Source organism: Triticum urartu, chromosome 2A (assembly GCF_056163025.1).
Source record: "Triticum urartu cultivar PI428250 chromosome 2A, HENAU_Tu73, whole genome shotgun sequence".
NCBI lineage: Eukaryota > Viridiplantae > Streptophyta > Magnoliopsida > Poales > Poaceae > Triticum > Triticum urartu.
In genome coordinates this window covers 706339918-706461394 of record NC_141874.1, presented here as the reverse complement: position 1 = coordinate 706461394, position 121477 = coordinate 706339918, and the positions used below count along the sequence as shown (strand labels likewise).

The 121477-nt window shown below is 47.6% G+C and overlaps 3 protein-coding genes and 1 pseudogene across 3 annotated transcripts; 3 read left to right on the top strand and 1 right to left on the bottom strand.

Moving 5' to 3' along the window:
- Nucleotides 1-6141: 6141 nt before the first annotated feature.
- On the top strand, nt 6142-7429 carry LOC147986996 (uncharacterized; annotated as a pseudogene).
- Nucleotides 7430-41406: 33977 nt separating this feature from the next.
- LOC147986995 (uncharacterized) lies at nt 41407-42983 on the top strand. Its single transcript, XM_087542226.1, has 6 exons — nt 41407-41628; nt 41720-41905; nt 41984-42080; nt 42146-42462; nt 42560-42665; nt 42739-42983. Exons 1-6 carry the CDS (start codon nt 41407-41409, stop codon nt 42981-42983), a joined length of 1173 nt encoding a protein of 390 aa, XP_087398352.1.
- A 2274-nt stretch (nt 42984-45257) lies between these two features.
- On the bottom strand, nt 45258-45854 carry LOC147986994 (uncharacterized). Its single transcript, XM_087542225.1, has one exon. The coding sequence runs from the start codon at nt 45852-45854 to the stop codon at nt 45258-45260; it is 597 nt and encodes a 198-aa protein (XP_087398351.1).
- A 4101-nt stretch (nt 45855-49955) lies between these two features.
- LOC147986993 (uncharacterized) lies at nt 49956-100462 on the top strand. Its single transcript, XM_087542224.1, has 5 exons — nt 49956-50125; nt 51005-51111; nt 99168-99553; nt 99932-100046; nt 100128-100462. Exons 1-5 carry the CDS (start codon nt 49956-49958, stop codon nt 100460-100462), a joined length of 1113 nt encoding a protein of 370 aa, XP_087398350.1.
- The last annotated feature ends 21015 nt before the right edge of the window (nt 100463-121477 follow it).

The window sequence follows — 121477 nt, the reverse complement described above, 5'->3', positions numbered from 1 at the left end:
AGAAGAGCCCGAACTGGTGCTCGTCAGATGAGCTGATAGCGCTGTAGACACGCGTTCAAAGCATGGTGGACAAGGATGCCAAACTTGTCGACATAATCCAGGTGATGCTAGTTTGACGGATTCTCCCGTGCCAAAGCCGAAGCCTCCCTCTATGGGAGTTCAATCCGAAGAAGCACCATACCCTGAAGAGGCTCTTCGAAACCACCCACGAAGACGCCTGGAAGTTGCTCTTCAAGGGCAATGAGACACCGCCAGCCACAGATTCCCGACGGCCCTCTGTGTGGATCTTTGTGGCGGAGCGACAAGGTAGGTTCAGACCACCTAGGTGAGAGGTGGGACTGGCACTGGTCAGCGTATGCGGTTACTTCAAAATAACACGCTTAACCAGATCTTGGTATTTGATTTGAGTCTGGCCACTGGCCTATACGCACTGACCAACTACGCGGGAACAGTTATGGGCACTCGACGTCGTGGTATCAGCCGAAGCTTTCTTGACGTCAGCGATTGAGTGGCGCGCGCCGGATTGGATTGGAATGCCTGCTCTTGTATTAGGGAGGCTAGGTCTGCCTCCGCCCGCCCTCGCAACGTGCAGGTGTGTAATGGGCGATGGGCCCAGACCCCTGCGTCTTAGGATTTGGGCCGGCATGCTGACCTCTCTGTTGTGCCTAGGTAGGGTTGCGAAGTGTTGATCTTCCGAGGCCGGACATGACCTAGAAAAGTGTGCCCGGCCAAAGGGATATAGCGTGTTGGGTTATGTGGTGCACCCCTGCAGGGAAGTTTATCTATTCGAATAGCCGTGTCCCTCGGTAAAAGGATGACCCGGAGTTGTACCTTGACCTTATGACAACTAGAACAGGATACTTAATAAAACACACCCTTCCAAGTGCCAGATACAACCCGGTGATCGCTCTCTCACGGGGCGACGAGGAGAGGATCGCCGGGTAGGATTATGATATGCGATGATACTTGGTTAACTTATCATCTACTCTCTTCTACTACTTCAAGATGGAGGCTGCCATAAGCGTAGTCTTCGATAGGACTAGCTATCCCCCTCTTATTCTGGCAGTCTGCAGTTCAGTCCACAGATACTACCCATTTTGTTGATACCAATGCATACGTAGTGTAGATCCTTGCTTGCGAGTACTTTGGATGAGTACTCACGGTTGCTTTGCTACTTCTTTTCCCCCCTTTCCTGGTTATTGCGATCATATGATGGAGTACAGGAGCCATAGGATCCCGAGGATGATTCTACATGGAGTTCGGCTTCGAGGAGTAGTTAGGAGGTCCCAGGCAGGAGGCCTTGCCTTTTTGATCTGTATCGCAGCTGTTTGTGCTAGCCATCTTATGGCAACTTGTTTAACTTATGTCTGTACTCAGATATTTTTGCTTCCGCTGACTCTTGTGTTTTCGAGCTTATGTATTCGAGCCCTCGAGGCCCCTCGCTTGTAATATATAGCTTGTATTATTTTAATTGGTGTCTAGAGTTGTGTTGTGATATATCTTGTGAGTCCTTGATCTTGATCGTACACATTTGCGTGTATGATTAGTGTACGGTCAAATTGGGGGCGTCACAATGCGGTTGCCCTGTGTTCAAACAACAACCCGTCCATCTGTTTGCCTACATTAAACATGTGTGCGGTTGGCGAGGAAATGCGAGCCGGCGCCCCACCCGTTCGTCCGTCTGCCACCCACCATTAGTCATCTCGTCGAGTGCCCTGCCATCCCCAGGCTCGGCCGTAGCCACATCCATGATGCTCCGCTCACTTCCTCCTCTCTACACCACGCCCGCCATGGCCTATACTTGTGGGTCATGAGACATCAGGGGTACTAGGGTTACACGAGGTTGGCTACAAGGAATAGATAAACATGCCAATTAAGCTCGTCTTGACTTGGAGGACACACCAAGACACCAAAAAGCTTCATGTCCGGATACGGGGTCTCTTCGTAATTCGGCCTCCTAGCTTCAACACAGCCCAACAGTCCATCCCACGAGGGATAGGTCGGCAGGCCAATGACCCCCTAATTCAAGACTCCCTCACCCTGCCATCCTAGGCTCGAGCGTGGCCACATCCATGATGCTCTGCTCACTTCCTCCTGTCTACACCACGCCCGCCATGGCCTCCTCGAGCTCCAAAGCCGTCTGGGATAGCTTCTCGTCTGAGCAGAAAAAAAGTTCGCCGCAATTGCAGTCGACAGGCATACAAAGGTCGGCACTGCGGACGTCCCAATGGAGGACGCGGCTGAGGACGAGTCGGCGCCATCCTCCTCGCCGGTCCATGCCAGCATCACCATGGACGAGGTCCGTGCCCGCTACACATAATGGTGCGGGAGGAGAGGGAGCCCACCTTCGGGCAAGAGCTGGCTAACTAGGCCTAAAACTCCGCCTCCTCGAGGAGCACCGGCGCGCGGAGGAGCTGCTCGCCGCTGGTACGGCCATCGCAATGGACATGGACATGGCCGAGCAGGAGGCGTTGGTCGACTCCTACTGCATTGCACGCGAAATCCGTCGCGACCGCTGGTGGTACCTTTAGTATCAGAAGGATTTAGGGGCCGCCTACAAGAACATGGATGAGGCGGCGGATGAGGTGGTCGGCAAGAGTGACGACGAGGAGGATATCGCCAGCTCCGCCTAGCCCACGCCCCGCCGCCACGACCACGAATTCGGCACGTCCGTGAGCACCGCCGGCAACAAGGAAGAGTAGCGCATGGGTGGTCGTCGACGCTTCTATCCCATGAAGGCCACCTCTCCTCCCCTCCCGTTGAAGTCAAGCTTGGTGGGCTCAACATCACCGGCCGATTAGCCGCTTGACAGCGACATGGAGGCGGAGCAGGTGGGGCTTCATTTTTCGGGGCTCATGACCGGCTGTAGATTGGGAACGGATGCAGGTGGTCATTTTAGTCTAGGTGTAGAGTCCGGTCTAGTTGAGATGTCTAAATATAATGAATTTACTCTAATTTGGATGAAAAGCATCCGATTTTATGTAAAAATTATCCAAGTATGAATGAATAATGTCAAAATGCATCAAATTTGTCCATTTTTGTTAAAATTCTTCCAGAATGTAACCGGACATATGTGGACAGCTTTGGATGGTCCAGTCTCGCATCCTTGTCCGCGGACAAACACGGTGTCCGATTTGAAAGCCAGCGTTGGAGATGCCCTAAAGACTTTTTTTATTAAAAAAACTATGAATATGTAGGAGCATTATGAAATTCTGTTAAACCACAGATAGCCTCACTCAGTTAGGATGCTCCAGCAAAAAGTGACAGCTTGTCACGTTTTATGCTGTAAAACCTCATAGCACAAGCTCGCGAAGAAAAGGACCACATTAGTAGACAATTAGTTTGGCAGGTAGACACTTTGAGAGTAGGACGACCAAATCGAAAGCACATGGCAAGCAGTCTGACTACACGTAAAATATATACCAAAAAGTCAATGCGAGGTTGACCTGTCTTTGCAAGTACTTTTGGAAGAGGAAAAGGTCGATGGGGTGATTGATGAGAGCAGCAAGCACGCCGGCGGGGATGCGCAATGCATTCTCCACGCCGCACGCGACCGTATCAGATGGCAGCAATACTTCTTTCTATATATGCGGGCGGGCCGCTGGATACGGTTACTCGATCGTATAATGAGACGCACACACGCTTTGGTTCGCTTGGCATGGCCTGGCCAGCAAAGTGAAACAAAACGCACGGCCAATAATGAGATTCTCCAGTGTGGAGAACCGGCGGCGCTTTTCGCAGTTGACGATGAAAAGTCACTTTTCTTTCACCCTCTCTCTCTCTCTCTTGAGCTCGCAGGATGAGCGATCGATGGACGCGAGGAATCTTGCATATCGTCGCTCGCCGCCGTGGCCGGCTCTCGTGCTGCCTCGCCGGAATCATTTCTTTGGCACCGGCACGTCCACCCTTTCCGCCACTACAGGAAAAAGGTCCGGCTTCGCATTGCGAGATGGCATGCTCGCGACGCATGCCGTGTTGCAAAGGCACGAGCACAAGAACTACGTACAACTTTCCCCGCAAAAAAGAGAGCACTACTACGTAGAACTTTCACAGTCTCACGGCCGCCGCATCCACATGCACGCACAGTTGGTTTCTTCTTCGGCCGGTCTCACACGACCCTTTCTACTATCTAGCTAAAAAGAAGAGGCGACGCAATCTATGTCTGTGATCATCAATATTCCTCCTGTTGTATGCAAGTCGTAGCCACCTTTGCCGAGCTTCCTTTCCACGGCTCGCTTTTTTGAGCCATGTCCCTGCTTATGCTTAACCCCGTCGTACGTACTCCTACGTTTGAATCAAAATGCATGCGTGGCTCAGTCGAGAGCCCGGCCTTGCCACGCGAAAAAACCTCACCGGAAATTAATCTCGCCGGGTTGACAGGCGACAAGGGAATCTGAGGTCAGCGACTCGGGGACACGCATCGACGGCTCCGGTTCCTCGCCGATCGAGCCCTGTGATCTCGGGCAGGAAGCTCGAGCAAGCTCCACTTGCACGTAAGGTACGCGTCGTCGTGTTCCTCCTGCATGCGTCGATCACGATGCATGCATCGACGTGCGACATGCCAAAACGAGGCGCCCCGCTTCCGGCCGGGCACAGCGCGCGCGGTCAGCAGTAGTAGTACAGCCAAGAAAGAAATTTGACCACACGACGGCTGCTGCGCTCTGCGACGTCCGCATGAGGCGTTCACTTCCATGCGCGCCTGCCACGGCGAGCCCAACCCCAACGAGACGCCGGCCGACGTCCAGAGCGCAGTCTGCTCGCCCGGAAGTTTTTCGAACCAAGGGCGCGCACGCAAGGCCAGATCTACACGCTCACCCAACCAAAGCCGGCTGACCGTCACCTGCACGGGAACGCATTTCCACCCTTGTTTCTCTCCTACTATAGTCCTCAGCCACCTCGTCCTCCTCGTCGTCGACGTACAGTCACGAGCGCTCTGCGGCGGCACCTGACGCGTTTTGGCCGGCAGCGTTCGCGGCCGGGACGCCGCGCGCGCCCGTCCGTCCGTCCGTCCCCGGAGGACGACGACGGCGACCAGGAGGAGGGAGGACGGGGGGCGGGGCCGGGCTGCCGGGGGCGACGGGAGACAGAATCCCAGGAATGTTGCGTGGCGTGACCACACCGGGGGACAGGACGTGTCACATGACGTCACCGCCGGCCCCACGGAGGAGGGAATCCATCGTCCATCGAAAGCACACCCCGCCCCTTGTAATCATGCATGCAGTGCAGTGCAGACGGGCCTTTCCACGCCACGCCGCTCGCTCGCAAAACCAAATTAATGGCGCCGCAGCTGCCCATCGCTGTTGCTTCTCACCTGCTGTACCGCTACGCTAACCACGTCACCGGCGCAGTCCTCCGGCAGCAACGGTATGCAGCAGATGGCTTCCGTTTCAGGGACACATTTTCAAGTCAGGTCGGCCGAAATTTGACCGGACATAGTAAGTATGTTTTTCCGATTTTCATCCGGGGAGCTGGCTCCCATAGACGAGCCGTCGACGTCGCAGATTACTATCCAGATTGTGCAGTATCAGGCCAATTCCACTGGGCGACCCTATCCTGTCCGCCTCCGTCCGTTTGGAGTAAAAGGGACAAACGAGACGGCCCAGCGCGCGGGCGCAAACGAACAAATGTCCGGATTCCGTCCGCTTTCGACCCATCCCTGGTCCAAATTTGCGCTCGGTTTGGGGTGAAACGGACGCGCGCGGACGGCCTCGACGCACGCCCTTGTCCCTTCGTGGCCCGCCTGTCGGGGACACTAGCAGTCCCTCCGCTCGCAACGCTTCACCCTCTCTCCCCGCCCCGCCCCGCCCCGCCGCCGGTGCCGCCGCTATTCTTCGGCCGCCTCCTCACCGCGCAGCCCCCCCCGCCATCCGTACCAAATCACGTCTCGACATGGCCGCCACCACGCCCGCGCTTCCGCCGTAGTTTTGGTTGTCGATCGGAGGAGGTTTGGCCCTCGCCGTCCTTGCCGGTGGCAGAGGGGACACGACTGCCGGCGACGTACCACGGCGGCCGAGGCAGATTCCCACGAGAGCTCCAGAGCGGCCTGTAGCCGGCTGGCAACCACCCTGCTGCGTCGAGGTGATCATCGCGGCCTCTTCGCCACCACGAGCGCAAGGTGTTCGACCTTTTGCCAACAAAGGTATGGACAGTTGAGACGAGTTTTTCTACCATCACTTCCTTTGTTCATCGGACGATTCGTCGTCGGATGATGACGATCTTGTGGTGGCTGCACTGGTCGTTCACGACCATATTCAACGGCAGCTTCCTCGGTACAGGGGGTCAGTCCCTGGCCGTGCTCCCAACCTGAACCGCAACAGGGAGAGAGGCCACGCCCTGCTCTATGCAGAATACTTTGCCAACACCCCGCTCTTCAGGCCGGATAAATTTCGTCGCCGTTTTCGTATGGCCAGGCATGTGTTCAATCGTATCCGAGAGGGAGTGGTTGCTCATAACCCATACTTCGAGTGCAAGACGGATGCCCTTGGCAAGCTTGGATTCTCCTACCAGAAATGCACCGCGGCCATCCGCATGCTTGCATATGGAATTCCAGGCGATCTGGTGGATGAGTATGTGCGTATGAGTGAGACAACATGTCTGATGTCAATGTACAAGTTTTGCCAGGCTGTGATCGAGGTCTTTGGCCCAGAGTACTTGAGGCAGCCAACTGCCGCTGATACAGAGAGATTGTTGGCGACCAACGCAGCTAGAGGCTTTCCAGGTATGCTTGGCAGCATAGATTGTATGCACTGGGAGTGGAAGAACTGCCCATTTGCTTGGCAGGGCCAGTACAAGGGGCATGTTAACGGGTGCACTGTCATACTAGAAGCGGTGGCATCACAAGATCTTTGGATATGGCATTCTTTCTTCGGCATGGCAGGTTCTCACAATGATATCAACGTGCTGCAGCGTTCTCCAGTCTTCGCGAGGCTTGCAGAAGGCCACTCCCCACCTGTCAACTTTGAGATCAACGGCCACCATTACAACAAGGGATACTATCTAGCAGATGGTATATATCCTCAGTGGTCAACTTTTGTGAAGACAATCTCGAAACCCCAGGGTGAGAAGAGAAAGAGATTTGCCCAAATGCAAGAGAGTGTTAGAAAGGATGTGGAACGTGCTTTTGGTGTGCTTCAATCCTGGTGGGGTATCGTTCGAAACCCTGCACTGTCATGGGATGAAAGGAAGCTTTGGGAGGTGATGACTGCTTGTGTGATCATGCACAACAATGATCGTCGAGAACGAGCGTGATGAGAGTATTTTCGACCAAGGATTTGATTATCAAGGTGAAAATATTGAGCCCCTGCACCAAGACCCGGCCACATTTGAACAGTTTGCCCAATTCCACCGTGAGATGCGTGATTGGCACACTCATATGAATCTTCAAAATGACTTGGTTGAGCACGTGTGGGATCACGTTGGCAACCAATAGATGTATTTATCCATTTTATGTTCAGTCAAGACAATTTCGATTTTGTTGTAAAACTATTTTATTAAAGACAATTTTAATTGGGTTGTAAAACTATTTTAATTTTCAGACAAATATTTGGATTCGAAACTAGTTTTAATGCAAATTTGGGCAATTCTTGGCCCTGACGGACAGGATGGGGCAAAAGGGTGCGGCCGCGCGCTGGGCGCACGGCCACCGCATCCCAGGACAGGCCCTGACACGACCCAAATCCCTACTCAAAGGGACAAAAACAGAACAAAACGGACGTCCGTTTGGGGTCGCGCGGTGAAGTTGGCCTACGGTATTGTTTACCAGTACATGCATGCCAAGTTGCCAACACGTCGACATGCATGCCTTTTCTTTGCAAAAAAAAGAAGACATGCATGCCTTTGGAGTTTGGAGTGAATCCTGCACACGTACAGTGAGGGTGCGTGCCTGGTTGATAAGCTTAGCCACGCACATGGAGCCCAGTCTTAGCGACAAAATTTCAGGACAGGCCAGTCAAAATTTGACAGTCCAACTGTGGAAAATTGATATCGACCAAGCCACAAACATGGCGTATGTTTTCCTTGCCGGGAAAATATGCATGGCTCCGAAAGGTGAGCCTTTTCTTAAATAGGCATCGCAGGAACGCGACGTAATACTGTATGTATACGTACGGTGCTACAGTGTTGGGCCAGTATGTCAGTGTCGTGAATCGTACGTACTATACATGTGTTTGGTATGAAACCAGAACACGCAGCGGAGGTGATAAGCTTATCCACGTGCGCATGGTTTTAGTTGTCCGACCTCACAAATTTATTACAGCTGTGAAATGGCTCCCGAACATACTTTCCTTGCGGGGAAATGGCCCCCCAAAACGACACCACATAGTAGTAGGAGTACAGACTACAAAGCAGTACTGTACGTGCGGTGCTGCTGTCCTGGGCCAGGATGTCACTGTCTTGGATCGTCGTACATGCACATGCATGGCAACGACATAGTAATACAGACTACAGAGTATATACAGTGTACTGTACGTACAATGCCACTGTCTTGGACCAGTATGGTAGTGGTAGTGTCGTGGGTCGTACTGCTAGGCTATGCATGACAACTTCGACGTGCATTTCCGTGGAGTGAATCCTGCACACACAGTGGCGGCCCGTGCGTGTTCGATGGTAGGCTAGCTACGCAGGAATGAGCTACCAGCTAGCCACCTTTCCCTCCGTGTTCCGTCCACGGTATATCCAGCATCGTCAGAAAGGATGATGCATGCTTCGGCACAAGCTGCATGCCATGCCGCGCCATGGATAGATAAATAGTAGCCGCCATGGTGAACCGGAGCGCCCAAGCCCCTAGCCCTAGCAGCCAGGCTATGCAAGCAAAAACACCGCGCGCGCATCCTCGGCGGTTCTTCGGTCGTCCATCGGATGAGTAACTTTCGGTACCACCTTTGATGTGCTCTGGGCGCCCATTAGGCCAACTCCACCGCGCGACCCCAAATCGTTCAGGGTTGTCCGTTTAGGTAAAAAAGGGCCCATCAGGAATATTCAAACGGATAAAACTGTCCGCTGGTGTCCGTTTCTGTCCGGCCCAACCTCAAATCCAGACCAAAGTTGGGTCACAAATGCGTCTGAACGGACACCGACGGACGCTCTCCTCGGCCTCTCTCGTCCGCTCGTGTCCGCCCGTGGCCCACCTATCAGCGACCCATGCATCTAGCTCCTGGCGACCTCGTCGCTCCCACGCCCGCCGCAGTGTTCCGCCCGCCGTTCCGCCGCCGCGTTCGCCCGTGGTCCACGGAGCTCGGGGCGTGCGCGCTCCGGCGAGCACGGGGCGTCCCGGGAGCTCGGGGCGGGCGCGTCGGCGGGCGCGGGGCGGCCCGGGAGCTCGGGGCGGGCGCGCTTCAGCGAGCGCGGGGCCGCCGGGGAGCTCTGCGCGGGCGCGGCGACAGCGGCGGAGGGCGGCGCGCGTGCAAGTTCGGCTCGGGGCGGCGCGCAGCGACGGCGGCTCTGCGCGGGGCGCGTGCAAGCGCGGCGCGGCGACGGCGGGCGAGCAGGCTAGCGCGTGGGTGAGTACCAGGGCAGCTTGCGCGCGGTGCCCGACGGGCGAGCTCGACGCGGACGAGTAGCAGGGCAAGCGCGGCTGGCGAGCTCGGCGCGGGGCGCGGCAGTGGCGAGCAAGCGTGGGCGGGGAGACGCTGCAACGAGACGGGGCGGACCGTTTGGGGTCAAGACGCCTCGTGCGCGTTGGGCGCGAATGCTCCAAACGCCTGTCCGCCCCCCGGACGTCTGCCGAATCGCACCCAAACGGACGTCCAAAAGACAGATGCGGACGTCCGTTTGGAGTCCTGCGGTGGAGTTGGCCTTACTGCACTGCGGAGTACTACTTTCTTTACAATATCCGCAGCGGAGTACTACTTTCTTTACCATACAAAAATATTACTTTGCAGAAAGAAAGAAAAAACGTTTGGTCTGCGGCGCCGCGGTGAGCAGTGCACAGTGGAATACGGAGGCATGCAGCATGCTACTGGATCAGACAGTGCCATGCATGTTACGTACCACCGTCCCACGTCTACTACGTTCGTACCTCTACGGGCATGGTGGTACCCGTGGTCGTACAATGCATGCGCTGTACGTACTAAAGTGTCAGACGCCAGTGAGTGTGCTAGCCCCCCGGTAAGCAGAGTTAAGTACGTTATCCCGGGAGGGGAGGGGAGAGTAGAGCTAATGATGGGGTTTGGGGTAGGGGTAAGCTCCAACCATTTTGTCACCCGGAAAGACGCGCCGCGGAATGGAATAAGCAAGCCGCAGTTAACCCTTGGAATCTCTCAGTACTGCCGCTGCCAGTACGCCATGATTAGACGTGGTTTTAGATGGATTGGACAGGAGCCTATAGGGGCTGTCGATGAGGGTGACCCGATCGACCTGATGGAAAGTCCGGTGGCTCCAACCATGGACGTGGTCCGGCCATGGCCATGGCCAAAGGGGGAAAAGGGGGCGCAGCAGCAAAGAGAAAGAAAAGAGTCTACGGACGGACGGAAGCCAGGCGAGGCCAAGCAGAAGGACGGCGAGGGGAAAGAGCCCCGGCTTTATTGACTACGTCGTTCGTTTCTCCGCTAGCTTTTCCGGTGGTGCATGCCCGTGGGTGGGGCGCGTGCTCGGCCGGACGGCCGGACGGACGGACCAGGCTACCCCGGCGGGCGGGTCCTTGTCGTCGCATGACACGCGCGCCCTACGCCTGCCTCGTCTCGTCTCGTACGCCAAGCGTGAGGAGGATGATGGGGGATGGCGGACGGCTGGGATCGGGCGCGGGGGCCGAGGTGCACGCGCGGGGAAGGGACGACGGTACGACGGGGAAAAGAACGGAGCAGGCGGACTCGATGGCGCGAGGGGAGGGAGGGAATCATGGAGTGAGTGGCTGCGGATGGGATGTGACGCGTGCTTTCCGGGCCGTCCCGTCTCGTCTCGTCCTCCCGTATGTCTACTGCGGCCACGATCGTGGTTCGTGGGCGTGGCTGCCTCCCCCGCGGTTCGATATGTTGGTTTTTCTCTTCTTCTTCTTTTTAGGAAAACCTAGAACTTTATTTAAATACAGTTCTCAGATATTTCTGAGGATATAACATGCAAAATACAGTACAAATCTGGGGGAGCAGAGTCCCAAAATAAATTAGTACCTTCGTCCTGCTTTATTAATCCTCTTTATATTCTGTGTCAAAATTTGATCCTAAATTTAACTAACAAGATATAAACCTGGACGGAGATAGTGACAATATAAACCCTCTCTAGCCTAAGAGTGGACTGCCTCATTTGCCGATCTATGTACCCAGCTAACTTTGGCATCCTGAAGGCCACCGATCCTCTCGTTCAAATCCTCAATCAACGGTCCATTTGCTGACAAATTCTTCTCTTTTTTATTCAGCATCATAACAAGGCCCTTGTACAGGATGAACAAAACCCGAACTGTAGTTAATCGACCAATTCGTTAACATACCACTGAACCACTTTTTATTAGCATAATGACAACGAGCCCCGATCACTTGAGGGAGCGATCGAGGAGACCGATCTCCCTTTCAGGAAGCTCTCGCCTTACCAACGAGCCGACTGCTGATGGCTGTTGGTCACGACTATACTAGAAAAAAAATGTGAGAGAGAGTAAAAGTGAGAAGATTTTTCATCTCTTTTACTCCATTTATTCATTATAGTAGATAAAGTTAGAGCATTTGGCCTCGCCCAATACTGATGTGAAGGTTAAAGTGAGATACGTCAAATACTGAAAATTATGATGGAATCATTATTGGTTAAATATTTGGGGCTCCCTCTATGATTGGTGTTGATCGGGTTAATTGTTTCAAACACTTAATATAGATGATCCAGAAATTAGCAAATCGATGGAAAAAGATAATCCTCTCCTTTGGAGGTAAGGAGGCCTTACTGAAAGCAGTGGCCAAGCACCCCTACATACGCAATGAGTGTGTTTAAATTTCAAAAGAAAATTTGTAAGGAGATTACTGATGTAACGTCGTAGTATTGAAGGGGTGATGAGTATGACCAAAGCAGGATGCATTGGTTTGCGTGGTGGAAAATGTGTGTACCGAAGAAGCAAGGATGTATGGGTTTTCGTGACGTTCACAGTTTCAATTTGGCGATGCTGGCAAAACAATGTTGGAGGTTGATTGAGAACAAAATGAATCATTGTGTGCCAGAATGTTGAGAGTTAGATATTACCCCAATGGGGGATATTCTTAACTATGAATTAAAAAGAAAGGTCATCGTATGTATGGCAGGGTATATGGGCAGGGATCCAAACCTTCAAGAAGTCTTCATTTGGAGAGTATGAGATCGTGCAAAAATAGATATTTCAAGTGATTGTTGGATCCCAAGCAATGCATCAAGGAAAATGGTGACAGTAGGGATAATCAAGTATTGTCAAGAGTGAATGATCTTATAGACCCAGTTTCGGGGGAGTGAGATGAACAACTAATCCGGGACAACTTTTGGCATATTGATGCGGAGCGTATTCTGCAGATTCCGCTACACCATCAGGTAACAGAGGACTACGTTGCATGGTACCTTACAAAAAACATGATTTTCTCAGTACGTTCAGCCTATTATAAAGAATGGGACCATACATACATTAATAGCACTAGTCTCAGTCACCATGGTGGTCCCCGGCCACACCTGATACGGAGGAAAATTTGGAGTCTAAAAATGCCGGAGAAAATTAAGATCTTCCTATGGAGATGTCTACATAATGCTATTTCCAGTTTTTGTGGTCTTGCAAACCGTTACACTGGCTATATTTCTCAATGCCCAATTTGCAAAATGAAAGCAGAATATATCAAGCTTGCTTTGTTTAACTGCGTGAAAGCAAATGTAGTATGGGCTGCGCTTGGGTTTGAGAGAGTCGGACATGATACGCCACTTGTTGATCGCTCGGGTTCCGGTGTGCTCGAATTCCTCATGTGTGATCAATCGACACAACACAATTATGACGACTCGATAGAGCTTCCAGAGTTGATAGCTACAACGGATTGGTTTGTATGGTGGCAGCGTAGACAGCAGGTCGGAGTATAGCAAGTGCAGACGCCGTTGCGATCGGCGCTAGCCATCCATGCATTGGCTCTTTAACTCCACACGATCGGCAGCGAAACAAACTACTGCACTTAGACGGAACACATGGCCCATTGTTTTGGCAGCACAACAAATTTTAAACGTTGATGCGTCTTTTATTGAGGATCTGCATTCGGAGTCATGTGGGGCAATAGTTAGAGACGACATAGATAATTTCATTGCTGCTTCTACTTCTCGCCTTGAGCATGTGGCAAATGTCGTCTCTGCGGAAGCGAAGTAAGGTATTTCGGGTCCTTTATAGGGAAGGCATATCATAGAGAATTATAATTATCATATATCATATCGGGTAGGTTTTGGTATTTCATTGCTACAAGCATGGGTTATTGTAAAATAACACATGTCATTTGGATACTTCTCTTCAACTCCAAAGATGTTAGTTGAGTCCCTGGCTCCCCAATTGATTGACCTGCAATAATACCTACGGCTTCTCCCAATTCGACCAGATCACTATGAGTAGGACTCCGGCCATAGCATAATTGACAGATCCAAGAAGTGCTTCGGCAAGTAAAGATTCGGCTCAATCTTTTTTTTTCTAAAAAAGATTAAGCCGAGTTTAATTGCAATCAATTAGAAGAATAAAGAAGAATTACTGCATTTCATAACTGATTTTTTTTCTCTTTTTATTTCGTTTCTTTTTTATTTATACCTTCTTTATCTTTAGTTTTATCTAGTTAATCAATAGTATCTACCGGCTCGAACTCGAATTTGACCGCCTTCCATACTTCACAAGCTGCAGCTAGTTCAGGACTCCATTTGCAAGCTGCTCGGATAATTTCATTACCTTCGCGAGCAAGATCGCGCCCTTCGTTACGAGCTTGTACACAGGCTTCTAAAGCCACTCGATTAGCTGCTGCACCAGGTGCATTTCCCCAAGGATGTCCTAAAGTTCCTCCACCAAATTGTAATACAGAATCGTCCCCAAAGATTTCGGTCAGAGCTGGCATATGCCAAACATGAATACCACCTGAAGCTACCGATATAACACCCGGCATGGATACCCAATCCTGAGTGAAAAAGATACCGCGAGCACGATCTTTTTCAATAAAATCATCGCGCAATAAATCAACAAAACCTAAAGTCATTTCGCGTTCCCCTTCTAACTTACCTACTACTGTACCGGAGTGGATATGATCTCCCCCAGACATACGCAATGCCATTTCTTATACCTTCTATTTTATATGATATTTCATAAGAATAAACCATAGGGATAGGGTCTAGAATAGAAGTAATAAAGTGAATAAAAAGAGGGGGCAATCTAAATATTGCTAATATATTAGGACCATCTTATTAATAATTCTAATGAGTTATCTTGGAATTTAGAATCAAATAAAAAACCCTATATTATGCTCAAGGAAAGTAGATATAGATAGGAGCTTATGCCCTCAAAAAAATACACTAGTTTCTTAAATTAAAAATAAAAAAGATTTTTTTCTTACGTCGAGAAATATTTGTTTTTCAAGATAAACAATGTCCGTTAGGTTAAGAAGATGGGAAAGCGCCTTTCTCTCTATAAGAACAGTGCGTTCCGATGTGTGAAGTGGGAGAGAGGGGATGTGATGATTGAGGTTTTGAATAAGACGACCTTTGCATTTTAGATTTGGATCTATGGGGTTATTACTTAGTAAGTCTATTTTGTACAAGAGCCCCTCCTATCTGATAGAAAAGGGTCCCATGATCCCGAGCCGATCTTACCTTGGCTCGCAAACCCCAAGTTTGTCTATGAAGAGCTAATCTAATTGTATTTTTTTCTAGAATGGATTTCTTATGTGGAATACTAATGGATAGGGCTTCGTTGCTAAGTGCTACAAGATCTAGTGCACTGGAAAATAATAAAATATAGTATTATCATATGATCATGATAATGGAATCAAATACGCAGTATTTACAGAAAAAAGTCTTCGTTTATTGGGAAAGAATCAATATACTTTTAATGTCGAATCGGGATTCACTAAGACAGAAATAAAGCATTGGATCGAACTCTTCTTTGGTGTTAAGGTGGTAGCTGTGAATAGCCATCGACTACCTGACCAATTCGAAACAAAAATAAAAAGGAACATAGTTCCAATAAAGGGAACCCAGGGACCATATTCTTCTCCAATCTGAGTTTTGCTCAAGTCTCGAATAAACTTGGGGGAGTCAGAGTCGAAAAGAGGATTCCTCGCTTCTTTCTCTCATGCAAAACCGTGCATGAGACTTTCATCTCGCACGGCTCCTAAGTGATAAAAGAAAGAAGAACTCGTCTTCTCTCTTTTTTGATTACCTTCCTCGCGTATGTATAAGACCGAATCCATTCTTTTTCGAAATCGATTTCGAAAAAGAACTACTAATCCTTAACTATGAAATATTTACTCATGGGTGGGGCAAGCTCTTCTATTCTGGTTCATGGTTTCTCTTGGCTATATGGTTCATCTGGGGGGGGGGGGGAGATCGAGCTTCAAGAAATTGTGAACGGTCTTATCAATACACAAATGTATAACTCCCCAGGAATTTACTACTAAATAGAAAAGATTTGAAAATCATGGCATGGGTCTCCTTTTTTTCTTTCTTTAGAGTTTTCTATATGCACAATTTCTCGATGTTTCGATGAGAATTTCTTGACTTTCCATATATAGAAAGAGATAGACTATAAATGACATCTCTTATGTCAATAAGACTTATCGAGACGAATAAATAGATTAACCTTGAAACAACAACGATTAATTACTCTTGCTATAAAACAGGCTCGTATTTTATCTTTCTTACCGTTTCGTAACTATGAGAACGAAAAGCAATTTCAAGCCCAGTCAATTTCAGGTGGAGTCTTGGAGTATTTCGATCGATCGGTCATATAGGCCTGAGTCAGACATCAAATAGCTTCGATTTGCATTATCCGTAGGACACCTTATATGTATCAAAATCGATATCAAAATGCGAGTTTGATGTATCCCATTTGATATCTTCGTATCCGAGAATCCACAAATTCTACCCCGCATTTTTGGCAAAATCTCTCGTCTTCGTTTTCAGCTCCGCTTCAAAACCATACATGAAACCTTAGCTTCATACGGCTTCTCTATGATCAAAAAAACGAAAGGACTGTTTTGTTCCTAGCCCCTAGGGCGTAGATAGAATTAGATAAAATAAAATAGATTTGAAAGTCCTAAATTAGACCAAAGGAATTCCGTCTGCTAGAATAAGAATTTGTTTTTCAAGATAAACAATGTCCGTTAGGCACCTAATCTTTATGTCATAATAGACCCGAACACTTGCCTCGGAAAATATTGGCTAGTAATTGTGAAGCCCCAATTCTTGACTGAAAGGGACACCAAAGGCCTCTGCCCTCCCTCTCTATCTATCCAAGAGATGGAAGGGCAGAGTTTTTTTTTGGTTTTTTCATCTTTTCATCAAAGAGTTGAACAATGAAGATAGATGGCAAGTGCCTGATCGATTTGATCAGGCCGTGTAGGAACAAGGTTCAAATCGTTCGTTCGTTAGGATGCCTCAGCTGCATACATCACTGCACGACATTACTTGAAGGTTTAAAGTTAGTTCAAAGTATGGGGTGCAATAATGTCTTGGTGATGATGAACAATTCTTTTTTTGGTCGATGCTATACATTTGAATGAGGGACATTCTATGGTGGTGGCTCCAGCTTTAGATGATTGCGGAGAATTATTAGGAGAGTTCGGGAAGGTTACTATTGAGTACTGTAATAGAGAATCAAATGTAGTTGGTCATGAGCTAGCTGAGTGGGGGTGTGCAAACACCCCTTTTTTAGGATAAATGCATCTTTGGGTACTATTGCTAAATTTTTAGCAGACGATGTAAGCATTATTTGAGATTAATAAAGCTGGCCATAAAGGCCTTTTCATAAAAAAAATATAGTAGATGAAGTTGTGTCAAAAATTTCCTTTTTTAAAATATGTTTTGTCAGTTGGGTCCTTATTATTAGGGTACACATGGTGTACAACATCAACATGTTTTCCTTCACTATGGGGACTACTAATTTGGGATATTTTTTTAAATGTTGGCAGGAGAGCTGCCAAATTCATTGATTAGAAAGGAGTATTACAAATAATACCCCCAAAGAAGGAATACATAGGTTTTCGCTCGGTTTTCCTTAATAAACCGGGCAACCTCTTTTTCATTTCTTCTTTTTTGACTAACTAGCAAAAGAGTCCGTGCGTTGCAATGGGAGAAAAAACAAAACACACATTCTTAACCGAACAACCATCATTCAAGACCACAATAGGCCCATCTTCTTTATTTTAACGACGCATCATATTTGTGTTGCCGCTTATCCCTCTTCTCACCCTCGCCGGCGATGGTCTTAGTGTTCACACAAACCAAAACGTGTTTGAATGTGGTTAATCCTAAGACATCTCTCTCTCTCTCCTCCCTCCCCCCTCTCGCTCTTGCTTTCTCTCACACTCTCGATGAGAAATCTGTTGTTTTCCCCTGTGATGTATTCAAAGGTATGCATGTGTAGTTCTTCATGTTTTCTTTTCCCTATATGACTATAGTGGGTGTTTATTTGCAACCCGGATCGCCGCCTGTACGAAAGAAAAATGGATCGTGCGCTATAGTTATAAGTTTGCTTCCAAAACAATATCTAAAAAATATTTAACGGGTAAAATTAGCATCATATTCAGATTTCACACATTTTTCTAATCAAATTTCATATATAACCTATGAAAATCGGGGTAACGGTTTAAAAGATACGTATAATTTAGGAAACCATTTGTTTGACTTAAATATCTTCCGAAATAATATTTATAAGTACTTAACAGGTTAAAATAATCTTATATTCGTATTCTACATAATTTTCTAATAAAAATTCATATATAACATGTTTAATTCAGAGTTACGGTTTAAAAGATATGAATGGTTTAGAAAAGCATTTGTTTGACTTAAATATGATCCGCGGATGGAATGCCTAAAAAGTCGGGGGTTCAAAAACTGTAAAATAACGGTTCGGTGTGACTTAAATTCAGACCGTGGGTTGATTTCATGAAAACGTAGGTTTTTTTTTGCAAAACAGCGCGACGGACGGGCAGAAACACTACCTGCTTTATTATTAGGTAGAGATTCCGGACAATAGTGGGGCTTCGTTCGCACTGTTGATGCTGACTGCTCAGAGTGTCTTCTCGTGTTTTTCTTGCTCATAAGTTTGGGGTCTCAAATAAGAGCTAAACATCGGCCGCAAAAAAAATTGATAGCTAAACGTGGTTAGCATTTTTTAGGGATAAACACTGTTAGCTTAATATGATGGGTCGTTCCGGTTGCTAAACGTGGCATGGAATGGATGAAAGAAAAGCTTCGTGATATCATATGGGCTGTGTGTGGCTGTAACTCGTCCCCATTTGGTTAAAAGCAAAGTTTAGTTTTTTTAGGGGTTCCAGCCTAGTTAGTTTTCTTAGGCAAATCAATCCATTTAGTTTTTTTTAGGCAAAATCAGTCCATTTAGTGAGTTGAGAAGAAAAAGGATGGCCAACGGGCCCATTGGCACTATTTTTTTTTGAGATTTGGGCCCCTTGGGTACTTATCTTTGTCAATCAGCTTCTTTTTTGAAAGATCCGGTTTGAGCCTGCTTCATTGATTTAGGAGAAAGCATACCGGAAAAACAAGGAAGATCAAGTGATCATGGTGCACAAGAGCATTAGCAAGTTACAAACAAAAAAGAAAAATGGAGAGAGGGGCGCCCAACGCTCACAGAAACTGTCTATCTCACAGTGGCGTCCCCGAACGGGGGCTCTAAGCATGCGGCTCCGGCAGTCCTCCAATGTGCAAGATCGAGCTTTATAGCCTGGAGAACATCGTCAGTTCGTGGCATTTTCTTTCTGAAAACGCATGCATTCCGCTCCTTCCACATGTGCCAAGCAATCAAAAGCGTCATTGTTTTGAGCCCTCGCCTCTGGCCGGCTGGTGTGCGCCTGATCATCTCCAGGCAATGCTGCAGAGAGTTGTGGGAAGGCAGCCTGTTGAGACCCAGTGCCTCGCAGCCATTCCATGTGGAAGCAGACCTCCAAATCGTCTTGTAGAAAGGGCATTCCCACATCAGATGCAGAGCAGACTCCAGGCTCCTCATACATAAACCGCAGAAGTACCATTCGGCCAGCCCCTCCTCTGCAGTCTGTCATTGCACCAGATCCTGTTGTTATGCAGTAGCCAGTCGAACATCTTGACAGTCCCAGGCGCCCAGCATTTCCAGACAGCGCTGCTATGGCTCGTGCTCGGCGTGTCCTTAAAAAGCATCTTGTACGCAGCCCGGGCAGAGTACATCGCCCCTCCTCCTGCAGTCCCAGCGATCCGATCAACAACTTGACTGTCGAGGGTGATCTCAGCTTGCTGGAGCCGCCGCCAGAGGCACAAGAAATCGACAGCGATGAGTGTCGTGTCGCCGTGGCGGAGATCCCTGATCCACTGGCCGTTGTCGAGCGCAGCGGCCACCGATCGGTTTTTGCGCCGAGAGTGCTTGAACATGCTCGGGAAAGCAACACTTAGGGGTGTACCATCAAGCCAGGGGCACGTCCAAAACCCTATCCTTTGACCGTCGCCGGTCGTGATCGTCGTTGCTCTAGCGAACAACCCCGTGTCATCCTTGTCGCATGGCAAGGGGAAGGCCGTCCAGGGCCTCGTCGGTTGCTGCCAGTACGCCCATAGCCAGCGCAGTCGGAGAGCTGAACTGAACCGGAGCAGGTCTAGAATCCCCAACCCGCCCTTCTCTCACTACTAGAAAAATGGCTATAGATAATATGGACACTAATGGCGCACCAGACATGTGGTGCACCACCACTATATAGCAGTGGCGCATCATGTGCTGGTGCGCCATTAGTGTCTATTACACTAATGGCGCACCACACCAATGGTGCGCCACTACTAACATATTTTTTTATTTTTCCAAAAATACTAATGGCGCACCAGGTCAGAGTGCGCCATTACTAGTTTTAACTAGTAATGGCGCACCACTCACCCCGTGCGCCATTACTAACATTTTTTTCAAAACTAGTAATGGCGCACCTTGGTACAGTGCGCCATTACTATTCTTCCCCCTCTATCCCTTTTCCCCTCGCGCCCCCCGCGCCAGATCCCCCTCCATCTCGACCCGCCTCGCCGCCGACGACCCCCCGCACCCTTCCCCGCTTCACCGCCGCCGCCGACCCCCTGCACCCTCCCCCGCTCCAACCTAGGTTAGGCTAGGTCGCGTCGCGCCCCCAACCCCATTCGCCACAGCCGCCCGGCCTACCCCACCCCACCGGCAGGTGCACCTTGTTCCGTCGCCGTGACGAGGAAGCCGGAGCCCTGAGGTGGAGACTTCGGCGGGGCAACTCGCAGTCCATCGACGGCTGACAACGAACGTCGACGCGACGCGACGAGGCCGGCCCACGACCACGACCGACGTCCTCCTCCTTTCTATGGTCTGCATCTCCGATGCGATGCCAACCACCGCCTCGTCAACGAATGTAAATGCTCCCTCCCTCCCTCCTCTACTCCTCTCCTCTATATAGTGTAATAATTTTTATCAATAAAAAATAATTAAAAAAGTTACTAATGGCGCACCGGGAGAGGGTGCGCCATTGTTATCAATAAAAAAGTTACTTATGGCGCACCCCGCGGTGGTGCGCCATTGCTATGGATGTACTTATGACGCACCCCCGGGAGGTGCACCATTGCTATCCCTTTCCCCGTCGCCCCCCGCGCCGATCAAATCCCTAGCTCCCTCATCGTTGCCGCGACCACCGTCGTCGTCGTCGCGCGGGAAGATGTCCAGGAGGATCGCTGCGTTTGGCTTCTTCCGTTCAGGGAACCAGCTCGAGCCGGAGTCTCGTGTAGCTGCCGCTGTCGCCGCCTTCTTCGTTCGGCCGCCCACATCTCGTTGCCCCAACCACTGCTCTTGCCCGTCCCCGGCCTCGTCGAGCTCTCCTCCGACCCTCCCCGTGGTGAGCCTCCTCCACCCCCCGTTCCCCCTCTGTCGCGTGCACCCGTCGCCCCCGTCGGCCGCCCCTTCCCCCTGTTGCTCCCATCGCTGATGGTTCTGCTGCCGCTGCTCTGTTGTTTTGCCGCCACTGCTTGCTCTGCTGCGCTGCTGCCTGTCCTCGCACAGCCGCCCGCGTCCCGCGCGTCCTAGGATCGCGCCACGCCGGCGCCCGCCTCTGCAAGTCGGCACACCGTCCGCCCTGCTGCCCCATCGCCTACTGCCTCCCCTTGTGCGTGCTGCGTGCTGCTGCTGCTGGAGATGTTTGGGAAAATTTAGAACTTGTGATCAGGAGATGTTTGGGAAAAAGGAGTGTAGGTACTGTTCTTGTGTTGGGATAATTTTGTAGATTTTTAGGAGCTAGGGGAAATAGGGTTGTAGTTGTAAACTGAAAATGGATCAGAATGGAAAAGTGGGTGTTTCTCTCAAAAATTTCAAAAGAGTAGGATGGGTCTTTGTTCAAAAATGATTTATAGGAATTATAGGGTCTCCCAAGATTTTTGTGGCAATTTTATAAAAATTATTTGAATTAGTTTTAGTGCAACAGAGGCAACTCAGAGTTTGAAAATGGCATTAAAGGAATTTGTTTTTGGGGTAAATCCTATTATGAAGGACATTAAAAAAATTTATTCCTCGCCAAATAGACTTCAGAAGTCAAACCTACATCAGTCAGTCAAATTTATTCCTGGAATCCAATTTTAAGTGTTGAATGAACACAGAAAGAGAGTGCTAAGTGATTTCAATATATGAAGTTTCAGAATAATATATAGGATTGTTGGTTTTTAACCTTGGTTGCCATTGTTTCTATTTGTAACGGTCTGAAGAATGACTCATGTTGTTTGTGCTATCGGCTACCTAACAATATCTAAGTGAAAGCAACTAGCTGGAGTAGATTTGTGCACACAATACTCCTTCCAAGAAAATTTGCTTCCAAGGAGTAGTTTCAGTTTGCTTGCAAGGAGTAGTTTCAGTAAAGTTTCAGCATGGTTTTAGTATAGTTTCAGTAGCCGATTTGCTATTCACTTTGTGCTATTAGTTTGCTTCCATCTTTGTGCCCACTCTGAAGAGTATTCGTATATGCTTGGAACTAAACAGAATTATACAATGAACTTCTGCAGGCTGATCTGAGTTGGACCATCCTCTGCAGCCAACTTCTCTTCGGCAAGAGGAAGAAAGGAGAAGCAAGGTACGGTTTCACCCCTAGAAGATATATTGATGTACCCCGAGTGAAGGGAAGGAGTTTGCTGGGTTTTGTCTCCGACTATCGTGTCGTGATGATTCTGCAGGTACCCCAAGAGGCTCTTGAGTTTGCCGGAATGTCGATTAACTTCCGTTCCAGCAAATTTGGGTACTCCATATGTCCTATTTTCAGCAAAGGTCATGCTAAAATTTTCCGTGAATTTTAGCATGACTTTGCTAAATATAGGACATATGGGGTACTTGCGACAAATGCATGGGCCGGGGTATCTTAGTACTTAATTAAGTAGGATCAACTGCCTCTTGTGTTATACATATAGAAGTGTGATATCAACTCATAGTTATTACTAATGTTAGTTGCTCATCATCGATAAACCCTAATCTGGTAGGATGACCTACTAAAAAAGCCCATACCACATATTCTATTTGGATGGCCCTGCTAACCCTTGACCATAAATACTTGAGATGGATGTAGCAGGCTTAAAGAAAGAAATGTTTTTAGGCCAACTCCATTGGGCCTGGCTGAAAATGCACAAGTGTGCATGACTAACAATATTCTATTGTAAAGCTAAACAGGAAAGAGGAACCACTCATCCTAACCATTTGCTCTCAAAATTACCACTTCATTTCTTACTACTGAAAATCTTAGACCATCTCCATTCACCAATTGCTCAAACGAGTTCGAAGGGCGCGTTTTCACCACACTGTGGATTATCTTATTGAACCCAACAGAGATGATGTAGTTTTGAATTATGAACGTAGGAAATGTCGTCATCAGACGACGAAAGTCTCCCGGGGGAGTGCAGCTGGTGCCACGACGAGCGAGGTCTGTGCGACATGCCTCACCTGGACGATGATCGGCGCTTCAACATTAAGCTCGAGGAGACCTTCGATGTTGAAACAGTACGCAACGACGACAAGTGTTTTTTCGTAATTAAGCATAACTACAACTATTTCAACGTGTAATTTTCATCTTTTACAATTCGAGTAGCTTATCCCATGCCATGCAAGGCGCTATGTCTTGGAGAGGATGGGTTTTGAAGACCATGAAAGTTTTGAAACAAAGAAAATTCACCTAAGGACTCATCATGATGTGGATTTTGAATTAAAGCTGTACAATTCTGAGAGCGTAACTCATTTTGGTTGCATAAAATGGGAAGCACTTTGCAAGATGTATGGTTTTGATGAGGGTATGCTTGTCACCGTGGATCTCGGTGATCCTGAAATCAAGCAAGACAATATGGACATTTGGGTCCTTGTTGATACGCCTCCAACTCTACCGCTATGTGAGTTTCTCAAACATAGTTATTAGCTAATTTATATTGTTTATTTCAAAATAGTTGACAACTTATTTCCATTGACAGCTTATTTTCATTCTTCAAAGAATGTGCGGGAGATGGTAGACAAAACCCACTACACTGATGGCTCCGAATTAACTTACAAGGAGAAAAATCATCTGGTGGGATTTTGTACCGACATTGAGAATTACAATATCTAAAATCAAACTCCTCAACATTATGGTCAATACGTGCCACTAGTGCATGTGTTCAACTACGGTAACTACCATGGAGATACCCTGGTAAGATTTTTTACTATTACGACATCCGTGCATCTTTTGCATACTTCTAAAACTAGTACATCATTGCTAACTATGAAGTTATTACTATGTTTTTCAACAGAGAATCCCAGAGGATTGTGTGCCTCATTTGATGTATCAGAATGACAGCCTTCGTGTTTTGAACATATATCCAGGTCATCCTATGAATCTCAACTGTCCATACCGGATTTCTCAAAGAAGTGGCTACATGCTAATCAGTAAATGGAAAAAATGTATGGACAGTCGTAAGGAGGTTCTTGGAAGCAAAAGGAAGCGAAGCGCAAGAATTGGAGACAGGATGATCTCCATTCTCCATAATGGAGAGTCAGGGTCTATATCGTTTTATGCTATTTTACCTTAAATAGGGTATTTAGGTCCTGCCTAATACTGATGATCATGTGCTAAGAACAATTAAGTAGGGTTGGTTCGATGACTATCAAGATGATGATCGTATGACTTGTTATTAATAACGAGTAGAAGTTGTATGATGATGATTAGTAGGACTTGTTAGGATTAGTATTACTTTCGACAAACTCGCTACTCGCGGTCTCGAGACTTGTAATGTTCTATCTTTGTTTGGTCTTTGAATTCGGAGACTAATATGATGAATTGTATTCAGAGACTAATCTTCTATTGTATTCGATGAATCTGCTGTTGCTGTGTGGTGCTGTCTATATTCTGTCCAGTAATATATTTTGTAACCTGTGCAAATATCAGAAAAAAATCCATAATATTCATACTAGTGGTGCACTACCAACTAGTGCGCCATTAGTAAGTCAGGGCACACTAGTGGCGCATCATCAACTAGTGCGTCATTAGTAAGCTAGAGCACATGGGTAAATATGCCCCCCCGACAGGCATACTAATGGCGCACTGTTGGTATACTAATGGCGCACCTGTGGTGCACCATTAGTAAAAAAATTCTAATGGCGTGATGCTAGTGGCGCACCTGTGGTGCGCCATTAGTAGGCAAAACAGGTGCGCCACTAGCAGGCCTTTTCCTAATAGTGTCCACTGGAGAACACACCTCTTTCCAAGCCACCTTGCACTTCCCGCCGGTCATTGCTTCATATTGGGCCCATAGGAAGCGACGCCGTGCCTTGTCGATCTCCTTTAGGATCTTCTTCGGCACCTTGAGCACTGTTAGGGCTAATGTTGGCAGCGCTGAAAGCACTGCCCACGCCAGAACGCGTCGACCTGCCAGCGACATCGGTTTACCCTTCCAGCCCGTGAGACGTGACTTCACATGATCTATGAGGAATTGGAATTGCACCAATCGCAGCCTGTTGGGGGAAAGTGGCAGTCCGAGATAGGTTGTGGGGAAACTAGCGATCGATCCCCCAAACCCTTGCAAAACCTCTGTCAGCAGCTGGCCATCACAGTTCATCGGGATTACTGAAGAATTTGGTTGGTTCAGCTTCAACCCCGTCGCCTCTCCAAATGAATGCAGTGATACGTTTCCATCGTATCTACAATTTTTGATTGTTCCATGCCAATATTCTACAACTTTCATACACTTTTGGCAACTTTCTATATTTTTTTAGGACTAACATATTGATCCAGTGCCCAATGCCAGTTCCTGTTTGTTGCATGTTTTTTGTTTGCAGAAAATCCATATCAAACGGAGTCCAAGCAGGATAAAAACTGAAGGAGATTTTTTTGGAATATATGTGATTTTTGGGAAGAAGAATCAACGCGAGACAATGCCCGAGGGGGCCACGAGGCAGGGGGCACGCCCTGGGCCCTCGTGGCCACCCCGTAAGGCGGTTGGTGCCCTTCTTTCGCTGCAAAAAGCTAATATCCGGATAAAAATCGTGTCCAAAATTCAGCCCAATCGGAGTTACGGATCTCCAGGAATTTAAGAAACGGTGAAAGGGCAGAATCAAAAACGCAGAAACAGAGAGAGACAGAGAGACAAATCCAATCTCGGAGGGGCTCTCGCCCCTCCGCCGCCATGGAGGCCATGGACCAGAGGGGAAACCCTTCTCCCATCTAGGGGGAAGGTCAAGGAAGAAGAAGAAGAAGGGGGTCTCTCCCCCCTCTGCCCCGGTAGCGCCGGAACGCCGTCGGGGCCATAATCATCACCGCAATCTACACCAACAACTTCACCGCATCATCACCAACTCTTCCCCCCTCTATGCAGCGGTGTAACCCCTCTTTTACCCATTGTAATCTCTACTTAAACATGGTGCTCAACGCTATATATTATTTCCCAATGATGTATGGCTATCCTATGATGTTTGAGTAGATCCGTTTTGTCTTATGGATTAATTGATGATCGTGATTGGTTTGAGTTGCATGTTTTATTATTGGTACCGTCCTATGGTGCTCTCCGTGTCATGCAAGCGTGAGGGATCCCCACTGTAGGGTTTGCAATATGTTCATGATTTGCTTATGGTGGGTGGCATGAGTGACAGAAGCACAGACCCGAGTAAGTAGGTTGTTTGCGTATGGGAGTAAAGAGGACTTGATGCCTTATAGTGCTATGGTTGGGTTTTACCTTAATGATCTTTAGTAGTTGCGGATGCTTGCTAGAGTTCCAATCATAAGTGCATATGATCCAAGAAGATAAAGTATGTTTGCTTATGCCTCTCCCTCATATAAAATTGCAATAGTGATTACCGGTCTAGTTATAGATTGCCTAGGGACAAATAACTTTCTTGTGTGACAAGAAGCTCTCTACTAAACCTAACTTAGTTGTGTCTTTATCTAAACAGCCCCTACTTTTTATTTACGCGCTCTTTATTATCTTGCAAACCTATCCAACAACACCTACAAAGTACTTCTAGTTCCATACTTGTTATAGGTAAAGCGAACGTTAAGCGTGCGTAGAGTTGTATCGGTGGTCGATAGAACTTGAGGTAATATTTGTTCTACCTTTAGCTCCTCGTTGGGTTCAACACTCTTACTTATCGAAAGAGGCTACAATTGATCCCCTATACTTGTGGGTTATCAAGACCTTTTTCTGGCACCGTTGCCTGGGAGTCATAGCGTGGGGTGAATATTCTCGTGTGTGCTTGTTTGCTTTATCACTAAGTAATTTTTATTTTCTGTTCTAAGTTGTTCTCTATCTTTAGTTATGGATATGGAACACGAAATACCAAAAAAATTAGGTGTACTTGCTACTCATGGAGATGGGGAACTTCCTAAAACCCTCGATGCTCATTATGTGAAAGATATTATGTACTACTTTGATAATCCTGAGAAAACCCCATTCAACTTTATAATGAGATTAACGTTGGATCAACGTGAATACTTTAGGGATTATCGCTTGACTCAAAAAGGGAAACTATTATGGGATCAAATTTATATGTTGCATTGGTATGCTCGGCAACTATGCTTGAGATAAGCAGACTAAGGCATAGCCTAGTGGTGAGAAGGGGCTGATGCCTTCCCACCCACCCAGGTTCAAGGCATGGTACTTGCAATTTGGGTTTGTTGCACCAATTATACTGTAGGAGGTTCCCTTACAGTCTTTCTATCAAACAAAAACTATACTTGAGATATGATTATACTTGTTGCTCTAGGATGAAGGCTCCACACCTTCCCTTTTCATGTGAATTTAATGATAATGAGACCTTAGCTTCTTATGCTAATGGTATTTATGATTACTATGATGTGGAACGAATAGAAGAATTCGTTGCTATTATGGGTGCTTATGAAATTGAATCTTTGTTTAAAGAGTGTGAAAATCTTGATGATGATGTTTATATACCTGAAAATTTAGATATCCTTAAATATTGCTATGAGAATTATAAATACAATTATGATATTGATGAATTTATTGAGAAAGTCTCCGTTCTCCGAGAAGAGACTAATATTTTGCAGGAGTCTATGGAAGAAGAAATTGATGAAACTGTGAGCTCATTGGATGAAAAAGATGATGAGGAGAGCGAAGAACAAAAGGAGGAAGAGCGGATTAGCTAACCGTGCCCACCTTCTAATGAGAGTAACTCTTCAAATCATACATTGTTTAATTTCCCTTCGTGCTTACCGAAGGATGATTGCTATGATGATTGTTATGATCCCGTTGATTCTTTTGAAATATCCCTTTTTGATGATGCTTGCTATGCTTGTGGCCAAGATGCCAATATGAATTATGCTTATGGAGATGAACTCGCTATAGTTCCTTATGTTAAACATGAAATTGTTGCTATTGCACCCACGCATGATAGTCCTATTATCTTTTTAAATTCTCCTGACTACACTATATCGGAGAAGTTTGCACTTATTAAGGATTATATTGATGGGTTGCCTTTTACCGTTGCACATGATAATTTTGATGACTATAATATGCATGTGCTTGCTGCTCCTACTTGCAATTATTATGAGAGAGGAACTACATCTCCGCCTCTTTATGTTTCCAACACGATAGAATTGCAAGAAACTGCTTATGCTATGTATTGGCCTTTACTTGATGTGAATGAATTGTTCTTGTATGACATGCCGATGCATAGGAAGAGAGTTAGACTTTGTCATTGCTTGATATATGTTACTTTGTGCTCACTACTAAATTACAAATCATTGTTGATTCAAATTGGCTGTGATATACCTTGGGATCCGGGTGGATTCATTACTTGAGCACTATATGCCTAGCTTAATGGATTTAAAGAAAGCGCTGCCAGGGAGACAACCCAGAAGTTTTAGAGAGCCATTTATTTCTGTTGAGTGCTTTTATATGGTTTAAAAACAAAAAAAATAAAGAGGGGACCCAAAACTTTTCAAAAAGGAAAGTGAAAGTGAGAGAGACAAGCATTGTTGAAGTGGGTGTGCTCCTTGAACTTTGTTCATGCTCACGAAAACTTTGTGAATCTTGATTATAGAAACTTTTCAACAAAAATAATTATCCCCTTGTACAATTCCATTGTGTTATAAAAATAATGTGTCAAGATTTGCCTTTAGGATGTTTACATTGCTTGTTGGTTTGTGCGATGCAGAACATAAACTTTGGCTGTAGTGCGCGATTTTAAATTATTTACTGGAACGTAAAATGGTTCTGAAACTTTTTGCACTGTCTTTCTATACAAATTTTTTGTTTTTCTAATTATTTCAGAATTTTTGGAGTACCAGAGTTATGGTGAATGTTCAGATTATTACAGACTGTCCTGTTTAAGACATATTCTGTTTTTGATGCATAGTTTGCTTGTTTTGATGAAACTATCAATTTCTATCAGTGGATTAAGCCATGGAAAAGTTATATTACAGTAGCTACAATGCATAAACGAAATATTAATTGGTTTGCAACAGGACTTAGAGTAGTTATTTGCTTTATTATACTAACGGATCTTACCGAACTTTCTGTTAAGTTTTGTGTGATTGCAGTTTTCACGTTTTGGGAGAGATCATGATGGATGAAGGAATAAGGAGTGGCAAGAGACTAAGCTTAGGTATGCCCGAGGCACCCCAAGGAAATATTCAAGTACTCCCAAGCAACCAAGCTTGGGGATGCCCCGGAAGGCATCCCCTCTTTCTTCTAACAATCATCGGTATTTTTACTTGGGGCTATATTTTTATTCATCACATGATATGTGTAAATCTTGGAGCGTCTTTTGCATTTAGTTTTCACTTTTCTATGATGCACCATGCTGGTATGAGATAGTCCTTTGCTAATTTATTGAATGATCATTGCACTTCACTTATATTTTTTGAGTATGGCTTTATAGAATGCTTCATGTGCTTCACTTATATCATTTGAAGTTTGGATTGCCTCTTTATCTTCACTTCGAAACCCGCCATTTGTAGAATGCTCTTTTGCTTCACTTATATTTGTTAGAGCGTGGGCATATCTTTTGTATAAAGAACTAAACTCTCTTGCTTCACTTATATCTATTTAGAGAAATGACAGGAACTGGTCATTCACATGCTTAGTCATAAAATCCTACATAAAACTTGTAGATCACTGAATATGATATGTTTGATTCCTTGCAATAGTTTTGCAATATAAAGATGGTGATATTAGAGTCATGCTAGCGGGTAGTTGTGGATTATAGAAATACTTGTGTTGAAGTTTGTGATTCCCGTAGCATGCACGTATGGTGAACCGTTATGTAATGAAGTTGGAGCATGAGGTATTTATTGATTGTCTTCCTTATGAGTGGCGGTCGGGGACGAGCGATGGTCTTTTCGTACCAATCTACCCCCCTAGGAGCATGCGCGTAGTACTTTGTTTCAATGACTAATTGATTTTTGCAATAAGTATGTGAGTTCTTTATGACTAATGTTGAGTCCATGGATTATACGCACTCTCACCCTTCCATCATTGCTAGCCTCCTCGGTACCGTGCATTTCCCTTTCTCACCACGAGAGTTGGTGCAAACTTCGCCGGTGCATCCAAACCCCGTGATATGATACACTCTGTCACACATAAGCCTCCTTATATCTTCCTCAAAACAGCCACCATACCTACCTATTATGGCATTTCCATAGCCATTCCGAGATATATTGCCATGCAACTTCCATCATCATCATATACATGACTTGAGTATTTATTGTCATATTGCTTTGCATGATCGTAAGATAGCTAGCATGATGTTTTCATGGCTTCTCCATTTTTTGATGTCATTGCCACACTAGATCATTGCACATCCCGGTACACCGCCGGAGGCATTCATATAGAGTCATATCTTTGTTCTAGTATCGAGTTGTAAGTAAATAAAAGTGTGATGATCATCATTATTAGAACATTGTCCCATGATGAAAATAAAAGTGGCCAAAGAAGCCCCAAGAAAAAGAGATAGAGGCCAAAGAAGCCTACAAAAAAGGAAAAAAAGAAAAAAAAGAAAGAAAGAAAAAAGAAAAAAGAAGGGACAATGTTACTATCCTTTTACCACACTTGTGCTTCAGAGTAGCACCATGTTCTTCATATAGAGAGTCTCTTGAGTTATCACTTTCATATACTAGTGGGAATTTTCATTATAGAACTTGGCTTGTATATTCCAACGATGGGCTTCCTCAAATGCCCTAGGTCTTCATGAGCAAGCAAGTTGGATGCACACCCACTTAGTTTCAGTTTGAGCTTTCATACACTTATAGCTCTAGTGCATCTGTTGCATGGCAATCCCTACTCCTCACATTGACATCAATTGATGGGCATCTCCATAGTCCGTTGATTAGCCGCGTCGATGTGAGACCTTCTCCTTTTTGTCTTCTCCACACAACCTCCATCATCATATTCTATTCCACCTATAGTGCTATGTCCATGGCTCACGCTCATGTATTGCGTGAAAGTTGAAAAGGTTTGAGAACGTCAAAAGTATGAAACAATTGCTTGGCTTGTCATCGGGGTTGTGCATGATTTGAATATTTTGTGTGGGGAAGATGGAGCATAGCCAGACCATATGATTTTGTAGGGATAAATTTCTTTGGCCATGTTATTTTGAAAAGACATGATTGATTTATTAGTATGCTTGAAGTATTATTGTCTTAATGTAAATGATAGACTATTTCTTTGAATCACCCGTGTCTTAATATTCATTCCATGATTAGATTACATGATCAAGATTATGCTAGGTAGCATTCCACATCAAAAATTATCTTTTTTATCATTTACCAACTCGAGGATGAGCAAGAGTTAAGCTTGGGGATGCTGATACGTCTCCGTCGTATCTATAATTTTTGATTGTTCCATGCCAATATTCTATAACTTTCATATACTTTTGGCAACTTTTTATACTATTTTTGGGACTAACATATTGATCCAGTGCCCAGTGTGATTTCCTGTTTGTTGCATGTTTTTTGTTTCACAGAAAATCCATATCAAATGGAGTCCAAACGGGATAAAAACTGACGGACATTTTTTTGGAATATATGTGATTTTTGAGGAGAAGAATCAACGCGAGACGATGCCCGAGGGGGCCACGAGGCAGGGGGCGCGCCCTAGGCCCTCGTGGCCACCCCGTAAGGCGGTTGGTGCCCTTCTTTCGCCGCAAGAAGGCTAATATCCGGATAAAAATCGTGTTCAAGATTCAGCCCAATCGGAGTTACGGATCTCCGGGAATTTAAGAAACGGTGAAAGGGCAGAATCAAAAACGTAGAAACAAAGAGAGACAGAGAGATAGATCCAATCTCGGAGGGGCTCTCGCCCCTCCACCGCCATGGAGGCCATGGACCAGAGGGAAACCCTTCTCCCATCTAGGGGGGAGGTCAAGGAAGAAGAAGAAGAAGGGGGGCTCTCCCCCCTCTCTCCTGGTGGCGCCGGAACGCCTCCGGGGCCATCATCATCACCACAATCTACACCAACAACTTCACCGCATCATCACCAACTCTTCGCCCCCTCTATGCAGTGGTGTGACCCCTCTTTTACCCGCTGTAATCTCTACTTAAACATGGTGTTCAACGCTATATATTATTTCCCAATGATGTATGGCTATCCTACGATGTTTGGGTAGATCCGTTTGAGGGATCCCCGTTGTAGGGTTTGCAATATGTTCATGATTTGCTTATGGTGGGTGGCGTGAGTGACAGAAGCACAGACCCGAATAAGTAGGTTGTTTGCGTATGGGAGTAAAGAGGACTTGATGCCTTATAATGCTATGGTTGGGTTTTACTGTAATGATCTTTAGTAGTTGCGGATGCTTGCTAGAGTTCCAATCATAAGTGCATATGATCCAAGAAGAGAAAGTATGTTAGCTTACGCCTCCCCCTCATATAAAATTGCAATAGTGATTACCGGTCTAGTTATCGATTGCCTAGGGACAAATAACTTTCTTGTGTGACAAAAAGCTCTCTACTAAACCTAACTTAGTTGTGTATTTATCTAAACAAACCCTACTTTTTATTTACGTGCTCTTATTATCTTGCAAACCTATCCAACAACACCTACAAAGTACTTCTAGTTTCATATTTGTTCTAGGTAAAGCGAACATTAAGCGTGCATAGAGTTGTATCGGTGGTCTATAGAACTTGAGGGAATATTTGTTCTACCTTTAGCTCCTCGTTGGGTTCGACACTCTTACTTATTGAAAGAGGCTACAATTGATCCCCTATACTTGTGGGTTATCATGCAGCAACCCCAACAAGGTGGCGGTCTCTTCTTTGATTGGGTTGGCAAAGATTATTGCGTCGTTTGCGTATAGACTCACCCGCATGCTTTTCCCGCGCCCTGGCAGCGGTGCAATCAGATCTGTTGTCGTGGCCGCTGTCGCTGTCAAAACCGGCGGATCTCGGGTAGGGGGTCCCGAACTGTGCGTCTAGGATCGATGGTAACAGGAGACGGGGGGCACGATGTTTTACCCAGGTTCGGGCCCTCTCTATGGAGGTAATACCCTACTTCCTGCTTGATTGATCTTGATGAATATGAGTATTACAAGAGTTGATCTACCACGAGATCGTAATGGCTAAACCCTAGAAGCCTAGCCTGTATGACTATGGTAATGAATATATCCTTTCCGGACTAACCCCTCCAGTTTATATAGACACGGGGGAGGGGGGGAATCTAGGGTTACATAGAGTCGGTTACATAAGAAGGATTCTTCATAGTCGGTCGCTAAGCTTGCCTTCCACGCCAAGGAGAGTCCAATCCGGACACGGATACAGTCTTCGGCCTTCATGTCTTCACAGCCCATCAGTTCGGCCCATGGATAACAGGCCGGACGCCCGAGGACCCCTTAGTCCAGGACTCCCTTAGTAGCCCCCGAACCAGTCTTCAATAGCGAGGTGTTCGGCACACAAATTGTCTTCAACATTGCAAGGCAGGTTCCTCCTTTAATGATCTCCAAGTGATGTATTCGACCATCGGTTCAATGTCGATCCCCTCGGCTTCTGCGCGTTAAATAACTTCGCCTCCCATGTGTCAAGAGAAGGTGGAAGGTCAGGGTATTTTTGCAGATAAAACCCCATCCATGCAGGGAAAAGCGCCTATTAAAGAGATTGGATCCTAGATCCATTCGGCACCACGTAGAGGAAATCCCCGGAAACTGCTTAGGTGAAACCATTCCAGCATGGCTAGCACCCCCAGCTCCTCCACCCGTTCCGGCCCAGAGAAAGGCGAGTGGGAGAGGTGTGATGTCTATTTCACAACCTTCTTCTTATAGACGTTGTTGGGCCTCCAAGTGCAGAGGTTTGTAGGACAGTAGCAAATTTCCCTCAAGTGGATGACCTAAGGTTTATCAATCCGTGGGAGGCGTAGGATGAAGATGGTCTCTCTCAAGCAACCCTGCAACCAAATAGCAAAGAGTCTCTTGTGTCCCCAACACACCCAATACTAGTGTCTGATCGATCTATTCAAGTGTCCATAGTAAAATAACATGAAGCTATTCTTTCCGTTCAATCTATCATAGAGTTCGTACTAGAATAACACCTTAAGGCACAAATCAACCAAAACCCTAATGTCACCTAGATACTCCAATGTCACCTCAAGTATCCGTGGGTATGATTATACGATATGCATCACACAATCTCAGATTCATCTATTCAACCAACACAAAGAACTTCAAAGAGTGCCCCAAAGTTTCTACCAGAGAGTCAAGACGAAAACGTGTGCCAACCCCTATGCATAAGTTCATGAGGTCACAAAACGCACAAGTTGATCACCAAAATATACATCAAGTGGATCACATGATATCCCATTGTCACCACAGATAAGCATGTGCAAGACATACATAAAGTGTTCTCAAATCCTTAAAGACTCAATCCGATAAGATAACTTCAAAGGGAAAACTCAATCCATTACAAGAGAGTAGAGGGGGAGAAACATCATAAGATCCAAATATAATAGCAAAGCTCGCGATACATCAAGATCGTACCACCTCAAGAACACGAGAGAGAGAGAGATCAAACACATAGCTACTGGTACATACCCTCAGCCCCAAGGGGGAACTACTCCCTCCTCATCATGGAGAGCACCGGGATGATTAAGATGGCCACCGGAGAGGGATCCCCCTCCGACAGGGTGCCAGAACGGGTCTAGATTGGTTTTCGGTGGCTACAGAGGCTTCTGGCGGCGGAATTCCTGATCTATTCTGCTCCTCGATGTTTCTAGGGTATATTGATATATATAGGCGAAAGAAGTCGGTCAGGGGAGCAACGAGGGGCCCACGAGGGTGGGGGGTGCGCCCAGGGGGGCAGGCGTGCGTCCCTGCCTCGTGTCCACCTCGAAGCTTCCTTGACTTCAACTACAAGTCTCCTGGATCACGTTCGTTTCAAAAATCACGCTCCCGAAGGTTTTATTCCGTTTGGACTCCGTTTGATATTCCTTTTCTGTGAAACACTGAAACAAGGGAAAAAACAGGAACTGGCACTGGGCTCTGGGTCAATAGGTTAGTCCCAAAAATAATATAAAAGTGTAAAATAAAGCCCATAAACATCCAAAACAGATAATATAATAGCATGGAACAATCAAAAATTATAGATACGTTGGAGACATATCAACATCCCCAAGCTTAATTACTGCTCGTCCTCGAGTAGGTAAATGATAAAAACAGAATTTTTGATGTGGAATGCTTTCTAACATATTTCTCAATGTAATTTTTCTTTATTGTGGCATGAATGTTCAGATCCGAAAGATTCAAGATAAAAGTTTATATTGACATAAAAATAATAATACTTCAAGCATACTAACTAAGAAATTATGTCTTCTCAAAATAACATGGCCAAAGAAAGTTATCCCTACAAAATCATATAGTCTGGCTATGCTCTATCTTCACCACACAAAATATTTAAATCCTGCACAACCCTGATGACAAGCCAAGCAATTGTTTCATACTTTTGATGTTCTCAAACTTTTTCAATCTTCACGCAATACACGAGCATGAGCCATGGATATAGCACTATATGTGGAATAGAATGGTGGTTGTGGAGAAGACAAAAAGGAGAAGATAGTCTCACATCAACTAGGCATATCAACGGGCTATGGAGATGCCCATCAATAGATATCAATGTGAGTGAGTAGAGATTTCCATGCAACGGATGCACTAGAGCTATAAGTGTATGAAAGCTCAACAAAAGAACTATGTGGGTGTGCATCCAACTTGCTTGCTCATGAAGACCTAGGGCATTTTGAGGAAGCCCATCATTGGAACATACAAGCCAAGTTCTATAATGAAAAATTCCCACTAGTATATGAAAGTGATATCATAGGAGACTCTCTATCATGAAGATCATGATGCTACTTTGAAGCACAAGTGTGGAAAAAGGATAGTACCATTGTCCCTTCTTTCTTTTTCTTTTTTTTCTTTTTTTTCTTTGGGCCTTCTTTCTTTTTTTTGGCCTCTTTTTTTCGTCTGGAGTCTCATCCCGACTTGTGGGGGAATCATAGTCTCCATCATCCTTTCCTCACTTGAGACAATGCTCTAATAATGATGATCATCACACTTTATTTACTTGCAACTCAAAAATTACCACTCGGTACTTAGAACAAAATATGACTCTATGTGAATGCCTCCGGCGGTGTACCGGGATGTGCAATGATGCATGAGTCACACGTATGAAAATTATGAACAACGGCTTTGCCACAAATACGATGTCAACTACATGATCATGCAAGCAATATGACAATGATGAAGTGTGTCATAATACAAAACGATGGAAAGTTGCGTGGCAATATATCTCAGAATGGCTATGGAAATACCATAATAGGTAGGTATGGTGGCTGTTTTGAGGAAGGTATATGGTGGGTTTATGGTACCGGCGAAGGTTGGGCGATACTAGAGAGGCTAGCAATGGTGGAAGGGTGAGAGTGCGTATAATCCATGGACTCAACATTAGTCATAAAGAACTCACATACTTATTTCAAAAATCTATTAGTTATCGAAACAAAGTATTACACGCATGCTCCTAGGGGGATAGATTGGTAGGAAAAGACCATCGCTCGTCCTCGACCGCCACTCATAAGGAAGACAATCAATAAATAAATCATGCTCCGACTTCATCACATAACGGTTCACCATACGTGCATGCTACGGGAATCAAAAACTTTAACACAAGTATTTCTCAAATTCACAACTACTCAACTAGCATGACTCTAATATCACCATCTCCATATCTCAAAACAATTATCAAGTATCAAACTTCTCATAGTATTCAATGCACTTCTATGAAAGTTTTTATATTATTCCTAAAAGCAAATTTCCATGTTGTTCTAAAGGACTATCAAAATAATATAAGTGAAGCATGAGAGATCAATTATTTCTATAAAATAAAACCACCGCTGTGCTCTAAAAGATATAAGTGAAGCACTAGAGCAAAAACTATATAGCTCAAAAAGATATAAGTGAAGCACATAGAGTATTCTAATAAATTTCAAATCATGTGAGTCTCTTTCAAAATGTGTGTACAGCAAGGATGATTGTGGTAAACTAAAAATCAAAGACTCAAATCATACAAGACGCTCCAAGCAAAACACATATAATGTGGTGAATAAAAATATAGCTCCAAGTAAAGTTACCGATGAACGCAGACGAAAGAGGGGATGCCTTCCGAGGCATCCCCAAGCTTAGGCTCTTGGTTGTCCTTGAATATTACCTTGGGGTGCCTTGGGAATCCCCAATCTTAGGCTATTGCCACTCCATATTCCACAGTCCATCGAATCTTTACCCAAAACTTGAAAGCTTCACAACACAAAACTTAACATAAAACTCGTAAGCTCCGTTAGCGAAAGAAAACAAAACACCACTTCAAGTTACTGTAATGAACTCATTATTTATTTATATTTGTGTTAAACCTACTTTATTCCAACTTCTCCATGGTTTATAAACTCTTTTACTAGCCATAGATTCATCAAAATAAGCAAACGACACATGAAAAACAGAATCTGTCAAAAACAGAACAGTCTGAAGTAATCTGTAACTAATGCAAACTTCTGGAACCCCAAAAATCCTGAGAAATTAGTAAGTCCTAGGTAATTTGTTTATTAATCTACTGCAAGTGCAATTGGTATTTTATCGCTCTGTGGTAAAAAATTAAAATTATTCTCGTGAGCGCATACTTTCTGTTTTTTACAGCAAGATCAAATAACAATCACCCAAGAAGGTCCTAAAGGCTTTACTTGGCACAAACACTAATTAAAACATAAAAAACACAATCATAACAGAAGCTAGATGAATTATTTATTACTAAACAGGAGCAAAAATCAAAGAACAAAAATGATGTTGGGTTGCCTCCCAACAAGCGCTATTGTTTAACGCCCCTAGCTAGGCATGATGATTACAATGATGCTCACAAAAAAGATAAGAATTTAAACATAAAGAGAGCATCATGAAGAATATGACTAGCACATTTAAGTCTAACCCACTTCCTATGCATATGGATTTTGTGAGCAAACAACTTGTGGGAACAAGAATCAGCTTGCATAGGAGGGTAAAACAAGCATAACTTTGAAACTGTAAGCACATAGAGAGGAAACTTGATATTATTGCAATTCCTACAAGCATATCTTCCTCCCTCACAATAATTTTCAGTAGCATCATGAATGAATTCAACAATATAACTAGCACCTAAAGCATTCTTTTCATGATCTACAAGCATCTAAATATTACTACCCACCACATAAGCAAAATTCTTCTCATTCATAATAGTGGGAGCAAACTCAACAAAATAACTATCATGTGAGGCATAATCCAATTGAAAACTAAAATCATGATGACAAGTTTCATGGTTATCATTATTCTTTATAGCATACATGTCATCACAATAATCATCATAGATAGCAACTTTGTTCTCATAATCAGTTGGAACCTCTTCCAAAATAGTGGATTCATCACTAAATAAAGTCATGACCTCTCCAAATCCACTTTCATAATTATCACAATAAGATTCAACACACTCCAAAATAGTGGGATCATTATTTCCTAAAGTTGACACTCTTCCAAACCCACTTTCATCAACATAATCATCCTAAATAGGAGGCATGCTATCATCAAAATAAATTTGCTGATCAAAACTTGGGGGACAAAAAAATATCATCTTCATCAAACATAGCTTCCCCAAGCTTGTGGCTTTGCATATCATTAGCATCATGGATATTATAGGAATTCATACTAACAACATTGCAATCATGCTCATCATTCAAAGATTTAGTGCCAAACATTTTATAGACTTCTTCTTCTAGAACTTGAGCACAATTTTCCTTTCCATCATTCTCACGAAAGATATTAAAAAGATGAAGCGTATGAGGCAAACTCAATTCCATATTTTTTTGCAATTTTCTTTTATAAACTAAACTAGTGATAAAACAAGAAACTGAAAGATTCGATTGCAAGATCTAAAGATATACCTTCAAGCACTGACCTCCCCGGCAACGGCGCCAAAAAAGAGCTTGATGTCTACTACACAACCTTCTTCTTGTAGACGTTGTTGGGCCTCCAAGTGCAGAGGTTTGTAGGACAGTAGCAAATTTCCCTCAAGTGGATGACCTAAGGTTTATCAATCCATGGGAGGCATAGGATGAAGATGGTATCTCAAGCAACCCTGCAACCAAATAACAAAGAGTCTCTTGTGTCCCCAACACACCCAATACAATGGTAAATTGTATAGGTGCACTAGTTCGGCGAAGAGATGGTGATACAAGTGCAATATGGATGGTAGATATAGGTTTTTGTAATCTGAAAATATAAAAACAGTAAGGTAACTAATGATAAAAGTGAGCACAAACGGTATTGCAATGGGTTGAAACAAGGCCTAGGGTTCATACTTTCACTAGTGCAAGTTCTCTCAACAATAATAACATAATTGGGTCATATAACTATCCCTCAACATGCAACAAAGAGTCACTCCAAAGTCATTAATAGTGGAGAACAAACGAAGAGATTATGGTATGGTACGAAACCACCTCAAAGTTATCCTTTCTGATCGATCTATTCAAGAGTCCGTAGTAAAATAACACGAAGCTATTCTTTCCGTTCAATCTATCCTAGAGTTCATACTAGAATAACACCTTAAGACACAAATCAACCAAAACCCTAATGTCACCTAGATACTCCAATGTCACCTCAAGTATCCGTGCGTATTATTATACGATATGCATCATAGAATCTCAGATTCATCTATTCAACCAACACAAAGAACTTCAAAGAGTGCCCCAAAGTTTCTACCAGAGAGTCAAGACGAAAACGTGTACCAACCCCTATGCATAAGTTCACGAGGTCACAAAATGCGCAAGTTGATCACCAAAACATACATCAAGTGGATCACATGATATCCCATTGTCACCACAGATAAGCACGTGCAAGACATACATAAAGTGTTCTCAAATCCTTAAAGACTCAAACCGATAAGATAACTTCAAAGGGAAAACTCAATCCATTACAAGAGAGTAGAGGGGGAGAAATATCATAAGATCCAAATATAATAGCAAAGCTCCCGATACATCAAGATCGTACCACCTCAAGAACACGAGAGAGAGAGAGAGAGATCAAACACATAGCTACTGGTATATACCCTCAGCCCCGAGGGAGAACTACTCCCTCCTCATCATGGAGAGCACCGGGATGATGAAGATGGCCACCTGAGAGGGATCCCCCCCTCTGGCAGGGTGCCAGAACGGGTCTAGATTGGTTTTCGGTGGCTATGGAGGCTTCTGGCGGTGGAACTCCCGATCTATTCTGCTCCTCGATGTTTCTAGGGTATATTGATATATATATATATATATATATAGGCGAAAGAAGTCGGCCAGGGGAGCCACGAGGGGCCCACAAGGGTGGGGGGAAGGCGCGCCTCCCTGCCTCGTTGCCACCTTGAAGCTTCCTTGACTTCAACTCAGTCTCCTGGATCACGTTCGTTCAAAAAATCACGCCCCCGAAGGTTTCATTCCGTTTGGACTCCGCTTGATATTCCTTTTCTGCGAAACACTGAAACAAGGGAAAGACAGGAACTGGCACTGGGCTCTGGGTTAATAGGTTAGTCCCAAAAATAATATAGAAGTGTAAAATAAAGCCCATAAACATCCAAAATAGATAATATAATAGCATGGAACAATAAAAAATTATAGATACGTTGGATTCGTATCAAGGTGTTCAGTGTCCCACAGTCAATTGACGAAGCTGCAGACACAGAGATTTCTTCCCCCCGTAGATCTAGTTTCTGTTCGAGCGGGGCTAGATTCCTTCAACGGTGAGATTTAGGCAGAGGACTTCCCCAATCCATCTGGGGGAGAGCGATCATGTTTCGTCCCCTACCTGCTAAGAGGCATTGGTTTTCCCATTCATCCGTTTCTTCAAGGGTTCTGGAATATTATGGCCTCCAGCTGCACAACTTCACCCCTGCCTCCATTCTGCACATTGCGGGTTACGTCGCTTTATGCGAATTATTCCTGGGTATCGAGCCTCATTTCAAGCTGTGGAGGAAGTTGTTCTGTCTTGTCCCGCGTAATCACGAGGGGTCAATATTTGAAGTGGGCGGAGCCGAAGTATGGCGTATCGCTGATACTGGATATCTGTCCGGCACACCAAGGAAGGCACCCGAAGAATGGCCTACCGAATGGTTCTATATCGAGGACGTCGCGCTTCCTGACCCAGTTCGAAAGGGTCTTCCTGAATTTGCGAACGTTCCGCTGAAGAAATGCCACAGTTGGCATCTCTAGAGTCTCGAAGAGGATGACAATGCAGAAGTTCGCCAGCTTATGAGCAAGATAAAGATGCTCGCTCAGTCTGGACTCACAATAATCGAGGTAATGGCGATCTCCATAGTGCGAGGGGTTCAGCCGCTACAATACAGAGGGCTGCCCATGTGGCACTACAATGGAGAGGATGACGCCTCCCGCTATGGCCGGAAGGGTCCGGATACCCCCGCCGTTCTGGCCAAAATATTGGCCAAGCTGTTTAAAGGGGAGGAAGAGGAGTTTCTTCGCATTAAGCGCAGAGATGGGTATTCTATGTATGATCCTCCCAGTTGGGTAAGCCTCAACCCCTCTATTCCACTCATTCCACTTCCAGATTACTTTTGATAAATTTCAATTCTGTTTGTTATGACAACACCGGCGGAAGGTCACCGAAGGACTTCATAGTCCTGCCCCACAGCCGGAGATCCACAACCGGGAGCTAGATCCTGGGTTTGAAGAGGATCCGTATATACTCGTGGTGCTTGCGGATGGAGTGTTTTACCAGACAAGCTATGACGACATAGAAGTGGCCATCACCGCCGACTACCCCAGCCTTCTTCCTGCTTCACATGTAAACAATTGAGAAACACCCTCTCTAAAAGAGTGCTCTTATTCTTCCTCACCCACCGCACTATATCGTGCTTCACAGGGGAGACGTTCGACGATTTCGAAGAGATCGGCTCCCGCGCCAGTTAAGCCTTCGAAGAGGAAGGCGGGTGAAGACACAGCCAGGCCTTCATCGAGGAGGTACGGATAAACATGCTTTTCGACGGCCGCATCCGACTGTGACTCGTGTGTTTGTTTGGTTGCTGGAAGAGGGTTCGCCGAACTGTGCCCGGGGACCCGGTCGGTGGTGTTCCCAACAATCGGGATTCAGATCCAATCGGGGAGACTGGGGCCGGTGCAGGAACAGAGCCAGACAGCCCTTCGGCCGAGGGTTCGGAAAATATGTCTGTCACCAACTCGGATGTAGAGACTGCCATGAACCATCGGCATTGCATGGCTGTCTTGCGAGACTCCAAGTTCTCGGAGGAGGCTTTTAATGCCTTTAGCTCGGGCGACGCATACATGCGAGCTGCTCGAGATGGGCTTAGAAGAGCCACGAAGCAATATCTGACAGATGTGCAGGTAAGTTTTATTTGTCAAAAAAGGATAACCATATGCCCGTAGCCCCCGAGAATGAAAGCAGTTGGCACAACTGATTTAAGGATCGTTGTACTACCAGGTCCTTACAGAGAAGAATTGCTTGCTAGCCCAGGAGCTGGAGCAGTGCCGGGCGCAGCTAAATGCTACTACTGCCGAACTAGAAAACGTTAAGAACTCGTCTTATGGTAATGTTCCCCTCCACCGAGGAACAATAATTGTATACCAATTGTGCTAATTCTGCTGCTGATTGCATAATAGGGTCGTCTGATCAACTTGAAGAGAAGTTGAGGATCGCCCAAGAGGGAGAAAAAGAGGTGAAAAGGCAACACGCCGCAGGCGAGCGTGTGCTGACCCGCGTCAGAGATGAGAAAAACAAGCTACAGGATTCCAACACTACGTTGGGTGAAGAATTGAGAGATGTTCGAGCCCTGCTAGCCGATTCCGTGAAGGAGAACAAGAAGCTGCGGGGCGACATATTTAGTATGTGTCCGAACTATTTTTAAAGTAGTTCAGAGATAAATGGGACTGATATAGTCAGGTTTGCAGGTATATTGACAGGCCGTCCTAAAGAGGAGGTGTCTAGATCATCGAGTGATCTGCTGCAAAGATTGTCGCAAGTGCACGAGCATGCCCGGCTGGCCATGCGGAGCATTGCCAAGGCCTTATGGCCATCTGCCTCCCCTCCAGGAAGTATGGAGGAGCTTCTAGAGCTGTTCAAGGGAACGTGGCGGCGTATCCGACTATGGAAGATATCGGCCTACCGAGAGGGCGCGCGAGAGGCCTGGGCCATGGTGAAAACGCGATATACCAAGCTGGATCCAAATCACATAGCCTGGGTTGGACCGTTTGGGTCAAATGGGGAAGAAATTCCCATTAGTTTAGTATATGAACAAGTAGAGGTGGCCACCAAATATTCCCAATAGGATTGTAAGTTAGACTGACTGTTGGAAGGTGTAGAGGGGGAGGTGTTCGAGTCCAAGTGACTGTGTACTTTCCTCATTATGTGGAACTCTAGCCGAATTGTATATCATTTGTCATGGCAGACCTTTTCGCTTCAACCTCCGGACCCGAAGGTGCGGAGTGTTTCTGAATATCATCGCGGCCGAATAGGCCGGGGTATGCCTGGAAAACTAGGCGTAGGGGTCATAGTTGCTTGAACAGACAAGTTGTATCCAACTAGCTATGTTATATTACATTAATATCGTAAGAAACATCTTCCAGAGAGAATAGTTCCGTTAAGGGTTCCTTTCCCTAGGTGTGCATGCATTTAATGTACATGTCCGAATTGTGATGTGAGCACCACAGTTTGTATAACTTCTGGGGGTGCACAATAGAGTGAGTTTGAAAAACATCTTTAATTCACCGACCGAATATTCCCTTAAGAACGCTAGCTTTCGGCTTCACCCAGTCTGAGGTACACATCCGGATGACCCGGCAGTAACAATCGCAAAGGTGCTCCCTTTATGCCCTAGCCAAACTAACGGGAACGTAGGGCATAAGCACAGGAGCCAGGCAACCCAGCTTGGCCAAAACTTAAGTCATATCGATGCATACAGTGGGAAAGAAAAGGTACATATGGAAAAACTCATATGTGAGGAGCTTAATGCTCAAGGAATGAAAAGAACCTCTGTCCAAGAAGCCCCCAGGTAAAAGTGACGTACATATTTAGAGATGTATGTGTCAATGGTGTGCAGTCTAGCCGTACCAAAGCATTAAAGCGAGAAAGAAGAAAGTAATTGGAAAAGAGAGGAAAAATAATGGAAACTACAGGGGAGGAGGAGACAAACAAGGGGTTTGGCGCTAGGAGGAGGAGACAAACAAGGGGTTTGGCGCTAGGCATAGAATATTCGGAGTCTGGCCGCGTTCCAGGGGTTCGGCTCGAGGCGATTGTCTGATGCATCACGAAGACGGTATGCACCTCCGGTGAGAACTTCGTCAATTATGAAGGGACCCTCCCATTCGGGCTTGAGTTTGTCCTTTTTCTCTCCGGCAGGCGCAGAACGAGTTCGCTAACGTTGTAAGTTTTGGCCTGTACTTCTCTACTTTGATATCTTCGAGCCTACTGTTGGTAAAATGCTGAACGGGCTTTTGTGACATTGCATTCCTCCTCCAGGGCATCTAGGCTGTCCTGTCGATCAATCTCGGCTTCTCTCTCTTCGTACATACGCACTCGAGGTGAGTCGTGAATAATATCGTAAGGCAATACGGCCTCTGCGCCATACACCATGAAGAAAGGTGTGTATCCGGTAGTACGGTTGGGCGTGGTTTGCAGCCCCCAAAGCACGGAGTCGAGCTCCTCAACCCAGTGCTTGTCTGATTCTTTCAAAGACCGCACTAGTCTGGGCTTGATGCCGCTCATAATAAGACCGTTGGCCTGTTCGACTTGACCGTTGGTTTGTGGGTGGTAAACGGTGGTGTAATCGAGTTTAATACCCAGATAAGTACACCAGGTTTTTACCTCATCGATTGTGAAATTAGAGCCGTTGTCGGTGATGATGTTGTGTGGGACACCATAACGGTGCACAACACCGGATATGAAGTCTATCACCGGGCCGGACTCAGCCGTTTTGATCGGTTTAGCCTCTATCCACTTAGTGAATTTGTCCACCATAACTAGCAGATATTTTTTCTTATGGCTTCCCCCTTTAAGGGGTCCAACCATATCCAGTCCCCAGACCGCGATAGGTCAAGTGATGGGGATAGTATGTAAGGCAGTTGGGGGCATGTGGCTTTGGTTGGCATCCGACGCAGCGTTGGACGAGGTCCTGTGTGTCTGCTCAGGCTGTCGGAATTTCCGCTAGAAGCTGCCGCCCCTCTTCTTCGGAGATACATCTTTGAAGTACTCTGGTGGTACTTCTCTTGTAGAGCTCTCCGTCATGGACCTTGTAGGCCTTCGAGCGCCGGACAATGCGGCGAGCCTCATTCTGGTCTTCGGGGAGCTCCTTCCTATTAATGTAGGCCAAGAAAGGTTCGGTCCATGGAGCAATTACTGCCATAATGAGATGGGCCGACGGTGTTACTTCGGTGGCTGAGCCCCCGATACTATCGGTGTGTTCGGGATTTGGAGTTGTATTCGGATCTGGACTATTGTTGCCGCCCTCCCCTTGCCACACCACAGATGGCTTGAAAAGCCTTTCCAGGAAGATGTTGGGTGGGATGGGGTCGCTCTTAGCGCCGATGCGAGCAAGGGTGTCCGCCGCTTGGTTACTTTCTCGGGCGACGTGATGAAATTCAAGCCCCTCGAACTGAGCCAACATTTTTAGTACGACATTACGATAAGCTACCATCTTTGGATCTTTGGCTTTAAAGTCGCCGTTTATTTGAGATATGGCGAGGTTCGAGTCCCCGTGCACCTCCAGGCGTTGAACGCCCATGGATACGACCATCCGAAGACCATGCAGTAGGGCCTCGTATTCGGCTGCGTTGTTAGAGTCTGTGTATAATATCTGGAGTACATAGTGGACAACGTCTCCAGTGGGGGATGTTAGCACGACTCCCGCTCCCATCCCTGCCAACATTTTGGAGCCGTCAAAATACATAACCCAACTGGAATATGCGCCGTACTCTTTAGGGAGTTCGACCTCTGTCCATTCAGCAATAAACTCAGCTAGTACTTGGGATTTGATGGCTCGTCGTGGCTTGTATGTTATGTCAAATGGAAGTAGCTCTATGGCCCATTTGGCGATCCGTCCCGTGGCACCACGGTTGTTTATTATGTCATTGAGGGGGACCTCATAAGCCACTATGATTGAACACTCCTGGAAGTAGTGTCGTAGCTTGCGGGATGCCATGAAGATCGCGTGTGCTATCTTTTGGTAGTGGGGGTACCGGGATTTGCACGGTGTGAGGACAGTTGATACGTAGTACTATACTGGTTTTTGAAGCGGAAATTTGTGTCCGTCTTGTTTTCGTTCGACGACGAGCACGACGCTCACCACCTCATGTGTTGTCGATATGTATAATAACATGGGTTCGCCAGTGTTTGGTGCGGCCAGGATTGGGTTGCTTGCTAGGAGGGCCTTTATTTCCTCCAGTCCGGCAGTCGCCGCGTCTGTCCATTCGAAGTTATCAGTGTGCCGTAAGAGGCGATAGAGTGGTAGTGCCTTTTCTCCTAATCTGGAGATAAAGTGGCTTAGTGCTGCTACGCATCCAGCTAGCTTTTGGACCTGTTTGAGGTCTGTTGGTGTAGCCAACTGTGATAGAGCTCGGATTTTAGCTGGATTTGCTTCGATTCCTCTATTGGAAACGATGAAGCCCAGCAGTTTTCCAGCGGGGACGCCGAAGACACACTTTTCCGGGTTGAGCTTAATGTCATACGCCCGGAGGTTGTCGAATGTAAGACGTAAGTCGTCTATTAGTGTTTCGACGTGCCTAGTTTTGATGACGACGTCATCGACGTAAGGTTCTACCATTTTGTCGATCTGTTTCTCCAGGCATGTTTGAATCATGTGTTGGTATGTGGCGCCGGCGTTCTTGAACCCGAAGGGCATGGTGTTGAAGCATAATGGCCCATATGGGGTGATAAATGCTGTTGTAGCTTGATCAGACTCCTTCATTTTGATTTGATGGTATCCGGAATATCCATCGAGGAAACACAGTGAGTCGTGTCCTGCGGTGGCGTCGATGATTTGATCAATGCGAGGGAGGGGGAAGGGATCTTTAGGGCAAGCCTTGTTGAGGTCTTTAAAATCGACACACAGGCGCCAGGATTTTTCCTTCTTTGGTACCATCACCAGGTTTGCCAGCCAGTCCGGATGTTTGATTTCTCTAATGAATCCGGCCTCGATGAGTTTGACCAGCTCCTCCCCCATGGCTTGCCGCTTGGGTTCGGAAAAGCGCCACAGTGTTTGCTTGACCGGTTTAAATCCCTTTAATATATTGATGCTATGTTCGGCCAGCTCGCGTGGGATCCCCGACATATCTGAAGGGTGCCAGGCGAATATGTCCCAGTTTTCGCGCAGGAATTCTCGTAGTGTGGTGTCAACTGTTGGGTTCAATTGAGCTCCGATAGATGCTGTCTTCTTGGGGTCCGTTGGGTGGACCTGGAATTTGACTATTTCTTCTGCTGGTTTGAAGGATGTGGATTTAGGGCGTTTGTCGAGGATCACGTCGTCCCTGTCCACCGTGGAGCGTAGTGCGGTTAATTCTTCGGTCGCGAGGGCTTCGGATAGCGCTTCTAGGGCCAGGGACGCGGTTTTGTTTTCAGCGCGGAGTGCTATGTCCGGATCACTGACGAGAGTGATTATACCATTTGGTCCGAGCATTTTGAGCTTCATATACCCGTAGTGGGGCATGGCCTGAAAGCCTGTAAAAGCATCCCGCCCCAACTAGGCATGATATCCGCTGCTGAAAGTGGCCACTTGGAAAGTTATTTCTTCGGACCGATAGTTCTCTGCCGTGCCGAATACTACATCAAGTGTGATTTTGCCCGTGCACCGCGCCTCCGGACTGGGAATAATTCCTCGGAAGGTTGTGTTACTTTGCATGATGCGGCTTCTGTCTATTTCCATTTTATGCAGTGTGTCCTCATAAATGAGGTTTATTAGTCCGCTGCTGCCGTCCATGAGGACCTTGGTAAGTCGAAACCCGTCCACGATGGGACTGAGGACTAACGCGGCTGGCGCTCGTACTGCTCTGGACTTTGGTTCATCATCGGTGTTGAATGCTATAGTCGTGTCATTCCAGGGGTTTATTGCAGCAATTTGGCAGACTTCGGCGAGCTCGCGAAGCGCCCTTTTGCGCTTATTGTTTGAAGCGAATGTCTCAAAGACCGTCAATACTCTTGAGTTATCGTCCTCTTGGGGGGTGCCGTTCTGGGTCGTCCATGATAAGGATGTCCTCACCGCTCTTGGCTACCTGTCGTAGTATCCAACATGCTCTAAGGCTGTGGGTTGCCACGATATCTGGTGTTGAATGTATTTTGGATGGGCCATCGAGCCACCCCACCAGAACGGCATCGTGCCGCATAGCGGTTTTGTGTTTCTTGACTGTTGGACTGGGCGTGCCACGAGGGTGCGCCCTTTTCTCCTGTAGGGGGAGTTGAGTTGGGACTGACGGTTCCCAGCGAGCTACCTGAGTTTTCTAGGTGCTCTCCATCATGTTGTACTTTTGTACGATGGTTGCTAAGTCAGCGAATTTCAGTATGCGGCAGCGATTGATGGCGTTGAGGATTCCTGCATCCGCGCAATTGTTGCAGAATGCTGATATTGCATCCTCGTCATGACAATCTTTTACCTTGTCCTTGACAAGGAGGAATCTGGCCCAGAAGTGATGGACCATTTCTTGAGACTGCCGTTTTACGCTCATGAGAGCGTCTATGTCCGGGTGGGTGGGTGGAATTAAATCCGAACCCCGACCTGACCGATTATCCAAACCCCGACCTGACAGATTATCCGAAGTCTGACGACCTTCAGGGCTTAACAGTCCGGGTTCCGGAATATCTTCTGATTGTTTAGGACCGTCGTCCGATGCTATGTGCGGAGGGCTGGTCGCATCCTTTCGCGGGTGAGTATCCGGCTCTTCCTGATCGGCGATCCGAATATAGTCCGTCTTCGGTATAGAAGAAGACTCGCCGTCCTGCTCCATGACTACCACAATCTGGTGGGTGACTGGTAGGGTCTCGATTTCTCCTTGATCGGTTTTAGGCCCGATGCGATCGTAGCCTGTGGCTATTCCCAAAGCGGTGATGCGATCTAGGAGCTCGTTCAAAGATGAAAACTCTGCCGGATCCATCTTCTTGGAGTGCGCGGAGTTGATGCGAAGGGGGTTTTCGATGGCCCGAGAGGTCATCATCGGCTCAACGGCCGAACGGGCGACCATAGTAAAGCCGCCCAGCCGGAGGGTTTGGCCTGGGGCCAGAGCTCCCCCGAAGGTGATGTTGTCTTTAAGGACAAGGCAAGCCATCGAGCCTTTCATCGACGGCACAATGGAACTCTCAATGGAAGCACCAATGTCGGTGTCAAAACCGGCGGATCTCGGGTAGGGGGTCCCGAACTGTGCGTCTAGGATCGATGGTAACAGGAGACGGGGGGCACGATGTTTTACCCAGGTTCGGGCCCTCTCTATGGAGGTAATACCCTACTTCCTGCTTGATTGATCTTGATGAATATGAGTATTACAAGAGTTGATCTACCACGAGATCGTAATGGCTAAACCCTAGAAGCCTGGCCTGTATGACTATGGTAATGAATATATCCTTTCCGGACTAACCCCTCCGGTTTATATAGACACCGGGGGGGGGGGGATTTAGGGTTACGTAGAGTCAGTTACATAAGAAGGAATCTTCATAGTCGGTCGCCAAGCTTGCCTTCCATGCCAAGGAGAGTCCAATCCGAACACGGATACAGTCTTTGGCCTTCATGTCTTCACAGCCTATCAGTTCAGCCCATGGATAACAGGCCGGACGCCCGAGGACCCCTTAGTCCAGGACGCCCTCAGCCGCGTCCAGCAGACGATACAACGGATCGATCGCAAGGATGAACAACAGTGGCGAGAGCGGGTCTCCCTACCTGAGCTTGCAGGCGCGAAAGAAACTTGGCCCCGGCGACCCGTTCAGCAGACAGGAAGAGGTTGCAGAGGAGAGGAGCAGGGCGACCCAGTTTCTCCAGCGCTGCGAGAACCCCATGCGCTACAACAACTCAATCAGGTATGTCCCGGATACAAAATCAAACGCTCGAGCGAAATCGAGTTTGAAGAGCAAGGCCTGCTTTTTTTCTCTATGAAGCATTCTGACACAACCTTGCACATACTGAAAGCTGTCGTGAATGTATTTTCCATTCTGAAACACCATTTGCGTCGGCGAGATAACTTCATTCAGAGCAGAGGACAACCTGAGAGCGAGCACTTTGGAGATTAACTTTGACATGGAGTGAATCAGACTGATGGGTCTGTAATGACTCATCTCTGACACGCTGTTTTTCTTCGGCAGCAGGGCAATATGCGGAGAATTCAGCTCGACGAAGTTACTCCCTGCCATCTTATAGAACTTGTTAAATATAGTCATGACCTCCTCCTTGATGATCGGCCAACATGAGCGATAGAATTTCCCAGTGAAATTGTCCGGGCCCGGGGCCTTTTCCGTGGGGGACACGAGGATCGCCGCCCAGACCTCGACCATGGTGAACGGTCCATCCAGCTCCGGTGAGGCCAGAACCGGGATGTTTAGTCTGTCCCAGTTCAGGGTGCAGCTTTTGTGCTTGCTTCGCCCCATAGTTTCGGAGAAATGATCAAAGATGATCTTTTCTTTCTCATTGTGATCCACCACCACTCTGTCATTGCTGCAGATCGCATGGACGAAACTCTTCCTACGGTGAGATTGCATTTTTGCATGGAAAAATCTCGTGTTGGCATATCCTGCACGTAGCCACTTCACTCTGGATGCCTGCCTCTTTCTCGCCCGCTCTATTGCAGCCAACCCTAGCACTTTTTGCTTTAGAGTTTTTCTCATGTTTCTCTCATCAGCGGTGAGGGCTCGGTGCTCTTGCACCAAATCAAGCTGAAGTATTGCTTCATTTACAATGTGCAGCTGCAGCCTCACCGTATCAAACATTGCGTTGCTCCAGATTTTGAGGTCAGCGGCTACTCTTGCCAGCCTTATTTTCATCCTCACAAAGGGGCAGTCGTGCGGGACAGGTCTTTGCCAAGCTCACAACACTGTTTCATCGAAATGCGAGAATTTTGGCCAAAAATTCTCGAACCTGAATCAAGCTTTTCTGAAGGGTGTGATAGCGTTGGACAGAATCAGCGGACAATGATCCGAGAATGATGTTGATGCCGCCATAAGCATGTAATCTTGGTACAGCAGATCCCACGAGTCATTGCAAAAATATTTATCTATATTGCAGAGGGTAGGGTTTTCACGTTAGTTGCTCCATGTAAATTTCCTGTTTCTGCACTTTATCTCTTTCAGCCCAGCCCAATCTAGCGCTCTTCTGAATTTGCCCATCATCCTCCTGTTAATTATGTTGTTGCTCTTGTCGCTCGCTTGATATATTATGTTGAAATCTCCATTGATCATCCAGGGCTCACCCCCGGCGGTGCATCATCGACAAGCTCAGCTAGGAAACCATCTTTCTGCGCATCGTCTGTTGGCCCGTATATCGTGGTAAGCCAAAAAGGGTCGCCCGCTAGTCTGGGCACTACTCTAACCTTGATGGAGAAGCTACCTAAAAGGTGCGACACTACATCTACTATTTGCTTGTCCTAGAAGATCACCGCGCCACCTCTCGTCCCGTGCGCCAACATCACCACACACTACTAGGGAAAACCCTAGTAGTAGCGTGGGTTTTGATGCTATCAGCAGCGCGGGTAGCTGTGCTACTACTACGACGCTACAACTAACAGTTAGTAGTAGCACGGTCTATACTCGCGCTACTCCTATTGACTATACTAGTAGCGCTTTTCTGGAACGCGCTACTATTAAGTAGTTGTAGCGCTTTTCTATCCCCGCGCTACTGCCGTATCTTTCATAATTTTTCCTGCTTCCTACCCCGTTTCAGTAAACTGCAATTTCACATATACCAGATAACAATATCATTAACCACAATACCATATAGTCATACAGTAGTCATACAATATCATAAAGCATTATAGGTACTCATATATAGTCAACATGCATCCTCACATGAATATAGCATATTGATGACCCACAAGTGTAGGGGATCTATCGTAGCCTTTTCGATAAGTAAGAGTGTCGAACCCAACGAGGAGCAGAAGGAAATGATAAGCAATTTTCAGTAAGGTTTTCTCTGCAAGCACTGAAATTATCGGTAACAGATAGTTTTGTGATAAGGTAATTTGTAACGAGTAGCAAGTAATAAAACTAAATAAGGAGCAGCAAGATGGCCCAATCCTTTTTGTAGCAAAGGACAAGCCTGGACAAGCTCTTATATGAAGGAAAGCGCTCCCGAGGACACATGGGAATTATCGTCAAGCTAGTTTTCATCACGATCATATGATTCGCGTTTGGTACTTTGATAATTTGATATGCGGGTGGACCGGTGCTTGGGTGCTGTCCTTACTTGGACAAGCATCCCACTTATGATTAACCCCCATTGCAAGCATCCGCTACTAGAACAGAAGTATTAAGGTAAACCTAACCATAGCATGAAACATATGGATCCAAATCAGCCCCTTACGAAGCAACGCAGAAACTAGGGTTTAAGCTTCTGTCACTCTAGCAACCCATCATCTACTTATTACTTCCCAATGCCTCCCCCTAGGCCCAAACAATGATGAAGTGTCATGTAGTCGATGTTCACATGACACCACTAGAGGGATGACAACATACATCTCATCAAAATATCAAACGAATACCAAATTCACATGACTACTAATAGCAAGACTTCTCCCATGTCCTCAGGAACAAACGTAACTACTCATAAAGCATATTCATGTTCATAATCAGAGGGGTATTAATATGCATAATGGATCTGAACATATGATCGTCCACCAAGTAAACTAACTAGCATCGACTACAAGGAGTGATCAACACTACTAGCAACCCACAGGTACCAATCTGAGGTTTGGATACAAAGATTGGATACAAGAGATGAACTAGGGTTTGAGATGAGATGGTGCTGGTGAAGATGTTGATGGATATTGACCCCCTCCCGATGAGAGGATTGTTGATGATGACGATGGTGATGATTTCCCCCTCCCGGAGGGAAGTGTCCCCGGCAGAACAGCTCCGCTAGAGCCCTAGATTGGTTCCGCCAAGGTTCCGCCTCGTGGCGGCGGAGTCTCATCCCGAAAGCTTGCTTCTTATTTTTTTCTCAGACGAAAGACCTCATATAGCAGAAGATGGGCATCGGAGGGCCACCAGGGGGCCCACGAGGCAGGGGGCGCGCCCCCACCCTCGTGGTCAGGGTGTGGCCCCCCTATGGTATTTCTTGCGCTCAGTATTTTTTATATATTCTAAAAAGTGCTCCCATGGAGTTTCAGGACTTTTGGATATGTGCAGAATAGGTCTTTAATATTTGCTCCTTTTCCAGCCCAGAATGCGAGCTGCCGACATTCCCCCTTTTCATGTAAACCTTGTAAAATAAGAGAGAATAGGCATAAGTATTGTGACATAATGTGTAATAACAGCCCATAATGCAATAAATATCGATATAAAAGCATGATGCAAAATGGACGTATCAACTCCCCCAAGCTTAGACCTCGCTTGTCCTCAAGCAAAAGCTGAAATCAAAAAATATGTCCACATGTTTAGAGATAGAGGTGTCGATAAAAATAAAATACGGACACGAGGGCATCATGATCATTCTTCGAACAACAACATATATATATTGTCATATGATCTCGTATGCTAAAGTAACAATTCAATCACAATTTCAAGTATGAATCATAAACATCATTGAGAACCAACAAACTCTAATCTCAGTCATTAAGGCCATTGAAATTTATCATAACATAGGAAAGAGTCAATATAAGAGCTTTTCAGCAAGTCCACATAATCAACCATCTTTTAGTCTTTCACAATTACTAACACTCACACAATATTTATGGGTATGAAGTTTTAATCGGACACAGAGAAAGATAGGGGCTTATAGTTTTGCCTCCCAACGTTTTACCTCAAGGGTAATGTTAACAATAATAGTTCATGGAGACTCGCATCCAATAAGCTATATATATCAGGATCTTTCCAACATATTGTGCTTGCCAAAGGATAAAATGTAAAAAGGAAAGGTGAAGATCACCATGACTCTTATGTAAGGTAGAAGATGAAAGTAAAAGATAGGCCCTTCGCAGAGGGAAGCAGAGGTTGTCATGCGCTTTTATGGTTGGATGCACAAAATCTTAATGCAAAAGAACGTCACTTTATATTGCCACTTGTGATATGGACCTTTATTATGCAGTCCATCGCTTTTATTTCTTCCATATCACAAGATCGTATAAAGCTTATTTTCTCCGCACTAATAAGTCATACATATTTAGAGAGCAATTTTTATTGCTTGCACCGATGACAACTTACTTGAAGGATCTTACTCAATCCATAGGTAGATATGGTGGACTCTCATGGCAAAACTGGGTTTAGGGATATTTGGAAGCACAAGTAGTATTTCTACTTGGTGCAGAGAACTTGGCTACACTACAAAAAAAAGACACATCCGTGACATTTCGGGCTGAACGAATTTTTTTTTCTGTCATACATAAGACACTTCTATGATGATAATTGTGACAAAACCCGGTATCATCATAGATGTGGTGGGCTCCTACTTTTATGACAAAAAATCATGACAGAAAATGAACTTTTCGTCCTGGGCGGGCCGGAGACGCAGCTGCATGACATTCTTTGGGCCGTCCATGATGGAAAAAACCATGGTAGAAGCGAGGGCGAGGAAAATTTCGGGGAGTTCCCGGTTACGGTGGGAGGTCGGGGGCCGAGCGATGCGTGTTTCTCTCGTACACGTACGCACGTGTGTGCGAGGCGTTGGCTCTAACTGAACCCGAGCGAGGCGTTGGGCTCTAACTGAACCCGAGCGATTGCACTGCAGGCTACGCGTTACTGAACCCGAGCGATTGATCGATGGCTGTTAACTGAACCCGATCGAGCGATTCCTTTGCTACTGTTGCTAACTGAAGCCGATCGATGCTTCCACTGGATGAACAGTGAGCGTTGCGGGGGGGGGGGGGGGGGGTTGGATGAACAGTTCCCGGTGGGGGTGGATGAACAGGACCCCGTGGTGTTGCCTCTGGATGAATAGGACCCCGATCGATCGAGCCGATTGGGCTGGATGAACAGGACCCCGTGGAGGGCTGGATGAACAGGAGCACCCCGTGGAGGGCAGGATGAACAGTAGACGGTGGAGGGCAGGATGAACAGTAGCCCGTGGAGGGGTGGTTGAACAGGAGACCGTGGAGAGGGCTGGTTGAACAATAGCCGGTGGTGTAGCGCGCGGTGGAGGCTGGATGAACAGGAGTCCGTGGATGAACAGTCACAGGTGGAGGCTGGAGGAGGTCGACGGTGGATGAACAGTAGCTCGTGGAGGCTGGAGGGGGTCGACGGTGGAGATGAACAGTATCTCATGGAGTCCCGTTTTGCGGTACACCACACCCCTCCCGATGAGCAGGAACCCCGTTTCGACCGTAGGAGGTCCGTTTCGTCCGTTTTGCGGTACGCCACACCCCTCCCGATGAACAGGACCCCCGTTTCGACCGTAGGAGGTCCGTTTCCTCCGTTTTGCGGTACGCCAGACCCCTCCCGATCAACAGGACCCCGTTCCGAACGTAGGAGGTCCGTTTCCGCCGTTGTGCGGTATGCCAGGCCTCGTTTCCATCGCCTGTTCCGTCCAAGCCCTCCCGATGAACACGACCACACATTCCATTTCGACCCAGCCGGTTGGCTCCCACGCGTTCCGTTGCCTCCTGATGAACACGACGCATTCCGTTGCCTCCCGATGAACACGACACATTCCGTTGCCTCCCCATGAACACGACGCATTCCGTTGCCTTCCGATGAAAAGGACGATGACGCTGTTTCTCCGTTCTGACCTAGCCATGTCAACGAGCCCTCGCCGTACATATGCGCAAGTAGGCGTTCGAGACCCCGCCCGTAAGTATGTACACATATGTGGCCATATTTTCTTTCTTGCACCCTGGCCGCCTCTACTACGACACGTGCGTGCCTCTACATCCACCAGTATATATGTACGTACACGTTCGCGACCAGAATGACAATGCTACGTACGCTTCGACCAGGTGGGTCCCGACTGTTAGGCACTTCCTTGCATGCGAGGATGTAGCTGGTGGGTCCCAGCAGTCAGGGGGCCGAAATACGGTGGCCCGTATGGTGGGTCCCCGCTGTCAGGTGGAGGAATAATTATTTTGCACGTAATAAGGAGGCACTTCCTTGCTGCGGCCGTGGACCGAGCTGTCAGCGTCTCCACGTACAGTCCACGTCTGATGGAAGCCGTTCCTTGACCACGTTGACCACGCCGCACCGAGAGCACCAGGGCGGCGGACGACGGCGAGGCCTAGGAAGGGGCCGATGCGGAGCCGGGGAAGACGCGACAGTGGATGCCCACGCGTAGAGGAGTACGAGGGCAGTGGTTCGCTGCGGTGTGACGCTGCCGTCGCTGCAGAGTAACAGGGGATGTGGGTGAGTTGAGGGATGGCCTGGCCAGCGGTGGGAGTAGTAGGGGGCGGTGAGGCCTCCGCCGCATCGCAGCCGGCCACTGGAGGCAGGAGCACGAGGCACGACCGACGCTGGTTTGGCGGCTGGAGCAAGAAGACCAGAGGTTGAAGAAGCACTACGGCTGAGGGAGTCCTGGATTAAGGGGTCTCCGGACAGCCGGACTATATCCTTTGGCCCGACTGTTGGACTATGAAGATACACGATTGAAGACTTCGTCCCGTGTCCGGATGGGACTCTCCTTGGCGTGGAAGGCAAGCTAGGCAATATGGATATGGATATCTCCTCCTTTGTAACCAACCTTGTGTAACCCTAACCCCCTCCGGTGTCTATATAAACCGGAGGGTTTTAGTTCGTAGGACAACATACAATCATACCATAGGCTAGCTTCTAGGGTTTAGCATCTCCGATCTCGTGGTAGATCAACTCTTGTTATACTCATATCATCAAGAATAAATCAAGCAGGACGTAGGGTTTTACCTCCATCAAGAGGGCCCGAACCTGGGTAAAACATCGTGTCCCCTGCCTCCTGTTACCATCCGCCTTAGACGCACAGTTCGGGACCCCCTACCCGAGATCCGCCGGTTTTGACACCGACATTGGTGCTTTCATTGAGAGTTCCTCTGTGTCGTCGCCGTTAGGCTTGATGGCTCCTACTATCATCGATAGCGATGCAGTCCAGGGTGAGACTTTTATCCCCGGACAGATCGTTGTGTTCGGCGGCTTCGCACTGCGGGCCAACTCGCTTGGCCATCTGGAGCAGATCGAAAGTTACGCCGCTGGCCACCAGGTCAGGTTTGGAAGCTTAAATTACACGGCCGATATCCGTGGAGACTTGATCTTCGACGGATTCGAGCCCCTGCCTTGTGTACCACGCGGTCACGATGAGTACGATTTAGCTCTACCATCAGACCGTATTCAGGGGATCGCACCGGCAGCCGCTCCGAGCCTCAATTCGGAGCCAGTTGCGCCATCCATGGACGGGTGGATAGACCCCGTCACGGAGGCCGTATCCTCAGCGGTGATCGAGCCGAATATCGACCTTACCCTTCATGACAGCCGTATTGTCAAATTGCCGGATCCTTCTCCGGCCACAGACTCCGAACCGCCTGCGCCCGTTCTTATCAAATCCGACTCGGCGCCAATCATGGAGTTTACCTCCGCAGATATTTTTCAACACTCGCCCTTCAGTGACATACTGAATTCACTAAGGACTCTCTCCTTGTCAGGTGAGTCCTGGTCGAACCATGTCCGGCAGGACTGGGATACAGATGATGAAGAAATTCGTCGCCCACCCACCACTCACTTAGTAGCCACTATCGACGATTTAACCGACATGCTTGACTTCGACTCCGAAGACACCGACGGTATGGACGACGACGCAGGAGACGAACAGGAACCATTGCCCACAGGGCACCAGACGCCCACTTCATCACACGACGTATACATGGTGGACACACCAAAAGAAAACGACGATGAGGAACGGAAGGACGCAATGAAAGGTTGTCCCCTCGAGAAGCAGTCAAAGCGGCGGGGTAAGCGCCACTCCAAATCCCGCCTCGGCAGAAACAACGATCATATAGACCCAGCATTAGAGCAGGGTGAACCATTGCCAGACCACGGCAACACGGAGAATCAAACCGAACAACCTGACTCTGTCAAAGATAATAATCCGGACGACATCACACCGGAGAGACACCCGGAGCAACAGAATGCCCATCAAAGGCTTGTTGCCACCGCGAGGAGTCTAAAAAAGCAGAAGCAAAGGCTCAAGGCTGCGCAAGACACACTCAGAATCAGATGGAGTAAAGTACTCAACACAGCAATGAAGTACGGCGGTAATCGCCACACCAAGAGCTACCCGAAGCAGAAGTTGCCACCTAAATTCGATGAGGAGGCCCTAGATCCCCCGCAACCAAAAATTAAAACGGCCATCTGGCCGGATAGACGACCTCACGGCCAACATGGAGTGGCAAACAACGCCGCACATAAGCCAATACGCGATCCACACGAGGGCTCACATCAAAAGGACGGCACAACCAGATCCATTTATGGACCACTCAAGCGCGCTCCAGCATACGATGCAACACAACAAACATCCGAGCACCACGGTACACCCAGATATAGGGGTGCCGCACACCCCCTATGTTTCACTGGCGAGGTGCTGGACCATGAATTTCTAGAGGGATTCAAACCCGTAAACATAGAGGCATACTACGGAACAACAGACCCTGGGGTCTGGATTGAGGACTATATCCTCCATATCCATATGGCTCGAGGAGATGATCTCCACGCCATCAAGTACTTACCCCTCAAGCTCAAAGGGCCAGCTCGGCGCTGGCTTAAAAGCCTCCCCGAAAGCTCCATTGGAAGTTGGGAAGAGCTCGAAGAAGCTTTTCGGGCGAATTTTCAGGGGACTTATGTCCGACCTCCGGATGCGGACGATTTGAGTCATATAACTCAACAGCCCAGAGAGTCAGCCCGAAAGCTTTGGAACATGTTTCTTACTAAAAAGAACCAAATAGTCGACTGTCCGGATGCCGAAGCCTTGGCAGCTTTTAAGCACAGCGTCCGAGACGAATGGCTTGCCAGACACCTCAGCCAATAAAAGCGGAGAACAACGGCAGCATTAACAAGCCTCATGACCTGCTTTTGCGTGGGCGAGGACTACTGGCTAGCTCGATGCAGCACCAGCGACCCAAGTATATCCGAAGTTAGAGATGGAAACGGGAAATTACGATGCAGCAAAAATAATAAGTGCCGGAATAAAGAAGACAGCCCGAAGAGCACGACGGTAAAGGCCGGATTCAAAAGCTCTCGGCCAGGTCAGCAAAAGCCGCCCTCTAAAGGCGCCAGAGATGAACTGTCCAGCCTAAACAAAATTCTGGACCAAATATGTCAAATCCATAGCACCCCCGATAAACCTGCAAATCATACCCACAGAGAATGTTGGGTCTTCAAGCAGTCCGGCAAGCTCAACGCCGAACATAAGGGGCAGGATACACGAAGCGAAGACGAGGATGAGCCTCGCAAGCAATGCACTGGGGAACAGAAGAAATTTCCACCAGATGTCAAAACAGCAAACGTGTTACACGTGATAAAGGGGAGAAACAAAGCGGCACTCCCAGATAAATATGCCCAAGGGCCTATCACCGCGGAGTTCTGCCACTGGCCGTCTCAACCGATCACCTTCGACCATCAGGATTACTCAGCAAGTATCCGGCGCGTAGGATGGGCTGCCTTGGTATTAGATCCAATAATTGACGGATACCACTTCACACGAGTCCTGATGGACGGTGGCAGCAGTCTAAACCTGACATATCAGGACACTGTCCGCAAAATGGGGATAGACCCACCAAAAATTTGCCACAACAGTACTACCTTTAAAGGAGTAACGCCAGGCCCAGGGGCTCACTGCACGGGCTCCCTGCTACTAGAGGTTATATTCGGCTTCCCCGATAACTTCCGTAGCGAAAATTTAACCTTCCACATTGCTCCGTTCCAAAGTGGCTATCAAGCACTACTTGGACGCGAAGCTTTCACTCGCTTTAATGCAATACCGCATTACGCTTCCCTCACGCTTAAGATGCCCAGTCCACGTGGCATCATTACAGTAAATGGAAATATTGAGCGATCCCCGCGCGCCGAAGAGAGTGTGGCTGCCTTGGCAGTCGCACACTAAAACGGCCTCACCAACTAAAAGCATTCGATAGGTCGTCAAGATCACGGACATGGTTAGATGAGTCCGGCGCAACTATATGTAATTCATACAGGTTTGATGGCCACACCCCTATTACAAATACAAGGGGCTCAACGCGCGTAGACAAGTGGCAATTTTTACTCATCTTGAATTGTACATGATTTCTTTAAACCTACCTTTTTGCACTACAACTTTTCACCTAAGTTCCTCTCTTTTATAGATGACCATCGTGCTACACCCGTCCAGGATATGGCACAACAGAGACACAGGCGCAGACGTGCAGCAGGGACCCGTTCCAAGGATTCTTTTTAGATTAAGACCTTGCGTCAGCCTTTTTTACTGTCTCTTGTTGATACACATCCCTCAGATTCTCAGTACAATTGAGAAGGGGGCTGACGTCTTGGCATGTGGCCACGTCAGAATAATGCACGTACCTGGACACCAGGGGCTTCTTACAAAGGGCACTGTTTAGGCCTACAATAAAGACCGAATACCTTAGGTAGTGTTCGGCGTCGCGAGTTTGGCCTTATATGCATCAGCTCCGAATCATGCTTTGGTCAAATGTTGGGTTTTCCCGGCTCCTATGTTTTGCTGCCTTATGTTCCGCTCTATCGGCTAAGGCGGCACCAGGAGAACTACTGCGATTGTGCCCTGGTTTATTCGAACGAGCACCTCAGTAGAGAAAGCCGAAAACTGGCTGTCATGATATAGTGTGAGACTGGTCAACCACTCGATGACCTATCGGAATCTTAGAATTCCTCCGCCTTAACGAAGGGCCGTTTCCCGGCCAGCCATGTACGCACCCCGAATTCGGGTGAGTGCGGAGCCACCAGGGGCTATATAGTAGCCCCACAGTCAAACTCCTCTGGCTAAGTGAAAGTGTTAGAGCATTATAGTTCGGTTGCCTAGTTCGGTGCGCTATCACCTCCTTAATAGGATCAAGACGTTGGATTAAGTGTGAATACGCGTCTTCTGCGAACACCCCCGCATTATATGCGTGGGGGCTGAAGCCGACGACTGCAATCTTTCAGGATATATATATATATATATATATATATATATATATATATATATATATACGTAAACGGCCGCACAGGAGGCATCATATTACTTTCGGGCAAAAGTATAAATACAACCTTGATAAATTTAATAAAACATTGTTTTTACAATGGGAATAAATGTCACTCAAACATAATATTCTTCGAGCACTGGGCCTCTATCAAACGAGCACCCTCAAGAACTTCTTCAAAATAGTGCTCGGCAGCCACTCGACCTATGGCCGAACCCTGCGCCGCAATAGTGGTAGCATCCATCTCCGCCCAGTATGCTTTGACACGGGCAAGGGCCATCCGCGAGCCTTCTATGCACGCCGACCTCTTCATCGCATTGATGCGCGGCACAGCACCAAGAAACTGCTGCACCAGGCTAAAATAGCTGTTCGGCTTTGGCCTTTTCGGACACAGCTGATCCATGACAGACCTCATGGCAAGTCCGGACAACCTATTGAGTTCGGCCCATTCGGCTAGCTGATCAGTCAATGGAAGCGGACGCTCTGGAACGTTAAACTGCAACCAGAACAGCTTGTCCACTTCAGATCTGTTTGATCTCGGAAGTATTCGGCCGCATCGACAGCGCTCGCCGCCAAGTCCAGATATGCGTCTGCCGAACTCCACAGCCGATCCAGAGGGGCATACCGCGGATCTCCGAACTTCCTCCGCAGAAAAAAGGGCTTCCCAACCACAATATCACTAGCTTCACGCAGCTCCTCCTTCGCTCTCATGGCAGAGCGGGTGTCTTTGGTCACCATCGTGGCCTTTTGAATGTCCGTCGCCTTCGCTCGGTTTTCTTCTTCAAGGAACTGGCAATAGTCGGCAGTGACTTTTAACTTTACATCCATCTTGGCCATTTTCTCTTTGCTCTCGCAATGCGCAGCCTTCTCGGCTCTTAACTCTTCGGCCGCCTTCAAAGCAGCCGCATTACTACTCCTTGCCTGTTCTTTGGCTCGGGCAAGTTCCGCCCGAAGGGTCTCCACGGTGGCAGCTCCATCTGTAGGCACAACACATTAAAGATACTGGCATCACGCTGCTCTTACTATGTGACATTCACCAGAAAATATCACTTACCCCGTGCCTCGTCAAGCCGCTTGTTAACAAGCTCGATGTTGGCATCTGCCGTATCTAGTTGCCGCTGCAGTTCGGCAAACTCATTAGTCCGGCTAGCCACCGGAGCTTCCACCACCTGCACATAAAAGCGGTATGGTTATTACCTGGGCCTACGATCCTCTGTTTGCCGCCGTTCTCGGTGACAACCAGAGTCTCAGGGGCTACTATCTGCACAGGGCACACCTAAAAATGTGCGGTACTATCACAAATGTATATCATTTTACGTACCTCAAAGCCCGTTAGTAGACTCATAAAGGCGTCATGCAACCCGCTTTCGGCGGACGAAATCCTTTCCATCACCGTACCCATCAATGTACAGCGTTCTTCCGAGATGGTCGCTCGCTTCAGTAGATCCCTCAGTGCGTCCGACCGCATACCAGACGGCGCTAGACTCTTTTGTTTGCCCTCTTCAAGAGCCAGATACTGGGGACTTTGGGTGACCATAGGATTATCTTCTGGCCGCACTGGACCCGGGGAGGCCCTCCGTGACGACCCCTCAAGGTCGCCCGCTTCTTTAGCGAGGGAGTCCGGGGGAGGCGTTTCGCTCTCCATCATCTCTGGAAGAAGATCCCCTAAAGACGAGCTCTGTTGAGAAGGGCTAAGATCCCAAATGCAAGATAAACGCTTTGGTTATTTTCCTCGGAAGTAAGGTAGAATATCTTTACTATTAAGCATTTTTTGATCACTTACGACTCGTTAGAGGGCTGCTCCCCGTGCGGACTTTGTGCGGCAAGAGCACCCTCCGAGGCAGGACCCTCTGGTGGAGACTTATTCTCCCGTTTGGAAGCCTTGGTTTCCAGATCTTCAGAAGCGGTCCTCTTCCTTCCCCGGAGCGAGAGAAGGTCAGATTCTTCCCCTTGGTTATCCTCCCTCACGGAGGCGCCCATTCCCTCGATTGGAATTGGTAGTGATGGGGGCCCGCTTTCGCCCTCACTATTCCCCCTTTATCTTCCTTTGAGGGCTCCCGGCAAGGCGCTAGCTCGAGCATCTTTTCCAGTACCGGATTGTCCAAACCCTCAGGAAGGGGGGCCGAACACCGAATCATCTTTGCCTTTGTTTGCTAGTCCTGGTCAAAAAGCGATTTCTCAGAATGACGTCATGGTAGATGAAAGACGGCGTGTTCAGCTAGAGGATTACTTACTTGGTCGGCGGTGCGGTTGCTGCTCAGGCCCACGTCCTCGGTAGTATCCGGACACTCTATTTGGGAGGCCGAGGAAATTCTGAATAGTGCGCGGTTCTTCTGGGTTGAACTCCCACATGCGGAGGGGCCGGCGTTTGCAAGGCTGGACTCGACGAACCATCAAGACTTGCACCACCATAACCAGACTGAAATCTCCTTCGAAGAGATCTTGAATGCGGCTCTGCAGTATAGGCATGTCCTTGGCTGGACCCTAGCTCAGCCCTCTGCTAATCCATGACATCAGTTGTGGTGGAGGGCCCGAGCGGAAAATAGGGGCAGCTACCCACTCGGCACTTCTGGGAGCTGTGATGTAAAACCACTCCTGTTGCCATAATCCGGATACCTCTGGAAAGGAACCCTTCGGCCATGAAGCGCCAACAATTTTGTTTATTAGAGCGCCTCCACACGCTGCGTGCTGCCCTTCGACCATCTTCGGCTTCACGTCAAAAGTCATGAGCCACAGGCCGAAGTGAGGGGTAATGCGGAGAAAGGCCTCACAAACGACAATGAATGACGATATGTGTAGGAGGGAATCCGGGGCTAGATCGTGAAAATCCAGCCCGTAATAGAACATAAGACCCCTGACAAAGGGATCCAGAGGAAGGCCTAGTCCTCGGAGGAAGTGGGGGACGGACACGACGCTCTCGTTGGGTTCGGGAGTAGGGATGACCTGCCCTCGGGCGGGCAGCCTATGTGAAATCTCGGCGGTCAGATATCTGGCCTCCCTCAACTTTTTGATGTCCTCCTCCGTGACGGAGGAAGGCATCCACTGGCCCTAAAGGCTGGATCCGGACATGATTGAAGGTCCGAAGCACCTAACCTGGGCTTCGGGTGTTAGAACTCGAGGCGGGGGAAGGATGTGATTGAGCACGGGGGGGGGGGGGTGGGAAAGGTAAAAGCCTTGTCCCTTTATAAAGAGGGTGAATACCAAGCGTCCTCCTAGTGGCCGTTTGGGACTTGCCTAAAATTTAGGAGTCCTAGGCGCGGTTGGGTTACCCATGCCCGTATTGATGAGAATCCCGTAATAAGGGGGACACGATCTCTGCTTTGACAAGACATGTCAAGAAACTGCCTCGCGTTATGTGCGGGGCTGGTTAAAGAAAAATGGTTCGAATAATCGCCGAGCCATGGCATGATGTCATGTTGCCAAAACGTGTCAAGCAGATAAGATTTGTGGAAATATTATTCTCTCTACGGTGGTATGTGGAACTTATTTTGCAGGGTCGGACACTATCCTTTTATTCAAACTCTTCTGTGGTGTATCCGGAGGAGGAACCCGCCTTGCAATGCCGAAGACAACACTGCGCGCCGGACTCATCGTCATTGAAGCCTGGTTCAGGGGCTACTGAGGGAGTCCTGGATTAGGGGGTCTCCGGACAGCCGGACTATATCCTTTGGCCGGACTGTTGGACTATGAAGATACAAGATTGAAGACTTCGTCCCGTGTCCGGATGGGACTCTCCTTGGCGTGGAAGGCAAGCTAGGCAATACGATATCTCCTCCTTTGTAACCGACCTTGTGTAACCCTAACCCCCTCTGATGTCTATATAAACCGGAGGGTTTTAGTCCGTAGGACAACATACAATCATACCACAGGCTAGCTTCTAGGGTTTAGCCTCTCCGATCTCGTGGTAGATCAACTCTTGTAATACTCATATCATCAAGAATAAATCAAGCAGGACGTAGGGTTTTACCTCCATCAAGAGGGCCCGAACCTGGGTAAAACATCGTGTCCCCTGCCTCCTGTTACCATCCGCCTTAGACACACAGTTCGGGACCCCTACCCGAGATCCGCCGGTTTTGACACCGACAATGGCCGTTGGATGGACATCGTACGGTCACTGGAGCTAGAATCGTGCATATTGACTAAATTGACAAAGCCCTCCATCCCCGTCAACTTAGTAGGCCCACAAGTCAACCTGCCACTTAATGGGTCCCAGCTAACAGGGGGAGTATTCATTTTTTATGCGTAATAAGGAGGCACTTCCTTGCGTGCAAAGATATAGCTGGTGGGTTCGAGCTGTCAGCGGTGGTAACGTACTTTTCGCAAAATACAGAGGCCCTTTTGGTGGGTCCCTGATGTCAGGTGGAGGAATCATTATTTTGCGCGTAATAAGGAGGCATTTCCTTGCGTGCGGCCGTGGACCCAGCTGTCGGCCTCTCCACGTACAGTCCACTTCAGATGCATGTCGGTCGTTGACCATGTTGACCAGGCCGCGCCGAGAGAACCAGGGCGGTTGACGACGGCGAGGCCTAGGAAGGGAACGACACGGGGGTAGGGAAGACTCGGCAGTTTTTTCCCACGCGTAGGGGAGTACGACTGTACGAGGGTTTACTGGTTCGTCTGCCATCGCCGGAGAATAACAGCAGGTGTGGGTGAGTAGAGCGATGGCTAGGCCAGCGATGGGAGTACGGTGGGGCGGTGAGGCCTGCGCGGCAGCACAGCCGGCCGCGGGGAGGAGGGAGCAGGCAGTCCCGCCGGCGCTTGTTTGAGCGGCTGGAGCAGGAAGAGCAGAGATTGAAGAAGCACGACGGCCGTTGGATGGACATCCAATAGTCACTGCTTGTGCGTCAACCGTTTTTAGGAAAGCCTCAAATTTGTGGAAAACAACATACAGCCCATCTGCCATTATTTCTAATAATTTTCAGCACATTTGCTAATTCTTAAGGTTTTTTTGGAGCCCATATTCTTTTTGTTAGCATTACAACCCAAATTGTGGCCACGGTTAAAAAATTATATGAAATTTTGCATATTTCGGTGTGGTCCGAACTGTTTTTAATCCCGAAATTTCGACTCACATTCAAACTGACTTTAAAAATAAATGTATATCAATATAAAATCCAACAAATTATCCACGCATAAAAATTAATGTAATTTAAAATCTTGAAATGAAAAAAAGATATTTGAAACTAATTGCCGGTTTGTTGTGTTTTAAAAATGTATAGCCCATTTCTCATTACTGATGGGCCATTTTCTCGGCCAGCCGAATGAAAGCTCTCCTCGTCTTGAAAGATTTGCAGCCCAACAGGCCTGACAAAGCGACTTACTTGGCAAATCACAAAAAAACTGGGTTGTGTCCGTGGACCCAGCTGTCAGCCTCTCCACGTATAGTACTCTTCCGATGGAAGTCGTTCCTTGACCACGTTGACCACGCCGCGCGGAGAGCACCACGGCGGTGGACGACGGCGAGGCCTAGGAAGGGGACGACGCGGAGCCGGGGAAGACGCGATAGTGGAAGCCCGCGCGGAGAGGAGTACGAGGGTTCACTGGTTCAGCTGCAGTGTGAGGCTGCCGTTGCCGCAGGGCCTAGCCAACGGTGGGAATAGTAGGGGGCGGTGAGGCCTCCGCGGCAGCAGAGCCGGCCATGGGAGGCAGGAGCATGCGGCACGACCGACGTTGCTTTGGGCGGCTGGAGCAAGAAGACCAGAGGTTGAAGAAGCACTACGGCCGTTGGATGGACATCGTACGGTCAGTAGAGCTAGAATCGTTCATATTGACTAAGTTGACAAAGCCCTCCGTCCCCGTCAACTTTGTTGGCCCACAAGTCATCCTCCCACTATGGTGGGTCGCAGCTAGCAGGGGGGTATTCATTTTTTTGTGCGTAATAAGGAGGCACTTCCTTGCGTGCGAAGATATAGCTGGTGGGTCCGACATGTCAGCGGGGGGAACGTTTTTTTCGCGAAATATAGAGGCCCTTCCGGTGGGACCCAGCTGTCAGGTGGAGGAATCATTATTTTGCGCGTACAGTCCACAGCCGATGGATGTCGTTCGTTGACCAAGTTGACCAAGCCGTGCCGAGAGCACCATGGCGGTGGACGACGGCAAGGCCTAGGAAGGGAACGACACAAAGCCGGGGAAGACTCGGCAATGGTTGCCCACACGGTGGGGAGTACGAGGGTTTACTGGTCCGGCTGTCGTCGCCGGAAAATAATAGGAGGTGTGGGTGAGTAGAGGAATGGCCTGGTGTCGGTGTCAAAACCGGCGGATCTCGGGTAGGGGGTCCCGAACTGTGCCTCTAGGCGGATGGTAACAGGAGGCAGGGGACATGATGTTTTACCCAGGTTCGGGTCCTCTTGATGGAGGTAAAACTCTACGTCCTGCTTGATTTATTCTTGATGATATGGCTATTACCAGGCTTCAATGATGATGAGTCCGGCGCGCAGTGTTGTCTTCGGCATTGCAAGGCGGGTTCCTCCTACAGATACACCACAGAAGAGTTCAAATAAACGATAGTGTCTGACCCTGGAAAATAAGTTCCACATACCACCGTAGAGAGAATAATATTTCCACAAATCTAATCTAGTGACACGTTTAGGCAACATGACATCATGCCATGGCTCGACGATTATTCAAACCGTTTTTCTCTACCTAGCCCCGCACATAACGCAAGGCAGTTTCTTGACTCGTCTTGTCAAAGCAGAGATCATGTTCCCCTTATTACGGGATCCTCATCAATACGGGCGTGGGTAACCCAACCGTGCCTAGGACTCCTAGATTTTAGGCAAGTCCCAAACGACCATGGGGAGGACGCTTGATATTCACCCTCTTTATAAAGGGACAAGGCTTTTACTTTTTTCCTCCCGTGCTCAATCGAATCCTTCCCCCGCCTCGAGTTCTAACACCCAAAGCCTAGGTCAGGTGCTCCGGATCTTCAATCATGTCCGGATCCAGCCTCCAGGGCCGGTGGATGCCCTCCTCCGTCACGGAAGAGGATATCAAGAAATTGAGGGAGGCAAGGCACCTGACCGCCGAAGTCTCACATCGGCTGCCCGCCCGAGGGCAGGTCGTCCCTACTCCTGAACCCAACGAAGACGTCGTGTTCAACTCCCACTTCCTCCGAGGACTAGGCCTCACTCTGGATCCCTTCGTAAGGCGTTTGATGTTCTATTACGGGCTTGATTTCCACGATCTAGCCCCGGATTCCTTTCTCCACATATCGGCTTTTATTGTCGTATGTGAGGCCTTCCTCCGCATTACCCCTCACTACGGCCTGTGGCTCAAGACCTTTGATGTAAAGCCGAACACGGTCGAAGGGCAGCATGCAGCATGCGGAGGCGCATTAATAAGCAAGATTGCAGGAGCTCCGTGGCCAAAAGGGGCCCTTCTAGAGGTGTCCGGATTATGGCAACGGGAGTGGTTCTACATCATCGCTCCCAGAAGTGCCAAGAGGCTAGCCTCCCCCGCCTTTCGCTCGGGCCCTCCACCACAACTGATGTCATGGATCAGCAGGGGGCTGAGCTGGGGTCCAGCCAAGGATGTGCCCATATTGCAAGGTCGCATCCGAGATCTCTTCGAAGGAGATTTTAGTTTGGTTATGGTAGTGCAAGTCATGCTGGTTCGTCGAGTCCAGCCATGCAAACGCCGGCCCCTCCACTTGTGGGAATTCAACCCAGAAGGACCACGCGCTATTCAGAATTTCCTCGGCCTGACACACGAGGAGATGTATAAATCATTCTTCGGACCTCAAATGGAGTGTCCGGATACTACCGAGGACGTGGGCCTGAGCAGCAACCGCACCGCCGACCAAGTAAGTAATCCTCTAGCCGAACACACCGTCTTTCACTTATCATGACATCATTCTGAGAAATCGCCCTTCGACCAGGATTGGCTAACAAAGGCGAAGATGATTCGGTGTTCGAACCCCCTTCCCGAGGGCTTGGACAATCCAGTACTGGAAAAGATGCTCGAGCTAGTGATACGTCTCCAACGTATCTATAATTTTTGATTGCTCCATGCTATATTATCTTCTGTTTTAGGCAATATTAGGCTTTATTATCCACTTTTATATTACTTTTGGGACTAACCAATTAACCGGAGGCCCAGCCCAGATTTGCTGTTTTTTGCCTATTTCAGTGTTTCGAAGAAAAGGAATATCAGACGGAGTCGAAACGGAACGAAATCAGCTGGAGAAGTTATTTTTGGAAGGAAACACACCTGATGGACTTGGACCCCACGTCAGAAGATACGGGAGCTGCCCACGAGGGTGGGGGGCGCGCCCCCTACCTCATGGGGCCCCCGTGGCTCCCCTGACGTGCTTCTTCTGCCTATAGAACTCCATATACCCTAAAACTTCCAGAACGGAGATTAGATCGGGAGTTCCGCCGCAAGAAGCCTCCGTAGCCACCAAAAACCAATCTAGACCCGTTTCGGCACCCTGCCGGAGGGGGCAATCCTTCCCCGGTGGCCATCTTCATCATCCCGGCGCTCTCCATGACGAGGAGGGAGTACTTCTCCCTCGGGGCTGAGGGTATGTACCAGTAGCTATGTGTTTGATCTCTCCCTCTCTCTCTCTCTCTCGTGTTCTTGATTTGGCACGATCTTGATGTATCGCGAGCTTTGCTATTATAGTTGGATCCTATGTTTCTCCTCCCCCTCTTCTCTCTTGTAATGAATTGAGTTTTCCCTTTGGAGTTATCTTACCGGATTGAGTCTTTAAAGACTTGAGAACACTTGATGTATGTCTTGGTGATCAACTTGCGGGTTTCGTGACATTGGGAACCTATGCATAGGGGTTGGCACACGTTCTCGTCGTGATTCTCCGGGAGGAACTTTGGGGCACTCTTTGAGGTCCTTTGTGTTGGTTGAATAGATGAATCTGAGATTGTGTGACGCATATCGTATAATCATACCCACGGATACTTGAGGTGACATTGGAGTATCAAGGTGACATTAGGGTTTTGGTTGATTTGTGTCTTAAGGTGTTATTCTAGTACGAACTCTAGGGCTGTATGTGACACCTATAGGAATAGCCCAACGGATTGATTGGAAAGAATAACTTTGAGGTGGTTTCGTACCCTACCATAATCTCTTCATTTGTTCTCCGCTATTAGTGACTTTGGAGTGACTCTTTGTTGCATGTTGAGGGATAGTTATGTGATCCAATTATGTTAGTATTGTTGAGGGAACTTACACTAGCCAAAGTATGAACCCTAGGCCTTATTTCCTATCATTGCAATACAGTTTACGCTCACTTTTATCACTTGCTACCTTGCTGTTTTTATTATTTCAGATTACAAATACCTTTATCTACTATCCATATACCACCTGTTTCACCATCTCTTCGCCGAACTAGTGCACCTATACAATTTACCATTGTATTGGGTGTGTTGGGGACACAAGAGACTTTGTTATTTGGTTGCAGGGTGGCTTGAGAGAGACCATCTTCATCCTACGCCTCCTACGGATTGATAAACCTTAGGTCATCCACTTGAGGGAAATTTGGTACTGTCCTACAAACCTCTGCACTTGGAGGCCCAACAACGTCTACAAGAAGAAGGTTGTGTAGTAGACATCAGCTAGCACCTTGCCTGGAGCCCTCAAAGGAAGATAAAGGGGGGAATAATGAGGGCGAAAGCGGGGCCCCATCGCTACCAATTCCAGCCGAGGGAATGAGCGCTTCCGTAAAGGAGGATAACCAAGGGGAAGATTCCGACCTTCTCTCGCTCCGGGGAATGAAGAGGACTGCCTCTGAGGATCCGGAAACCAAGGCTTCCATACGGGAGAAGAAGTCTCCAACAGAGGGTCCTGCCTTGGGGGGTTCTCTTGCCGCACAAAGTCCACGCGGGGATCAGCCCTCTAACGAGTCGTAAGTGATCAAAAACTTAATAGTAAATATATTCTACCTAATATCCGAGGAAGATAACCGATGCGTTTATCTTGCAGTTCGGATCTTAGCCCTTCTCAACTGAGCTCGTCTTCAGGGGACCTTCTTCCGGAGATGATGGGGAGCGAAACACCTCCCCCGGACTCCCCCACTCGAGAAGCGGGCGACCTTGAAGTGTCATCGCGGAGTACCTCTCCGGATCCGGTGAGGCCAGAAGATAATCCTATAGTCGCCCGAAGTCCCCAACATCCGACTCTTAAAGAGGGCGAACAAGAGAGTCCGGCGCCGTCTGGTATGCGGTCGGACGCACTGAGGGATCTGTTGAAGCGAGCGACCATCTCGGAAGAACACCGTACGTTAATGAGTACGGTGATGGAAAGGATTTCGTCCGCCGAAAGCGGGTTACATGACGCCTTTATGTGTCTACTAACGGGCTTTGAGGTACGTAAAATGATATACCTTTGTAATAGTACCACACATTTTTAGGTGTGCCCTATGTAGATAGTTGCCCCTGAGACTCTGGTTGTCACCGAGAACGGTGGCAAGTAGAGGATCGTAGTCCCAGGTAATAACCATACCGCTTTAATGTGCAGGTAGTGGAAGCTCCGGTGGCTATCCGGACTCATGAATTTGCCGAACTAAAGCGGCAACTGGATGCGGCGGATGCCGACATCGAGCTTGTTAGCAAGAGGCTTGACGAGGCACAGGGTAAGTGATATTTTCTGGTGAATGTCACATAGTAAGAGCAGCGTGATGCCAGTATCTTTAATATTTTGTGACTACAGATGGAGCTGCCACCGTGGAAACCCTTCGGGCGGAACTTGCCCGAGCCAAAGAACAAGCAAGGAGTAGTAATGCGGCTGCTTTGAAGGCGGCCGAAGAGTTGAAAGCCGAGAAGGCCGCGCATTGCGGGAGCAAAGAGAAAATGGCCAAGATGGCTGCAATGTTAAAAGACACTGCCGACTGTTGCCAGTTCCTTGAAGAAGAAAACTGAGCCAAGGCGACGGACCTTGAAAAGGCCACGATGGCGACCAAAGACACCCGTTCTGCCATGAGAGCGAAGAAGGAGGAACTGCGTAAAGCCTGTGATATTGTGGCTGGGAAGCCCTTTTTACTGCGGAGGAAGTTTGGAGATCCGCGGTATGCCCCTCTGGATCGGCTGTGGAGTTCGGCGGACGCATATCTGGACTTGGCGGCGAGCGTTGTCGATGCGGCCGAATACTTCCGAGATCAAACAGATCGGGAAGTGGACAAGCTGTTCTGGTCGCAGTTCAACGTGCCAGAGTGTCCGCTTCCATTGACCGATCAGCTAGCTGAATGGGCCGAACTCAATAGGTTGTCCGGACTTGCCATGAGGTCCGTCGTCGATCATCCGTGGCCGGAAAAGCCGAAGCCGAACAACTATATCAGCTTAGTGCAGCAGTTCCTTGGTGCGGTGCCGCGCATCAATGCGATGAAGAGGTCGGCGTGCATAGAAGGCTCGCGGATGGCCCTTGCCCGTGTCAAAGCATACTGGACGGAGATGGATGCTACCACTGTCGCGGCGCAGGGTTCGGCCATAGGCCGAGTGGCTGCCCAACACTATTTTGAAGAAGTTCTTGAGGGTGCTCGTTTGATAGAGGCCCAGTGCTCGAAGAATATTATGTTTGAATGACATGTATTCCCATTGTGAAAACAATGTTTTTATTGAATTTATCAAGGCTGTATTTATACTTGTGCCCGAAAGTATTGTGATGCCTCCTGTGCGGCCGTTTATGTATACATGTGTATAACCTGAAAGATTGCAGTCGTCGGCTTCAGCCCCCATGCATATAATGCGGGGGTGTTCGCAGAAGACGCATATTCACACTTAATCCAACGTCTTGGTCCTAATAAGGAGGTGATAGCGCAACGAACTAGGCAACCGGACTATAATGCTTTAACACTTTCACTTAGCCATAGGAGTTTGACAGTGGGGCTACTATATAGCCCCTGGTGGCTCCGCACTCATCCAAATTCGGGGTGCGTACTTGCCCGGCCGGGAAACGGCCCTTCGTTAAGGCGGAGGAATTCTAAGATTCCGATGGGTCATCGAGTGGTTGACCAGTCTCGCGCTATATCATGACAGTCAGTTTTCGGCTTTCTCTACTGAGGTGCTCGTCCGGATGAACCAGGGCACAACCGCAGTAGTTCTCCCGGTGCCGCCTTAGCCGATAGAGCGGAACGTAAGGCAGCAAAACACAGGAGCCGGGCAAACCCAACATTTGACCAAAGACATGATTCGGAGCTGATGCATATAAGGCCAAACTCACGACGCCGAACACTCCCTAAGGTATTCGGTCTTTATGGTGTAAACCGGGCCTAAACAGTGCCCTTTGTAAGAAGCCCCTGGTGTCCAGGTACGTGCATTGTTCTGACGTGGCCACATGCCAAGACGTCAGCATCCTTCTCAATGGTACTGAGAATCCGAGGGATGTGTATCAACAAGAGACAGTAAAAAAGGTTGACGCGGGGTCTTAATCTAAAAAGAATCCTTTGAACGGGTCCTTGCTACACGTCTGCGCCTGTGTCTCCGTTGTGCCGTATCCTGGACGGGTGTAGCACGATGGTCATCTGTAAAAGAGAGGAACTTAGGTGAAAAGTTGTCGTGCAAAAAGGTAGGTTTTAAAGGAACCATGTATAGTTCAAGATGAGTAAAAATTGCCACTTGTCTGCGCGCGTTGAGCCCCTTGTATTTGTAATAGGGCTGTGGTCATCAAACCTGTATGAATTACCTATAGCTGCGCCGGACTCGTCTAACCGTGTCCGTGAAGACCTATCGAGTGTTTTAGTTGGTGAGGCCATTTTAGTGTGTGGCTGCCAAGGCAGCCGCACTCTCTTCGGCGCGCAGGGATAACTTGATGCCACGTGGACGGGGCATCTTAAGTGTGAGGGAAGCGTAATGCAGTATTGCGTTAAAGCGGGCGAAAGCTTCACGTCCGAGTAGTGCTTGATAGCCACTTTGGAATGGAGCAATGTGGAAGGTTAAATTTTTGCTACGAAAGTTGTCGGGGAAGCCGGATACAACCTCTAGTTGCAGGGAGCCCGTGCAATGAGCCCCTGGGCCGTGCGTTACTCCTCTAAAGGTAGTATTGCTGCGGCGAATTTTTGTTGGGTCTATCCCCATTTTGTGGATTGTGTCCTGATATATCATGTTTAAGCTGCTTCCGCCGTCCATCAGGACTCGTGTGAAGTGGTATCCGTCAATTATTGGATCTAATACCACGGTAGCCCATTCTGCGCTCCGGATACTTGCTGAGTAATCATGATGGTCGAAGGTGATTGGTTGAGACGGCCAGTGGCAGAACTCCGCGGTGATAGGCCCTTGGGCATGTTTATCTGGGAATGCCGCTTTGCTTCTCCCCTTTATCACGTGTAACACGTTTACTATTTTGACTTCTGGTGGAAATTTCTTCTGTTCCCCAGTGTTTTGCGTTCGAGGCTCGTCCTCGTCTTCGCTTGGTGTATCCTGCCCCTTATGTTCGGCGTTGAGCTTGTCGGACTGCTTGAAGACCCAACATTCTCTGTGGGTATGATTTGCAGGTTTATCGGGGGTGCTATGGATCTGACATATTTGGTCCAGAATTTTGTTTAAGCTGGACAGTTCATCTCTGGCGCCTTTAGGGGGCGGCTTTTGCTGATCTGGCCAAGAGCTTCTAAATCCGGCATTTACCGCCGTGATCTTCGGGTTGTCTTCTTTATTCCAATGCTTATTATTTTTGCTGCGTCGTGATTTCCTGTTTCCGTCTCTAACTTCGGATGTATTTGGGTCGCTGGTGCTGCATCGGGCTAGCCAGCTGTCCTCGCCCACGCAAAAGCGGGTCATGAGGCTTGTTAATGCTGCCATTGTTCTCGGCTTTTCTTGGCCGAGGTGTCTGGCAAGCCATTCGTCTCGGACACTGTACTTAAAGGCTGCCAAGGCTTCGGTGTCCGGACAGTCGACTATTTGGTTCTTTTTAGTAAGAAACCTATTCCAAAGCTTTCGGGCTGACTCTCCGGGCTGTTGAGTTATATGACTCCAGTCGTCCGCATCCGGAGGTCGGACATAAGTCCCTTGAAAATTCGCCCGAAAAGCATCTTCAAGCTCTTTCCAACTTCCAATGGAGCTTTCGGGGAGGCTTTTAAGCCAGTGCCGAGCTGGCCCTTTGAGCTTGAGGGGTAAGTACTTGATGGCGTGGAGATCATCTCCTCGAGCCATATGGATATGGAGGATATAGTCCTCAATCCAGACCCCAGGGTCTGTTGTTCCGTCGTATGCCTCTATGTTTACGGGTTGAATCCCTCTGGAAATTCATGGTCCAGCACCTCATCGGTGAAATATAGGGGGTGTGCGGTACCCCTGTATCTGGGTGTACCATGGTGTTCGGATGTTTTTTGTGTTGCATCATATGCCGGAGCGCGCTTGCGTGGTCCATAAATGGATCTGGTTGCGCTGTCCTTTTGATGCGAGCCCCCGCGTGGATCGCGTGTTGGCTCATGTGTGGCGTTGTTCGCCGCTCTATGTTGGCCGTGAGGTCTTCTATCCGGCCAGATGGCCATTTTAATTTTTGGTTGCGGGGGATCTAAGGCCTACTCATTGAATTCAGGTAGCAACTTCCGCTTCTGGTAGCTCTTGGTGTGGCGGCTACCGCCGCACTTTGCTGCTGTGTTGAGTACTTTACTCCATCTGATTCTGAGCGTGTTTTGCGCAGCCTTGAGCCTTTGCTTCTGCTTTTTTAAACTCCTCGCGGTGGCAACAGGCCTTTGATGGACATTCTGTTGCCCCGGGTGTCTGGAGCAGATTGTCCCCTGCCTCTCTATGAAAGCACCAATGTCGGTGTCAAAACCGGCGGATCTCGGGCAGGGGGTCCCGAACTATGCGTCTAGGCGGATGGTAACAGGAGGCAGGGGACACGATGTTTTACCTAGGTTCGGGCCCTCTTGATGGAGGTAAAACCCTACGTCCTGCTTGATTTATTCTTGATGATATGGGTATTACAAGAGTTGATCTACCACGAGAGCGGAGAGGCTAAACCCTAGAAGCCAGCCTATGGTCTGATTGTCTATTGTCCTACGGAGTAAAACCTTCCAGTTTATATAGACACCGGAGAGGGCTAGGGTTACACAAGGTCAGTTACAAAGGAGGAGATATACATATCCGTATTGCCTAGCTTGCCTTCCACGCCAAGTAGAGTCCCATCCGGACACGAGACGAAGTCTTCAATCTTGTATCTTCATAGTCCAACAGTCCGGCCAAAGGATAGAGTCCGGCTGTCCGGAGACCCCCTAATCCCGGACTCCCTCACCTGGCCAGCAATGAAGTAGGGTGGGGCGCTGCGGCCTGTGCGGCAGCACAGCCGGCCACGGGAGGCGGGACCAGGCAGTCCCACCGGAGCTGGTTTGGGCGGCTGGAGCAAGAAGATTAGATATTGAAGAAGCAGCACGGCCGTTGGATTAACATCCAATGGTCATTGCTGCTAGAATCGTTTGTGGACTAAGTTGACAAAGCCAAAGTACACGTCAACCTAGTAGACCCACAAGTCAACCTCCAAATCTGTCCCAAACAGCATACAGCCCAAAATTTCTAGCCAGATTCAAATTAATTTTAAATCTAAATATACCTTAATTTAAATTCAATGAAATTTTACCCGCACAAAAACAATGAAATTTAAAATATCAAAATCCGAAAGAAAACAATATTTTGGAACTAATTGTCTGTTTGCTATATTTTTTCATTTTACAGCCCATTTATTATTACTTATAGCCCATTTCTTATTACTTATAGCCCATTTGCTGGGCAAAATGCATCCATCCTCGTCTTGAAAGATTTCCGGCCCAGCAGGGCGTAGATAAGCAAGTAGGCCTACGTTGGTTATTCTGCAAAAAAACAAAATAGCTGGCTAGCAATTTTCAGAAAGGAAAAAAACAAATTGGGCTGGTCATGTGCTAAACATATGAAATAAAAGCCTGGGCTAGACGGGCCACGGGTCCCGCACAACCCAGTTGATACCCTTCTCCGTCCCGAAAAAACAAAATTACTGTGCGCGCTGCTGGGTCCCTACTGTCATCCTCACCATGTATAGTCATCTCCGTAGTCCTCTCGGTTGTTGACCATGTTGACAACACCGGAGGGCGGCGCCGCGGCGAGCAAACCAAGGCGGAGGACGATGGTGAGGCCTCGGACGGGAACGAACAGGACCCAGGGCAGATCACAGCCAGCCGTGGGAGGCAGGAGCAGGCGGTCCCGCCGGCGCTGGTTTGGCTTTGGCGGCTCGAGGAAGAAGAGAATGAAGAAACGCGACAGACGTTGAATGTCAATCCAACGGTCAAGGCTGGCACAATCGTTTGTTGACTAAGGGGACACCAAGTAGCATACTTTTTTATATATAGGAAGAAAACTGCGAGGAAAATGCGTTTGTCTATCGTCCTCCTCACAGGGAACGTTCGCCACATAAGTGGCTAGCACCCTTGGTGTTCAACCGAGAGGTCTTGGGTTCGAGTCAGGAACTCTCAATTTTGCCCTCCTTCCTTCCTCGCAAAAAAGGGAAAGAAAATGAAAGACTTGGGAAGGCATACAGAACAAGCTAGTGTACCAGTAAAGAGACGTTGTCGAGTTTTAGAAAAAAGAAAGACGTGCTCATGTAGCTGGTTCGAATCCAAACCTAGACTATGACTATATATGGTGCTATGCTACTCTGCAAGTAATGAAACTAACATATCCAACGTTCGCTTCTCATCTTCTCTACTTACTCTGCCTAGCATCAGAAGCTCTGGCCGCAGCAACCATGTCCGCTGGCTGCTCGTCCACCTGCTCTTCAGCAGGCAACAACCAGATATGCGCCAAGTCGCAACCCGTACCATCGCCTGTGGGTCTCATCACACCCTCGCGGGCACGCGCACTGCAGCCGATTGCTCATCGCAACCCGCTGTCGTTGGTGTGGTGCCACTGGTGCAAATCACGCAGAGTCATCCGCCGCATCTCAACCACAATCCGCAACCCTGACTGAGTCTTCTACAAATGCCCGAATCATGGGGTAATAATATGTTTAAGTGTTGTTCTGCTGCTTTCAGTTGCTGATTTTTTTAATAGTTTGGTTGATGATCTACCAATTTGATTCATGCAGAAAAGGGAAGATTCGTGTGATTTGTATTTCTGGGAAGTTGCTGATGTGGGGGAATGCAACTACGCTAATTATTTGGTTAGCTGAGGAATCCCAATACCAGCAGGTTGGGGTGTTGGACGAGTAACTGAAGGAACGACAGAAGAGGAAGATGCAGAGCAGAAGGTTAAAGATGCAGTTCCTCTGATCATGGCCAAGCAACAGCTGCTGAACGGCCTTGACAGCAATGAGGAGATGAAAGAGCTTGTGAAGATAATGGGAAAAATCGATGTGCTCTGTGGGATGATTGTCTCTTTATTTGGAGTGTATGTAGCACTCGTGTTGTATTCAATGGCTACGACGTAAGCACTTTGCTGAAACTAGTAATGAATGAAACCTGTGTAGCAGGCTGGGCGTAGTGTTGTGAACATCTAATGGTTTCTATTAATGGAAATAAGGGGGTATGCCCTTTTTCTAAATAAACAAATAGCAGAGGCCCTGTCGGGTCAGCTTTGTTCTCATTCGAAGACGTCGAGCAAATTGCAGTACAACAACAAACTATGTCATCAAATTCAAGTTTCATAGCCAAATATGAGTACAACTAAACAACAATGTCATCATGTTTTAGTTGTCATACAATCACCAAACCCAAATCAGCATACATAACAAGTGATGTTCTCACAGCAAAATACTAAACAACACGTTCATCAGGTTTCAGTTGTCATAGCAAACACAATTTCACATAGTAGATAAAAAATGTCTTCTGGCAGGCAAATACGACAAAAGCAATGTAATCATCATCCGCAACAGCAGCGTTAACATCTTCGCCATGTGTATCAGTCTGAATCGTAATTCCCCACGGTGTCATCTTCTTCTTCGTCCTCAACGTCCTTGAACGTTGGCTTCTTCTTGATCAACTCTTGTATGTCCACAGCACGACAGGCAATCTTTTCACCGGCGTCATTGACGTGATGGTTCTCAAAGATATTAGGAACATTTGTGTTATCTTATACATCAGGAGCAATGTAAGCATCATCTTGCTGTGCAACTTCATTAAACTAATTCCTCTGCTTAAACCTTTGCAATACTCTCCAGTCATTGCTACGTGCAAATGTGTCTTCCAAGAAAAATATATGTGTTGCTTGATTTGCCAAAATAAAAGGCTGTTGGTCTAGTACGCCGCCTTGACATTGATGGATTTGAAATAATCATCAGCTCTGGGTTTTGCGATCCTGGAAAACATATTATACCAACGACAGCACAACAGAACCACACACCGATGATCCTCGAAACTGGAGATATACTGCAACTGAATAAACTCTGTTATGTTAGCATACACTTCAGTTGTCTCTTTGTCATACGTATCCGTGTTCATGATGGCACTGTTTTGTGTCTTCCTGCCTTCGTCTCGTGCAAGTGTGTTGTAGCACACATCTCCAACAATGCAAGATTCATAATGTCTTACCCGAGTATCAGGACCCATTGCTAGTGAGTAAAGGGCATCATCAACTGCCTGCCCATCCTCCCGCATCTTCTTAACATATGGTTAGAAAATAGACAAGCTGATCATCTTATGTACTCAATATATTAAAAAAACTGACAGTGCACTTCAAAAGCTTACATGGTTCTTGAACCATTTCGCAAATCCTGCCATAACCAGTTTGTCAATGTTTCTTGGATTTTGCGGCAGTAACTCCTCTTTGTAGATGCTGCACAACATAGTGATCGCGTCAAACATCTAAATATATAAGAATGTGCTGCAAGTTTAGTAGATTACGATGTATAAGCTGCAGTACTGCACTTAATTGAGATAAGGTAGTATCTCAGGACAGTTATTCAACACATACCAAACCATTTTGTCCAAATCTTTAGGTTTGTCCTCTTGTCGACTCTTCCCTGTAACTCGAACGGAATAATCGAAAACATTGAGCCCGGGATTGTCTTCACCCACCTCTTTGCTAAGCTGATCAACTGTTTCAATGTATTTTGAGCAGAATGTCAACGCTTCTGTAGCAATGTAGGCCTCTGCAATGGAACCCTCGGGTCTAGCTCTGTTCCTAACATAGCCCTTGAAAGTGCCTAGCCGACTTTCAATAGGGTACATCCATCCATACTGTACTGGACCTCTAAGTAGTGCCTCATCAGGTAGATGAACAGCCAAATGCACCATCACATCAAAGAAGGCTGGAGGATATATCTTCTCAAGGTCGCATAGGATAGTTGGTATCTTGTCTCTAAGACGCTCCAAAGCATCTATCCTAAAATTCCTACTGCAGAGTTCCCTGAAGAATTGTCCCAACTCTGCAACTGCTCTGTATAAGTCAGGGCGGCCCAATCCTCTAAGGATAACAGGTAAAACCCTTTGAAGTAGGACGTGGCAGTCATGAGTTTTCAAACCTTGTACCTTGTTTCCATCTGCACTGACTCTCCTTTCAGGGTTGGAAGAAAATCCATGTGGGAATCTCACATGTGACAGGACCTTGCAGAATTCTTTTCTTGTTACCTTGTCCAAGACGTACACAGCTGGTGCCATATCCCGAGGTTTACCTTCATCTTGCACCTGCAAACCTTTCTGATACTCAGGTGCGTCAAATCAATCCTAGATTTTAAGGTATCTTTTATCTTGCCTTCAATATTAAGAAGTGTGCCGATAATGTTGTCACATATATTTTTCTTGATGTGCATCACATCAAGATTATGCCGCAGATCCAAATCTTTCCAATACTCCAAGTCCCACAAAGTGGACCTGCTAGTAAACAATAATCTCTCTTCTACCCTGCCATGCTTCCTTTTCCCGCTACCATTACCAGGATGGTTTCCTGGTGTAATATGCCTGGCCTTCTCTAATTCCACTTGCAACTCATCGGCGTTGAGCCTCTTTGGCGCATCACGGTTTTCATGCTTTGCATTGAACACATGTCTTCGGTATTTTCTAGGATGCGGCTTGTCCTTGGCAAGGAAACGGCAGTGTCCAATGTAACAGATCTCGCTAAGTATTGCGTATGACAGCGGATTCCAGTCACAGCGAACACATGCATTGTAACCATGTGTCGTTCGCCCTGACATAGTGCCCAAAGCCGGATAATCATGGATGCACCAAATTATAATAGCACGCAGAAAGAAATCAGCTGGTGGGCTGCTATATAGGTCTCGAGTGAGAACACCCTTCCATAGCTGTTGAAGTTCCTCCACAAGAGGCTCCATGAACAAATCAAAATCCTTTCCAGGACTTTTTGGACCTGGGATGAGCAAGGCCATCATGTAGTTTGATTATTTGGTGCAGACATTTGGAGGCATGTTGTAAGGTATAACAAGCACTGGCCACATGCTATATGTGGCGCTCTGGTGGCCAAATGGGTTAAATGAATCTGAAGCTAAGCCAAGTCTAATGTTTCTCGGGTCAGCAGCAAACTCTTTGTGTTTATCATTGAAGCTTTTCCACTCACTACCATGAGATGGATGGCTCATTACATTCTGATCTCTGTACTCCTGGTTCCTAGAATGCCACAATACATCCTCTCTTGTTTCAGCATCATGAAACAACCTCTGCAATCTTGGTGTAATTGGAAAATGTCTCAGAACATTATGAGGAATCCTCTTCACAACATCGCCATCTTTCCATCTTGATGATTTGCATTTCGGGCATTCACCTAAGTTGGCATAATCCTTCCGGAACAGAACACAATTATTCTTACAAACATGGATCATATCATATCCAATTCCAACTTCACGAAGAAAATTCTTCATTTTACTGTAGGTGTGTGGAAGCTCAGATGCATCTGGGAAAGATTCACGAAAAGTAGCCAACTTCGCATCGAATGATTTGTTGGTCATCCGCTCAGATGTCTTCACCTGAAGAAAGGTGACCATAGCTGAGAATACTGACAGCTTATTTCCTGGGGTGACAGCAATGTTGCATTGTTCCAACATGCAGGCCCACCGTTTTTCTTCTGCAAGTGAAAGTTCACGGAATGCATGAGCATTTCGTAGCATTGTTTCAATGTTGGTCAAACTCACTGGCTCCACCACCACCTCCTCCTCCTCTTCCACCTGAGCATCAGGCAGATCAAGATGGTGATCTGCTGCTTCCACGTAGTCAATAACATTGACGTTCACAGCTTCACCATGATGAACCCACCTAGTATATGTGACCGACATCCCATACAAGTGTAGATGATTTTGCACAGTTGACTGGGGTCTTGTAACTGAATTCATACAACTGCTACACGGGCAGAGCACATCTGATTTCGGACCACCGTACTCAGCTCTGATAAAATTCATGAAGTTTTCAACCCCCTCGACATATGCAGCGGAGAATCTTTGAGCAGAAGTTATCCAAGTCCTGTCCATCTGTTAGACATACAAATTAGTTCTTCTACTAGATATTACAGGAAAAACATATATGCTTTTTTATGAAGTCTAGAAAAAAAATACCTAGGTCGATGTCTAAAGCTATGGCAAGATATTTGGACGAGCAGATCTAAGTAACGAAATATATGTAAAGCTAATTCAGCAAACATATTTGAGTACCAAATTATGGCGGGCTGTTTCAGCAGTCAATGAGGCCGAGCACACAGCCATCGAACTATCGAAGGCCATCGCAGCAACAAAGATCGAGTATGAAACGGTGTAGAGCTATTTCGGCTAACAGATTGGCTACTAGACCATGGCAATCTACGTCACAATAAATATATGGCAGGATATTTTAGCAACTAATCGGCCTTGGCATGCCATCTTAGCTAAGCAGATTGAGTGCAGAACAGGGCAAGGAAGCTTCTTAAGCAGAGCATATTGACAGTAAACTACTTCGGCAAATAGTGAGATTAACAGCGTCTATCAGCTAACATTCAGCGCTACACCGACATGAACAGGGCCTCAGTCTAGAATGCGCGTACCATGGGAGAAGCTGACCGCCGTGCGTCTCCACACGAACGTCGCCAGTGGTGGTGGCGCTGACCTCCGTGCACCTCCACAAGAACATAGCCAGAGGTGGCGGCGCGGCTAGAGGACGACACTCTACGAGAGCGTATTGTGGGAGTGAGAGGATCGCCAAACCGCGGCGCCGACGTATCGGCGCGGCGGGGAGGGCGGCTTTGGCTGAGCGAATGGAGTCGAGGGGGACAGGGGGGAGGGGGGTTTGGGGAATATTATTGGCTAGTTATCCGAAGGGCGGTTGAATCGGATTTGGGGGGAATTTTTGGGTGTGGGGGGGGGGGAAGGATTTTCGCGCGGTGGGCGGGGGGAGTTTGGCGCATGGTCGGTTTCTCCAATTGTAGTCCCACATGTCAGTGAAGAGGCAAGCCGAAGCGCGTTCCGTTTGCGTGAGCCGTGTGGAGGACCGAACGTGTGTGGGGTGCAATGCGACCGCGACAGGAGTGCTGTGAGTGTACCGCATTTTTTCCTTTTAAACTAGGTGCTTCGCCCCCTAAAAAAATTTGTTGCTTCGCGCGATCCATCGATACTACTACTAGTAATCCAGTAATCCCGACTAAAACGGCGCGACCGGGTCTTTTCCCGCGCGATATGCTGGGAGGTTGGCTTAGTTGGGTTTTTTAGGACGAGTAATGCTACGCCTACGTAATCCCAGTTGCGTAATTAACGTAATGTGAAACGTGTGAGCTGTTGATTGTAGATTGTGGGGAGGGAGGGGCCCACCACCATGAAAATCAGGGGAGGAGAGAGAGAGAGAGGCAATTTACGTTAACCCTTTCGTAGGTTCCCGTAGATGTAGAAAGATGTGTCCGATCTTGCAATATAGGCCGTCCGATCTATATCTAATGGATAGGAAGGAAACTATGACAATTTACCCGCACTCCTCTCCCCATTTGCAGATAAGGCTTTCCCTCGTTCATCCTTTTCTCCGACAAGATCTTGATCTTCCGTGCAACGCACATGCATATTGCTAGTACTCCTACAATATGTATATTATTGTGAAAGTTCATATACACCGGCCGAGATTAATGCAAACACGGTAGATTTTCATTACATTTCGAACTTTTATAGGACAAAAAAATAAAAGAAACCCGACCCTAAACCTATTCTACGGCGGCGACCGACGTCCTCCATCTGTGATCTCCATGTACGGGGGCGGGGTTCAAGACCCGTGAAGTGAAGGTGCGGTCTCCGGCGAGGAAAAGTAGAACACGTTTGACGGACCGGCCAGTTGGCACACCATGCCCTACCGCCTCCCATGCCCTACTCATCCTCGGAGGAGTCCCCGACCTCGGCGGTGCCGGACGTTGGACGGCGGCAAGTAGGACGCGTGGCTGACGGTGCTCCCGTCGTCGGCCGCCAGCGTGGGCACCGCTTGTGCGGTGACTTGAGCGAGGGCGCGACCTCGAGCTCCATCCCCGAAGACAAGCTCTCCCGCAGAGCGTTCGAGCTTGCGGTCATGGCGGATGTGGTTCCAGGTAGGAGGACGACGCGCTACGGTGTGGAGGTTAGCTGGGCGTTGCCGCTTTAAGTAGCGCATTCCGGTGAGGCCAAGCGTCCGGGTGCGTCATTAAGTCGCCAGAGTTGGTTCCGCGGGCACCGAGCCTCTTAATGACGACATACGAATGGACGGCATGAATGCGGGCAGCTGGCGCCGGCTGGGAACGCACCGCGCGACGGCGCAAGGGACGAGGGTTTTGGTGTGCCAGGGCAGTCAGCTGCGGTCGTGGCAATGATGGAGATGCCCTTTGCTCACATGCGATCCCCGCATGTCATTGAAAAAGCAAGACACCCGGCATGGTCTCAGGTCCAGAGGATGCAGTTGGCCGTGCTACACCACTCCGCGGACGCGTCGTGGCGCCCCGTGCATCCTCGACGAGCCGGGTGTTGGGGTGTGTTTGGATTGTGGCCAAAGTGCACCTTGCCAAAATTTTGGTCATGACCAAAAGATTGGTCTTTGTTTGGATGGTTGCCATTTTTTTGGCATGCCAATGAACTCTAGCCAACTCTAGTTCAATTTTCTTGCCAACGTCAGCCAAATCATGGGCAACCAATACATCAACCAAAATTTTGGTCATGACCCAAAGATTGGTCTTTGTTTGGATGGTTGCCATTTCTTTGGCATGCCAATGAACTCTAGCCAACTCAAGTTCATTTTTCTTGCCAATGTCGGCCAAATCATGGGCAACCAATACCTCAACCAAAATTTTGGCTACCCAATGCTTTGATGGGGCAACCTTGGGCACAAACCAAACATACCGTTGGTCGTGCCACAGCACTAACGCCACCCTCGGCAAACTGAAACCGACCGTGTCTAGCGACGATATGAGTGTGTCGCTCACCGCGGTCGCCGTGTCCAGAGGCGGTGCTGGAGCTGCACCCCGTTGTTGGCCCCAACGACCCACATGAACGGTTGTCGGTGGCGAGGAGGTCGTGGGCCAGCTCCTCCATTGGACTAGTCTGCGCTACGTCGTTCGACGGGTGTGCCCCACATGTCTGTTTCCAGTTTTCCCGGCCATATTCGAGCGTCAGTGCTCCGCGTTGCGCATTAGGCCTGTCACTATGTAGGCCAAGCGAGACAACTTATTGTTTATTTGAGCCGTTCAACTATATTCATGTGGCGTTTGCTTATTTCTCATTCCTCTCCAACCCTCTTCTCCAATGATCATGTCGCCCTCCAGTCGAGTCCATCCTCCCGCATGCCTCATTTGAACATTCCTCCGAGTATCATTCACATGTACCCACCCTAGTCCTCTTTCAATAGATCTCCGGACCCCGAGATGAAATCGAGAGGGAACGAGTGGGAGCACGTGATACCTAAGGTGGCTTCAAAATTTTGAACCGGTGATCATGGCATCCACAAATCATATATAAAGGGTATTCAATGTTCGTTTCGTTTTTGAACGTACAATATACTCCCTCCTATCCTTTCTAGTTTACATATAAGTTTTATGTGTAGTCAAAGTATATCTAGTTTGATCAAAAAGGTATCAACATTCAACAACGCCCAATCAATATTGTTCGATTCGTACGTACTCCTAGATTTGTACTCGAGATGGTTTCCAATTTGACTATTGACAAGATTAATAGTACATGAGATGTGTAACCTGAAAATTATATCATTGGAAACTCCTTTCAGATACGAATTTGACCGTATGCTTTGTGTAAGTTGCATGTCATATATTATTACTATAACATTTGGTCAAAGTTAACCTCGAAAAACGCATTAGACCCTGTATGCTTTGTATAAGTCGCATGTCATATATTATTACTCTAACATTTGTGTAAGTTGCATGTCATATATTATTACTCTAACATTTGATCAAAGTAGTATAGTGGAAGTGGATCCTCTGACGTAGGTATCCCTGCCTTACCCTCCCTTTCGGTCACTTAGTGGCGGACCCCATGCTTGCTAGGCCCCGCATGTCAGTTACTCAATGGGTTCGGCCACGTCAGGGGATCCTCATCCGTAGTATACTCCCTCTGTTTTTATTTACTCCGCATAAAACGGAGGGAGTGGTATGATAAATGACGCGGGCAGGGGAGGGGGAGGGACGTCGGTTTGCTCTCAACTGCGGTCCCACAAGCGAGCGAAAACGCAAGACGAAGCGCGTTCCATTTGGTGAGCGACATGGAGGGTCCAGCGTGCCGGGCTGCAACGCGAACACGACAAGAGCGATGTACAGTCAAAACCGATTGACCGGTCGTCACCGGAACCACTATTCACACCAGAACCTTCGCTGCTCGGCCTACGCCAGCCACTGCCCTAAAACCACACCAAATCTCCAGCCCATTCCCCCACCTTCCGATCCCCTAGCCCGCATCAAGCGTCCCCTAGTTCGCCGGAAAGCCATGGTGCGCCGCAAGATCACTTACTACAAGATGCTGATGCCGGAGCGCCGCGCAGAAATCGCGGCGGCGGTCGGCGCCATAGACCTCCGTTCCCAAGCTCGCTTTCCGGCGGGCCAATCCCCGAGTTCTCTGGAGCCAACCTACGAGGAGGAGGAAGCCGATCCAATGTTCATGGCGGAGGTCGCGGCGCAGAAGGCCCCCGATGGGTACGAGACGATGGACGTCGACTTCGTGCTGTCGTCCGAGTCCCCCATGGTGCAGGCGGACCAGTGCTTCAACATGGCGATACTAAAGGAGGACCAGGAGGTAGAGGCTCAACTCGATGTGGAGCACGCACATGCCGCTGCCATCGAGGCTCTCCTGCAGGCGGAACCGGATGTCGTGGATGTGAACCGGGCGGCGGAGGCTCAACTTGAGGCGGAGCGCGCGGATGCCGCTGCCATCGAGGCCCTCCTGCGGGCGGAACCGGACGTCCTGGACTTGAACCGGGCGGCAGAGGCTCGAGTGGACGCAGAGCGCGCGGATGCCGCTCTCATCGACGCCCTCCTGCAGGCGGAACCGGACGTCCTGGACTTGAATCGGGCGGCGGAGGCTCGACTCGACGAGGAGCGCGAGGATGCCGCTGCCATCGAGGCCCTCCTGCAGGCGGAACCGGACGTCCTCGACTTGAACTGGGCTGTGCTCTCGTCCGTGTAGAGCGCCCGCATGCTCCGCTTGAACGAGTAGCTGGAGGCCGAGGACAACCACGGTGCGGAGACACACGTCAGCAGCGACGGTTGGTTCGCGCCGGCAGCCAAAGACGATGAGGTCGTCTCTTTCCGTTAGCAGTGATAGTTTTTCTTTATGTTGTTGTTTTTATGGATCTTTTGCTGTGTAAAAACATATATTTGTTATTCAACTCACCTGACTTGGGTCAGTCTACCATTTCAGGCGGTGATGAATATCCTATGTCTCCTAACCCTTCTTTCCTTCTTCCTCACCTCTTCTTCTTCCCCAAGAGACCACCGCACGGGCCGTATGGATACTCCCCAACATGCGGTTGGATAAATATACTCTATGAACAAAAATTATGTGTCAGCGATAGGATGGCTGAGTTTGGTGTGTTCACATGCGACAGCACGTGTCAATGAGGGTGCGTTCCCCTGGTTGGGTTTGCGGCGCGCAGGAGCGGCTGTGTGAGGGTGTGGTGCGACCGCGGCGTGCAGGAGCGACCGTGTGAGGGTGCGGTGCGACCGCGATAGCCGTGCGCAAGTGTACCTCCTTCTCATTTTGAAAACTTTAGGCAAGCTTGGCAAAAATGTGTGGCGAAGTTTGGCAATGCAAGGCCTAGATCCAAACAGGAGGTGTTAGTGGCCCTTTGCAAATTGTACTTTTGATATACTGGCCTTGTGTACAAAAAAATGGAGGTAGTAACTATATTTCACTTCCTTCCCCATTGAGGTGACGTCGACGATTTTTTTGGTGGTTTGGCGAAGTGCGTTCGACAGAGAACACCATTGAGGGAGACCATGGTAAGTCGTTCGCAAGTGCCGCCTGCAAGCCGAGACAACCGCCTTATTTTCATCCAGGAAGTCCTTTACTAGTACTACTAGGAGTAACTAATGCGGTGAGATGGCTTCTCGAAGAAGATGATGGAGAAGCGGAGTCAGCGAAGAGTGAAATGATGGTTGCTTCGTCCGTGCTTTTGTGATTGACGCCTCACTGCTTTGTGATTTGTGATAGAAGGGACAGGGGAGTAGACTCTGTGCTATATATTGTACTACATGCGTCCAAGCATGGGAGAAAGAGGAGAGACGTTGCATTTTTCTATTCTTTCAATCAATCAATCAGGGAGCTTCGATTGCATCTTTTTGGCTTTGGCAACACCGTCCACAATGGTTCCCACGATGCCAAAAGCTATTTTCACATTTGGCTACACATTGTGGATGCCCTTAACCGTACCACTTGGTTTTGCTCCTGTGTGCTATCTATACAAATCTCAATTATATTGTTCTAGAAAATTATAGAATCGAGATTAGTAAAAAGGAGGTGATTTTGCCGCGCGGATGGCGGGGGAGGTTTCTTATTTGAGCAATGCTACATCCACGTAATGGTTTACGTAAAGTTACGAACTGATGTGATGTGGGACTATTTTATTGGATTAAAGGAGAGGATTAGGCCCACCCCACCTGAAAATCAGGGGGGCATATATAGATTAGATGGAAAGTATACGTAGCAGCTACGTAGCCCTTTGTAAGTCTAGGATTAGGCTTCTTATTTTTGGAGGACGTTATCCTGGCGGTTTGCTAACATGCGGTCCCACGTGTCAGTGCTTTACCAAGCCGATCCGCGTCCCACATGAGGCAGAACAACGGCAGAAGGAACACGTGGTTAAGTTGAAGAAGATGAGGGAGAAGCGGATTCAGCAATGAGTGAAATGAGTGAAATGATGGTTGCTTCGTCCCTCCAACTTAACTGCGAGAAAGGTGCAGCTTTGTGATTTGACGCCTCATTGCCCATTACTACGCCGGCGCCATGACTGGGGTGCTTCACCCCGGCTGCTCTGCATTGTATTCCGGTATGGCACGTGGACCCGATAGCTTGATGTCCCACATGTCGGCGAAAGGGACTAGAACATTTATGAAAGAGAGCGCTCCACTCTTACGACGGAGGAGTAGACGACACGACGGCCCAGTGAACTGTCACTTGTACTGTATAGTACTAGTATAGTTTTGCTGTTCCGCACGATCCATCGATACAAACCCGATTAAACAGGAAAGGGCGGGATTTTTCCCGCGCGGTAGATGATACTGGCCATACATTTCAAAGACAATTTTAATGTATGCAAACTGAATAATTATAAGTAACAATATGATATCTAGTAAAACCAAAAACACATATGATTTATTGTGTTAGAGTGTAGTAGTAGTGCTGTATTGCATAGTTGTTAGATGTAACATGCGAGAACGTGTAGAGATGTAGTTTTGGAGGGCCTACAGAGAGAAAAGCGTAATACGGTCACCGAACTTCAGAATAAGCTGATTACGGTCACTATATACGTTTTGCGGTGATTATACGGTCACTTGTTCACAGCTCAGCATCGGATTGCACTCTGTTGACCGGCCAAATAGTCTGTGTGGCGCCATGTTGACTAGTTAAATTGACCACGTTCGTTGTGGGTCCGACCTGTCAGTCCGCATAGGCAAAAGGTCAGATAAACACAAATTTATGCAGGCGCGACAAGGCTCCAACCCGTGCGCGGGAATCACCTGGTTGTGTATGTGTCTGTCAGGGCCTGATGTGTGCGCATGCACGTGTAGGTTGAGCACTTGAGCGTGAGAGTGTGTGTTGGTCGTGTGGTGTACTGGTGTGTGCATGCATGCGTGCGTGTGTGCGTGTGAGTGTTGCGTGCGTGCGTGGCTGCATCTGTACGTGTGAGTGTTGTGTGCGTGCGTGGGTGCATGTGTTTGTGTGAGTGTTGCGTGGATGCAGTTCGTGTGCATGCGTGCGTGTGTGTATAATCACCACACCAGCTCCTGTGTGTTAAAACAGACGGCTCAACATACCAATACAAGGCCACCTTGTCCGTTGTGCCCGCGGTCATGACTTCGAACCACCGTCCAAATATTTTTTCGTCGTTTGTTTTCATTCTTACTAGCAAGATGCACGTGCGTTGCATGTAACATCAAGATGCATTTGTATGACTTCTTTATCTTGTGAGAGAAAAGGTTGAACGAGGGAAGGCCTTATTTACAAATGTGGAGAGGTCTGTGGGTACCTTTTTGCAAAATTTCCATAGTTTCTTTCCTATCTGTCAGATATAAATCGGACGGCCTATATTGCAGGATGGCAGGCACACCATCATCACCAACTCTGTTTTTTATAAGAGTGTATTTTATGTATTTTATAAGAGTGTAGATGTAGAGTAGATACAAGTCGACAGGTGGACACGATGGTAGTGAGATAATGTGATGCAACACTAGAGGTGCCACGTGGAGCGTTTAACTGGTCAACTAGTCATGTCATGAGCAAATACAGAGTTGTACGGTGAGCCGTGACTGCATAATAACCACTAAACATAAATGGTGACCATAATGAGTGGATTCTGAAGTCCAATGTATGTATCGTGCTTTCGCTTCAAATACAATGATCGTCATTGCATATATCGCGGGAGAAAGATGAAACATGCATGAATTTTCTGGAGGCTTACTTTTAGAGGACCTAGAGATAGTTTTGTGTGCATACATGAAAAGGGCGTACAGGGGGGTATGCAATGGAGAGAGAGATGCTCTTCGTTTCTCTTTATTATGACTAACTTTGTATATAGTATAAAAATATACAAATTCAAAGTGCAGAATAAATATCATTGTGGGCACCATGCAATGCAAATTAACGTTCGTACTCCTACATATAACTTTGTAATGTTGTATATATGTAGAAACTCTAAAATAAATTTTTGGCCACACTTTATTCAAAAGGAATGTTGTATGCAAAATAAACGTGAAGAGAGGGCTTTTTAGATCAATGGGGTACGTGATGTAACATGTGTGAATGTGTAGTTGATGCATTCGGTGGGGCCTAGAGAGGTATGTGTGTGTATTACGTATTCGAGAGAGGCATGGATAGAGGGGCCGACGGGGGGGGGGGCGTGGGAGAGATAGCACGAGAAATGAGAGTGGTCTAGAGAGAGAGACAAATATGATGTCACGACAAGAGATTCCATTCCCTTGAGTGTGTATATGCAAGGGGGAGGGAATAGAGGCACCAGGAGAAATTTTCTGTGTGTGTGGTGTTTGTGTTGGTATGTGTGGGTGTGAGAAGATAATGAGACGTGGGGGCAAAGGGTGTGTCACCGCGTGAGGTCCGGTGGGTCGAGGTGAGGCCCTTCGTTCTGTTCCGTCCTGCGCCACCTTGGTCGGCCCATGACGCATTTAGGAAGACCCATGGATGACTAGTCGTACAAGACAAAGATAGCAGAATTGTGAAGGAATCTGTGTCCACTGACAAAGTCGGCCAAGATTTGTAACCCTAGGTTCTCGGACTAAGGTAACCCCTTTATCTCTGATATTACTATTCATCCAACCTAACTTTAAGGGGCATCCTACAGAATGCTCTGCTAGGATCATACTCGTCGATTAGGAAGAGAGGTGTGAGACAATGCGTGAGAGACAGGCGTAAAGATAATGTGCGTACATGAGACACGCAGGCAGGTCCATGTATATAGAAAGGGTCGATGAGGATTGTGCGTGTCTATGTTTGCGAGAGGAAGAGTGCTTGTGATAAAGGTTAGTGAAAACAGTTGTAAATGGTTACGAGAGTGAGGGAGGGTTATATCTAGAGCATGTGTGCGATAAAGACACCTCGGGAGAGAGTGTGTGAGCATGTGTGAGGGACCACCGATGGAGAGTGAAACTACACGTAAAATACTGCTCTACACATTGATTAAAGATATAAATTGTATCCGAATATTAGGATGGGATCATGATATTTGCAATTCGCGTAAGGAGCGGTCATTGATCCATCAGACATCTAGATTCTATCGAATTTGAGCATGTCTATGTTATTATTCGACACAATTGATCCACATAGTTAGTATTTTGAACTCCAGACAATGCATCGCTTTAGCAATCGAATATAAACGTGAGTATAGTTCATGTTGTGTGTGTAAAGCAAATTATACATATGAAAGTTACACAATGGACATTATAAATAGCTACTACCTATGAACTAGCATACATTTGAATTCAACTTAAGGTGGTTTAAAAAAATCAAATTCAACATGAAGTCCATTCAATTATTTGAATTTGATATCATGGCATTTGTAAACCATACCTAAATTATGGGGGCACCAATCTTTGCTGTGATTTTGTACATAATAGCATATGTAGTCGTGTACAAAATAGATTCAAATTTAGCTCCTCCATTCCAAAATAATCGTAGTTATAGGATTTTCAAGTGTCAAAATTTCAAAAAGAAGCGGATAATTTAATGAGGTTTTCAAACATACAAGGTCAAATATAACGTTGTATATTTAGGTCAATCCTCATAGTTCAAGAGTACTCTAAACGTGAATGCTGGTGTTTCAAAATTTCGAACGAAGCGCCAAAAGAGCCTCTACTCGCCCAAAACCGCGTGAGACCAATGTTTGGTAGCACAAGGAAATTACTTTTCTAATAACTCCGACCCGTGAAACCTATCGGCCCGACGTCCAAAGGTCTAAATCGGGGTAGGTTTGTAGCTTCATCTAGATGCCACGCAACCGCATCCGAAAAACATTCATACACAATGGCGCCTAAGCACACATGCGCGCGGCCGAAATCGCTCCCGCCCACTATTTGGGACACCTGGGATTACCATCCTACCCTCGACCCGCAATAGGTCTGAAATTTAAGAGGGGGCAAAGTTTGTACTTTCCCCAAATTTCAAACAAGGGCGTCCCATCTTCTGTTCAAAAAAGCCAAAAACAAGCGCGTCCCAGACCGAAACATGGTTCCCCCCCACCCGTACGATTCCCCATTCGTACTCCATGGGCGCCAAAACTACCTCTCCACCAGCCACGAAACCCCGGCTTCCTCCGTCCGCCACCCCATCCCACCCATCAAGAGCCGCCCTCCTCCATCACGCCGGAGCCGATACCCCGACGTCGTCGTCCACCGCAACCTCAACTGCGACGCCCTCCACGGCTAGTAGTTGAAGCCGAGGCCGAGCCGTCCGTACCCGAGCCAGTTCAACCACGCCATCATGCGCCTCACCGCTGCCGCTCCAACTTCGCCACCCTCCACCGCACCGGAGCTGTTCCTGCTACGCCGTGCTTCACCGCCTCGGATCTGCTTCCCCTTCGCCAACATACGGCCATGGCAACACAGTCAACAATTTGGCCATGGGTTCGTCCAAGCCCGCACCCTCCAGAACATCGGTTTCCCCGGTAAAAAGAAGAAAATCGGCGTGACTTGTGGAGGTGACCACACCGGTAACCGAAAAAGGTACTCCTCTTCCCTTATTCGTGCAAATCGGTATTCATCCCACAGAAGACACTAGTTGACCAATTCTTCTTGATACTAGATGTTCCCAGTAACACGAGATGCACATGGTTTCTCCTCATATACTATTTCACCCTAGCTAGAGGTCCGTCGCCCCCCTGAATTTCAATTTCTAGCCACTTGATTCCAAATTAACGGAAGCATTCCCCGGCATAACAGACGCTAGTACGCCTATTACACCGGGGAAGCAACGGCTTGGTGTTTATCTTAGGGGCGTGTGCGGCCTAGAGCTACTGGCGCCCGATCTGGAGGTCGGCCGGGATTAAAGGGATGGCCTGGGGGCGCTGCCAAGCACGGCGGTGGTGTGAGGTCGATGGGAGGGCGGGGCGGCGGAGGCAGGGGTCTGGGCCGGTGGTCGCTGATGGTTCGAGAAAGATCGTCAACAGTGACTAGCGGGAGGTAGACAAATCCATCTACCCGTTCCTTATAGATCGGACGGTTCATTAAAAAATCGACTGGCCTATTTATTTTCAGTCGACTGTTATCTTAGATATGACCGCATGTGGTGGTGTGTTGGAGGAGTACCTGCATTTCCTGTGCTCATATATTACAAAATCATACAGAGTAGAATCTAATTTTGTTTGCCGTGCAATGTTGTAGAGCTATCATATGTCTCCTGTCATTTATTTTTCAGCCACATGCTATCTGCTACTTTTACAGTGCACTAGTTCTGCACAAACTTCACCCTTACTCTCACTATTGTGTTTTTATGCAAGGGTATTTCAGACTCTGCTGCCATGAGAGAAGCCAAAAATAAAAGAGAGAAGTCGCTCCAGTTTGGTGTGCGGCTAGGCAAGACACGTTTCAACGCTTTAAAGGGTGTAGTGACAGCAGATGGAGACGGGGAACGTAGCTCTGGAGTTGATGACCTCGCTCGCAATGAACCACCATCCCAGGTGCTTGCTTTAACTTTGCGGTGTCATATGTGGTTGCATGTTCCATATGGTGTCTACCTTGTATTCGAAAGGCCGAAGTCGGTAAGATAAGGAAAGATATTTTTTTTACATGAACCACCATCCTGTGAGCACCAGAAGACAAATAGCTAGTCAGGGCACTGGCCGAGCCAGTGACAAGCCCAGCAAAGATAGGCATCACCTGGAAGCCAACTAAAAAGCTGCGATAGTGGCGAAGCAGCCCCCCTCCCACAAGGCTCTCAGGTCCTAGATGATCATGCTCACCACTCTAGCCGGATGTCTAGCTTGTATTGCTTCCAATTTGGTTAAATTGCATCTGCTTAGCTTACACATTATACCTTTGAATATGACATGCCTTTCTGTTTTTGGTACATACTAGTACATTTGTGTATTAACCATGTTCTTACATCAAACTAATGTTCTTGTGTATCCCTCATCAATCACTTATGACGAGGCAGTCAGGCAAGGGGACTACTCCTCATTTAAAGAATGCAGCATCAGCCTCCCGACATGATTCTCAAGAAACGGAAATGCTAGATGAAGATAGTGAACGTAGCTCTGTAGTTGATTACAGCATTTCCCCTACACTAGCATCGCAGGTGCTTGCTCTAACTTGGCAGCGTGATATGTGGTTGCATGTTGCATATGGTGTCTAGATTGTAATTCTTCCAATCTGGTTAAACTGCATGTGCTAGTCTGCTTAGCTTATACAATATACCTGTTAATGTGACATGTCTTTCTGTAATTAGTACATAGTACAACTGTCTATTAAGCATGTCCTTACATAAAACTAATTTTTTTGTATCCTGCATCAATCAACATGACGAGACACCTTTACTATATGCAGTGCGATATTAGTTGCATCTTTCATACGATTTATAGCATGCACTGCATCTAATTTGTAGAAATTCCATTTATGATGGGACGCTTTTAACTTGGCTGAGTCATATTGGTTGCATCTTTCATGTGGTGTCTAGCTTGCATTGCTTCTTATTTGCTGGAATGGTTTCTGCTTAGTTTACACAAATAGTTGTGAACATGCCATGCCGTCGTGTTTTTCATACATATTCCATCCTGGTATCATGTGTTTGCCTTACATCAAAGTAGTGATTGTCAGTATCATGCATGAATGAGTTCTGAAGAGAGAATTTTATTGCTTTTTCTTGTCGGTTTTATTTGACAATTCAAAATCAGTAAAGCGGAAGGAAGTTAGCAAGGCAGCGGATAAAGGTGCTCCTTCCGAACGGAGGGCCTCTACAGTTTCTACTCCTCCACACCGCCAACATGATTTCCAAGACAACACATGTCGTGGTTCTAAGTCTGACAGTAATGTAGGGGGGTAGGTATGGAGAGGCAAGATCTTAGCTATGGAGTAGTTGTAAGCACACGAGGTTTACGAGTTCAGGCCCTTCTCGGAGGAAGTAATAGCACTACGTCTCGGAGCCCGGAGGCGGTCGACTGGATTATGTGTGTATGAATTACAGGGGTGCGAGCCCTTTACACTGAGGAGGGGGGTGGCTTATATAGAGTTCGCCAGACACCTCCGGCCCTCAGTTATGCAGGGTTTTAAGTACATTAAGGTCGGGCGTTACTGGTAACGCCCCTAATAAAGTGCTATGATGACCATAAAAGCTACTTAATGACCGACCGTTAGCGTGCGGAGTGACTTTAGGTCTCCTGGCCGTCGAGTGGTTGGATCTTGGTCGAGTTATTGCTTCTTGGTCGAGTGTCTTCAAGTTTGTCGAGTGGAACACCTCCAAGTCGATTGAAAGGTGATTTCTTCTAGAGATGTCCTTGGGTAGGGCAGTTAGGACAGGTCCATGACCCTACCCTAGGTACATAGCTTCATCATTAGCTCCCGAATGGATCGAGGTTTGAGTGGGGAAGGAGTTGAGAACTTCTCCGACTCATTTTTCATGCCATGAGCATGTCTTGTTTCGGATCAATGAACATGAGTGATGACAGCAACTTCCTTTTCAGTCGCCTTGATCCATTCTTAGTTTTTTGTCGAGTGAGTTTCTTTACTTGAAAAGCTCCGAGTGACGGTGTGGAGGAGATCTTCCGTCTGACAAGTTGTTCTGCTGCCCGCAGATTTCGCGGGATTCGAATTTTGGGAAGCGCGCGGGACGGGGGTGGCCGCAATAATTGGATGGGATAGGGTAGAGCCGCCTCGATCTCTGCGCCACCTTTTTCGCCATGTATCACGTGCGCGACTGTTGTGGGATTTGATAGGATCGTCCGGGCCTACCAGCCAGCCACTCGGAAGTAACCTCATATAAGGCGTCGGACCGGGGTTTCTTGAACAGTGCGTTCTCATTTCCTCTCCTCCTCTCCAGGCTTCTTCGTCGCGCTCGTTCTCACCCCAGCGCCGCCGCTCCGTACGTGTCTCGTCGGTGATGATGGGGAAGGAGAAGACGGCGGCTCTGGAGCGGGCGAAGAAGGCGACGGCAAAGGCGAAGGGCAAGCGGACCAGCCGGGGCGGATCCTCGTCGAGGTCCGGCCTGCCAGCGGGCTGGATCCAGGGCGACTGGATCTGCTCGACGATCCGCTAAGAAGACCTCGACGACCTAGCCGACGGAGGACTGATCCCCCATGGATCGGCGCGGCTCCCGTGGAAGGAATCCGAGCCGCAACCTCAGGAGGGTGAGCGCGTTCTCCTTGCCACCCACGTCGACCGTGGGTTTTCCTTGCCTCCTCACCCTTTCTTTCGGGGATTTCTGAATTTCTTTGGGGCACAACTCCACCACTTCACTCCCAACACAATCGTGTATCTCGCTGCTTTCGTGTCTTTGTGCGAGAATTTCTTCGGTTGTCGGCCTCACTAGGGTCTTTTCAAGCACATTTTCACCTGTCGTTCTCAGACGGTGAAAAAGGCCAATCCGAGTGATGAGAGAACACAAGTGATTCAGATGTGTGGGGGTCTTGGTGTTCAGATGAGAGGGGAAAGTTCCTTTCCGGCCATGATTCTTCCCGACTCGGTCCGCGGATGGCAGTCGACCTGGTTTTAGTGCAAAGACTAGCCGACGCCAGGGCAGTCGACTGGCCTCCCTCCTTTTACCATGGACCGAGTGATGAAACCTTCCTCTTTGAAGGTGATCCCGGGGGAGAAGGCGCAAGTTAGGTTGCTGGTCGAACGGGTGGTCCAGCTTATCCGTGACGGGGTCACTGGTATGGATCTCTTGGAGGTTTTCCTTCGGCAACGCATCCAGCCTCTTCAAGCTCGAGACCATCCGATGTGGATGTATTCGGGTCTTGACGACACCACTCGGATTCACCCGGAGGAGGTCGATGATGACACACTGGAGGGGTGGCTGTCGGGCATCACCGGAAACAAGGACAACCCCAGGGGAGCCAGGAGAGTTCCTCCAATCGACCTGTCCCATGAACCAGAAAAGGTCCGATTCTGAGCTTTTGATTATAATCTGAATTCACTCGCGCAGCTGTCTATACCGCGTCGACTGACTTTATTCTTCGTGCTTTCTTTCAGGCCCTTATCGAAATGTACTCAGTGCCCAACGGAGAGCAAGAGCAAGACCCGGAAGGAGAGGCGAGCGGCGGCGACAGTGGCGAATGGCATTCTGACGGAGAAGGGGACGAAGAAAGCGACGACTCAAGTGAAGAAGAAGTCGAGTTGCCTCCTCGCAGGGAGAGGCGATCCAAGCTTGACCAAGAACGACCGAGTGCCCGTGAAAAGGCGATTGATCAGACTGGTCAGTCTTCAAAGCGTCCTCGAACATCTTCACCAATCCCAACTGAAAAAGCGTCAAAGCATCCCAAAGTTGCAGAGCAGAAGCCTCGGAAGGCGTTGCCAAGGATTAAGATTGACATCCCCGTCGCTTCTGCGTGAGTGTCTCCCTTTGTATTCACTCGACGCTCCGTGCTGTTTATTTTTTCTTGATTTAACCAGATGAACTTTGGAACTGGCAGGGCTGCTACTTCCGGGACCTCAGCTTACAGGGACGAGGATGAGGTAATGGAGGATGCAGTCACTTCCAATCTGGGTATGATTTCTATCATTCTGTCTTTATTTGGTCGACTCAACTGTAATGTGTACCATTGGGTGATGTGATTTTGGCGATTGATCTTTGAACAGCTCCTGCTATTATTGACCTCCTCGATGATGATGATGATGAAGAGCCTGAGAGGCCTTTGACGAGGAAAAATAGGAAAGCTCCTGCAAGCAAGGTGCCACAGTCGACGCCGATGGCGGAACCAGTTGTTCAGGACGCTGGTGATGCCAATCGGGGTTCTGTTACCTTCGCCGTACCATTGTCGAGTGCCCTGCCTTCTTCATCGACTTCTCAAGCTCCTGCCGACCCACCTTCAGTTTTTGCGACCCATCATGTCCCAGAGGACGAAGTGAATGCTGCCAAGGAAGCCATACGTCAGGCGGGCATTATGATGGAGAAGATGAAGGCGGTGCAGGACGCCAGTCAGGCCGCCTATGACGCCAGCTCGGCTCTCCAAAGCAATGTTCAGGTTAGTTGGTCACCGCTTGTTCTGTTAGGATATGCTATCTGAAGACTCTCTTTCCGAAAATCTTTGCATCTGTACACCCACTGGGTGTGTCGATTGAATTTTTGGACTAGTGGGGACATGCTGAGTGCACCCACTGGGTGTAGTCCCTGAGACTACGGTGGACTGCTGGCAGTCGACTGTAGTCTTTGTATTTTGATTCTTTCGCTCGATCTGGTCTGGCCGTGTCGAGTGTAACCCGAACCGGTGGGGGCACGCAAAGTGCACCCACTGGGTGTAGTCCCCGAAACTATGGTGGACTGCGGGCAGTCGACCGTAGTCTTAGTATTTATTGTCTTTGTCGTTTTTCGCTGTAAAATAACTTCCCCTCCCTGATTGCAGAGATCTTGTGATCTTGGAGCTCGCTTTGCTGACTTGGAGAAACGGCAGATCCAGCTAAACCTTGACTTGGAATTGGCCAAGACAGAGCTGCGAAAGGCCAAGGACGACGCCAATGGTAAGACGAGCTTGTCGATTGGTTTGTCTTAGGCTTGAGTACTCTTCTGCTCTTTCTGAATCAAGCACCATTTCTTTGCAGAAAAACTGAACGAAGCTCTGGCGAAGAAGGATCAGGATTTGGCTGCTGCTCAAAAGAAAGCTGACGACAGAACCGCTCTGGCTGAACAGAAACTGGCTTCAGTCGGCCAATTGGAAGAAGAGAATGCCAAGACGAAATCTGCCCTGGACGAAGCCAACAAGGAGGTCACGCGCTTGAAGAAGGACAAGGTGAACCTGAACGAGAAGATGGAAGGCATCACTCCCAGGAGGGACGATCTGGAGAGCTATCTGAGGAGCCTTGCCAAGAAGATGTTCATCAAGCTTGAAGGTATACATTTTGTTCCGACTGATGTTTTTTGTCGACTCAGCATATGAAAATTGACTTATCCTTGGATCGTGAATGCAGAGTTTTGCCAGAACTTCGAGGAGGAGACTGGACGGATTGAGCCAGGTTTGGACCCCATCAACTCTCCTGTGAAAGATGAAACTGCCATGAATATGCTCCGATTGGAATCCCGCATCGACGGTGTTGTGGACTACTTGGCTCGACTGAAGGTCGCCACGTCACGGATCGACACGGCACTTTGGCCAGGGGCCACGCTCCAGAATGATCTCGAGTCTCTGATGACTCAACTTAACGAGATCCCTGGTCGAGTGCAGGAGTGGAAGAAATCTTCTGCCCGGTGTGGTGCTGATGTGGCTCTGTCTTTGGTTCGTGTCCACTGCAAGGAGGCGTGACAAGATAAGCTGGCAGCAATCAAGGTCGCCAACACCCAGAGGCATGACTTCCGATCTTTTATGGAGACTTTTATTACTGCAGCCACTCGGATCGCCGATGGCGTCGACCTGGACGAGTTCGTCGAGCCTGCCAGTCCTCCTCCTGCGGAGTGAACAAACTTTTATGCCGCACCTTGAATTTGCCTCGGAATGCCGAGTGGTTTTTGTAACCGTTAAACTCTTTCGGGCTGTATGCCCGAGCACTTCGATCTGCGGTCTGGAACCTTTGGGATTTATCTAAACTTGGTTTATCGTTGAATATCTTCATGAATTCTCCGTGGAGTGGAACTCGTTCTTCACTCGAGACAACTTTTGTATTTGTGGCGCAGCTCCGAAGGAGAAGGTAGCAGTCGACCTGCACCTCGTCGTCCTTGCGGGTCGGGATGGAGCGCACGTTGCATTTGTGGCGAAGCTCCGAAGGAGAAGGTGGCAGTCGACCTGCACCTCGTCGTCCTTGTGGATTGGGATGGAGCACACATTGTATTTGTGGCAAAGCTCTGAAGGAGAAGGTGGCAGTCGACCTGCACCTCGTCGTCCTTGCGGATTGGGATGGAGCGCATGTTGTATTTGTGGCGAAGCTCCGAAGGAGAAGGTGATAGTCGACCTGCACCTCGCCGTCCTTGCGGATTGGGATGGAGCGCACGTTGTATTTATGGCGAAGCTCCAAAGGAGAAGGTGGCAGTCGACCTACACCTCGTCGTCCTTGCGGATTGGGATGGAGCGCACGTTGTATTTGTGGCGAAGCTCCGAAGGAGAAGGTGGCAGTTGACCTGCACCTCGTCGTCCTTGCGGATTGGGATGGAGCGCACGTTGTATTTGTGGCGAAGCTCCGAAGGAGAAGGTGGCAGTCGACCTGCACCTCGTTGTCCTTGCGGATTGGGATGTGTTTCGTACTTAGGCGAGTACTGGACTGCAGCTAAGCCTCCAAGTGGGAGGGTCGCTCTCCACTCGGTAGGATTTTTCAAACTTAGACGAGTACTGGACTGCAGCTAAGCCCCCGAGTGGGAGGGTTGCTCTCCACTCGGTAGGATTTTTTAAACTTAGGCGAGTACTGGACTGCATCTAAGCCCCCGAGTGGGAGGGTCGCTCTCCACTCGGTAGGATTTTCAAACTTAGGCGACTACTGGACTGCAGCTAAGCCCCCGAGTGGGAGGGTCGCTCTCCACTCGGTAGGATTTTTCAAACTTAGGCGAGTACTGGACTGCAGCTAAGCCCCCGAGTGGGAGGCTGGCTCACCACTCGGTAGGATTTTCAAATACTTAGGCGAGTACTGGACTGCAGCTAAGCCCCCGAGTGGGAGGGTCGCTCGCCACTCGGTAGGATTTTTCCAACTTAGGCGAGTACTGGACTGCAGCTAAGCCCCCGAGTGGGAGGGTTGCTCTACACTCGGTAGGATTTTTTAAACTTGGGAAAGTACTAGACTGCAGCTAAGCCCCCGAGTGGGAGGGTCTCTCTCCACTCGGTAGGATTTTCAAACTTAGGCGAGTACTGGACTACAGCTAAGCCCCCGAGTGGGAGGGTTGCTCTCCACTCGGTAGGATTTTTCAAACTTAGGCGAGTACTGGACTGCAGCTAAGCCCCCGAGTGGGAGGCTGGCTCACCACTCGGTAGGATTTTCAAATACTTAGGCGAGTACTGGACTACAGCTAAGCCCCCAAGTGGGAGGGTCGCTCGCCACTCGGTAGGATTTTTCCAACTTAGGCGAGTACTGGACTGCAGCTAAGCCCCCGCGTGGGAGGGTCGCTCTCCACTCGGTAGGATTTTTCAAACTTAGGCGAGTACTGGACTGCAGCTAAGCCCCCGAGTGGGAGGGTCGCTCTCCACTCAGTAGGATTTGTCAAACTTAGGCGAGTACTGGACTGCAGCTAAGCCCCCGAGTGGGAGGCTGGCTCACCAGTCGGTAGGATTTTCAAACACTTAGGCGAGTACTGGACTGCAGCAAAGCCCCCGAGTGGGAGGCTGGCTCACCACTCGGTAGGATTTTCAAACACTTAGGCGAGTACTGGACTGCAGCTAAGCCCCCGAGTGGGAGGGTCGCTCTCCACTCGGTAGGATTTTTCAAACTTAGGCGAGTACTGGACTGCAGCTAAGCCCCTGAGTGGGAGGCTGGCTCACCACTCGGTAGGATTTTCAAACACTTAGGCGAGTACTGGACTGCAGCTAAGTCCCCGAGTGGGAGGGTCGCTCTCCACTCGGTAGGATTTGTCAAACTTAGGCGAGTACTGGACTGTAGCTAAGCCCCCGAGTGGGAGGCTGGCTCACCACTCGGTAGGATTTTCAAACACTTAGGCGAGTACTGGACTGTAGCTAAGCCCCCGAGTGGGAGACTGGCTCACCACTCGGTAGGATTTCCAAACACTTAGGCGAGTACTGGACTGCAGCTAAGCCGCCGAGTGGGAGGGTCGCTCTCCACTCGGTAGGATTTTTCAAACTTAGGCGAGTACTGGACTGCAGCTAAACCCCCGAGTGGGAGGCTGGCTCACCACTCGCTAGGATTTTCAAACACTTAGGCGAGTATTGGACTGCAGCTAAGCCCCCGAGTGGGAGGCTGGCTCATCACTCGGTAGGATATTCAAACACTTAGGCGAGTACTGGACTGCAGCTAATACCCCGAGTGGGAGGCTGGCTCACCACTCGGTAGGATTTTCAAACACTTAGGCGAAATGGGTTCGCAGCTAAGCCTCCGAGCGAGAGGCTGGCTCACCACTCGGTAGGAAATTATTTTTACAAACTTAGGCGAAATGGATTCGCAGCTAAGCCACCCACTGGGGGATTTCTCAGGCAAACAAAAACAATAACAATGACTGGGAAAATTATAACGCTCTTGTCTTTGATAAATAAACTACAGAAGTCTTCCTTATTACATCTCATCCGAGTGAGAATTCAAGTATAAAAGGGGCGGAGCAGCTCCGCATTCCAGGCTCGTGGCTCATCAATCTGGCGATCGACATTATAGAGGTGGTACGCTCCATTGTGGAGGACTCTGGTGACTATGAAGGGACCTTCCCAAGTAGGAGCGAGTTTGTGTGGTTTCTGTTGATCCACTCGGAGGACCAAGTCTCCTTCTGGGAAGGCTCGACTCTTCACATTTCTGGCATGGAATCGACGCAGGTCTTGCTGATAGATGGTCGACCGGATCATGGCCATTTCTCTTTCTTCTTCCAGGAGGTCGACTGCGTCCTGCCGGGCTTGTTCTGCTTCATCTTCAGAGTAGAGCTCGACTCGGGGTGCGTTGTGGAGCAGGTCACTCGGCAAAACTGCTTCGGCTCCGTAGACCAGAAAGAATGGGGTTCTTCCAGTCGATCGGTTTGGGGTTGTCCTCAATCCCCAAAGAACTGATGGAAGCTCGTCGACCCATGCACCTGTTGCGTGCTTGAGATCACGCATCAGTCGGGGTTTCAGTCCTTTGAGAATTAAGCCGTTTGCTCTTTTCGCTTGTCCATTCGATTGGGGGTGAGCGACTGAAGTGTAGTCGACTCGTGTGCCTTGAGAGGCGCAAAAGGCTCTGAATTTGTCAGAATCGAAGTTTGACCCATTGTCAGTGATGATGTTGTGCGGAACTCCATATCTGAATATCAACTCTCTGATGAAACTGATAGCAGTGCAAGCATCAAGATTCTTGATAGGCTTAGCTTCAATCCATTTGGTGAACTTGTCGACTGCTACTAGCACATGAGTGAAGCCGCTCCTGCCCGTTCTCAGTGGTCCAATCATGTCCCGTCCCCAAACAGCGAAGGGCCAGACGAGTGGAATGGTTTTCAGGGCTGACGCGGGTTTGTGCGACATATTGGAGTAAAACTGACATCCTTCACATTTGTCGACTATCTCTTTCGCCATTTCATTCGCCCTTGGCCAGTAGAATCCCGCTCGGTATGCTTTAGCCACAATGGTCCGAGAGGACGCATGATGACCACAGGTCCCCGAGTGGATATCATCAAGGATTATCTGACCTTCTTCTGGTGTTATACACTTCTGATTGACTCCAGTCGCGCTTTCTCTATACAACTGTCCCTTTATGACTATAAAGGCCTTGGATCGACGGACGATCTGTCGATCCTCTTCTTCGTCCTCTGGGATTTCTTTCCTTAGGATGCACGCGATGTACGGTACCGTCCAGTCAGGAGTGATGACCAAAACTTCCATGATCAGGTCGACCACAGCTGGAACTTCAACTTCAATCGGATCCGTGGCACTTTTTGGCTGCGGGGCTTCTTTAGTGAAGGGATCCTCCTGAACTGATGGTGTGTGGATGTGTTCCAAAAACACATTGCTGGGAATAGCTTCTCTTTTGGAACCTATTTTTGCCAAATCATCAGCTGCTTGATTTTTCAGTCGGGGTATGTGATGAAGTTCTAACCCCTCGAATTTCTTCTCCAGCTTTCTCACTGCATTGCAATAACCAGTCATGGCCGGACTTCTGACGTCCCACTCCTTCGTCACTTGATTAACCACCAAATCTGAGTCGCCATAGACCATGAGGCGACGGACGGCGAGTGAAATGGCCATGCACAACCCATATAAAAGTGCTTCATATTCTGCTTCGTTATTGGAGGAATCAAAGTGGATTTGAAGAACATATCTGAGCTTATATCCTCGGGGGGAGACCAATACTACCCCGGCACCGGAACCATTCAGCATTTTGGAACCGTCGAAGAACATGGTCCAATGCTCCGAGTGAACCTGAGTCGGCAGTTGTTGTTCAATCCACTCGGCGATGAAATCTGCTATTGCTTGGGAATTGATAGCTTTCTTTGCCTCAAACTTGATATCTAGAGGAAGGACTTCAATCGCCCATTTTGCCACTCGGCCAGTTGCATCTCTGTTGTGCAGGATCTCTGACAATGGAGCGTCGCTGACGACTGTAATGGAATGATCAGAGAAGTAGTGATCAACCTTCTTTGTGGTCATATAAATCCCATATACAAGCTTCTGATAATGAGGATATCTTTGCTTCGACGGGATCAAAACTTCAGAAATATAATATACTGGGCGCTGAACTTTGAAGGCTTTTCCTTCTTCTTCCCGCTCGACCGTAAGTACCATACTGACGACTTGTCCCATGGCTGCGATGTAAAGCAGCAAAGGCTCTTTGCTGATTGGGGCAGCAAGCACCGGCTGGGTGGAGAGCGGAGCTTTGAGCTCTGCAAACGCTGCATCAGCTTCAGGAGTCCACTCGAACTTGTCTGACTTCTTCATCAATCGGTAAAGAGGCAATGCCTTTTCACCGAGACGAGAGATGAATCAACTTAAAGCGGCCAAGCAACCAGTAAGCTTCTGGACGTCGTGCACTCGCACAGGACGTTTCATCCGGAGTATAGTACCGACTTTTTCTGGATTGGCGTTGATTCCCCGTTCGGAAACGAGAAACCAAGTAACTTTCCGCCAGGAACTCCGAATGTGCACTTTCATGGATTAAGCTTGATACAATACCTCCTAAGGTTGGCAAAGGTTTCAGCAAGGTTAGTCAGCAGGTCAGAACCCTTCCGTGACTTGACCACAATATCGTCCATGTATGCTTCCACATTCCGACTGATTTGAGTGAGCAAACACTTCTGAATCATCCTCATGAATGTGGCTCCGGCATTCTTGAGGCCGAATGGCATGGTAACATAACAGAAGCACCCAAATGGAGTGATGAAAGCTGTTTTGATCTCGTCAGGTCCATACAGACGGATCTAATGGTACCCGGAATAGGCGTCTAAAAAAGACAGTCGCAAACATCCCGCAGTCGAGTTCACTATCTGGTTGATGCGGGGGAGAGGAAAATGATCTTTTGGGCAGGCCCGATTGATATGTTTAAAGTCAATGCACATGTGAAGTGACTTGTCCTTCTTGGGGACCATGACAACGTTGGCGAGCCACTCGGAGTGTTAAATCTCTCGGATGAACTCCGCTGCTAAGAGCCGAGCCACCTCCTCACCAATAGCCTTTCTCTTCTGGACGGCGGACCGTCGGAGATGTTCTTTGACGGGTTTCACTTTTGAGTCGACTCGTAGGCGGTGCTCAGCCAGCCCCCTGGGAACACCCTGCATGTCAGAAGACTTGCATGCGAAGATGTCCCAGTTCTCACAGAGGAACTGGATGAGCGCTTCTTCCTATTTGGAGTCGAGTGTTGTTGAGATATGAGTCGGAGCAGCACTGGATCGGTCCGGTGAATGTGAACCGGCTTCGTTCACCAGACGACTGAAAAGCTAATTCTGTAGCGGGCTTCTTGGCTTGCAACAAATCACTCGGGTCTGCAGTCTTCTGGTACTCCTGTAGCTCCACCACTGCCATCTGAGCATCAGCGATCTTTGAGCCTTTCTGAAAACACTCTTCTGCTTTCTTGCGATTGCCCGTAACAGTGATCACACCTTTGGGACCAGGCATCTTTAATTTGAGATACACATAACATGGTCGAGCCATGAAGCGTGCGTAAGCTGGCCTGCCCAAAATAGCGTGATAAGCACTCTAGAAATCCACAACTTCGAACGTCAACTTTTCTTTGCGGTAATTCTTGGAATCACCGAAAACCACATCAAGAGCAATTTGGCCGAGTGACTCTGCCTTCTTCCCAGGAATAACTCCATGGAAACTCATGTTGCTGGTACTGAGTCTGGACATCGGAATGTCCATCCCTTTTAACGTCTCAGCATACAGTATGTTCAAACCACTTCCACCATCCATCAAGACTTTGGTCAGTCGAGTGCCTTCAACAACTGGGTCGACCACCAAAGCTTGCCTCCCAGGGGTGGCAATGTGCGTTGGGTGATCGGACTGGTCAAATGTGATGGTAGTCTGAGACCATTTCAGATAACTGGTTGTCGCCGGAGCAACCATATTCACCTCACGGTTGATAACTTTCAGTCGACTTTTGCTTTCAACATTAGCATAAATCATCAAGGTGGAATTGACCTGGGGGTATCCATCATCACTGTCTTCCTTGTCCTCAACTTTGTCCAAATCCTTTTCCTTATCTTTGGGCTGTTTGCCCTGGAACTGCTGGATCAAGAGTCGACACTGTCGAGTGGTATGTGTCGGGTAAATGAGCTTACCCTCTTCATCTTTCTTGGTGTGGATGTGACATGGCAAATCCAACACATCATTTCCGTCTTGGTCTTTAACTTTATTGGGGTTCCAAGGCCCTTTGGTTTCCCCTTAAACTTTCCTTGAGTTACAGCCAAGGCTTCCCCAGGAGCAGCTGGCTCGGCTTTCTGCTTCTGTTTCCGATTGGAATTTCCTCCTCTGGTTTCTTGGGCGACTGACTTGTGCTTGCCACTCCGGAGTCGATCCTCATCTTCACCATTAGCGTACTTGGTGGCAATCTCCATCGTCTGATTCAGATACATGTCTTCGGTTCGACCGAATTTCAGTTTCTGTTCTCTGTACTTGACGCCTTCTTTGAAGGCACAGACTGCTTGGTGATCAGGCACATTCTCTACCATGTGATGTAACGTGATCCATCTCTGGATGTAATCCCTCAAAGTTTCATTCGGCTTCTGCACGCAAGACCGCAGTTCCGTCAGCCCTGCCAGTCGCTTGCATGTTCCTTTAAATGTGGTGACAAACACTCGGGCGAGATGTTCCCAAGTGTAAATGCTGCTGGGTGCTAACTGATTCAGCCACGCTCTGGCCGAGCCCTCCAACATGAGAGGCAGGTGCTTCATGGCCACTTCATCATTGCCACCGCCAATCTGGACAGCCACTCGGTAGTCTTCAAGCCAAGTATCGGGCTTGGACTCACCAGTGAACTTACTGACTCCAGTCGCCAACCTGAAGTTGGGAGGAATCACAGCGGCCCTGATGACTCTACTAAAGCACTCTGACCCCAAAACATGTACTTTGCTGCTGGTAGGTGCATCTCTGTCGTGACCTTCTCGGTGAGCTCTGTTCCTGTCGACCAAACCTTCAACGAGAATAGATCTCGCATCAAAGCCTGGTTCCCTGGGGTCGACTGGAATCCTTCGCCCAACACTATGAGGGCGCCTCTCATCCTGCTGTCGAGGCACATACAATCCACTCCTCGGGGGAGGGGTGGGCACTCGACGTCGATCGTCATGATCGAATCGGTGATCATACTGCTCACGGTTTCTGTACTGATCACGCCGGTCCCCATGTCCCTCACGCCTCAGGGGCGATCTTGGGCTATGAGCCGACTGGACTGTGTCTGCAGCAATGGTTCAGCTATGAATCCTGTTCCGCGACTGAGAAACAGCAGAATTCTGGTCTCCTGCTGCCCGGAGTAACGCTCTGATCTGCGGCAAGCCTCTGCCACCCTCTGATTGGGAAGGCTGAATCGACTCTGCTATACGGGCTGCAGCTGCTAAATTCTGAATCGAAGTTTGATATACCTGCGGGGACGGAAAAAGCTGACGTCGATTGGATTCTGGAACCCGTTGTCGCGCACGCTCGTCGAGTGCTCGCTGGAGGTTCTCCAGTCGAGTGCGCTCAGCCAAGTTTGCCAGGCGCGCGTCCTCCAAGGCACGAGCCTCGGGGGTTTCTCCAACGATAGGAGTGTGCAGTGCATCCATGTTTCGGTGACGAAGTTCTTCTCTCTGCAGCGACGTGAGAGGCTCGGGGAGATTTTCCTCATGGGGATGCGACGGGTCGCCTCCACCTGCGCCTCCATCGGTGCGGGGAAACCCGGGAGGACTGCGCGGTCCATCGACCATCAGAACCTCCGCCGCCGGATCACTGCTGTCGCACTTGGATGCGGTCTCCGCGGAGCCAGTCGAACAGGCCGTAGAGGGATTTGTCGGGCTCGATCGCCGCGACTTGAGGGGTGGCCGACTGGCGTGCCACCGCGTGTCACCCACCGTTGAAGTCTCGACCGACCGGAGTGCTTGCGCCGGCGGGAAACAGGGAGGAAGGACAACACAGGGGCCGACCGATAATGGGTCGACGGTTGCCGCAAGAGGACGCCGTAGACGCACGCGCGAAAGTGCGTTGCCCCGCGGACAGGGAGTGCGTCGACATCGAGCGGAGCCTCCTGAAGCCAAGCGGAGTCGTCGGCGATGAATGTGAGCACGCCGAGACGGATCTCGCGGCCTTCCACCAAAACTCCGCCAGAAACCATGATGATTTGGATTGGAAAAGATCGCAACTCCTCCAACAAATCGCTAAGACACTCAACAAAGCTGTGTTTATGATGAGCACGTCTCCCCTAGTGCAGCATCACCGGTGCTCCCTCTAACTTGGCACTGATATATGTGGTTGCATGTTATGTGTGATGTCTAGCTTGTATTGCTTCTAATTTTGTTGAATTCCATCTGCTTACTTTACACATTATACTTGAATAAGACACGTGTTCCTGTTTCTAGAACATACAATATCTGTCTATCACACTATGTTCTTACATCAAATTACTACTGTCGTGTAACCTGCAACAATCACTTATCATAAGACACGTTTGACTTTGGAGTGTGACATAGGTTACATCTCACATTCTTTTCTAGCTTGTATTACTAATTTGTTGAAATGGCACTTATGACGAGACGGTTTAACTTGGTAGAGTGATATTCGTTGCATCTTTCATATGGTGTCTAGCTTTCATTGCTTCTAATTTGTTGAAATGCCTTCTCCTTAGTTTACACATCATAAGCTGTGAATATGCAATGCTGTGAATATGCAATGGCACTAATGACGAGAGACCTCTAACATGGTAGTGTGATGTTGTTTGCATCTTGCATATGATTTATTTCTTGTACTGCTTCACATTTTTTTAAATGCCATTTATGATGAGACACTATTAACTTGGCAGAGCGATATTTGTAGCATCTTTTGTTGGGGAACATTGCAGAAAACAAAAATTTTCCTACTCGTTTCACCAAGATCCATCTAGGAGTTCATCAAGCAACGAGTGATCGGATTGCATCTACATACCTTTGTAGATCACGCGCGGAAGCGTTCAGAGAACGGGGATGAGGAAGGCGTACTCGACGTGATCCAAATCACCGATGACCAGCGCCGAACGGACGGCACCTCCGCGTTCAACACATGTACGGGACGGGAGACGTCTCCTCCTTCTTGATCCAGCAAGGGGGAAGGAGAGGTTGATGAAGATCCAGCAGCACGACGGCGTGGTGGTGGATGCAGGGCGTCACAGTAACAGGGCTTCGCCTATACTACGAGAGAGAGACGTAACGGGAGAGAGGGAGGCGCCAGGGGCTGGTGTGTTAAGTCCCTCCTCTCCCCCACTATGTATAGGAGGGCCAAGGGGGGGTGGTGCGCAGCCTAGGAGATCTGATCTCCTAGGTGCGGCGGCCAGGGGAAGGATTCCCTCCCCCCCAAGGCACCTAGAGGTGCCTTCCACCACTTGGACTCCTCCCCCATGGAAACCCTAGGCGCATGGGCCTAGTAGGGCTGGTGCCCTTGGCCCATGTAGGCCAAGGCGCACCCCCTACAGCCCATGTGGCCCCGCGGGACAGGTGGCCCCACCCGGTGGGCCCCCGGGACCCCTCCGGTGGTCCCGGTACAATACCGATAACCCCGAAACTTGTCCCGATGGCCGAAACAGCATTTCCTATATATAATTCTTTACCTCCGGACCATTCCGGAACTCCTCGTGACGTCCTGGATCTCATCCGGGACTCCGAACAACATTCGGGTTTCTACATATACATATCTTCACAACCCTAGCGTCACCGAACCTTAAGTGTGTAGACCCTACGGGTTCGGGAGACAAGCAGACATGACCGAGACGACTCTCCGGTCAATAACCAACAGCGGGATCTGGATACCCATGTTGGTTCCCACATGCTCCACGATGATCTCATCGGATGAATCACGATGTCGAGGATTCAATCAACCCCGTATGCAATTCCCTTTGTCAATCGATATGTTACTTGCCCGAGATTCGATCGTCGGTATCCCAATACCTCGTTCAATCTCGTTACCGGCAAGTCACTTTACTCGTACCGTAATGCATGATCCCGTGACCAGACACTTGGTCACTTTGAGCTCATTATGATGATGCACTACCAAGTGGGCCCGGTGATACCTCTCCGTCATACGGAGTGACAAATCCCAGTCTTGATCCATGTCAACCCAACAGACACTTTCGGAGATACCCGTAGTCTACCTTTATAGTCACCCAGTTACGTTGTGACGTTTGGTATACCCAAAGCACTCCTACGGTATCCGGGAGTTACACGATCTCATGGTCTAAGGAAAAGATACTTTGACATTGGAAAACTCTAGCAAACGAACTATACGATCTTGTGCTATGTTTAGGATTGGGTCTTGTCCATCACATCATTCTCCTAATGATGTGATCTCATTATCAATGACATCCAATGTCCATAGTCAGGAAACCATGACTATCTGTTGATCAACGAGCTAGTCAACTAGAGGCTCACTAGGGACATGTTGGCGTCTGTTATTCACACATGTATTACGATTTCCGGATAACACAATTATAGCATGAATAAAGACAATTATCATGAACAAGGAAATATAATAATAATGCTTTTATTATTGCCTCTAGGGCATATTTCCAACATCTTTCATATGGTGTCTACCTTCCATTGCATTGCTTCTAATTTGGTGAAATGTCTTCTTCTTAGTTTACACATCATAGTTCTGGTTATATCTTCCATCCTATTTTTCATACATACTACATCCTCCTATCATGTGGTTGTCTAACATCAAAGTTCAGTTCATCTGCATCATGCATCAATTTGTTCTGAAGAACTAAATTGTTATTCGTTTTTATTGTCGGCTTGACTTAACATGGCACAGAGAAAGAGGAAGAAACACATAATGGCAGGGAATGAGAAGCGGATGAATCCTGCAGATTCTACTGGTACTGATGGTGCAATAGAAGGTCAAAGTCCAGCAGAAAATTCTACAAACACGGCATCCCATGCTACACGAGTTGCAAAAAAAGACAAACAGAAACAAATAGCTGCCACCAAACAAGCAGAGACAGCCCTAGTTCTTGCAACACCTACCACAATACTACCAGCTGCACGACGTACTCGTGCGTCAACTGAGCTAGCAGCACGTTCCCAAGCTCCCTTGCCACCTGACACTACTTCCCAAGCACTCTTGACACAAGACGAGTTGGCAATATCAGATGAACCTTGTGAGCTTCAACAACAAGAAGGTAGTTGCTGGAGTCAAGTTACAGTTGCATGCTTCTTTATATGTAGTCTCATAGTTTGATGTACACTAACACTTTCTATGTTTGTTGTTGGACTAGCACCTAGGCGCAAGAGGAAACAAAAATCAGGGATAATGCTCGATAGGTTAACTAAATCTAGAGGAGGAAGAATGGAGATCCGTTTTGAGGCAGGTTTAAAAAGGCCACGTGATGCTACAGAGTCAGCCAAGTTAGTATCAGAGGCAGCGCTTGCTGTTAGGTGTCATGTACGTATCCTCCCAACATGGATTCGGTACAGGAATGACAAAGACGAAACCCAGTTCAACATATTCCTCGACCATTTATCTGTAAGTATGGTTATGTATGGAAACTAGTAATATCGTATTGCTCTGTCCATTACTTTCTAGGTTGCTGATAATGAGACTCCCATAATTTTCAACAGATGAGGTTCAAGTTGGATAGCCAAGATGATGCAACCAGACAAGCTTGCACCCATGTTTTCAAGTCTGCTTTGCGACAATATTGGTATAACTTGAGGAAAACTCACTTTGAAGGCAAGGCTAACAGTGAACTTGCCCAAAATCTCCAGTGGAAAATATATCTGATGAAGACTGGAGAGGCCTCGTTAAACACTGGTCCGATCCGAAGTATCAGGTACATTATATATATGTCATCAGATCACATGTTGAAGTCCTATTTACGCATGTGCCACACAAATCTATCTTCTTGTAGGTGAACTGTTCAAAGAACAAGGCCAACCGTACGAAAGTGAAATTCCAACAGACGACAGGATCTCATAGCTATATTGCACACTGCGAGGCTCTTGTAATTAGCTGCTGTTTCACTCTTTTCGCTGTACCATATTATTAGATCTATATTGACTTGTTCCAAATGCAGAGGAAAGCCCGCAAGGACCAAAAAGTACCTGAACCAAATGCTGTGGAAATCTTCAAGGACTGTCACACCAGCAAGAAGAAGGGCATGACTACACCAGTCAAAGCTATTGTTGTAAGTCCTTAATCCTCATGCCTTTTAACTACTACTTATTCTGACCTTGTGCCTTGAACTGCATGGTTTGCAGCCAATGTCTATTACTCTTTTCAATTTTATACACAATTATCTTAGCATATCATTGCACCTTACAAGGTTTAAAAAAGAGGAGTGATGTTCCTTTGATCTTGACTCGTAATCTAGTTCCATGCTGGACTTGCCCACACAACGTTACACTTGCATGTTTATCTGTTCTCTATTGTTTTGTGATATGAATGACGTCATACTATGCTTACCGTATTATAAACTTCGTCTCTTTATCCTTAGCCCTCAATACAATGTGAAGAAATAGACAATACATTAGCGATGGTACATGGTCATATGTTTGGAACCTGGTTTTCTTATGTATTTTGCAATAAAATACAACTAATATTTTACATGGGTTCACCAGAATAAGTTCTGTATATAGACCAAAGCTATTTTGTTTGGTTTTGCTGCCTCCTTAATATCTTCTGTTATGGTACTACTAATGTAAAACCTCAACTTTTCAGCAAGCTATGGAAAAAATGGTGGAACCGCCACCTTCTGAAGGTGGCGAGGCAACTATAACCGCAATGTCAGCTCTTGCTGCAGTGGGTCAGTACTTGTCCACTAACAGTGCCAAAAGCACGTTCCTGCATAATACTGGGTTGGTTGTTAAGGCAATATCGTCCAAACTGCCTCATGATCAAGATATGCAAGCTCAAAGCAATGTTGTATCTGCGCTCCAGACACAAGTCCATTCCCTAACAGAGACCCTTTGTGAAACAAGGAGAAACATTGCTCAATGTCATCAAGATATGCATGGTTTTGAAACTAGACTATTAGACATTTGCTATGTTGTTCAGGAGCCTAGGGGAAATGAAGGCGAGGGTTATGGTGCTCCATCGGACAATACAGCATGAAAACGTAACAGTCAGGTCAAATGAATTGAGCTTCTGAACTTCTGGTGGTGCATTTATCTGCTAGACTGTTAAGTTTTATGCCAACCTTCGTTTTGTTATATAGTTGTAATTTGTTTGGTGCAATTCAAAATTTATTCTTAACGTGCAAGCCATTTTTGTATAGTGTAGGGTGTTCCCTATATTTGCACTGGTGGCGATCTCTGATGCCGAGTGGATGTAATCTGTGCAATCGCCTTAATAGCCTAGCGTTAGTTTCGGCCTTATTTATTCCCTAGTCTTCTTTTTCCCTGGTTTGCTAGTATCCGCAACTAGCATGGGCCATATACAGGCCGTAGGATCCATGGGTCTCCTATGGGCCGTCGATAAATGGGCCTGTAATCGGTGGGCCTCGGGCCGTCGGATAAATGGTTCTACATGGGCCATAATCGGGCGTAATTGGTATCGGCCCAGCACGGTAACAGGCCGTTAATAGGCCGTAGGATAGCAAAGGCTTAATTCTATCACAGGCATAACGGGTCGTTAATGGGCCAGAATATAGGACGGGCTGGAAACGGCGCAACGGGTTAACAGGCCAGAAATGGGTCGACTCTCTCCATGGGCTGAATTTGGCCCATTAGGGTAACAGGCCAGTAATGGGCCGACTCTTTCCATGGGCCAAATTTGGCCCATCAGTGGAACAGGCCAGTAACGGTCCGACTCTTGCCATGGGCCGAATTTGGCCCATTTGGGGAACAGGCCAGTAACGGGCCGAAAGTAATCGAGGGCCGAAAAGGAGCCCAAGAACGTATGGGCCGTCAATAGGCCAAAAGCTAACACGGGCTAGAAACGGCCCATGTAAATCACCGGCCGTTAACGGGTATAAAGAAAATTACTGCTCATTATGGGCTAGAGTCACTGTGGGCCTGTAATGGGCTGAAAGATACGAAGCCCTCATATGGGCCGAAAGACGTCGTGGGCCATACATGGGCCGAAAGTGAAATGGGCTGGTATTATATTCGACGGCCCACATGACGTTGTTGGGCCAATTTCCTTTAGGGCCTAACGGGCCGTGAGTTAACGGGCCGTAAAATGGGCTATTTGCGAAGAGACCGTTAACAGGCTTTTCATGGGCCAGCCCGTTAACTTTTGACCAAGTCAAACGGGCCGACTTTGTAACCTAAATGGGCCACTGTTGGGCCATGCCACGTGTCGACATATCATAGGCGCCTATCTGACCCACTGACAAGCTGACACGTGTTTCGTCCGGCCAATAAGAATTTTACACATGGAAATTTCCCATTGGTCGGGGCTGTTAACGAGTTATCGGATCCAAAACCCAACCCGATAGCTTAACGGCGTTCCGATGTGTAGATGCCACGTGTCGGTCACCCTTGACGAAAGCACTTCTGTGACACGCGATTTATCATCATGGAAGTGGACACTTCCGTGATGATAATTTTGGTAATGTCATGGAACACTTCTACGACAGCACAGGTATGACTATCTTGATTTTGTCATAAATTTGTCATGGATGTACATGCATGACAAAAAAAGCGACCTACTATGACAAACACGTATCATCACGGAAGTGTAACTTTTTGTAGTGCTAGCATGAGAGGGAAAGGCAAGCTCAACATGTTGGATGATCCATGACAATATAATTTATCTCAGATGAAAGAAAACATAACCCATTAAGTTTTCTTCCTTGTCCAAAGTCAACTCTTTAGCATATCATACTTTAATGAGTGCTCACAATCATAAAAGATTTCCAAGATTGTATATTTATATGTGAACCTCTCTTTCTTTATTACTTCTTATTAATTGCAACGATGACCAAAACTATGTTTGTCAACTCTCAACAACTTTTATTCATCATACTCTTTATATGTGAGCTCATTACTCTCCATAAGATCCATATGATCTCTTTATTTCTTTTTATCCTTTCTCTTTTTATTTTATTCCCTCAAGATCATAGCAAAATAATCAAGCCCTTGACTCAACACCAATATTTATTATATATAGCTCACAGACTCGATTACATAGAAGGATCATAAAGCAAAACTCACAACTAAATCATACTAAAACTTTATTCTACTAGATCAAGATATTATCAAAAGGATCGAACTAAGAAAAATGGTAAAGATAAAAGTGATGGTGATACGATACCGGGGCACTCCCCCAAGCTTGGCAGTTGCCAAGGGGAGTGCCCATACACGTGTGATTATGTCTCCTTCTTCGGGGGTGGTGATGTGATATTCTTGGCGATGATGCCCCTCAGGATACGATTCTCTTCCTCGAGCTTATTGAATTGATGCTTGAGGTTCATTATTTCCTTACGGAGCTTGCCAATGATGGCTAAAGCTCCTTTCACCCAAGGATGTTGCATAGCTGCGGGAGAACAAGTAACACTCTTTTTCATATTTTCATAAGAAAGAAATCTAACATTGGAAGGGATGACTGAGTTTGGAATAGCTGAGCTCTGTAGTTCCCCCATCGTGAATCCTGCCCAGGAACAAGAAGTAACTTCTTGGTCCTCCTCCACGGCATCTATCCTTTTCAAGTCAGCTTCCATCTCTTCCTCCGTTGAGGGCCGAAATTGATAGGCATCGTTGTTTGCCCCTGGACCTGGTGTCGGATGAGACACCCGACTCTCCCCGACTGACTCTTGAGAAGACATCTTGCGCTAATCTGCGGCAGAAACATCTCAAAACAAGAACAAGGGATAATTGCATGGTACGGTGGTCAAAATCCTCGAGAGATTATATAATGAATTTTTACCAATTAAAAGAACTATCATGCAAGAAAACGGAGTCCGGGTAGCACACGAGGTGCCCACGAGGCAGGGGGCGCGCCCAGGGGGTAGGGCGCGCCTCCCACCCCGTGGAAGCCCCATGTCCTTCCCGGACTGCTTCTTATTTTCCTATTTTTCTAAATATTCCAAAACGAAGAAATATTTCCATTAGAACTGTTTTGGAGTCGGTTTACTTACCGTACCACGTACCTATTCCTTTCCGGAGTCTGAAACATTCCAGAAAGTGCCCCTTATGTATTCCTCCGGGGTTACGGTTTCAATAATATTAATTTCAATATTTATAGGATTACCTAAGATATAATTTTTAATTCTTTGACTATTCACCACCTTCGGATTTGTGCCTTCGAAGTTGTTGATTTTTATGGCACTGGAATGATAGACCTCCTCGATAACGTAAGGACCTTCCCATTTAGAGAGAAGTTTGTCTGCAAAAAATCTTAAACGAGAGTTGTATAGGAATACATAATCACCTACATTAAACTCACACTTTTGTATCCTTTTATCATGCCATCTTTTAACTTTTTCTTTAAATAGCTTGGCATTTTCATAAGCCTGGGTTCTCCATTCATCCAGTGAGCTAATGTTAAATAACCTCTTCTCACTGGCAAGTTTAAAATCATAATTGAGCTCTTTAATGGCCCAATATGCCTTATGTTCTAGCTCAAGAGGTAAGTGACATGCTTTGCCATAAACCATTTTTTACGGAGACATACCCATAGGATTTTTATATGCAGTTCTATAAGCCCATAATGCATCATCAAGTTTCTTGGACCAATTCTTTCTAGATCTGTTAACAGTCTTTTGCAAAATTAATTTGAGCTCTCTGTTACTTAATTCTACTTGACCACTAGACTGTGGGTGATAAGGAGATGCAATTCTATGATTAACAACATATTTAGCAAGCATTTTACGAAAAGCACCATGAATAAAATGTGAACCACCATCAGTCATTAAATATCTAGGGACTCCAAATCTTGGAAAAATAACTTCTTTAAGCATTTTAATAGAAGTGTTATGATCAGCACTACTAGTTGGAATACCTTCTACCCACTTAGTAACGTAATCAACAGCAACTAGAATATGTGTATATCCATTAGAGGAAGGAAAAGGTCCCATATAGTCAAAGCCCCAAACATCAAATGGTTCAATAACAAGTGAATAATTGATAGGCATTTCTTGATGTCTACTAATATTACCAATTCTTTGACATTCATCACAAGATAAGACAAACTTACGGGCATCCTTGAAGAGAGTAGGCCAATAAAAACCAGACTGCAATACCTTATGTGCAGTTCTATCTCCAGCATGGTGTCCTCCATAAGCTTCGGAGTAACACTTGCCTAGGACCTGTTCCTGTTCATGCTTAGGTACACAACGTCTAATAACACCATCTACTCCTTCTTTATAAAGATGTGGGTCATCCCAAAAGTAATGCCTCAAATCATAGAAGAACCTTTTCTTTTGCTGGTATGTGAAACTAGGTGGTATAAACTTAGCAACAATGTAATTAGCATAGTAAGCACACCATGGAGCAGTATGAGAAGCATTTATGACATTTAATTGCTCATCAGGAAAGCTATCATCAATAGGTAGTGGGTCATCAAGCACATTTTCTAACCTAGACAAGTTGTCTTCAACGGGGTTCTCAGCTCCCTTTCTATCAATAATATGCAAATCAAATTCTTGTAGCAAGAGAACCCATCTAATAAGTCTTGGTTTAGCATCTTTCTTTTCCATAAGATATTTAATAGCAGCATGATCAGTGTGAATAGTTACTTTAGAATCAACAATATAAGGTCTGAACTTATCACAAGCAAATACAACTGCTAAGAATTCCTATAAAATCCGGCATGACCAAGGAAACTTCTTATACCTTTGATGTCCTCGGGACATGGCATCTTCTCAATAGCATCAACCTTGGCTTTATCAACCTCAATACCTCTTTCAGAAACTTTGTGCCCCAAGACAATACCTTCATTAACCATAAAGTGGCACTTTTCCCAATTCAAGACAAGATTAGTTTCTTCACATCTCTGCAAAACTTGATCAAGGTTTCTCAAGCAATCATCAAAAGAGGATCCATAAACAGAGAAATCATCCATGAACACCTCACAAATCTTTTCACAAAAGTCAGAGAATATAGCCATCATGCATCTTTGAAAGGTAGCAGGTGCATTACATAAACCAAAAGGCATACGTCTATAACCAAAAGTACCGAAAGGGCAAGTAAAAGTCGTCTTTGATTGATCATTAGCTGACACATGTATTTGAGAGAAGCCAGAGTAACCATCTAGACCTGCTTGGATAATCTTTCTAGCATTTGATCAATAAAAGGAAAAGGGTAATGATCTTTTTAGTAGCCTTATTTAATTTGCGGAAATCAATTAACATCCTATAACCTGTAATAATTCTTTGCAGGATCAATTCATCTTTATCATTAGGAACAATAGTAGTACCTCCCTTCTTGGGGACACAATGGACAGGACTTACCCACTGACTATCAGCAACGGGATAAATTATACCTGCCTCAAGGAGCTTTAATATTTCCTTTCTTACCACTTCTTTCATCTTAGGATTCAGCTGTTGTTGGTGATCAATAACTGGTTTGGCGTCTTCCTCCAAATTTATGTTGTGTTGACATAGAGTGGGACTAATGCCCTTAAGATCATCAAGAGTATATCCAATAGCAGCACGGTGCTTCTTCAGAGTTTTCAATAATTTCTCTTCCTCCTTCTCTGAAAGGTTAGCACTAATAATAATAGGATATATTTTCTTTTCATCAAAATAAGCATATTTAAGAGTATCAGGTAATGGTTTAAGCTCAAACGCAGGATCACCCTTGGGTGGAGGAGGATCCCCTAGGATTTCAACAGGCAAGTTGTGTTTCAAAATAGGTCCCTGTTTAAAGAATACTTCATCTAATTCCCTTCTTTCATTCATGAACATATCATTTTCATGGTCTAGCAAATATTGTTCTAAGGGATCAATAGGAGGCACGGCAATAGAAGCAAGACCTATAATTTCATCTTTACTAGGCAATTATTTATCATGGGGTTGTCTACAAAATTTAGCAAAATTAAACTCATGAGACATATCCCCTAAACCAACAGAAACAATATCCTTATTGCAGTCTATCTTAGCATTGACAGTATTCAAGAAGGGTCTACCAAATATAATGGGACAAAAGCTATCTTGTGGGGAACCACGAACAAAAAAAATCAGCAGGATAATTAACCTTCCCACACAAGACTTCAACATCTCTAACAATCCCAACTGGTGAAATAGTATCTCTATTGGCAAGCTTAATGGTAATATTGATATCTTCTATCTCAGCTGGTGCAATATCATGCATAATTTCTTTGTATAAGGAAATAGGTATTGCACTGGCACTAGCAGCCATATCACATAAGTGTCAAGACCGGATTTTCGGGATATTAATTTCCCAAAAGCAGCCCTTGTGCTCACCAGCCCCAGGATTACTGTTAGCTGATGAGACACCAACTTGTTACAGAAACTCCAAGCAAAATACAAAATATGTAGTACAAGAGCATTCTGGCCTATGGGTACAACAATTGGTTTCTAGTGGTTGATGGCGGAAGCGGTTTGCGGATCATCAGCGTCTATGGGACTCCATTTCCCACAGGAACAGCTGACCAGGATAACTCCTATCTTCGCGAGGCTGCTATCATCATTGCGTAGGTTCCGGGGCTGTCATCACAACGCTCCTCTCCACGCAAGAAATCTGGCCAAGACAATAGCCAGGGACAAGCCAGTGAGTACTTTGAATGTACTCGCAAACATTAAGA

Coding starts and splice junctions, on each gene's coding strand:
- LOC147986995 (XM_087542226.1), top strand. CDS start 41,407: ATGGCGATCTCCATAGTGCGAGGGGTTCAGCCGCTACAATACAGAGGG. Junction 41,906..41,983: donor GCCTTCTTCCTGCTTCACAT/GTAAACAATTGA, acceptor CGTGCTTCACAG/GGGAGACGTTCGACGATTTC. Junction 42,463..42,559: donor AATATCTGACAGATGTGCAG/GTAAGTTTTATT, acceptor TTGTACTACCAG/GTCCTTACAGAGAAGAATTG.
- LOC147986994 (XM_087542225.1), bottom strand. CDS start 45,854: ATGGGCGTTCAACGCCTGGAGGTGCACGGGGACTCGAACCTCGCCATA.
- LOC147986993 (XM_087542224.1), top strand. CDS start 49,956: ATGAACAACAGTGGCGAGAGCGGGTCTCCCTACCTGAGCTTGCAGGCG. Junction 51,112..99,167: donor GGGGCAGTCGTGCGGGACAG/GTCTTTGCCAAG, acceptor ATCTTTGAACAG/CTCCTGCTATTATTGACCTC. Junction 99,554..99,931: donor CTCTCCAAAGCAATGTTCAG/GTTAGTTGGTCA, acceptor CCCTGATTGCAG/AGATCTTGTGATCTTGGAGC.